General features: G+C 39.2%; 6 protein-coding genes across 10 annotated transcripts; 3 read left to right on the forward strand and 3 right to left on the reverse strand.

Annotated features, from left to right (window-relative positions):
- The first annotated feature begins 5,926 nt into the window (after positions 1 to 5,926).
- cldn15a (claudin 15a) lies at positions 5,927 to 12,422 on the forward strand. The gene is made up of 7 exons (XM_023289801.3): positions 5,927 to 6,304; positions 6,592 to 6,756; positions 7,051 to 7,132; positions 7,216 to 7,323; positions 8,279 to 10,225; positions 10,836 to 10,994; positions 11,922 to 12,422. Exons 1-5 carry the CDS (start codon positions 6,088 to 6,090, stop codon positions 8,373 to 8,375), a joined length of 669 nt encoding a protein of 222 aa, XP_023145569.1. The 5' UTR covers positions 5,927 to 6,087; the 3' UTR covers positions 8,376 to 10,225; positions 10,836 to 10,994; positions 11,922 to 12,422.
- Positions 12,423 to 26,262: 13,840 nt separating this feature from the next.
- On the forward strand, positions 26,263 to 35,194 carry dnajc3b (DnaJ (Hsp40) homolog, subfamily C, member 3b). Of its 2 annotated transcripts, none has more exons than XM_035957058.2 (12): positions 26,263 to 26,413; positions 28,571 to 28,681; positions 28,871 to 28,995; positions 29,107 to 29,181; positions 29,286 to 29,429; positions 30,450 to 30,631; positions 30,775 to 30,894; positions 31,107 to 31,212; positions 31,352 to 31,472; positions 32,338 to 32,470; positions 32,599 to 32,747; positions 33,559 to 35,194. In XM_035957058.2, the coding sequence occupies exons 1-12, from the start codon at positions 26,293 to 26,295 to the stop codon at positions 33,702 to 33,704; spliced, it is 1,533 nt and encodes a 510-aa protein (XP_035812951.2). In that variant the 5' UTR covers positions 26,263 to 26,292; the 3' UTR covers positions 33,705 to 35,194. The 2 variants fall into 2 exon arrangements, with proteins under 2 accessions (XP_035812951.2, XP_023145563.2); XM_023289795.3 differs by having other exon boundaries at positions 26,291 to 26,804.
- Positions 35,195 to 35,251: 57 nt separating this feature from the next.
- Positions 35,252 to 39,048, reverse strand: naa38 (N-alpha-acetyltransferase 38, NatC auxiliary subunit). 2 transcript variants are annotated; one of them, XM_023280766.3, is made up of 3 exons: positions 38,911 to 39,048; positions 37,834 to 38,008; positions 35,252 to 35,723 (listed from the first exon to the last, which is right to left on the reverse strand). In XM_023280766.3, the coding sequence occupies exons 1-3, from the start codon at positions 38,947 to 38,949 to the stop codon at positions 35,599 to 35,601; spliced, it is 339 nt and encodes a 112-aa protein (XP_023136534.1). In that variant the 5' UTR covers positions 38,950 to 39,048; the 3' UTR covers positions 35,252 to 35,598. The 2 variants fall into 2 exon arrangements, with proteins under 2 accessions (XP_023136534.1, XP_035808937.1); XM_035953044.2 differs by having other exon boundaries at positions 37,834 to 37,978; positions 38,911 to 38,986.
- Positions 39,049 to 45,159: 6,111 nt separating this feature from the next.
- Positions 45,160 to 90,791, forward strand: chd3 (chromodomain helicase DNA binding protein 3). 3 transcript variants are annotated; one of them, XM_023280762.3, is made up of 40 exons: positions 45,160 to 45,598; positions 48,084 to 48,211; positions 48,302 to 48,490; positions 48,581 to 48,708; positions 50,188 to 50,426; positions 50,803 to 50,942; positions 51,079 to 51,208; positions 52,106 to 52,281; positions 54,182 to 54,451; positions 54,608 to 54,811; positions 55,650 to 55,873; positions 55,956 to 56,087; positions 56,372 to 56,468; positions 56,827 to 57,018; positions 57,112 to 57,312; positions 57,423 to 57,560; positions 58,022 to 58,143; positions 58,875 to 59,048; positions 59,535 to 59,676; positions 60,144 to 60,275; positions 60,489 to 60,606; positions 62,341 to 62,465; positions 62,558 to 62,789; positions 63,125 to 63,309; positions 64,329 to 64,506; positions 64,839 to 64,925; positions 65,358 to 65,443; positions 65,942 to 66,075; positions 66,164 to 66,308; positions 67,574 to 67,736; positions 67,855 to 68,012; positions 68,733 to 68,925; positions 69,079 to 69,183; positions 69,291 to 69,422; positions 70,467 to 70,575; positions 71,937 to 72,069; positions 75,358 to 75,553; positions 76,453 to 76,616; positions 76,943 to 77,069; positions 81,868 to 86,916. In XM_023280762.3, exons 1-40 carry the CDS (start codon positions 45,436 to 45,438, stop codon positions 82,134 to 82,136), a joined length of 6,360 nt encoding a protein of 2,119 aa, XP_023136530.2. In that variant the 5' UTR covers positions 45,160 to 45,435; the 3' UTR covers positions 82,137 to 86,916. The 3 variants fall into 3 exon arrangements, with proteins under 3 accessions (XP_023136530.2, XP_035808936.2, XP_023136533.2); XM_035953043.2 differs by having other exon boundaries at positions 64,860 to 64,925; XM_023280765.3 differs by lacking the exon at positions 81,868 to 86,916 and adding an exon at positions 89,910 to 90,791 and having other exon boundaries at positions 45,161 to 45,598.
- Positions 90,792 to 97,805: 7,014 nt separating this feature from the next.
- On the reverse strand, positions 97,806 to 106,916 carry tnfsf12 (TNF superfamily member 12). Its single transcript, XM_023277257.3, has 6 exons — positions 106,114 to 106,916; positions 104,604 to 104,685; positions 102,821 to 102,877; positions 102,648 to 102,671; positions 102,417 to 102,544; positions 97,806 to 101,416 (listed from the first exon to the last, which is right to left on the reverse strand). Exons 1-6 carry the CDS (start codon positions 106,285 to 106,287, stop codon positions 101,141 to 101,143), a joined length of 741 nt encoding a protein of 246 aa, XP_023133025.1. The 5' UTR covers positions 106,288 to 106,916; the 3' UTR covers positions 97,806 to 101,140.
- Positions 106,917 to 110,658: 3,742 nt separating this feature from the next.
- Positions 110,659 to 121,686, reverse strand: sat2a.1 (spermidine/spermine N1-acetyltransferase family member 2a, tandem duplicate 1). Its single transcript, XM_023277310.3, has 6 exons — positions 121,342 to 121,686; positions 120,991 to 121,042; positions 118,696 to 118,779; positions 114,570 to 114,671; positions 114,444 to 114,484; positions 110,659 to 113,832 (listed from the first exon to the last, which is right to left on the reverse strand). Exons 1-6 carry the CDS (start codon positions 121,402 to 121,404, stop codon positions 113,665 to 113,667), a joined length of 510 nt encoding a protein of 169 aa, XP_023133078.1. The 5' UTR covers positions 121,405 to 121,686; the 3' UTR covers positions 110,659 to 113,664.
- Between the last annotated feature and the right edge of the window lie 210 nt (positions 121,687 to 121,896).

Raw genomic sequence — 121,896 nt, forward strand, 5'->3', positions numbered from 1 at the left:
TTTATGGATACTTTTCTGGTCAATAATGCCAAAACCTTTGCAGCTGTACTGTTCATTTTTTATGTACATTGGGATTTGTTAGATTGAGACCTTTTGTATGTAGCATCAGACATTTGATGCCACATACTACATAATTAAACATTTTCGTAGGGCTACATCCTATCATTCATCATTATTTAATTTATTTCAGTTTTTAATTGAAGTTGAATTTCTATTATCCTCAATTTTGGGACAGATACTGGGTAATAAAGTCAAATAATAATAAAGAGTCAGCGGTAAAGTCTTGGTTATATAACAGCAACTCAGGCTTAGAGTGACAGAAAGCCGACCTGTACCAGGTTAGTTTCTCAGCATAAGTTTCCAGAATAACTGAGCTTTTTAAATATGCATTATGGGTCCAAAATAACCTGAAAATAAGTCAGACTAACTGAAATAAACCTAGCTTATTTGGTAAACACACTTCATGGAACAGGCCCTCGTATTTGTTCCTGTGCTTGTATCACATACTACTTGTCATTCTGATTGATTAATTGGCCTGAAGCTCCAGACCTCATTCCTCTTACCCTGATTGGATGGCTGACCACTCCCATGCTCCAATCAGGTTGCAGCAATCACAACACCTGGTTTAAACTTTGTCTGTCAGGGCGGTTCTGGTTTAATGAGGGCAGCTCGTCTCTGTGCCTCTCTTGTCCTTGTCTATTCTGTAACACTTGATAGCAGTTGTGTATTTTTCTCTGTCTGCTAGCTGGTGGTTCCACGTTGTCCTTGTGTTCATAGCTCAGTTTTGTTTGACCGCCTGGAAACTGGACCAGGCTTACTGTAGCTTTTCCACTCTGGGAGAATGGGTGCCAGGAAGTTTAGTTGTTTTCATTTCTAGCAAGTTGGAGCACTGTTTAACCCTGTTTTTAAATTTTATTTATTTCACAGGGCCTGCCTTTCCTTTGCAGTTTTGCCACCTTTGTTATTAATTACTCAGCATTTAATAACTATGATAAATCAAAAACTGCTGATTTTACGTCACTTCCTTTTACACTAGCAGAGGCAGAGATGTAGCACTAAAATTATTTTGTAACATGGTCATAGCATGTCATCATTGCTGTCCCTGCAGCGCGACCCAGATTACTCAACACAGTTATTAGCAATAACGCTGATAACACGTTAGGTAAAGCAATTATCAGCTATTAACGGCTTATTTAAGTTCTCTGAGTAATAAACACATTTTTCTTTGTCACATTCATGCTGTTCTGTATTCTGGCTGTAAAGGACATAAACACACTGAACAAAGAACAACTTCCCAACGCCGGAAATGGGATCACCTGAGGAGCATGTGATGCACAAACAAGGACAATGCTAATCTTGATGTTTACATAAGCATGCTAAATTAGCACTGGATATTGGATTAAACCAAGTTATTGGAAAGCTAAGATTAAACCATACAGTAGTTGTCAAGATATTTCATCCAGAAATACCAACATCAACCTCATGGTCCCAGTAGAGAAACAAGAAAAGCATTCAGAGAGCACAGTACTCTGCCTCGGCTGCTCAGTCGTATCATTTCTGACGGCTGAATTCTTGAAAGAAATTGCTGCAGAAATCATGGCAACATAGAATGTGGCCATTTAATGACCTTGCACTGAGCACAGGCATGTGTTATACATGTTTATGTTATGTACGGATACCGAATCGTGTGACCTGAATATGTAGCGGGCGGCGGGAATTGATGGGACTCAGAAACACCCCCACAATATAATCAATTGCTTCTTGTATGATTTCCGATGGATAAGCCCTCAGCGGTGGATTTGTAGTAGGATCACAATCATGTGATCGTCAGCAGGCAGCTGATGTAGTGTTCACTTGTTGTCATAGTTACAGTGATGCTGTGCCGCTACCTTGCAGTGATACAGAAATCTTTAACAAATCTGTGGATCCAGACTATAAGCTGCATCACTGCCAAAATCCAATCACTTGGTCCTTGTGTCATTTCTGAGCTTCCCTGAAAATTTCATCCAAATCCATTTGTCCTTTTTTGAGTAATGTTGCTGACAGACAAACAGACAGACAGACAGACAAATGTACGCTGATCATCGCATAACTCCTCTGCATTCCTTGGTGGAGTAAAAATACGATCACTAAAGTCAAAGGGGTTAATTCTCTGGGCATCATGAATGTCAAGAAACGTTAGTTTTGTGTAAATTTTTTTGCCAATAGTTGTTGAGTATTAACTTTAGTTTATCATTTACCGCTGCTGTGATCTTTGGTTTCATTTGAATCCTGCTCTGAAAAACTCAAACACTAAATTTTTTTTAATCTAAAGCAATGTGTAGGATCTGAATGACTATTATTTAAAGCTTTCTGACAAATGTGTTTTCAGGATCTTTAAGTATCTTCAAACACTTTTGTTGACGTACTTTCACAGACGTGATACTTTCAGTGCAACAGCCTTGATTTGAATATGACATATGATCATCCATTATCTATACACCACTTAGTCCTCATTAGGGTGGTGGGGAGGCTGGAGTCTATCCCAGCTGACTTAGGGTGAAGGCAGGGGACACCCTGGACAGGTCACCAGTCTATCACAGGGCTACACATAGAGACAAACAATCACACTCACATTTACACCTATGGATTTAGAGTTAGCATTTAACCTCTGCATGTTTTTGGACTGTGGGAGGAAGCCGGAGAACCCTGAGAAATCCCACTCATGCACAGGGAGAACATGAAAACTTCACACAGAAAGATCCCGGGAAGGCCGGGACGCGAACCAGGGACCTTCTCGCTACAAGGCGAAAGTGCTAACCACTACACCACTGTGCAGCCTGGCATATGAACAGAAATACACAATAATTTAATCTCAGAAAATATTTTTAAAGTAGTTTTCATGTACACTATGACAGCTATAAGTACTTTGAATATATTTCTGGAGGTGCTATTATAATTATGCTTTACTTCTTAAATGTTTTCCTACAGCAAACTCCTAATCACAGTTTTAGCACATTTTGTAAGTAAAAGCAGACTTTACCGTATTGTATTGAATATAGACTTGCTTTTAAATTATGCAAGAATTGTTAAAATGTTGTTTGTAAAACATTTCAAACAGCAGACATCTTTTGTACCATTTATCTCTTTGCGATCTTCTATGTTGTGTTTACTCATCACAGGCTCATCCCACTTTCTTTTAATGACTTATTGTTTGAGCACACAAAAAAGGTTAAAGGCTTCCTTCCAAGTATCACATAAAGTTTTGTTTTCACACAAAGCGACTGTGGTAATTTCATCTAATAGGACAAACCCATTAGCAAACTGGTGCCGCAGCCTAGTGAGCTGTAACTGTGGGCTTTGCAAACAGAACGGTCGTAAAATGAGACTTTTATAGTCGGGAACGATGTATTTTTCAGAGCACCTCAGGTGTAGGTGCAATATAAGAGGCTGGCCGGTGAGATTTGAATTTCTGTCTTTGTTTAACGTAACAGATGATAAAAGGAAAGTTGCAGCTCAAAGTACTTTCTGCCTCTGTGCTATGGCAGCTGTGGACAAACGTAATATCTCAGCAACATGTTGAGAGAATTTCTTCAAGTTTCACTCCAGCATTCACTTAAACTCTGAAACTGATTAGAATTTGGTAGCTAAAGTTTAAGGCCGCTGTTCTACAGCGGTGCAGATGCATACATTATAAGTTAAGTTTAATATTTTGCAGTCAGTTGAAAATTGAATAATAAAGGTAACCATAAACTTATCTGTACAGTGGTGTAAAGCAGGGCTGTCAGAGTAATTTATAGAGAAAATATTAGACAAAAAAGTTACAAAGCAACAAAAAAATGGACAAACGACAAAAACGGGACAAAAAAATTACACAAAAGATACAAACAAGACGAAAAATGCCAAAAGCGAGAAGCATAAAGACAAAAAAATAGAAAAACAACACAAGTGAGACAAAAAGGAAACCCCAAACGAAAAAAACGAGAAACAAACGACAAAAACGTGAGACAAACATCAAAAGTCTGACAAAAACAAGACAAAATATTGCAAAAGTTAGACACAAAATGACAGAAGAACAATGAGCAATCTAGTGTTTTACTTTATGATAAAAACAACTTATCATGGTCTAGAAATTATTTCAAATGTATTGTTGTGTGTTTGATTGGTAATTAATGGTTTAAAAATAGAGAATGACAAGAATATTAGTGCAAAATAATGCTATATTCTTGCGCGCTTGTAGAAATGTTGGGTCAAATAGCAATGTGGATGTTGCGTCAAAGTTTCACAAAGATAAAAGTCATATGTATCTGCATGTCTTGACTGTTTGATCCTATTATAAAATGAGCAATAATCAGCTTTAGGTGGACTGTGATGACTTTCAGGAGGTCATTTTGTTCTAGAACCACGCCTCCTGGGACTTCACAGACCATAACTTGTCCATAAATCATGAGTTTATGCGCTATTCAGGACAACATTTCATACAAATGTCTACTAGAATGAAATGAGGAAGTGATTTAAAATGCAAAAGGGCAGAGGTCAGCTTGATTGTTATTACGATGTTCTGCAAAAACACTTTTCCAGAACAGAAAAGGAGATGGGGAGCATTTTTCACTTCTGGTCAGATAATAAGTTGGTGATCATTATTTTGTGTCATCCTTGAATCTGTGGTTGTTGCATAGATCTTGTGTGCTGCCAGGTTGAAGACATGCGTGAAGTATTGTAGAATTTATAGCAGCAAGCAAAGGATTCATTTATAAAGTGGACTATGAAGTTTTAAACGAACAAAACAACAATTACAAAGAAGAAATGTCTCAGTTTGCTAAAGATAACATGCAGCATTTCAAGCCTGACATTGGTCTTAAAACATCTAAATTGTAGAAATATTGTAATACTTTCTTGTCTGTAAAACATAACACAGCTGTACTGAGTAATTGTGTCACCTCTCAACATGCTAAATATAGATTTTCATTACATTTTACAATCTCTGCACTGGGTTGATTTCAAGAAAGCTAACTCTCCTCTGCAAACACTTTGCCAAGAAAACAGCTCGACTCGGGCCAATTGTTGAGCCGAGGCTATTTTTGGACGTTCACGCTTGACCTTTAAACAAATGAGTTTGCCGGTTTATAAATCTCCTCACTTCTACACACTCGTCAGCCATGTCTGAAATGCAGGTTAAGATTTATCTGGATGTTATCAGTGAGGTGAACTCGCTGTGCCCTGGCTCTGGCAGCGCTGACCCAACAGCTATCAGGAGGGTTATTAATGACAACAGACAAACACAGAAACTACGAGAAGGACCAGGTAACTTTAGACCTTTATCTCCGGCTGGTTGCTGGGACTTCAAATTAAACCCAAGAAGCATTTGTGCCTTTTTAATACGCAGGGCGTTACTCTTAGTGATAGTGTCCTTGAGTCTTGTGGCCTTGAGCTATTCCAGCCAAAACAATAAAACTAACAAGTTGCAAAAGAAAACCATGTTTAATGGCACTTTGGTGTGAAACGTGGGATATATGGATACAAAAATCTACATTTATGAAAAAGATCTATCATAGAAACTGTGAGGAAGTTTTCCAAAAAAAGATAGCTACCTTTGATTGTTCATCCAATTTGCAACAGTTGCTTAGAATTCTCATCATTCTGATTGTGATTAAATGTATTTTGAAGGATATAATTGCGTGAATATGTCTAATAAACATAAGAACACGCTCAGCGGGGCGTCATTGAAAGCAACAGATGACCATTGGACCCTGAGAGTGAGCAGATAAACACCTGTTCAGTTTCAGGGGTGTAAAATGCAAAAAAATAAAAAGGGAGATTGTGTATGTGTGTGTGTGTGTGTGTGTGTGCGTGCGTGCGTGCGTGCGTGCGTGTGTGTGTGTGCGTGTGTGCGTGTGTGCGTGTGTGTGTGTGTAAAGGTGTGAGAGGGTAAGGGGGAGGAGAAACAGCCAGACATATAAATCATTATACATATCTGTTGAGCTTCACACATCTCACCGTTGCAGACCAGACAACACACTTTCTCTCAGATGTTCTGACTTTCACAACAAGTTCATCGATTTGAAAACTGGATATACATTTAACTGACTGCCGGGCCTGAGGAGGGTCATGGATCCTATCGTGGAAGTAGTGGCCTTCGTTCTGGGGTTCGCCGGTTGGGTGATGGTGGGGGTCGCCCTGCCAAACCGGTACTGGAGGACCTCCACCGTCGACGGGAGCGTCATCACCACCTCCACCATCTATGAAAACCTGTGGATGTCCTGTGCCACGGATTCAACTGGGGTTCATAACTGCAGGGAGTTCCCATCGCTGCTTGCCTTGAGCGGTATGTCGAGAGAAAATCCATTTAAATCAATCTTTTTTTCATACTGGATCTACAAAATATCATCAATATCACTTCATCTTCCAATGTTTATGTTGCTTTGTGGGGGGGAAAGGATCAAATGATGAGAAGCACAGGTTAAAGGACAGTTTGAACTTCCCTTTGTTCCATTTTCTATGCTTATAGTAAGACAAAATCTCGAGCAATCATCAGATTTCCACAAACGAGCCCGTAATGTCATGAAAAAATTCAAATTAACGTTGTGAACTTGCCTGGCTGTCTGTCTCCAGGTTACATCCAGGCGTCTCGTGCCTTGATGATCACATCTATAGTGTGTGGCACCTTCGGACTGGTGGCGACCCTCATAGGAATGCAGTGTTCAAAAGCAGGAGGAGAAAACTATGTTCTCAAAGGGAGGATTGCAGGCACTGGTGGAGTCCTTTTTATGCTTCAAGGTAAGAGAGATGTAAATAAAATGTATTTTAAAAGTGTCAGGATATGTGCTTTAGAAGAAGGTAAATCAGCAAGGAGCCTTCTGTCCTCCTATGCTGCCCCATAAATAAGGCAGATAGAGAAAGGGTAATAATTCATGATTATGTTTTATTGCACGTTCAATTCAGTCCTTCATAAATTTCTTCTCGGTTTCCTTTTAAGACTTTGGACCCGTGTTGAACTCTCTGGCTGGCACTGATTTCTCAATAATAATAATAATAATAATAATTAAAAAATGCTTCTTTTTCTGTCCAAAGGTTTATGTACTATGGTGTCAGTGTCCTGGTACGCCTTCAATATCACTCAGGATTTCTTCGACCCTTTCTATCCTGGGATAAGGTGAGTAGCAGTGGTAGAAGTGTGGGATTACCAGGTCTTAAAATGTGCAAAGTATTTGATTTAACCTCTGCTCCGCGCCGCAGGTATGAAATAGGAGAAGGACTTTACATCGGCTGGTGCTCAGCTGTTCTCGCCATCGCTGGAGGAGTCTGTCTCACCTGCTCCTGCAAACTGGGCTCAGGGGAGAAATAGTGAGTTCACTCTAATGGTGTAAAATCTGTCAGTTCGTCACAGTGTAGGTTACAATATGAACAATATGTACAAGTGCAATATCATAGTTGCAGTTTTTTTGATAAAAGGAAAAAACACATCATTATCGATGGAAAGGAAATGCAAAAATGTAACTCATATAGCATAATCTGTCAAATAAATCACAATATGAGTGTTTTTTCTGCTTGCCATTCAGCCCTATAATCTGCACTTACAGTTTGATTTAGGCATGAACAGGTTTGCAGTTGATTAACTTTGATTAATTTCAGCAATTAAAGCATTAAATTACCTGTGTAGTGATCTACTTCAACATTTTTAAATTTTAGGATTAGGGTTCAATGAATACATACATTTAAAAAAATGCTTTTATAGTGCAAAATCACCAGGATTAATGAGATTGTATAAGATAAGATAAGATAAAGATAAAGTTCTTTATTTCTCCCCACTCCAGGGGAAATTTACATTGTTACAGCAGCTTTATTTACAATATATACAAGGGTGGCAAAATTTTTTAACAGAAAAAATAAAAATAAAAATAAAGTTTAAAAGTGCAGAGATGTGCAGTGCAAGAATGTCAGTGTAACCAAATAAACTACAAAAAAGCTTATGTTGCGGTGGAATATACCTCCAAAGGGGGTGTAACTGATTCATTATCTTGTTTTAAATCAGTCTGTGGACAGGGGTGAGAAAGAAAAGAGAGTGTTGGGTGTTAAAAGCCTCACTAAGCCTAACTGTAGCCAAAGCCACCAAGTGTAGCAAGAGTTTAAAGATTTTAGGCTTTGGCGCCCCCTAGTGGTCGGATACATAGAGACACTGCTGCATATATAGAGACAAATGGTTTGCAAAAGGCCTATTAAATGTCTTCAAGGCTGTTGATTTAAAGAAATATTGTGATTATTCATCTTCATCAACCTGATATGTTTGTTTGTTTTGCAGCCCTATCCCTTATCAAACCAGAGGAACTGTATATTCTGGAGCTGCACCCACCAGAAGCGTGGCTGCCAGTACTTATGGACGAAATGCTTACGTCTGAGCAGGATCTGAAAGCAGAACTTTGCAAATGGGGACTTTTTCAACACCTCAACTTTATAACGTGATCAGTTTTTACACTTCAGACAACTGTGGAAGCACAAACGGTGCATCAGACGTTCACAGATGGATGTAACTCCACACCGCTGCATTGTATGTACCCACAATATCAAGTGTGTAAAACAATAGCATTGAAATAACAGCACTGATATTGTAAACTTTGTACAAAGCTACACTGCTCATCGCTGCACAAACATACATTATGCTTTCAATGATACTGCATTTACAGTCACTCACTTTAAAGATATTCAATCATTTAATGATCTGCATGATGGTGCAGAGACATTTGTTTTGTTTTGTACAGTTTGTAGGTAGTTTCTGTGAGAGAGGGCGGATTACAGGTTATCTTTGTTTTTGTGCTAGTTCGTCTTTTTTTGTTTCGTTTTTCTACGATTGCACACAATGAAAGGTTTTATGCGAAACATTTCAGCTTTGTAAACTGTGGCCAAAATAGTTGTGATTGTGCGCTTTTTTTTTTTTTTAAAGAAATAAAAGTCTTTTTACAAACAATGGCAAAGGTTGTTATTATATTATGGTGATATGTATATTGTTACTTATTTGAGTAAAATATTTCATAGAAAAACAACAGAAAAATGAAAAACTTAAAGAAAAACAATGAGTCTGGAGAATTACAAGGTTTGGAAACACCAGCATATTATTCAGAGTAATGAGAGGTCACAAAGGTTATGTTTTGTCAAAATTACAATATTATTTTTATTTAAATTTGCTACAAATTTAGAGTTTTATCTTGTTGCATCTATAAAACATACATAGGCAGGTGACAAATTTAAGTAAAACCTTAACCAATGAGACGATAGATTCACTGAATAAAAAAGCTTTGCAGTTAACTAGACAGAAATAGTCCAGAATTACTCAAAGATGGTCAAAAATTAGTTGAAAAATGTCCAAAATGATTTTTTAAAAAAATTTCAAAAATTGGTTCAAAATTTTTGGGGTCATTTTTTTTCAAGTTTTTGTCATTTTGGACAAAAATGAGCAATTTAGGAGACATTTCTGATCATTTTGGTGAGTTTGGGGATATTCTGAACATCTTTTAACTTGTTTTGCACATTTTTTGAATGATTCTGGACAAGTTTAGGGGAAAAAGTGCATTCTGGGTCAACTTTAAGGCTCATATCAGCATGTGTGGTAGGTGGTTGGGCAGAACAATTAAAGATGATGAAAGGATCATTTTACACACATTTTGATTGTTCAGTGTAACAGAAACTTTTTCAAAATGGTTCAAAAGTCATCCTAAATTACTTAAATCATACTCGAGGTTGAGTCAGAACCACTGTTCCCTCTAAGCTTCGCGCGTGCGCAATTGCGCACTGCTGACACGGTCTCCGCGCACAGAAAATCTGCGCTGCGCACAAAAAAAAAAAAAAATCCAACCTAAATTGTAAATAAAATAAACACGTAACAATTCATTCTGTGCTATTTTTCAGTGTGAGTCAGTGAGTGACCGGTGACTGGCTGCTGCAGCCAATGATGCGATTCACATACGTATTTACCATAGACTGTATATAATGGTATTTACGCAGCTAATCAACGTCAGGCGTCCTTATGTGCAGCCATCGTTGTTGTCATAGATATGAATGAGTAGATAGGACACGCCCCTTTGAGCTGCGTGCTACAGCGAGGCTAAGCTAGTGGGGGAAAAGTTTCAGTGCATTCCGTTGATGTAGACGGCGTGAAAACGAAAACAACAAGTATGCCGGCTCACTGTGCTGCATACAATTACACACTGCGTCGTACGATTGAGACAAGGAAACTTGGAATGACTTTTCATAGGTAAGAATAGTTTTTGGCTCTTTTTTCATTATGAAATCTTGTTGAGAGCTTCCAGTCTATAAGAGCTAACTAGTTAGCCACTAGCAAAACACTAAGGCGAGCTAGCAGCTTGACAAGCAAATACCAGAGGATTAATAGTAGCTGTAGTATAGTTGTACAAGCAGTAGTAATACTAAAAGTACAAGCAGTAGTAGTATAAAATAGCTGTTAGAGTCGTAGTAGTATCAGCATTTGTAATGGTACTAGAAGTTGTAGTAGCAGTGCCAGTATCAGCAGCAGTAGTGAGTGTACTAGTACTAGTTGCATTGCTATGACTACCACCAATACTACCAATAGTAGTTATAAAGCCTAACTCATGTATATCCAGATTACCATCTATGTTCTTCCTCCAAACCCATTTTATGATTGGGATTACAGGCAGTTCTTTAGGACTGCTCTCAAATAATTGAATTGTTACTAAACAAGGTTATACTTATCAAATTAAATAACTCTGGTCTCCAGTATATTGGCGAATTCGGTTCTTTGTACTTAATTTATTAGCATGATTTCTTTTTAATATGTTGTGTACAGACTTAATTACTTCTCTGTCTACTTTTCTTACTCCATGTAGGTTTCCCAGAGACTATGGGTTGAGGAGGAATTGGAAGTTTGTCGGCTTAGACCTGGTGTCATTCCATCAGTGTTAAACTTCCCGGCTCATCTTGGAAGAGTACGTGCCAGAAAGACCACGACCAAGCAGCCTTGAGATCTTAGGCAGCGTCTCCCTGAGGTGGGTGTCGACGGTGTTCACAGTCAGGTCTGTGGTAATCCCATCAAAAAACAAAACAGAAAAAAATCTAGATTATAAATCAACATGTAACCAAAGCACTCTGTGTATAACGCCATAGTATAGGATGTAGTTCAGAAAACGTCAAAGTATAGTATGCTTTACTCAAGAATAACATAGTATGGCCTGTAGTTCATAGTACAGCATGTTGGCAAGAAAAAAAAACAAAACATAGATTATTATGTGGTTCAAAAAGCGCAAAATGATAGGATGTTGCCTAAAATTGTCATGTATGATGTGTGGTTCAAAAAATGTCATAGTGCAGTATATTGTCAAAATAGTATGTAATTCAAGAAAACATCAGAGTATAATGTCATCTAAAAAGTGCCATAGAATAATAATTTCATTGCACAAGTAAAAGTATAGTAACTTTTAAAACTGTTCAAATTCTTATATGTTGCTAAAAAAAACTAAAACAAAAAAAAGTCACAGTAATATGTCAATTAAAAAAGCCTATAGTATAGCGTGTCGCCCAACAAACATCATAGTATAGCATGTCGCTCTAAAAACGTCACAGTATAGCCTTTAGTCCACAGCTGTCAGTAGGTGAGGAGCAACACAAAAACAGTCCAAACGCTGGTTTCCAGAGGGTTAGTCGAGAATTTATTTGAAAGAGTAAGTTTACAACAACACAACATGTGAGGGAGTTAAAAACAAATGGGTGTTAGTAAAATAAAAATAAATCAACAGAACTAAAAGTGAACTTCATGTTGACATTGATGGGCATTCCAACCAGGAACAAAGTAAAAGATAATCAGTACGAAAAAAACTCTTCCTGTTCACCTCTTAAAACCCAAAAGCACACTGCAGTAGCACCCTAAACTAAAACTACCAATGGGTTTCCTGTTTTCCTTTCTGAACAATTCAAAGGTCCCTCTCTATCTCCCCACACATCCACCAACCACTGGAACACATCTCCAAAGTTCTGCTGGACCAGCTCAGCTTCTCCTCAGAAGAAGTGCTGCCACCTGCCAGATGAAGGAGCCTTTTGAGAGGCAGCTGGCATCGTGATTGGACTGTACTTTGGTCTGTTCCAATCCAGCATCAGCTCCAGAGACGGCAGGTGGGACGAGTCAACGGAGGCCGGGTGGACGAAGGCATGAAGCTGAGTACAATCCAGAAAACAACAGAGGAGGAGTGCAGCAGCCCAGAGCCAGAACAACCAGAGTAGCATCATATGTCTCTTAGAAAACATCATAGTATAGCCTTTGGTATGAAAAAACACCATCATATACATCGTATATTGTACAAATAAGTCAAAGGAAAGAGACATACATTGTAGAATTGTAGTAATTGTGGGCTGACTGATTTACTGATTATCAGTATTTTATTTTTTACTGATTTACGGTAATAAATACATTTAAAAATGGTGCTACTTTGGCTCTGAACCTTAATCTACCTGTGGTCGCTCTGTCTTCTGGAGTGATTTGATTGGTTATACGTAACGAATAAAACTCCTTTAACTTTACATCTGTAAACAAAACAAAAACGTATCAACAAAGTTTTCTGTTAGAGTTTGTGTTCTTCTAAGTTTAACTCAAGATTTTAAATACTTTCATTTACTGCAAATGAATATCTACTCCAAATGTCTCACTAATAATCATTATCAGCCTTAAAAACCCACAAAACACCCCTCTATACTTGACGACACTTAGTACAGTCTGGTTCCCCCTTCTATAAATCTGCTTGGAATCTTCCACTTCCTGTTTGTCAAAGTGGCCTTCTACCTGGACAGGTTTTGTTGGAGCTCATGCAACAAACATTTTGGGTAACTGCACTTTAATATGGATGGATGACACTGAATTAGAGTCTGTTTTCATGAGACTGAGTTAAGATGTGTAGCTCTGTCATTAAATAGTAAATTATTTCTCAGAATTCACAGAGGAAAGTCTGAAATGTTTGCTAGGTTAGCGTCCCTCATGTTCTTTGGCTCAGCTAAAGCTAACTCTCTCCAACTTCTGGATCTCTTGAGTTGCTTGTTAAATTATCTTGCTAGAGGTGCTGAAGCTCAGAAAGTCTGAGATGTTTGTTCAAAATAAGCTCATTCTCAAGTCTTATCTGAACTGTCCTCTTTTGTTTGAACTTTCCCTAAACTTAGGAGTTAATGAAAGAGCAGCACATCCAGACTCAGTCTCATTTATGTAGAGATTAAACTTCAGTGTCATTCATTGATGTTAAAGTGCAGTTTTTCAAATGTTTGTTGCACATGCTCCTGACCAAACCAGTCCAGGTGGAAGACGATGTGAAGATAAAGCTCCAGAGGATGAATATCACACATTTACGTTGGAAATTAATGTCCTTTAATTAGACATTGTCATGCGAAAGTTGTATTTCCCTTTAATGATGTTCAGATCTTTGTTGAGTGTTTTGTTGATGTTGGTTTCTAAATGTTTTTTGACACTCGGCCCCAAAGATTAAAACCTTTTACGGCTCACAAGCTGCAACAATTCACACATTATCAACTATCTTTCTGACTAAACTAAGATAAAAAGTGAAAAACTGCCTGATTCCTGCATCATGAATGTAAATCTTTTTGGTTTTTATGACCGTAACCTGAATATATTTGGGCTTGACATTTTATAAACCAAAACAAGAAATGAATTACTGGAGAAAACGACAGATTAATGGACAACGAAAATGTGTTTTCCAACATATATGGCTGAATTACTCCAACATTACAAGATACATACAATTTTAATTCAATTTTATTCATATAATCCCAATTACAGGTCAAATTGTCTCAAGATGCTTTATTTTTATATTTTTTTGTCATATTTAAAATACGACAAAGTAAGAAATTTAAACCTCTTGACTAATCCAATTTATTATTTAGTTTTTAAGAGACTAATTGACAATTCAAACTTTCTCCACTAAAACTAATAAACGAGATCAAATAGAAGGAACAGTTTTAGTTTTAGGAAAGGTTTGTGGTGCTAAAAATCTCCAAGTAAAGATATGAAGTTGAACATCTGGATGGAGGTTGATAAAAGTTGACCTCCCTTCATTTCTCTGGAGCGACTCCATGGATTTCATGGATGGTGGTTAAAGACCTGCTCTTCTAGTGGTCTTTCTTCTAGTCGCTGTAAAAAGTCAGTCCATCCTGGCCGACTTCAACATCTCTTCATGACAACTTGTTCTGCCTCTGACCTCGTGGAAACTCAAGAAACTTGGGAAAACCCGTGGAGACTCGAGGAACTCGTCGAGACTCGAAGAACTCGTCGGGCGGGGGAAGGTGTGGTGGGCGGTGGGGGAGTAGAGGGGGGAGGCCGCCACCCACTTCCCCGCCTACTCTCCGCCCTGACTCCACCCAGACTCCGCCTTGGCTCCGCCTGTGTGGTCACTTGGAAACAACGATGACAAAGGGACGACGAAATTATGTTTTTTTCATCTGATCTGTAGCTCAGTGAGTTAAGGATTTGCCTATGGAGCTGCAGGTCGCTGGTTCAAGACCAGACACTTCTTAAGTTTTCTCAAAATCCTGACAAAGACAAACAAAGAAAAATGCCGGTGGTGGGTCTTGAACCTGCGACCTTCCACTTGGTAGTCCTCTTCTTATCCTCCTGAGCTACTCGCTCAGATACTAATGCTTCTTTTTTTTGCGCATTTATCATCTATTTTTTGGCGTTTTCAAATTTTTTTTTTAACTCGAGTCTCGACTCGACCGTTTTTCTCAGGAGGTTGGACTTCAGCCTTTGTGCTGGAGGGTGGAACCCTCAGTTCCAAGACTTTCCAAAGCCTCCACACCTCCCGAGTCCTCAGGACCTGAGCTTTCACACAGTCTGAGGGCTGAAATTTTCTAAGTCCCACAGTAGTTCTCTGTTAGATTGAACTTTCACACAGTCCAAGGACTGAAATCTTCTAGGTTCCTGAGTAGTTCTCTGTTAGTTTGAACCTTCAGACAGTCTGAGGACTGAAGTTTTAAAAGTTTCTCTGTAGTTCTCTGTTAGTTTGAGCTTTTAGACAGTCCAAGGACTGAAAACCTAAAAGTTCTTGAGCAGTTCTCTGTTACTTTGAACCTTCAGACAGTCTGAGGACTGAAGTTTTAAAAGTTTCTCAGTACTTCTCTGTTAGTTTGAACTTTCTGGTTAATAGAAGCCTTAAAACTTGTGACCATGAGTCTTGATTTTACATTTAGACCATCCATCCGAGTTCTTCTCAGACCTTCACCTGTGGGTTTTTTAGAAATCCTCAACAAACTTTGATTCTTTTCACTGAACAGTAAAGTTTGTGGAGATCAGAAGGTAACATTAGTTTGATTGATGCCTTCAACCTCTAGTAGACTTTATCTGGAAATCAGTTTTCTGAAATGAGTTCTTAGTAAATCTGTCCACAATCAAACCAAGAACATAGAAAGAGGAAATGTTTAAACAAACAACTTGATGTTTTCATTTCAGACTAGAAAACACTTTAAGGCCTTTCTCTGTTTTTGCTCTTTTGATCATTTTATTGTTTCTTCTGTTTAATTTGATCTTCTAAAGTTTAACTGGTGCCCTTTCAAAGATTTTATCTTTAGTTTGATTCTTCTTGAATGTTTAGTTTTGCTCTTTTCTCACCTTTTATTCTGTTCTAATGTCTGATCTGATTTTGAAATGTTTTGTCTTTTTAATGTTTAATTGTTGTTTTTTCAAATGTTTTATCGGCTTGTTTGAAAAGTTTCCTTTTCTTTCCCAATGTTTAATTTTTCGATTAAATCTTTAAGGTTTTTCTTTTTAAATGTTTTACCACCTTTTAATGTTTAATTTTCTTTTTTAATGCTTCATTGTATTTTCTGTTTAATTCCTATTTAAAGTTCTATTGTCTTTAAAATTTAATTTTCTAATTAAACATTTAGTTTTTTAATTAAATGTTTTGACTTTCAAAGGTTTAATAATCTAATTAAATGTTTTGTATTTTTCTAAATGTGTAATATTCTTGTTTAATTGTATTTCAGCATTCATCTTTAATGTTTAATATTTTTGTTTAAAAATTTTTGTTTAATTTCATAATTACATGCTTTGTATCTTCCGTTTAATTATCTAATTACATATTTTTTCTAATATAATTTAATTGTATTTAATGTTTAATTTTCTTTTTAAAAGTTTTATTATATTAAATGTTTTTTTCCTTTGATTTAATTACTCTTTTACTGTACTTTAATTCTTTAATCTTTTTTTTTTCTGTCAAGATTTTAACCCCAACCTTAAAAATGAAACAAACCCTTAAATCACAATAAAAATACTTCTGTTGTCACAATCACGAGTTAGTCAATTATTCAGTTTATCAATTCAACTTTATTTGTTTAGCACCTTTCACACAGATTACAAAACTAAACAAAGAGAAAAAACTAAGCTAAAACTATGAGTAAAACTCAACAACATTTAAAAAAAAAAAGAATTAACATCGTAATAAAATATGTTGTGTCCAGGGGATGGAGAGACTTTATTGAAGTCTTCTTGGGCTCACATGGTAAATCATTTAAAATATAAACTTGATATTCAGTCTAAGGAAACTGCAGAGCGACAGAAGAACCAACAATATCTCCTGTTTTCTCATTTAATGAGTCGACTTTTCTTGTGCTTTCAGACCAAAGAACTACAGACTCTTCACAACCTGCTCAAACTCTTGGTACAGGACCTCACCACACAGGTCAAGAAGGTTTCCATCTTATTTCTACTCTGAAGCTCACCTTCTCCTGCTCAAACTGCTGACAAATGTTTCTGCTGCTCTAAAGTCTGGTCTCCAGAACTTCCTAAAAACTCTCAAAGTCTCTTCTGCTGCAGGTTGCTTTGTAGAACTGTTCCAGAAAACCTCACTAAACCACATGGAGGGGCCTCAAGATAGTCATCCAAATGAAACCGTACAAAAACCAAACTAGTACAACCCAAACGCTAAAGTCTCCTGCAGCCTACCAGAGAACCTCTGAGAACAGAGAATCAGGACAGGAACTCTTACCTTCTGGACAACCAGCGTTGGTTCACAAACAAGAATACAGAATGTGTCTGACCAAAAACCTCTGAAGACTCACTACAGCCAAGATAAAGACACAACTCAGCTGTACCAAATCCACTAATCACTGCACACATTAGCACCATGTGCTAACTGTGGCTAAAGAACCACATTTACCAAGACAACTATCCAGTACAAAGCCCTAAAACACACCAAGAAACACATTAAAGATGATTTTACTGCTGGAAGCTGCAAGCCAACGCCTAAAGAAATAACTAAAGCAATGGAGCCAAACTCGGTTCAGTGGTGAACAGAAGCAGAGGAAATGTTTGTCTGCAGCTAAATAAAGCAGGAAGACACTGAGCTGCTCAGGTGTTCCTGATAACACCAAGCTGCTCAGGTGTTCCTGATAACACCAAGCAGCCACCTGGACAGCCAATAGGAACACAGCTTACTGGAAGTCCTGAGGGCTGGGTTAGTGAAGGAAATTTAATTTAAAGTTGAAGCAGAAAGTTAACAAAAAAAGTTGAAAACCACCTTCTGATACCTGAAATGTTTTCACACAAAGAACACCTGAACATGTCAAACTGGCTTCATAGTAGAACCATCATTGTAAAAACGTCATAGTATGGTGTGTTGCTCAAAAAACATTAGGACCCGGCTGTCAGGGGACAAACCTGTAAGAAACATGAGAACAGAGAGAACCCAACCAGTAGGTCACAGTTTATCATCCCCCAGTCATCTCCTGAAGTCCATATGGTGAGAGACATCAGTATCTGGTTGTTCATTTACCAGAGGATGCTTATAATCATGCTGATGTGGTCTGTACTCTACAGTATTTTAGTGACTCAATAAATGCCTAAGTTGTTTTTTATTAAATGCTTTTTAGTTTTTATTAAACATTTAATAGCCTATATGTAATCAATAAATGGCCTTTGTCTATCTTAAGAAAAATTCACTCAGAACTCTGATATGTTAACAGTACTAAATAAATCAATAAATACATGCATACACACAAAAATAAGTTAATACATTAACTGTGTTAAGATAAGATTTAGATTTTAAAAAAAGTTGTTCATGTTTTTGCAGAATCCAGTATTGCTCACTGGTTGGTCATTACATTTTGTTAGTTTGATTTCACTGTTTAAAATGACGCCACCTCTTTTCAGACAGAACCTGTGATAATAAAACAATACAAAATTTTTAGTTCCGTGTTAATAAAGCACTTAAAGCTTTCAGTATGGCTAAATGCTTTTTTCAAAATTAAATATATCACTCCTTAGGTGGTAGTGGCCCCAAGTTCAGTAAAGTTGGAAAGATATTCACAGATTCGGGCTTCCAGCATCAACAACTCGTTAGATATAGGTTGTCAAAACATAAACGGTGCCTCTTTCCCATTGTTGCAAGGCAGACAATGTGCTACAAGCCCAGTTTTATCAAAAGTAGCTGTCTTTCAAGCTACAGAAATAACATTGGTGTCTATGGAGTGAACAGGGTCCTGTCTGCAATTTGCAAAACCAGCTGCAACAGTAAAGAGAGACAAATATTCAATAACTTCACTCTTATACATTGTAGTGTCACTAAAATCACTGCAGCCTTCAACTGGCTCCTGTTGACAAAGTGTTTTAACAGAAATGTAAATGCTGTAATTTGATTCTTTTAATGAACCATGTAACTTGAATGGATGTGATGCTGGTGTGACCACAGTGCACACGTCTGATGTTGCTCACAGTGGTCCAAGGGACGCTCAGGGAGTTTGTGTGTTTGCTCAGACTCAGGAAAAATTACAGGGAACATTGGTCAGAACTAAACACTATCACTGACTCTTGCTGATGATAGCTCTGGATAGGCAATGACCAAAAATCTCCAAAGCCAGTGAGTACTTCACATGTCATGCACAGTTCAAGAGACTTGGAGAACCAATACCAAGGAGCACTGGCGCTGTTCTGCTGGCCCAACACTGACTAAGATACTTTTTCCTATTATACTCTGTTCTGCTTCATAATTAAGAGACACAGGGTCATAAAATGCCACCTAATTTTTACATGGCAAACCACAACGATGGTGGATTTAGTGATGTCAAAATGAATACACCAAAATGGATTCAGATTTTGTAGAATAGGTTTTAAAACAACATTTTGGCCACAATATAGAGAGATAGAGAAAATATTCATATTTTATCATTTTAAAAATGTTTTTCAGGTACATTTAAAAATAATATTTTCACATCCTGGCAATTCTAAACTTTTACAGGATAGTACTGAATCAGTGTCAACTCATGATATTTAACCCTCGTGTCGTCCTGCGGGTCAAAACTGGCCTGTTATAAAGTTTGAAAATGTGGGGAAAAAATATATATTTTCACAGTGAAACTTCTGATGTCCACATTTTCAACATTTTTGGGAAATCTTTGAACATTTTTTTAGTGGACAAAAAGAAATGTTAAAAATGTTTCTTCAGAACAGTCACAAAAAAAAATCAACAAAAATCCAGCGAAATTGGCTGGATTTTGGTTGATTTTTTTGTGAATGTTCTTAAAGAAAATATTAGAAGTTTTACTGATATACATGTAATCACTTTAGATATTTTTAGGATTTTTTTGGAAGATTTTTACTCATTTTTTGAAAATATTTACAGGAATTTTCTTGCCAAATTTGGGGGATTTAAAAAAACAGAAACAAAAAGCTTTTCAGGGAAATTTTTAAGGAATTATTGGAATTTTCTTCCTGGAGGTTTTGCAAATTTTCAGAAATTTGGGGATTTTTATTTATTTTTTGCTGAATTTTGGGGTTTTTTTTCCGACAAGGAAACAATATTTTTTGGTGCCCGTAAATGAGGACAACAGGAGGGTTAAAAACAAAAAGGCTGTTCACCTGGATCAATAGTTTAGAAACATTTGCGAGTATTGTGGCATAGAGACTGGAGCCGTAAACACCACCCAACATATGAGGCAAATTAGAAAAGAAAGACACTTAAATCATTATGCGAGAACAACATAATAAAAAACATGAAAATGAAAGCAATCAATAATCTGTGTTAATCCACACTTGCAAAACAAATATTTTGAGTATATTTTATGGACTTTGCATGTAAAACATTGAGCTGATCATTCACGAGGTCTCTTCTAAAGAGTTAAAAGTTGATTTTATTTTTCCTCCCATACTTATTTACATTCCATAACACGCTGTAGGGAGTTGTCACTGAACTGCATGTCCCGTGGGGATGCTTGGTTCTGGTGTTCTGCCGTGTGGCCCTTGCAGGGGCATCGTGGGAGGGACGTCAGTGTTAAAATAGTCCCTCCAATGAGTAGTGATGGCTGATCGAGGCTTTGTTGAAGCTTCGACACTTCATTCAAAACATGGTTCATTACTCGAGGCCTCAATGACACACAGTGCTCGAGTAGGACATCTAGTGGTCAATAATATGAAGTGCAATCAAGACGTGGTCGTTGGTTCATGGATTGTTTTGGATTTGATTCGCCATGCACACATTCCTGTTTGACTACACTAGATGATTGTATGGGTTGTAGTGGACACAAAAATAATATTACTAGTAATAATAATGACAATAACTATTGAAGAGCACGTTTCTTATTTCCCATGTTTGTCTGTAACCCTATATACTCTTTGCTTATATTCTGTGTTATGAAACATTTAAACGGTGCTGCTACATTCATGAGATGCTCTACAAATACAGACTGATGTCATTTTCACATGGGGCTGGTGCAAATAAAGATTTTATGGATTACTATGGATTTTGGCAAAGTATGTCTTGGGGTTTATTGGTAAAGAGGTCAGTAAAGAGGGTGTGCTTATGTAACTGGTTATGAGGTTTTATTGAGAAATATTTTATCAACAGTTTTGGGACCACTGTTCCCTCTAAGCTGCGCGCGATACTTTTTTTTTTTTTTTGCGCATTTATCATCTATTTTTTTTTTTTTTTTTTTTTTGCCATTTTCGAGTTTTTTTTTAACTTGAGTCTCGACTCGATCGTTTTTCTCAGGAGGTTGGACTTTAGCCTTTGTGCTGGAGGGTTGAACCCTCAGTTCCAAGACTTTCAAAGCCTCCAGACCTCCCGAGTCCTCAGGACCTGAGCTTTCACACAGTCTGAGGGCTGAAATTTTCTAAGTCCCACAGTAGTTCTCTGTTGGATTGAACTTCCAGACAGTCCAAGGACTGATATCTTCTAAGTTCCTGAGTAGTTGAACCTTCACACAGTCTGAGGACTGAAATCTTAAAAGTTCTTGAGTAGTTCTCTGTTAGTTTGAACCTTCAGACAGTCTGTTAATGTTTCGATTAAATCTTTAAGGTTTTTCTTTTTAAATGTTTTACCACCTTTTGATGTTTAATTTTCTTTTTAAATCCTTCATTGTATTTTCAGTGTAATTCCTATTTGAACTTTTATTGTCTTTAAGATATAATTTTCTAATTAAACATTTAATTTTTTAATTAAATGTTTAGTCTTTTTTAGCCTTTTATTGGATAGATGTAGTGAGAGACAGACAGGAAACGGGGGAGAAGAGTCGGGAGAAGACTTGCAGCAAAAGGCCACTAGCAGGACTCGAACCCGGAACGCTGGGTTGGGGACCAGCCTCTGTACATGAGTCACCCGCTTAACCCGTTGAGCTATATGTGCACACATGATTTTTCTTTTTAAGGGATTAATGATCTGATTAAATGTTTTGCGTTTTTAAAAATGTTTAACGTTCTTCTTGTTTAATTGTATTTTTTAAATGTTTAATGATGGAAAATACTTTATCTGTAATTTCTAATATTTGTATTATAAAAATTGTGTTTAATTTCATAGTGACATGTATTGTATCATGTTGAATGATCTCATTCCATATTTTGTCTGTTTAATAGAGTAAACATTAAATTACATTAAATACTATTAAACAGACAAAATATGGAATGAGATCATTCAACATGATACAATACATGTCACTATGAAATTAAACACAATTTTTATAATACAAATATTAGAAATTACAGATAAAGTATTTTCCATCATTAAACATTTAAAAAATACAATTAAACAAGAAGAACGTTAAACATTTTTAAAAACGCAAAACATTTAATCAGATCATTAAACCCTTAAAAAGACAAAACATTTAATTAAAAAATTAAATGTTTAATTAGAAAATTACATCATAAAGACAATAAAACTTCAAATAAGAATTAAACAGAAAATACAATGAAGCATTTAAAAAGAAAACTAAACATTAAAAGGTGGTATATGTACATATAATTTAAATGTATTTAATGTTTAACTCTATTAAACAGACAAAATATTGAATTAGATAATTCACCAACATACAATACATGTCATTATGAAATTAAACAAAAGTTTTAAAATACAAATATTAAAAATTACAGATAAAATATTTTCCATCATTAAACATTTAAAAAATAAAATTAAACAAGAATATTAAGCATTTAAAAAAAATGCAAAACATTTAATTAGATTATTAAACCTTTAAAAAGACAAAACATTTAATTAAAAAATTAAATGTTTAATTAGAAAATTACATCTTAAATTTCTTAAATCTTTTTAACAATAAAACTTTTTAAAAGTTTTATTGTATTAATTTTTTTTGTTTGATTTAATTGCTTTTTGTTTTGTAGTTTATTTCTTTAATCTTCTTTTTCTGTCAAGATTTTAACCCCAACCTTAAAAATGAAATAAACCCTTAAATCACAATTAAAATACTTCTGTTGTCACAATCATGAATTACTCAATTATTCAGTTTATCAATTCAACTTTATTTGTTTAGCACCTTTCACACAGATGACAAAACTAAACAAGCAAAGATAAAAAACTATGATTAAAACTCAAAAACATTAGAAAAAAAACAAAAAAACAAAACAAACATTTAACATGGTAATAAAATATGTTGTGTCCAGGGGATGGAGGGAGTTTATTGAAGCCTTCTTGGGCTCACATGGGAAATCATTTAAAAAATAAACTTGATATTCAGTCTAAGGAAACTGGAAACTGCAGAGTGACAGAAGAACCAACAATATCTCCTGTTTTCTCATTTAATGAGTCGACTCTTCTTGTGCTTTCAGACCAAAGAACTACAGACTCTTCACAACCTGCTCAAACTCTTGGTACAGGACCTCACCACACGGGTCAAGAAGGTTTCTGTCTCATTTCTACTCTGAAGCTCACCTTCTCCTGCTCAAACTGCTGACAAATGTTTCTGCTGCTCTAAAGTCTGGTCTCCAGAACTTCCTAAAAACTCTCAAAGTCTCTTCTGCTGCAGGTTGCTTTGTAGAACTGTTCCAGAAAACCTCACTAAACCACATGGAGGGGCCTCAAGATAGTCGTCCAAATGAAACCGTACAAAAACCAAACTAGCACAACCCAAACGCTAAAGTCTCCTGCAGCCTACCAGAGAACCTCTGAGAACAGAGAATCAGGACAGGAACTCTTACCTTCTGGACAACCAACGTTGCTTCACAAACAAGAATACAGAATGTGTCTGACCAAAAACCTCTGAAGACTCACTACAGCCAAGATAAAGACACAACTCAGCTGGACCAAATCCACTAATCACTGCACACATTAGCACCATGTGCTAACTGTGACTAAAGAACCACCTTTACCAAGACAACTATCCAGTACAAAGCCCTAAAACACACCAAGAAACACATTAAAGACGATTTTACTGCTGGAAGCTGCAAGCCAATGCCTAAAGAACAAACTAAAGCAATGGAGCCAAACCCGGTTCAGTGGTGAAGAGAAACAGAGAAAATGTTTGTCTGCAGCTAAATAAAGCAGGAAGACACTGAGCTGCTCAGGTGTTCCTGATAACACCAAGCTGCTCAGGTGTTCCTGATAACACCAAGCAGCCACCTGGACAGCCAATAGGAACACAGCTTCCTGGAAGTCCAGAGGGCTGGGTTAGTGAAGGAAATTTAATTTAAAGTTGAAGCAGATAGTTACCAAAGAAAGTTGAAAACCACCTTCTGATCCCTGAAATCTCTGAGTTTTCACACAAAGAACACCTGAACATGTCAAACTGGTTCCAGAGTAGAACCATCATTGTAAAAACATCATAGTATGGTGTGTTGCTCAAAAAACATTAGGACCCGGCTGTCAGGAGACAAACATGTAAGAAACATGAGAACAGAGAGAACCCAACCAGTAGGTCACAGTTTATCATCCCCCAGTCATCTCCTGAAGTCCATATGGTGAGAGACATCAGTATCTGGTTGTTTATTTACCAGAGGATGCTTATAATCATGCTGATGTGGTCTGTACTCTACAGTATTTTAGTGACTCAATAAATGCCTAAGTTGTTTTTTATTAAATGCTTTTTAGTTTTTATTAAACATTTAATAGCCTATATGTAATCAATAAATGGCCTTTGCCTATCTTAAGAAAAACTCACTCAGAACTCTGATATGTTAACAGTACTAAATAAATCAATAAATACACGCATACACACAAAAATAAGTTAATACATTAACTGTGTTAAGATAAGATTTAGATTTTTAAAAAAGTTGTTTATGTTTTTGCAGAATCCACTATTGCTCACTGGTTGGTCATTACATTTTGTTAGTTTGATTTCACTGTTTAAAATGATGCCACCTCTTTTCAGACCGAACCGGTGATAATAAAACAATACAAAATTTTTAGTTCCGTGTTAATAAAGCACTTAAAGCTTTCAGTATGGCTAAATGCTTTTTTCAAAATTAAATATATCACTCCTTAGGTGGTAGTGGCCCCAAGTTCAGTAAAGTTGGAAAGATATTCACAGATTCAGACTTCCAGCATCAATAACTCATTAGATATAGGTTGTCAAAACATAAACGGTGCCTCTTTCCCATTGTTGCAAGGCAGACAATGTGCTACAAGCCCAGTTTTATCAAAAGTAGCTGTCTTTCAAGCTACAGGAATAACATTGGTGTCTATGGAGTGAACAGGGTCTGTCTGCAATTTGCAAAACCACTGCAACAGTAAAGAGAGACAAATATTCAATAACTTCACTCTTATACATTGTAGTGTCACTAAAATCACTGCAGCCTTCAACTGGCTCCTTTTGTCAAAGTGTTTTAACAGAAATGTAAATGCTGTAATTTGATTCTTTTAATGAACCATGTAACTTGAATGGATGTGATGCTGGTGTGACTACAGTGCACACGTCTGATGTTGCTCACAGTGGTCCAAGGGACGCTCAGGGAGTTTGTGTGTTTGCTCAGACTCATGAAAAATTACAGGGAACATTGTTTGGGACTCAAGCAGTTCCTTCTTTTACTCACTATCTCCCCAGCCTTAGAAAAAAAAACCTGTTCACACGGCACAGATGAGGCTGAGGTACACAGGAAATGTTTGGCTCCATTGTACAAGTTTGGGTAAACGGTTTTGTGGGTGGCCCAGTAAGCCAGTGGGTCTGCCGTTCTTTCTACAATTGCATTCGCTGTGGCGCTTTGCATTTGCCAGGCTCTACTTGCGTCTTCGTCTAATAGGCTCCACAGTTGAACTGAAAAACATTGAAGATCATCATCACCAGAAATGTCAGTCATTCCCTATTCAGAAGAGAAAAAGAATACCTGTGGAAGGTGCTGCTGGTGGTGGAGGACGAGGCTGTGGTGGTGCTTGTGACGTAGATGACTGCTGCTTGGTATTCTTTATGTTAATTGTTGTGCATTCTGTTATTAAACGTTCTTTCACACTGGCTGCCACTCTGATTGGTGAATCCAAAAGTTTTGAACTGCAGAGCCACAAGTGTAGCAACAGTCAGTGAACTGCTTTTTTCTTTGGTTTGTAGTCTGTCAGCTAAGCACCTGACAAGGTTCTGTGCCAGGTGTTGTGACATGGGGGTGGTGAGTTGGGAATATATATATGTATATATATATATATATATATATATATATATATATATATATATATATAAAAAAAAAAAAATATATTATCTATCTAGCTATCTATCTATCTATCTATTCTCTACGAAATACGAAATCTGACATACTACTAACTCTCAAAGCAAAAACAACAGCAAAAAAACCAATCTATTCTGCGAAAAACAATTCAAATGAACAACACTAAATAGGGATCTCCTATCCCGGAACACTCGATCCCGCTGAGTGATTCACATAACAAACCGAACCAATCAGGTGATTCGAAGCAGTTGAGTGCTTCAAACGTCACTGAAGTGATTCAAACGTCACGAGTCACGTGACCAAACCACGCCTCGGCACAGTGGCTCGATACGTTTGCTTCATTGAGCTACAGCGCATGTGTCGAAGCCTCGGGTATCAGAGGACCATCACTACCAATGAGAGCAGCACACGTTTCTGGACGAACACGGATGTGCGAGTGGACCAACCACGGAAATGTAGGGCAGATAGGGAGGAGACAACGAGAGCAGACAGAAGGGATTCATTTAGAAAGTGTTCACGCAGTCAGCTGTTCGACTTCTCCATTATCAGGTAACCGTAAATTGTTTTAACTTCAACTGGATTCCAGTTATTGTTAGTTTCTTCAGTATAGCCATGTGCAACTGTTAATTTGTTCGGGTGGGAACCTTTCGGCGACGGGACTTATTTCCACACGGATTACTGTCCTGCTGGGACCGTAAATATACTGTCGTCGCCGTTTCTGCGGGGAGAGAACGATGAAGATTCAGTGAATATTTAGTTACAATTTCAATGAGACAAACAAACATTTTCAGTCGACGTGGACGCAGAGTCGTTAAGTTCGCTGCTTCCGGTGCCAAAGTGTGATTAAATCTGGAAATGGAGTCGTGTCGGCGGACAGGACTCAGCGGGGTCCTGTGCTCCCTGTCTCTGCTCTGTGTCATCCTGGACATCCAGCTGGACGGTAACACCGACTTTACACTAAAAACAAGCCTTTAACAGCCTTCTCAGACACAAACACACGTTTCTAGACGTTTCCGGCTTCTTTATTCGGTGTTGCTGCTAAAAGTTCCCCAAACTGTCATTGAGTGTTAGCTTACAGAAGCGACGTGGTATCCTGCCGCTAAGACTCCAAATCTAAATCACTGTCACGTTTTTGCTCTAATATGAAAATGATTTAGCCTGTTAAAGTTAGTTACAACAGCTTAACATGATGTTAAACAGCAGTATGTGTATACACAGAGGCGTAGCTAGCATTTACAGGTTATCAGAAGCCCACACCCCCACATTTAGAATAACACAAAGGCAATCACTAAACTTTTATCGGAATACCTTTATTTATGTGTGCTTTCAACACTATTCATTTCAATAGAATAGTGTCATTTGGTTAAATTACTATAGTTTATTGGGATTCAATTTTTAAAAATGACATTGATAAAAATTGGACAAAGTGCTGGTTCTGATAATCAGCCAGGCGGATTGTTTTGATCAATACCTGTTTTCTTTGTTCTTGTACAACAGTAAATGAGAATATATGTGGGTGGTAGACAAAACAATACATTTGGGCAACACAGATCAACATATTTCACCATTTTCTGACATTTTATTGACCAGACCACAAATTGTTTAGTCCAAAAAACTATCAACAGTATATTCAACAATGAAAAGCTTCCTTCTTTGCAGACAGGTGTAAGAAGACTTTCCAAAACCTCTCTTCCTGTTATGAGGACCCCACACCACCTACATTAGCTGTGTAAAGAAAAGCACAAACAAGCACAGTACTATAATAATATTAGGAGTGGATGATAAGCATTAAATTTGAGTCTAAAGATGTCAGAAAAGAAAAACATTCTCATCACATTAGAGCTGGAACGATTGATTGATTAGTTGTAAAATATAAAGTTAGTCTCCATCTATTTTGATAATCGATTAATCAGTTGTAAGGTTTTTTTTTTTTTTTTAAAATCTCAGATTCCAGCTTCTTAAATGTTAGTATTTTTTTATTCCTTTGCTTCTCAATGATAGCAAACTAAATATCTTTGGTTGCTTGACAAAATAAGACATTTGAGGACATCATGTTGGGCTTTGGGAAACATAATTTTCTGGAGCAAATAAGTAATCAATTCTTTGAAAAGATAATCGCCGATGAAAATAGTCATTAGTTGTAGCTCACTTCTGAGGGAATGTCTTCAAATTATTTGTTTTTATCTATCAAAAGTCACAAGATATTCAAATGACAATAAATCAGAGAAAGGCAGCAAATCCTCACATTTAAACAAGTGTATTTTTTGGGAGGTCAGATGACTATTCAGTTCAGCTCTAGATAATATCTTTTACAACAGTGTACTGTTTTGTATAGCAGAAATTATCTGTAGTTATGTAGTACATTTTATGGAAAATAGATTAAGAAAATAACTAAAATATTTGCTCAGATAAACTAGTTTATTTCACTAATTCTTAAATCATGCTGACTGATCTGCAACACTTCCAATAATGATTTGGCATAAAATAAATCATGAAGTGGTGAGAATATGATTGATTTGTCTTGAGATAAATTATGGTTTTCACTCTGTCATTCTAATGTTGCCAGACTGATGTGGAAATATATGTAAATCTTAAAAACAGACAGAATAAATTTAGCTACATCATGGTCTGCTGGTCTAATTTTGTTGCTCCACCTTTGTCAGCAGTGTATTTTCAGCGAGGCTCAAGCTCAGATTTGTGTTACAGGTGTCTTAGGGGCAACCCATGGTGAGATCGAGCACCACTTGGAGATGGGCCGCAAACTCTTGGCAGCTGGTCAGCTGGCTGAGGCCTTGTCCCACTACCACTCTGCTGTGGGTAAGGTTACACACTGACACACACATATGTTCCTGTGACTGGCTGACATGCTCTGCTCTAATAATGCCTGCTTTCTACCATGTTTGCTGCAAAATTATGTCTTTTCAGACATTTTTTGTACAGAATGTTTGCAAGCTCATTTTTCACACATGAGCAAGATCGAAATTTTGTCCGGTTGACGTTTTCCAGAGGGAGACTCTAAGAATTATCTTACCTACTACAAGCGAGCTGCAGTGTTTCTGGCTATGGGAAAATCTAAATCTGCTCTGCCAGATCTAACCAGAGCCATCCAACTCAAGCCTGACTTCTTGGCTGTAAGTTCATCTGATCATCACAACCCAAATCTTGACAGTATTCTTTCTGTTTTTTTTCTCCAACAACTCCGCACCATGTTGTCTCATTTCCTTATCTCTTTGCATTTTTAGGCGCGGCTGCAGAGAGGGAATATCCTACTGAAGCAGGGCAACACACAGGAGGCCAGGGAGGACTTTGAAGCAGTGGTAGGTTTAATGACATGCTACTTTTGCAGGCCTAAATCACTATTTGATGGATGTTTGGCAGAATATTACAAGTCATTAAAGGAGAAGTCTACCTGCTGTTTCAGCTGCAGCGTTCTCCAGACCACGAAGAGGCTCATGACCAGCTGACGAAAGCGAATGAGCTGGAGGAGCTGCAGGAGGACGCCCATGCTGCATACCATCAAGGAGACTACAGCACTACCATCACTGTGTTGGAGAGAGTGATAGAGGTAGGCGTCATGTCTGCAATCTCTCTATCCATCCACAGTGTGGTCATGGATGCAGCAAGCTAAGCAGCAATGTTTTCCTGCCCCAAGAAAGCATCCTAATCAGGTGCTGAATCACATGAGCTCCTCTCCCTATCTCTGAAGTTTAGCCCAGCCGTCCTCTGGAGGAAACTGAGCTCAGCTGCTTGTATCCATGGTGTCATTCTTATAGCCATTACCCAGAGCTCATGACCATAGGTGAGGGTTGGAACGTAGACTGGCTTGTAAATCGAGAACTTGGCTTCCTCTTCGCCACAATGGTCCAGCTCAACGACATCATTACTACTGACGCTGCAGCTGTTTATTCATCTCATGCTACTTTTTATGTAAACAAGATGAAACCAGTCACCCCCAACTCAGAGGCAGCAATCCACTGATTTCTAACGGACAACTGTGGCCTCAGATTTGGAGCTGCTGCCTTATCATGGCAGCTAGTAGCTGCATGAAAAATGTCAGCAATGTTTGATCAAAAGCTCTCCTTTCATGTTATATTAAGTCAGAATCTCATCAATTCCTTTCTATAAAGTGTCTGTGCTATTTATATGGTACCATCTTGTGTTGATAGAAAATCCTCTAATAACGTACACTACCAGTCAAGAGTTTGGACACGCCTTCTCATTCAGTGTTTTTTTTTAAATTATTTAATACATTGTAGATTTATACTGAAGACATCAAAACTATAAAATAATTCGTATGGAATTATATTTTAAACAAAAAAGTGTTTATCTTCAGTATTAATCTACAATGTAGAAAATAATCCAAATAAATAAAAACCATTGAATGAAAAGGTGTGTCCAAACCTTTGACTGGTAGTGTACGTTATGAATAAAGTGTGACTTTACATTTTTTTATGGGTCTAAATCTGAATTTAATCTCATTTGGAAACACTCCAATCCATGACAAATTTAGCGTCTTAAGCCATTCAATCGAAGGGAACATGATCGTCTTTGCTGTCTATTTGTAAAAGCTGCCGTCTCTCTTCAGATCTCTCCCTGGGATCCCGAGTCCAGGGAGCTTCGTGCAGAGTGTTACATCCGGATGGGGGATCCGCAGAAAGCCATCCAGGATCTGACGCCGACAACGAGGCTCCGCAACGACAACCGCGCCGCCTTTCTGAAGCTCAGCATGCTGCACTACAGCCTCGGGGAGCACCACGAGTCACTCAAGTGAGCGTCGTTACTTGAATGAACAAACTACCGACTTGATCGGCAGAGCCATGCAAATGAAGTTGACTTCCTGCCTGAGAGTTGTGTTCTTCTGTTTTGCTTTTTTGTTTCTTCACTCCATCTGTCTGTCTTTTTCTGTGCAGTCACATCAGAGAGTGTCTGAAGCTCGACCAGGACGACAAAGAGTGTTTCAGCCACTACAAGCAGGTGAAGAAGCTCAGCAAGCAGCTGGACTCGGCAGAAGAGCTGATTCAGGAGGAGAGGTCAGTGCATCCCCTCAGTATGGAAATGAGTGCTTTAAAATAAACATTCAAGTTTAACCTCTTTATAAGTGACAATATATACATTTGTAGGTATCTTTATTGTCGGTTTGATAAATGACGGCACATACTACCTGCTGCTATATATTCAAATCCTATACTAGAACACTTGAAAGATCATTTTATGATCCAACTGATTTGTTTTCTACTGGTAGATACCAAAATGCCATTGAAAAGTATGAATCAGTGATGAAGACGGAGCCTAATGTGCAATACTACACCAACCTGGCAAAAGAGAGGATTTGTTTCTGTCTTGTCAAGGTGAGAGAACCAGAACAAGCATCTGTATAGTTATGGTTCCAGACAAGTGCTGGTCAGCTTTTATTTGGCCAATAGATTTTCAGTCCCATTGCTCACCTTGTCCAGTCCTAAATTATCTCCTGCTTCATGCCAATCTTAGGTCAAGTTGGCCAATGAGGCGATAGATGTGTGTTCAGAGGCTCACCAGAGAGATCCTCGCAACGCCAACGTCCTCAGAGACCGAGCAGAGGCCTACATCCTCAACCAGGACTACGAGAAAGGTAACTTGTCTCCCTCTTCTCAATGACAAGTAACTGGAATATACTTTATAACTGTGTTACATTCATAGACCCTGTTATTAACAAACGCCTTATTTGTTGACTGAAGCCAAAATAAAAGCACACTGGGCATGTTTACTGACCCACCAATACAAGTATGGTGTGCATCGTAACAGGAGATTTCATGGGTTCACAAACTGCAAATACTGAACAAAGATACATTATTAGCTTGTAGTGTTTTATGATTGCCAACATTTTCACAATATAATCAGATAAAAAATATTCAAATTAAAACATGGCTGCATATATGATTAAAATAAAACAAGGCTGCCTAGTTTCTCCTATCTTTACAGTTGAATATTTGGAATTTCATTGTCGTATGAAAAGAAAACTAATTTTAACGGACAGTAAAAATAGATTTTAAATCAAGTTTAATGTGTGGTAGTTGGACAGGCATATATACTAGCGTTCGAAAATTTGGAGTTACCCAGACAATTTCATGTTTTCCATGAAAACTTACACTTATATTCATGTGCTAACATAATTGCACAAGGGTTTTCTAATCATCAATGAGCCTTTCATCACCATTAGCTAACACAATGTAGCATTAGAACACAGGAGTGATGGTTGCTGGAAATGTTCCTCTGTACCCCTATGTAGATATTCCATTAAAAATCAGCTGTTTCCAGCTAGAATAGTCATTTATCACATGAACAATGTCTAGACTGGATTGCTGATTAATGTTATTTTCATTGAAAAAATGCTTTTCGTTCAAAAATAAGGGCATTTCTTAGTGACCCCAAACTTTTGAACAGCAGTGTAGTTTGTGATATTTTTTTAACGTGTCTCTGTATGTATGTTACCTAAGCTGTGGAGGACTACCAGGAGGCGAGAGAGTTTGAAGGCGACAACAACGAGATCAGAGAAGGACTTGAACGAGCACAGAAGCTGCTCAAAATCTCTCGTAAGAGGGACTACTATAAGATCCTCGGTGTTAGCAGGTAATCACTCTCACCTGTGTGGGGGTTTTTTTTGTACAAACTCTTTATTTCCTCTTAAGTGACATGAAATTCAAAGTCTATCACTTTAAAAAACACTCACTAATTGCCAGTGACTTGGTTTGCTTTAGAAACGCCAATAAGCAGGAGATCATCAAGGCGTACAGAAAGCTGGCACAGCAGTGGCATCCTGATAACTTCCAGTCCGAGTCCGAAAAGAAAGAAGCAGAAAAGAGGTTTATCGACATCGCATCAGCTAAAGAGGTCCTCACCGACCCAGGTTTGGAACTGAGATTGTTACTAACATACCTGATGTTGTGATTTTTAGAAATGGACCTTTGCGGGGTGACTGTGCAACAGTAAGCATGATCTGTGTAGGTACAGTAAATGCAGTGAGCCTGTTTTAGCTTTTTTGACAGAAAAAATGCATTTTTCTGACCATTTAATAAACAAAGACTGTCTATTTTCTATTGTTTAGCTAAAAAATATATATGTTTTGAAAATTCTCTATCTTGATTATTTTAGCGCAGGTGATTTTCCAAGGTACTCGTTAAAATCTTTTTTGGAAGGTGCCAAAAATGTATCTATGCAGGAATAACACTGTTAGCATAAAGCTGCAAAAAGGACAAGGCATTTCCAAGACTTCTAAATCTCACCAGTTATTGCATAATATCTTAATTTATAGGAATACAGGAACATATAAAAGATAAATTGTGATTTCTGAGTTTATGTGAATGGCTGTTAAGCTAACAGGCTGCAGCTTCAAATTGAATATACAAGTGCCAAAATACAATATCAGAAAAGAATCAGTATGAGAAAATGGAAGGAGTTTCTAATGATTCAAAGTATTTTACTACTCGTAAACTGCTATCTCAGGGCTCCAGACTGGGATAGTAATAACTGTAGTGTCTATCCATAAGAAAATGTTCAGCAAGTGAGGTGTTTTGCCTGCGACGAGGTGGGAAGTGTAACCGATGAAAAAGTTACTTTAGAGCCCAATATCTGTATCCAAAATATGCCTCATGCTAATTATTGATTTAGCTTTCACTGAGCTTAAATTTGTCCCTCCATCATTTTTGTTTTCTTGCCAGAAATGAGACAGAAGTTCGATGCAGGTGAGGATCCACTGGACCCAGAGAACCAGCAGGGTGGAGGTGGAGGACAACAGGGCTGGCCTTTCCACTTCAACCCCTTTGAGTCTGGCGGCAGCTTCCACTTCAAGTTCCAGTACAACTAGACGGCAGGACTTTACGGACACACGGGGGGTAGTGCCATTTTTAAACAGATGGGAATTTGGGGGAAGACCTGTGTTGGATTTATGGAGACGTCTTCCTCAGAACATGCGCTTCAGCTTGAACGCAGTTTAGTTGTTTACTCGAACTTTTGATTTTTAAAAAATCCGGACTTCTTTACACGAAAACTAAGGAGTGAACTGTGGCTACTGGTGAATTAGGTTGTCGGTGTTGAAGAAAATGAAGTCTTGTTTGAACCCATCGAGCTCCACAAGAAGTGGAGAGGTGGGGGTTGAAATCAGTCGATGTGGGACATTTGGGATGTCTGCTCTCATTGCTTATTTCTTTCATTGTGCCATTCTTTGAACCTTCGCTGAGACACTTTTTTTTTTTTTTTTAAATGCAGTAACTTTTGCTTGGACATTACATAGAAAGAATGTCACTATGTTGGTGTTCTGCTTGCAGTATTCTTTACTGGTTTACTGATCTCAATCTGCATTTTTCACCTCGTTGAAGCAACTCTACACTAGAGAACCAAGATTTTTATATTTAATGACATGAACAGATCTGTGTTGTTGAGCTCATATATGATATATAATGGTGACAAAGCACTATTACATGAAACTTGTGGGTGTAAAAGTTTAGAAATCCTATGGATCTTAAATCAGTGTAGGTGCTCCGTGATTGATTTTGATGTTGCTTTAATTTCGCAGTTGTTTCTAATTGGAATAATGTGTGAATTCTGGTTAAAACGCCCAAAATAACTGAAAAAAGTTCAGCGTTTCCTGAACAAAAGCGTAGCAATTGATGACTGCATCAAGAGTTGTAGTATTTCTCTTTCCCTTTTCTTTCTTTTCAATGCACATCTTTGACAACTTGCACTTTTAACCTTTGTTTGAAAAACCACTCCGCAACTTCTCCACTCCTGAAATGTTACTGCAGGCTTTTAAAAGCCTTTCAGAGACTCTTTACAAACCGAGTGTGTCTTCAGCAGCTTTTTGAGAACCTCATTTATAAATAGACCTCACAGAAAAGTGCATGTGTCAAATGTTAGACTGAGCTGCAGCTCGAATTCCTGAAGTAAACTGTAGGTACTTCATAAACAGAATATTTGGATAATATTTATCCAGTGGGTCGCACCGACACACAAATTGAAAACTCTACAATTAAATTCGTAAATGAGGCTCTGATTGTGCAGTTGTGTAAGACACACAGCAGCACCAGAACAAAGAGAATATTATTTTAAAGACGTTTTTCTTTTTTAGCACAATTTAAGTTATTTTGCCATTAACAGCTTAGGGACACAGTGACTGTAAACTGCTTTTACTGCTCGATTGTGTGAACCAAAATGTGACAGGCTCTTTGTATTTAAATCTGAATGGGACGGTTTTGTTTCTGGGTTTCCTTTTAGGGTGTCTATTGTTAGTGGCATCAGTTTTTCTGTTGCCAAACTCAATCAGCTGACATGCTCAAGTGTATTAAAATATTGAAACAATCCAGGTTGTGCTAATTCTTAAATGTCCTGTAAAGGCAAGAACAGCAGCACAAAGCCTCAAATACAGCGATTTATTTTAAAACACACCCTAACAAAGAGGTTCACTGTAGACACAATTTCCACGCACATCCACATCGCTGCTTTTTGTCCACACTTTGTCATACACACATGGCACACTCCGCTGTATCGTACAGCTGTCACTGCAAATAGACTCTTCCTTCAGTCATGGAGGGAATGGCTAAATCCAGAATACTGACACAGAAGTTCTGTATCTGTTGAGGCTGAGCGACTGATTAAAATCCTCCATTGAAGATGTCCGTTCTTCTTTGGGCTCGGCCTCAGCCTTACATCTGGCTCGGTGGGAGTTAGTCACATGAATGCCGTCCAAACAGACGGGGGCTTCATCAGTGGTTCGCTCCAAATCCTTGTGTGTCGTCTAGACTGTCTGCCTCCACCTCGATGGAGACCACGTGGTGACCGGGGATCATGGCCAGGCCCAGGACTCTGGGTTCACCCTGGGAGAAGGTGTCTGAAGACAAAAGGAGAAGAGAAAGACAATCCAGTTCAACTGTTCAGGTGAGGAAGAGGTGGTTGATGCTCACATGTGCGTTTCATGTATAGCAATGTTCCTGCTTGTGCTGGTAATTCCTCACAGTGATGTCACATGGAAGTATTGTCAGATCAACTTTTTACATGGGTTGCACTGGTGAATTCAATATTTTTAACTGTGGCTTTTGGCACTGAATTATACATTATAAGCACAACCTTTTTTGTCAATTTCCAGAAACACTGGTAGTTAAAATATATTAAAAACTGTAAATGTGAGTAAAAGGTGCAGATTAACATTTTGTACATTCAACACCTTCATTTTCATAGGTATGATCTAGGAGATAAAGTTAGTAAAAGGTAACTTTGTACATGTTGTAGGCAGTAGTAAGTTTTCTTATAATTTCAGACTCCTCACTGCTTCGTTCTGTTTCTGCCTGACACTAAAAGCTTATCTGCTTGCCACACAGGTGTCACAGCACTGGACGAGTTTCTTAGAGACATTGCACTTTGTTTTTAATGTTTTAATTTGGAACATCAATTTGTTGACAGCAAAAGTGCTGTTCCCAGTTGTGCTTGGGTCGCAATCGTTGCAATAAAGGCATAATATTCACCATTTTATTACATCTCAGTGTTTCCCACAGGTGGAGAAAATTCATGCATCAAACTCATACAAGGAGGAAGAAGGGAAAAGTGTAACCCAGGTTGTTTTCTGAAGCTAAAATTTACATATCATGAAAATGCAAACCCTAGGTAGATTCTACAGTTTACCAAGGTTCCCTCAATCTTTAACGTACATCAATATAAGGCAGAGAAGTATGTAGTTCCTACTGAGTTGCTGCAGCACACGTCATTCAGGCAGGTGTGTGGCCAAAAATAACAAAATAGGGCATTCCTATGTCAGTTTTACTGAAGTTGAAACAAGCTAATTTTATATACTTGGGCAAGCTGCCCAGACCTGCTAAATATAATCATGAGAGTCTGTCTCCACTAGAACACACTCATTACCTTTAGTCTATTTGTCACTCACAGCCATTTTGAACTGAAATGATGAATGAATTAGTCCATTAAATAATTCTTCTTAGGGTTTTGGTTTGTTGGTTGGACAGAACAAGAAGATGTCACATAGTGCCCTCGTAAACTGAAACAGACAATTTTTGTATTTTCTTAGCAAGCAATTAATATAGAAGCTAATCTGCAGATTCATCTACTAAAATATAAAAATAACTACCGTACTACTTCTATCCCCATAGCATCAAAGTTGTTGCCCTATGTATTTCTTTAATCATCCCTTTAAGATCTAGTTTTGAAATGTTATGACACTGCACTTAATGCTTCAAATAGAGTTAAATAATAGAATTATTGTTGTTATTAATAATTATAGTTATTTTCCAGTATGAACTTTTTAAGAGGAACAGTATTTAATTTTCCTCTTGTACCTGTCATTTCTGGGGCTACACAGTCATGAGGTGGTTAGCACTTTCGCCTTGCAGCTCGAAGATCCCCAGTTCGCGTCCCCACCTTATCGGGATCTTTCTGCATGGAGTTTGCATGTTCTCTTTGTGCATGCGTGGGTTTTCTCCGGGTACTGCGGTACTCCACAGTCCAAAAACACACTGAGGTTAATTGACATTTCTAAACTGTCTGTGGGTGTGAATGTGAGTGTGCTTTATTGTCTCTATGTGTGGCCCTGTGATAGACTGGTGACCTGTCCAGGGTGTCTCCTGCTTTCACCCTAAGTCAGCTGGGATAGACTCCAGCTCCCCGCAACCCCAATGAGGATTAAGCAATGTATAGATAATGGATGGATACATGTTGTTTCTGATAAGTGTTAGTTAAATTTAATGAACAATGTTCAATATGGTCTGCCATTACAAGATAATATCTGATTGCACTATCACTATTGCACTACTACCTGATACTATCTATTTGTTTCCACTGGCAGATGACTACTTAAAAAAATGCATCATGTCAAAAAGAACAGGAGGGGTACAAGTGAACATGTACGCATTTCTGCATGATGGAAAAAGTTTAGCAATCTCCTCCTCATCACTGATTGCACATTGTGCTCAGGTCATCCAGTCATCCCCTACCTGTGGATTTGAGGAATTCCTGAGCTGAGCCAAGGATGACATTGCAGTCCCGGTCCGTGCAGAGGAAAAGTCCCACCAGAGTCCGGCCGTCTGTCATGCGGATCCTCATGCTCTTGTTCAGGAGGCCCTCCAGTTTTTGTCTTGCCTGAGAAGAAGAGGACACTTCAGACTGCTCCTGGGTGAGGACACAAAGGAAACATACCAAAATAACATTGAACCTAATTCAGCTGGCTCATCAATTTCATCATTTATTCATCATGTAAAAATACTTATACAGCTGGTGCTTAAAATTAGTTTTAGAGATTGCTTATATGTATCACAAACAATATTTTGTGTATTTTCCTCCTATGAGCGATATTAAAAAAACACTATATGATCCTATAAAGACATTCATTGACACTGAATTACAAATCTGATCACACATCATATTGTAGAATATTAACGTTTATATTTAGTTTAGTAAAGCACACCTGCATTTTATATAACATTATAGGCTATTTATTCGCATGCTTAAATTAGTCAGGTAAACGTGCATTTTACTGAATATTATAGGATCTTGACCTAAATATTTAAATTTGTTAGTTTGCCAGTCTTGTTTCTTACTATAAAATCACTCTCGCTCAGCGGCTATTGTTTTGTATGTGCTTTGATTTGTCTGTCAAACGACTTTGTAAACGATTTTTTAAAAACAAACAAAAAAAAGCTATATAAATGAACTTATTATTATTATTATTATAGCTATTATCAGGGTTTGTTGTCTGGCTAGCGTTAAGTAAACGTGTTTTACTCTTACGTGCGTTTAGGAAACTAAAATAGGAATAGACATTTCGACTATATAGTTCAGTAACTTGTGTTTATAGAAAAATATTACCTGGTAAACACAGGCTAACGTTACACAGTCTATACAGCTGACAGATCAAGCTAATTTGTTAGCTGCCGGCTAGCGTTTAGCTACAACTGAAGCCTTGACAATATTGAAACATGTTTAAAGTATAACAGTTAACCTCTCATTAATGACACGTGAAACAACACGAACAACTATATTAAATACTAAAAAGTAAAGTGAGAAACACATACATGAGTCGAAGGACCATTTTCCTCAATCATTGTTGCCATAACCTCCTCTTCTTCTCCTACATTTGCTTACGGAGCGATTTCACTGACGGACCTGCTAAACCGGATACAGCCAGTTTTTTTTCCATTAAAGTGAACGAGCATCAGGATGCTGATAGACTGAGGGGAAATCAAAACATTTAGGTTTAACATGGAAATTAAAACTTAGTTAGCTATTACGTCTGTAGATATTACTTACATTTCAAAGAAGAAGAAACGAACAGCTGGTAACAACCCTCTTAAATGTAAGAATTTATTGCTAAAGCTGATACATTTTCTCACCTGAAATTTAGCATCTTTTCACCAATGTTTAGCCTCCTAAAAACTAGCACTGAGCTACCTATATTTTTGAAAAACTTTTTTTGACATTAAAATAATAATAATAATAAAAAATTAATATGACGTTTTAAAGAATGGCTGTGTAAATTTTTGCTAAACAGTAATTATGGGGGGTCATTTCAGGATTTTGCCATGTTGAATTTATCTTAATTTATTGAGGTCCTTCTGAGTAAGTTGATGTAAATATATTGGTCTTTTTACTCTTGTGTTAAATTATTTAGACATTCATGTGGCTATGGTGTGTATCATTTACTACGTAAGTTTTATTTCTCCTTGTAAAGTTGCATATATAGTCCTTAAAGAAAGACTACCCAGACAAAACATCATCTAAAACTAAAAGACATCAAGAGTTACTACTGTGTCTTGTTTTTATTTTTCATTTATTTTATGAGCTGCTATATAAATAAATTAAACACAGATATAAACACAGTATGTAGAAAACTATTCAGGATTCAGGACAACCTAAATTTATTTCTATTAGTCTCTGTTTTCATTGCAGTAAAATTTTATTTTTATGGAGATTTCAGTTTGTAATAAATGTGAAATGAATGAGGGAAAGTATTTTGAGTTTTTTTGCAGCAAAATCTTTGGTTTTGTGTAATGTTTTTGGATTAATATTGGTGATGAAATGTGGAAAAAGCATTCCTCAAATCGCTTCACACGTGGAAAAGTGAGCAGACTGCATACTCAGACATTAAGCTGACACAACTGTCGCCTAAAAGCAGCCTGAACATAAAAGAGTGCATGTCTGAAAGGGGCTTTAAATAAGAATTAGCTACACTTATCTAACCATACTAATGGAAGAGATTTGCTGATTACATTTATGCTAAAATTCAGTGGCGTATACCCGTATTATATGGAACCTTTATTTTGGTTGAGTGACTGAACAAAGCGGTTTCAGATCATTGTCTCTCTCTTTCTAGAGTTTAACTAAATAAATTCAAATGTAAATAGTGTGTGATGTTAAATAGAAGAATCTGTTTAATATACAGTAAAATATTGGTATTTACCTCCGAAATGTGCAGCCTTAACCCTGATATAAAATAATTCACAGAATGTGTTCGTAGAGTGAAAACAGTGACTGGATCTGGTTGTGCTCTTCTATTCACAATGTGAGCAGGAGTGACACCTGCCATTCCTTTGACCCTGAAATTTATTGAGTAGTAGATGTCAAAGCTATCAATCCATATTTTTAGTTAAACTCTTGATTTAAACATGTGTTTTTGAAACCTCTAGTTCCTGCCGACCATCATAACCTCAGTGGGCAGCCGAAGGAGAGATTAATGGTGCGAGGTGGGACTGCATACCCTGACGTCACAATGTCAGCTAAAGGTAAGTTACATATTATGGATTGCCTCCTTTTTTGGCCTTCATTGTCTTCTACTCAGCATGTACAATAATGCAAGTTGACCTTTTTATCACAGTTATATGTCTGCCTTCAGTGTACTGTTTAACCTTGAATCAATAAAAATTGTTCACTAATCTATAGGAAAAGTTAAATGGAGAAAAATGTATGAGAAATGAACAAAAGATAATGGCATAAATATGCTTTCTTATTATATTAAGCATCTTATGGCCCCCCAGAACATCTTTTTGACTGTCAGTGTACTACAACTGATGTTGGATATTTTACCTCAGCTGTGGCTTGAATTCTGTTGGAAAATCAATTATATTTGGGAGGTTTGCTGCACAATTAGCAGAGATAATTTGGCATCTAATATTCTACATATTGTCTACATACATTATGAGTATGTATTTTGACTCTGAATACATACACAATAATGGGCACCCATAGATAGACAGCTCAACTGCACTTCTTTCAATGCATTGCCCTCTTGATATAAAAAGAAACCATTCATGAAAGGCTTTAATATCCTCACTTTTCTTCTCCAGAATTATTCGATAAATTCACCTGAGAAAACCTGACTGACCTCCAGTGCCTTTTCTACATTTGTTAGGCAGTATTAAAAAGCTGCTGTCTTATATTCCCTATATAAGGACAAGCTTTTTTGTTTTGAAGAGGATTTTGTGCAGAGATGAGGGTTAAGACCTTGCTAGATCCAGAGTAAAAGATTCTAAAGCAAATTAAACACTCACGTTACTGCTTTAGAAGCTGGTGAAGTCTCAAAGGGCAGAAGACCCTTAATTGGAACCTATTAACTGGCTCAAGTCAGACTAAACACGAAAAGAATATGTCATACTTTCACTTAAAACTGTTTTGTTTTTTTTTTAAGAAGTTTCACTATCATGGAACATGTTGGCCCAGAACTCAAGCAATAAGAGCTTCTTCTAATTTAATCCCACACCATCTTCCTCTCTACTGGCCCCTGCTGCATGGCTGTTATTTAAGCATTATCTCCTCCATGGGTCGCCTCAGTTCAGACAGCTCAGCTCTGAACAGAGCACAGGAGCTGGTGTCTTCCTCTGTGTCACACTGCATAAAATCTGGGTTAGCTAGAGCGCAGCACCCAGGGGAGGCGCTTTCTCTCTCATCCTCGTCATGCCTCCCTGCCAAACGGACACAGGGGGTGTTGGAGAGGGGGCTAGTCACAGCACAGTAGTGCAGTGTGTCAGGGCCTGCGGCATACAAGAGTCCTGGCGAGTTTCACCCTTTTTTTTTTTTTTTTTTTGCAGTGGCATAGTGAGACACATGCACAGTCATGGCTACAAATACCTCACACGCACATGGATGCTGGTGGTGAGGGTATATAAACTGCACACTGTGCGTCCGTCCCACCAGCCTCTCAGTCTGGCAACAGCAGACACCTCAGTGGCCAGAGGCTTAGTTGGCGGGGGGGTTCCAGTCGCACAGTCAGATGCACTTTCCCTGCACAGACACACACATCCCTTCTCTGTGTGTGTCTTGCGTTGCACCGTGTCTCTCTTGGCAGATGTGGCCGTTGGATCAGGCACTAACAAATTCCTATCTTCTCGTTTATGGGCGCGGGCGGGCAAAGCCGAGCTGGAGCGGCTCAGGCACCTGTTGCAGCGGGGAGAGGAGTGTGCACAGCAGACGAGGCATAACCGAAATGCTTGTTTATATGATATCCAGTTATTGGTGTGGGAGCCTCAGCTGACGGAGTTATTGTCAGACAGAGTGCAAGGAGGCTAAAAAGCAAAAAATGATGCATTACACAATACTACAGAGGCCGGCCGTCGGTCATGAGCTCACAATGTCACAAGTTGAATCCAAGCTTGAGCACCATCCTATAAAACGTGATGACGCTTTTATTTAGGGCATATTTGCTTCTTTTAATTTACTACAAATCGGATGGGACAGCAGTTAATTGACACTTTGAAGGGTTTAATTATTAGTTAGTTTTAAACCAAAGTACTACTGCTTATATTTGAGCTGCCATTCAAAAGTTTAGGGTCACTTGGAAATGTCCTTATTTTTGAAAGAAAAACTTTTTTTTTCAATGAAGATAACATTAAATTAATCAGAAATACAGTCTAGACATTTTTAATGCGGTGAATGACTATTCTAGCTGGAAATGATTGATTTTTAATGGAATATCTCCATAGGGGTACAGAGGAACATTTCCAGCAACCATCACTCCTGTGTTCTAATGCTACATTGTGTTAGCTAATGGTGATGAAAGGCTCATTGATGATTAGAAAATACTTGTGCAGTTATGTTAGCACATGAATAAAAGTGTGAGTTTTCATGGAAAACATGAAATTATCTGGGTGACCCCAAACTTTACAGTACGATACGGTAGTGTATCAAACAACATGATATCTAGAAGTTAATAACCTAATTACAATTTAGCAGAACATTCAGTCTTGTCTTTAAATGAACAGCTGTATCCAGTTTTATGCTTCTATCACTGACTGATGCAGTGGCTGTTAGGCCATATTCATCCACGTGCACTGTGTGTGTAACTAGTAAGACTTTAATTTTACCTGCAGTGGATTTAAAACATTTAATTTTCCTTCAAACATGAGGTAATCCCTAATATTCAGCAGCTGTATTTTTCATGATATGCATATAACCACCTAACTGTGCATATGTTCATATATCAAATCAAACATTATGACATTTTGAGAAACACTGATCATCCTGCGATTGTATATTTACATTGACTCTATCTACACCTTAAAACACAACAGAGCTGTTCAGATTAGAGAGCATTTGTCTCACTAATGATGGCTCAGTTCTATTTAAGTGTCCCAGTAAGTCATGACAGAGTGACAATACCAGAACCCTGCAGCCATGATACATTTTACTATTTACACTTGTGACATGTCAAAATGAATTAATTGTACAAGGCCGACTGACCTTGACATGAGTTTGACCCCTGAGGTTGCCTCAGATGTGATAATCATCAGTTAAAAAATTACCTTCGCACAAGGTCCACTTTGTGCCTTTTTTTCTTAGCTTCATTTCATAATCTTTTGTTTCAATCTGAAGGTCATTAGATGCTATTTAAAGCTAGTAAGAGAACCTTTTGTTTGGATTTCTTTTTAATGTCCAACTGCTTTTAGCAAGGTCAAGATGGCACGTTTGTGCATAAGTGAATAGAATATTTAAGAGCTTTTTGCCACCTGTGACCAGAAGTGCTCCAGAGGGATTCATTTAATAATATTCACCCCCTTTTTCTAACCAAAAAAGGACTAAAATTAGACTACATTAAGAAGATAAAAATAGTGTGCCGCTGTGGTATCGCTGTTCGAAAACGCACACACACTCAGAATTGCAAGTGCTTTTAAATAATAATCCACATTGGCTAATGCAACTCAAAGTGCAACAGCAGAATTTTCACCCAGCCTGTATTTGGCCTTGTAAGTGTTCCAGGGTTAAAGGTTAATGCTGCCTTGAGGAAATATAATTAGTCATTATGATGTTATTTTCCTCAACCAGCTGCTTTTCCCCCTGCTTTTATCAGTCTTTTATTTTTTATTTTTAAAGTGAATAAGTGAAATGAAATGAGTTGAATGCCTCAAAGACAAAATGGTTAAACTGCATTATTTTCAAGCAGAAAAAGGATCCAGATGTTTCAATGCTTTTTTTTTTTACCTAAAGCGGAGCCACACTTTCTCCTCTCTGACCCCGATTTCGTTGTGAGGTTTGAATGTGGAAAAAAAAATCTAAATTCCTTTTGTCAAAACAAAAGTGCCGGAGCAGCCACTGAGGGGGCTGGCTGGGGCCTAGGGATTCCCATGGCCTTACTGCCATCCAGTTGACACAGCCGGCTGCTAATGAGAATTTACAGTAAAGCTTTGAGAAAATCTTTCAAACCTCTGCACCGGTGGCAAGATTGTGCACTCCGAGATGCTTCATGTGGTGTTTCTTTCTCACAAAAAGGGGGGGAAATGTAGTTAGCATACTGTGAATTGTTTTCATCCCCACCACAAGTAGTTAATTTTTAAGCAATACAATCTGATGTAAGTCTGGGCATGGCTGCGGCAGATTTTCCCAACCCCCCTCTCTCAATCCCTCCCCAGCACTCACACTCACGCACGCACGCACGCACACACGCACACGCACACACACACAACCCTGCTGCTGCTGCTCCAAAATAATTTTTTAGACCAGCGGTGGGGGCTCCGGAGAATATAAGGTGGCCATATTTGATAGATTTGTGTCGGGCTCTGCAATGCAGAAAGCGAGAGTTGTTGCGTGTGATCTTGCAAGTGACAGTGACACCAGGCGAGTCTGTCGGATTCGTGACTGATCCGGACTTGCAGAGAGAGAGAGAGAGAGAGAGAGAGAGAAAGAGAGAGAGGAAGAGAGGGAAAAAAAGAGAGGAGGGGGGGACAGACGGAAAAGAAACAAACAAGTAACAATGTAACTTACATGCAGTCACACACCCCTTTTTCTTGTAACAATGTGTACGTTTTTAAGGAGGGAGGGGGCGCGCGGAGGGAGAAAGAGAGACGGAGAGAGATAGAGAAAGGAGGAGGGGGGTGCGTTCTGAAATAATATAGTCAGCCATTTTTTATGTAAGGGGATTTTTTCTTATTGGGGGGGTTGTTAAAAAATAAATATAAGAGGGCGGCCATCTTTGTTGCTCTGCCTAGTGTAAAATATTCCAAAACGCCCCCCACTTTTTTCTGTGCCGATTTGAATATTAAATAAATATCATATAATCGGGCAAGAATACGCTTTTTTTTGAATACGAAGACGGATCCAATGACAGGGATATAATGTCCTCTCCTCTCCGGTCCTGTGAGGAAGACGAGGGCATGGTGGTTAATTCCGAGGGAGGAGATTTTGATGAAGAAGACGACGACGGAGACCTAGACGAGAACGCAAGCGACATAAACTCGCCGGCGGCGCCTCGGGAAACTGCAACGGCGGCCGCGCCAGGTACAGTAAACGCAAAAAAAAACCAAAAACTGGCGGACAAAGTAGCGAGCGCGCACCCGAAATGAGAAAACACACTTTAGTTTAGCGCAGAAAAATCCGGGAGAAAAGCGCTTGGTGTAGAAGTAGCCCCCGAAAGCCGCAGTTTGTGCCCCCCCGTTCCTGCGCCTCTTTCCACGTCCAGAACCGTACAGCGGAGCCCAGACAGGAGCCGAGTGCGCGCGTACGAGAGAAGAAATAATAGTTAAGATTCGACTTCAAAAACATCCCCATGATGCACCACCTAAACCTCATCTCCTTTTTAGTTAATGCACCTATATGTGCGTGAAGGTGCCATGATTGCAGCTTGCAAGAGAAGCTGGAAAAAACAACGAGAGCGCGCTTTGGAGTTTGCGAGGAAAAATGCAATAATAACAACGCACACCTAGCAGGCAAAAAATGTGTTCGTGTTGTGTTGTGTGCGCACATCGTCCTCATTCCACTTCCTCTTCACCTTCTAGCACATCCCAACAAAGTTTAAACTAAACTTGCCACAGCTGGGCTTGCTTTTTTTCGTCGCAAGCTCACTTCTCCAGCCATCAAAAAAAAAAAGAGAAAAAAGTTGCAGCTTGTTTGTCCTTTAAAAATCCCCTGTGACAGCTCCTATAGACACGCAGGGCATGTAAAGAAGCTGGGGGGTAATAAGGTCGCCCTGAAGGGTAAAAAAGCTCACGGCGAGAAAGACTGGTAAAACATGGAGTCCCCACTGGCCGCAGGCTATATTTATAATTGACACTCGTCTGGAGGATGAGGAGATGATGCGTTTTGCCGGTTGATAGTGTGAAATCGTGGTGTCGGACACACAAAGTTGCCCCACTGTCACTACCCCCCATTGTCGCTATGACAGGTCAGAATAGGACACAGCTGCTGCATGCTGCTCACTTGCAGGACAGAAAGGTGCAGCTCCCTCCGGTAGCTCTGCAACCAGCCTCATATCCACTCCTGCTAAACGCTGGTTGTGTGTGGATGTTTGCTCCGCAGCTCTCGGCAGATATATGCATGTATTGATCTTGTCAGAGCGGTGATTGACTTGAATGCATATGACATTCTGGAAGTTTCTGTGGCGGTGAACTTGCATGAGGTTGCGGTGACAGCAAAGGTTGGTTCACCGTAAGCTTGCACGCCTTAACGTTGCAGCTAATTAATTAATTAATTAATGCGTGCAGGTATTCTAATAATGTGGTTGAAATGTTTAAAAGTGACAGTGAAGGTGTCATAAGGCGCAATTAGAAGACTGGTGGTGATATCATTTGCTATTTGAATAATACAGGACTCATCCATTTCATTGTCTTCACACTTAATTAGCTCGACTCTGGACCCGCCGCCATAACAAGCCAGACAGATAGATTAGTGTCGGGCTTCCCGTCGAGGACCTTAACCCTCGTACGACCTCTTGCAGCGGTCACAGCAGTGGTCGGGGTCCCGGTGTGGGAATTGCAGAGCGGGAAAAGAAAGTCGTTCCAGTTCACTGCACCGGCGGCCTTTGAATCACCGGGCCCTGCGTGCGTGCTGCTGCCGCCGCCGGCGTGTCTTCGGCGGCTGCACGCTGCACGGATACGCGGGAAGCGGGGCTGGTTCGTTGGACGGGGTGGGAGTGAAGAGGAGGAGGAGGAGGTGGAGGTGGTGGTGGGGGGCTGTTGCTGCTGCTGGTGGGAGCGCGCACCAACAAAGGCAAGGCAGACAATAAAATCCGACAAAACCTATCAAACAGGCTGGTTGCCTGGCGGAGACCGCAGCCCATATTTTGGTTATGCTTTAACGCTTTGCTGCTTTTCCTCTGAAGCTGGGGCCTGTGTCTTTTCTGTGTTTTCCTCGTTCCAGCTCCAAGCCAGGTCAGGTTGCAGGTTAAATTGCTTTCCCTGTGGTTGGGATGTTGCCCAGGTACCACAGGGAATAACTGGCCTGACATTTTCACATCATCTGCTCCCTCAAAGCACAGATGCAGTCATGTATTTCAGATGCACTGTGGCTCAGAGTCCTCGATGATCCAAGACAAGCTGAGGGTTTGAAGCTTTTGTGTTTCCCTGAAACGAAAAGTTTCATAAATGTAACACTATTTTTTTCTAAAATTCTCCTTTTAGTCATCAGAACTTATAGATGAGCCTCAACACCATAGATGGCTCATTTACAAAGGCGTTGGTCACCCTTTACATCGCCATAAACCAATTATCCCCATGCCATAATAACATTAATACCAACTGTCAAATCTACTTACAGCCCTCTGATAAACTCTGTCTAATTTACCATGTGTCACAATTCAGACAAGGTCAGAGGTCACTGAAGCCACTGTGGCTATCATGCAGCTTTTGTTGTGGGTAATTATGCTCAGCAGGGATTAGCTGGCTTGTTGGGAAGCGTTCTGAGAAGATTATATTGTTTAGCTGAGTCTGATAGCTGTCTCTCTTTCAAGTTTTTTTTAACCCTGTCTCTTTTCCTGTGTTCCTATCAGACGAAGAGGCAGAGATATCAGACAGAGAGGTCCCATGCAGGAAGAAAGGCCGGCCAAAGAAAAAGAAGGACACAAAGAAAAAAGACAAAGAGGGGAAACCTGCTAAAGCGAAAAAGCGCAAGAAGATTGTAAGCTCACTAGGCTGTCAGTCTGTGAATTTTTCAATTTGATGACCACAGTGTATCGCCTTAATTACTTTTCTTTCATTTACTGCACAGGACAGTGATGTAGAGAGAGACTCGGATAGAGAAAGGGACTACGGTGAGAACTCGGACAGTGTAGCCAGCGACTATGGCTCTGGTGAGAAAAAGAAAAAGAAGAAACATAAAGAAAGGAAGGAGAAGAAAACCAAGAAGAAGAAAAAAGACGACGGGGACCGAGACAGCAGTCAGGAGGAAACAACAAAGGTAAAGAATTCAATTTGTCTCCCGAAAGCTCCAAAACCATCTGTGCCCAGTCCGCCCCTGTTTGTGGACTGATTGGTGGTTTCTTCTCAGCAACCGATAGAGCAGAAGACGTCTGCCCAGCTGGCAAAGGAGTGGGGTCTGGAGGATGTTGATCATACCTTCACAGAGGAGGACTACAGGGAACTCACCAACTACAAAGCCTTCAGCCAGTTTATGAGGTACGGCTCTCTTGTTTTCTCATGGTGTTGCTGCCTGTAGGTGTGGGTGACATTAAGGCATGGAAACAGACATATGCAGTGCTGTCAAATATGCCAAGTGTACTGCTGGCAGTAGCGGTGGAGTGAAATCTCCTCTAGCATGCTTTATAAGTTATGTTTGTTTCAGTATCTCAAATCTGCTAGCAGTTGTGCTGAGTTGCAAAGGAGGTAGGGTTTGACAAAGTATTTCCGTCTCTTTTTCCAAGCAACTGTGGATGTCTTTGAGGGAAGATTTTGTAAAAATGTGTCATTATTCCTGCATTTAAAATTAATCGCACCTCCCTCCTCTATGACAGCAGACTTTGCTCTCCATCTTCCATGATTGCAGTTCAGAATAATTATCCTGTTTTACTTTAGATTTTAAATGTGGTTGGACAAGCCTTTGTTTGTGAGTTACTGAGAGGAGACAGTGAGAGCAGAAGATATTATCAGTAATCTGAAGGATGCCAGAAATAAAAGGAAAGTGTTTCTGCTAACTATGCAGATGTTACGTCTGTGCTTGAGGTCAGAACTATAATGAGTCATACTGTTTTGTTTCTTAAAGACTTGCCTCATGGTGTCTGCATGTGCTAGGAAGCTTAATGTCTGTGCTCAGCTGACAAGACAAACCCAGTTTGGACACAGAACTCTTTCTGTGTCTGTCTACATGTCATTTCTGCTGATAAAAAATGACTAAAAAGGTTGATACACACAGTGTTGCTTAACCATGTTTTTCATTTAGTGATCATATCATTGTAAGTAAATACAGGACAGAGGCAAACTAATCTCATCAAAAACAGTCAAGGAAATAATTAAAAAATAGCTATATTTTGTTTTTACTGTAATGTCCAAGTATTGCTACTTAAATACTCATTCTCTGCTGTGTTCAGTCCTTCAACAGTAGCTACAGCTTCTCTCTTGTTTCTGTTTGCACTGATTATTGGTTTCTGTTTAACTTTGAACAGACCAACTTCATTCTGCACCAGCAGCAACATTCAACTAGAGCTGTTGAGGGTGAAACGACCAGCAACATTTTATCTCTGATACACGCAGTTTGGGTTGAGTACGATTACTTGCTCGCGTCTTCCTCTGGCAGCTGCGTCTTTATCATCCCAGCTTGCTGTATTATTCAGGCAGCAGCACTGACATTGTGTCAGTTGCAGCCTGAGCCTCGTTCTCTGTGGCTGACTCATACACGCTTTGACTCTGATAACATTAAGTAATCCATAATGCCGTGCGCATGTTTATATTGGGGAGTTATTTGGTTGTCAGATTGGGCTGTATCAACTCCTCTCAGCCAAATTGTCGTCTGCAGTTCATATAAAATACAACTGACAGTCAGCAAAATTAAAATAATCTTTAGTTAATAGAGTGTCCTGAATGCAGTTCTGATAATGAGGTGAAAGTTCATTCGTTTTGTAGACATGATTTCTCTCTTAAAACTCAACCTCTCGCTCTCAGGCCGATGATAGCCAAGAAGAACCCTAAGATCCCCATGTCAAAGATGATGACCATCCTGGGGGCCAAGTGGAGGGAGTTCAGCTCTAACAACCCCTTCAAAGGCAACGCTGCTGCTGTTGCGGCGGCTGCCGCTGCCGCCGCCATCGCTGTTGCTGAGCAGGTCTCTGCAGCGACCGCATCACCTGAGCCACCACCTCAGCCGCCACCAATTAGAAAGGCCAAGACGAAAGAGGGTAAAGGTCAGTGGCCGGCCTTCCACCTGTAGCCTTCTGTCTCTGTGTTCCTTTAGCTGTGTGTTATTTCTGATTGTTTAGTAATCTTGTAAAGCAGAGTTGAAGTAGATGGACATGTTTTATTGATGTAATTATTGCGGCATTAGGCTATCAGGACAATGTAAAGTTTTAGAGGCACGTAATAGAACAGCACTAATCAGTAACGCATGCTGGTCTTCTGTCTTGTGAACAGATGTTGTCTTATTTTGTGTTTTACATGCTCATTTTGGACAATAAACTAAGTGTACTGTATATCCAAACATCACATATACTCCCACTCCTTTGCTAATACAGTACAGTCATTCTTTCATTTTGAATAATACATGTGATCTTTTGTGTCCAGGTCCAGGCTATAAGAAACGCAGTAAAAGTCCTCGAGTTCCAGACAAGAAGAAGGCTTCAGCTGCGGCTAAGGCTAAAAAGATGGCACCCATTCGTATTAAACTGTCGCCTATAGGTGCCAAGAGGAAGAAGAGCTGCTCAGTGAGTATAAAGTTTATATGGTGCTGAAAAGAACGGATGATGGAGATGAATAAACCAACCTGTTATGTTCCTCTGTTTTTGCTACCTGTTTATCCCTCTTCACTCACTCCCCCCATGCTTCCTTGCGCTCTGTTAGAGCGAGGACATGGACGAGGATGAGTCTGAGCAAGAGGACTCCAGCGTTCACAGCTCCTCGGTTCGCTCTGACAGCTCTGGTCGAGTGAAGAAGAACAAGCGAGGACGGCCTGCCAAGAAGAAGAAGAAAAGTAAGCACAGCCAGCTTGTTGTATGTACAGCGCATAATTATAAATGATGTCCATGTCTGCATCCGTCTTATAACTCCGGCAAGTCAAGTTTACTCTAACTTTTAGGAAAGCCAAAAAAATAATGGAATTCAATTCTTTTAGTGTTGTTTCAGACAGCAAGAACATTTGCTGCAGTTTAAATCTGAGCCTTAATATTAGTGGCAGGGATTGAGATTTAAATCGCGACACAAGGGACCAGAGAGATACTAAGTGATGGTGTTTAAGAACTACTTGTTGCTCTTTGTTAGCCAGGAGCTCTCAAAGTTTAACTTGTCACCTCATGTGGATGAACAGTGTTCACCAACATTTCATAATGCCAACCAGCACAAAGCCAAATTGGAAAAACGGGCCACTTTTATCTTGTAGATTCACACTTTCTTTTACAGCACATCTTCACAGAAACCGATTTTCGGTTGTTCCTTTGAGTTCAAAGAAAACACATCAACATGCACTTAAAACTCAATATTTTACTTGATGCATCAGTGGAAAATACAATAGAAACCTACATTTTAGATTGTGTGTACCTGTGTATGATGCACGTAAAACATGAGCTGTTAGGTTGTTTTTTAGTGTGAAATGCACTTTCAGACTTGAGCTGCAATGACTAATCGATTATTATCAGCTATTTTGATCACTAATTAATTGGTTTGAGTAAATATTTAACAAAAATTGCCAAAATTCACTGACTACAGCCTCTTATATTTGGATATTTTCTGGCTTCTTCACTCTCTTCTAAACAACTAACAGTTAATTGATAAAAAAAATCAATAGACTAATCAGCAGTGGAAATAATCCTTAGTTACAGCCCTGTTTCAGATGTTTGTTAATCATTTGTCTCCTTATTCCTGCTTTCTCCAGTACCAGGTGAGGAGGAAGGAGATGGTTATGAGACTGATCATCAGGACTACTGCGAGGTTTGCCAGCAGGGTGGAGAGATCATACTGTGCGACACTTGTCCTCGAGCGTACCACCTCGTCTGCCTCGAGCCTGAGCTAGACAAGGCTCCCGAGGGCAAGTGGAGCTGCCCCCACTGCGTAAGTACAACTATACAGGAGCACATCCGCTCCTGTTTTCTATTTATAATTCTACTTTGCATCTTTTTACTCACATTTATAACCAAGTGACATGGCTACTTGGCAAACGCGGGCGGCGGACGAAAAACAGTTTATTATAAGTGGTTTGTTTTTACTCGCTTGGAGGGTTAGATGAATAGAAGCTTTGTAGTTGCATCACAAATCTGAGTAGAAAACTGGCTGCATCTAGACACACAAAATCCTGACCAGACAAAGACGGATACCTGAAGCGGTGCTGTGGGTGCAAATCTATTCATGAATCTCACAAATAAAACGGAATGATAATTTGTAGTTGCCATGACACAGTGACGTTTCTGTTTTTTAAACCCCGTGCCTGATGCAAAACAATTTAGTTCAGTCATATCAGTTAAGCTGAACTGTATTCCATGAAAACTAGTTTGAAACTACTGACTCAATTGTTGTGGGAGGTTTAACAAAAGGGGGATGAAAACCAAAACACTGGCAGTCATTCAGTTCATTCTATGTAGACTTTTATGTGATTGTAGCACCTTTCAAATTATTCAGCTGGCATGTTGCTGATGTTCCATTCAGATGGACCTGCATCAGTTGCCTATCTGTGTAGATGAGATGGTATCGCTAGCAGAAATAGATTAAATTAAATACTGGCGTCGAAATGTGTAAAAGAGGGGGAGAGAGGGGGAGAAAGATGAGGAGAAGGAGAGAGAACTGCAAAGTGTGCATCAGCGGGTGATAAAGAGAGATCAAGACAGGCCGAGAGCTGACACAGAAACTTTCATCTGGTAATTATGTAATATAATTCTCAGGTTTATCAGTGACTTGAATGAAAATACACTGCAGTGCGACAGCATTGGCCAATAATTAATGAATCTAGTTATTTTTATGGAGGAGTTATATTCTAACAGAAAACATGGATTTTCAGAAATTAAAGGATTTAAATTTTGAAAAAAAATTGAATATTCTCTGAGATTATGAAGTCATAAACTGGCCAGAACAAAATATGAAATTTATTGAGACTAAGGTCACAAAGTTACAAGAATAAAACTTGTTTTTTTTGTCATTGTTGGAGGCCATAACTATACCAGTGACATTTCTAATTCTACAATTCCATTTTATCTTCCTTCAGCCTTTTGTCTTTTTATAACAGTTTTCTCTTCAATTAACTACTTAAATCTCAATGAATATCTATGTACGAGTTTAGTCTGTATAACTTTATTCTCAGAAATAATAATAATAATAATAATAATAATAATAATAATAATAATAATAATAATAATAATAATAAATAATGTTAAGACTTTTTCTCTGAATATTACCCTCCTCGTCGGCTTAAAACCTGTCTTACCCATTCAAGCATTTTGTTATTATAGTCATTGTTGCAGAGGGAGAGAAGACGACAAATATGGGTTACATAGTGGTTACATAAATTACGGAGTTCTTTTTTTAACCTTTGTTCACTCAGAATAGGTTCACTTGGAGCAGTGATCTATTTTTCATGAACTCCATGATTCACACTCCCAGACTTAATACAGCACCTGAGCAGCTCTATTGGAGGTCTCCTGAGTCCTCTTCCCTCTTTTTTTTAAAAATCTCTAAGTCACATTTGCACTTTTAAGACCATAAAATTCATAGTTATAGCCTGGATTCACCTTGACAGTTAATTTTGTCCAAAAAACCAAGGCAGCCTGGTGGTTTAGGGATCAAAGGTTGCATGGTTTTCCCATATTGGTCTTAGTACTTGTTCCTTGTCATCGCTCGAGCCAGTCGTAAATAAAAGCATAAAAATGACCACAAAAAACAAAAAAAAACTCCCAACATTTTCACTGACTTCATACGTTCAGGATCTTCACTTCAATGTCTACTTTTGTGTATCTTTTCCCAGGAGAAAGAGGGAATCCAGTGGGAGGCAAAAGACGAAGAATTTGAGGATTTTGAGGAGGACAGCGAGGACAGAGTCATATCAGAGGTCAGCGTCGGGGTTCCAACCGGGGCGGACGAGGAAGACGACGATCACATGGAGTTCTGTCGGGTGTGTAAAGATGGAGGTGAACTGTTGTGCTGTGACACCTGCACATCCTCCTACCACATCCACTGTCTAAACCCACCTCTGCCAGAGATCCCCAACGGGGAGTGGCTGTGTCCACGCTGCACGGTTAGTGACTCCTCCGTTCTGGTTTCACTTTAACTGCTGTTTGTGTTTGATTCTGCATTTGTTTTATAGTCTATGTAGTTGACTTGTTATGTATGTTTTTGTATGTATGTTTATCTGGACTTCCTTGTTGATATACACATCCATGTTTGCCTTCAGTGTCCGCCAATCAAAGGACGTGTGCAGAAGATCCTCCACTGGCGATGGGGCGAGCCTCCTCCTCCCATTCCTGTTCCACCCGCTCCTGATGCCCCACCTGATGCCCCACCACCACCACCTATGAAAGGCAGAGCCGAGAGAGAGTTCTTTGTCAAGCTGACTGGGCAGTCCTACTGGCACTGTACCTGGATCACTGAGCTGCAGGTGAGACAGAGAAAAGATCAGGACAGGCATGACTGCAAAGAATGAGGAGGAGAGAAAGCTGTTTTTACATGTTTTGAGAGTGGATTTCTGCATTTAGAGATGTGTGACTGTACTGAAACAACAAAATGAGTGTTAATGTTCGCAGATGTCTCAGTTCTGTACTGTAAACCGTAATGCTGTTTGGGCTTAATAGGTCACTCTTGCTCTTAATCTGTTACAATTTGTGTCCAACATTTTTGAGGCCAGTAGATATGTATAAAATGCACAAAATTGCATAAAATAATGTATGTTTTTTCAGATTTTTCTCTTCGTTAGGCCTCTAAAAAACCTTCAAATGGAACAATCCATGAATGAAAATCAGTGTAGTCCACATTAAAGCTGTAACTTGGAATGAAGAACCACATGTTTATTTATTTAAATTAAATTGTGGGTCTCAGGAGCCAAAAGGATTGGGTGCTTCTGATTTAGTGCATCCTCAGCTGGCAAAAGAACTTTATTTGTCCTCTGTGCTTTCCTTTGTTGTAGAACCATTGAGTACTTCAGCTATTAGATGTAGTGCATTAGCCATTTGCTAGCGCTATTTTAGGTTTCACATAAAACTGTACCCATATCTTACTCTATTTAAATACCTCTAATAAATATTGGATGTATATTTAGCTAAGAGATAAACATAAGTGCAAAACAGAGCATCAGTTGAATATACAGATAAGTACTTTTGTTTATGATTAGCTGTCAGCTAGTATCTTACAAATGCTACATATTGCAAAACACTGTATAGAAATTCTGCCTAAAATGGAGAAAAGTTAGCTTCTGACCAACTTATTTCTTATCCCTTCAGCTGGAGATCTTCCACTCAGTGATGTACAGAAACTACCAGAGGAAGACGGACATGGATGAGCCTCCCAGCTTGGATTACGGCTCGGGTGCAGAGGATGAGAACGGAGTGGGAAAGAGTGAGAAGAGGAGGGCCAAAGACCCCCAGTATGCCATCCTGGAGGACAAATACTACAAATACGGCATTAAACCCGAGTGGATGATGATTCACCGCATCATCAACCACAGGTAAGGGGGCTGTGTGTATAAGCAATGCAAGGTGAAGGTTTCTGTACCGCTACTTACTGTACAGCATGTGTGTCCCTCTCAGTGTGGATAAGAAGGGGACATACCACTACTTGGTCAAGTGGAGGGATCTGACTTATGACCAGTGTACCTGGGAGAGGGATGACCTGGAGATCCCTGACTTTGGGATTTACAAGGCCAGCTACTGGAGACACAGGTAGGACCACGGAGAACATATTTCACCCCCACTGACATTATGATGAGAAAAGATCAAAGCACTTTTGATTATAAGAGGCAAGAACATGTTAAGTTGTATTCATTACAGCAAGTCGGTTGGTTATTTTTTGGTATTTTCACTGGATTAAAGTTTCATCATTCTCCTAAATACTCTACCTTTATGTATAGTCATATTTCTAATTGTTATTGATGAGCCAGATCTCACCTCTTAACATCTAGCCAGCTTGGTCTTTATGTACTAATAAGATTGTTGGTGTTAAACAGAGACAACATAATGAAGGAAGATCCGGATAAACCCAAGAAGATAAGGAGCAAGAACTCAGAGGGTGAAGAAGAGTCTCCTGCTTCACCGGTTACTGATGTGAGTTCACTGTGACTTCATTCAATATTGTAAAGTTTGATTTGTAGCTGCTGCCCGTCTGTGATTCTTTTGCCTGTCAAAACAGATTTAGATTCAGATTTAGGTTACGTTTTTTATGGTGTGTCTCAAACATTTTTAAAATCACATATATGTTGTACATCAGTATTCTCTCCATGTCCATATTTTATTTTTTTGTACAGTTTAAAGGTGACTGAATGTATTTTCATATATTTTACTGGAACTAATACTACCGATACATAAACCATTATTAACTCCTTCATGATGACAGCATAACAATAGTGTATTGTTTGAGAATATGATTAAGTTTCCTCTTTGTTTGCTCCTTTTGTCCCTCCAGCCTACGATAAAATACGAGGAGCAGCCAGACTTCGTCACATCAACTGGTGGTACTCTGCATCTGTACCAGCTGGAGGGTCTGAACTGGCTTCGGTTTTCCTGGGCTCAGGGCACTGACACCATCCTGGCAGATGAGATGGGTCTGGGCAAGACCATCCAGACCATCGTCTTTCTCTATTCACTTTTTAAAGAGGCACTGAACTTAATTAAAAATTTTGTCACGTCCCATCTCTTTTGAAATCTCACAACCTAACAAAATACTGACTTTTCTTTCTGTTCTCCTCAGGGTCACACTAAGGGTCCTTTCCTGGTCAGCGCTCCACTCTCCACCATCATCAACTGGGAGAGGGAGTTTGAGATGTGGGCACCCGACTTCTACGTGGTCACTTACACAGGAGACAAGGACAGCCGAGCCATCATCAGAGAAAACGAGTTCTCGTTTGACGACACGGCCGTCAAAGGAGGAAAGAAGGCCTTTAAACTGAGGGTAAGAAGGAGTTAATGAGAGGACATATGAATCACCATAACATGAACAAGCAACAACATTATATAAAATGACATCCGTTCATCCTTTGTCTGTTGTTTCTCTTCCTGCAGCGAGAGGCTCCAATTAAATTCCACGTTCTGCTGACCTCCTACGAGTTGGTGACCATCGACCAGACGGCGCTGAAATCCATCGACTGGGCGTGCTTAGTGGTGGATGAAGCTCACCGCCTTAAGAACAACCAGTCCAAGGTATTGTAGCTTGTTCACATGTCACTATTAATGCACTTCAGCTCTCTCTGGTGGACAAACTGTGCAACAACAACACTCTATTGCTTTCTTTGTTACATTTAATTCACTTAATACCAGATCAATTCATTTATTATTAACACTACTTTTTTGGCCGTCATGGGTACATATATTGAAAAAACAACAATAAACCTGTCAGACAATTCATCTGTCAGTCTGTCGACCAAGTGTACTATCGACCATATATGCAAACATCCCATACATCTCTGATGATAATAAAAACAACCATGTCAGCTGCACAAATGAGTATACTTGGGCTCCTATATACCTAGAATGTTACTATAATTAAATGTACAGTGACAACCTCATGTCATTGACTGTATTACAACTGACAGAACTTATTATAAGACATGTTATATTTGTTTTTCTGATCTAACACTGTCTTTTCCTGTCTTTTTTTCCAGTTTTTCAGGCGTCTCAATGACTACAAAATAGACCACAAGCTGCTGCTGACAGGAACTCCACTGCAGAACAACCTGGAAGAGCTGTTTCACCTGCTCAACTTCCTCACACCCAATCGCTTCAAGTAGGATATCTTTCATTCTAACGCACAGACTTAAGGACACAGTGAGCTTTCTGGATAGTCTTGGTAGCTAAAAATATTGATGTGACAGAGTTTTTCCCTTCTTTTCGTGTTTTATAGCATTTTTTGCACTCAAAAAGAGTTATTCCCTCCTACAGAAAGCACTTTTACCTTTGTGAAATGCCTTATTTTAGGCCCAGGCTGTTTCTCCAATATTTATTTAGGTAGCAATGCAATACATTTGCATAATGCCTGCCTAGTTGCTAGTTTGACATGCCCTCAAACAAAACGGGAGCCGTTTCTTGGCATTGTTTCCTCACTGGAGCTGCTTCTGCTGGGGCTATGTCTCTCTGATTATACTCCTAGATCTAAGGGTTAAAGTAAGTAGCCAGTCTTAACTTCCTTTCATCAGGCCAACTGACCAGTCAGAGCAGTGAGTTTTGCAGCAGGGGAGCTTTTAAAAGACAAGAGCCAAAACTGATTTCCAAAAGTATATGAAAAGATGTGGTGCAGCAATGTACGATTTGAGGAAAATAATGTGTTTTTTCACATTAAAGCATGTAAATATATTCCAGCAGACTCTAAAAACAAAATTATGAGCCTGTAAATGTGCAAAATATGGACTGTTTAAAAGTTATTTTTCTGCAGTCTAACAGTGTTACCTGTTACATTACCTATTTATGTGATAAAGACAGATTTTTACCAGTCCTTCACTCGTTGATTTCTCCCTGCAGTAACCTTGAAGGCTTTCTGGAAGAGTTTGCTGACATCTCCAAGGAGGACCAGATCAAGAAACTCCACGACCTGCTGGGTCCTCACATGCTGCGGAGGCTGAAGGCCGACGTCTTCAAGAACATGCCTGCCAAGACCGAGCTGATTGTCAGAGTGGAGCTGAGCCCTATGCAGAAGTACGTCACTGACAACATCAATATAGAATATTTAATAACTGCATCGACTGCCTTTTCTGCAGCAATCCAGGCAGATGCACAATTTCCAACTCTTACACACAAAGTTTTCTATGAAAACACTTAAGATAATGACCATAATTACTGGTTCAGTGGGAATCAAGAAGCCACACACTGAGCTAAAACCATTTTTTTGTGACAATTAATATGATTTAACGGGATTTATTGCTTCCTTATTACTTACCAGCAGCCATTCAGTTGATATATATTTTGTTTGCTTTCCTTAAATAATAAATCTAATATGTAATGTTGACATAGAAATTGAGACAACTCTTTAGCGATGGTAGGAGAAAACAAACTCTCCAGAGTGTTCGATCTTATCATACAAAACTGAATAATGGAGCGCATAGAGGAGAAACAGGAAAGAAGTTTGTCTTAATCTGGTTTGCTGGCCTTTATCTTATCATTTCTTTGTGTTTTTAAAAACAGGAAATACTACAAGCTAATTCTGACCAAGAACTTTGAGGCTCTGAACTCAAAAGGCGGAGGAAATCAGGTCTCCCTGCTCAACATCATGATGGACCTAAAGAAGTGCTGCAACCACCCCTACCTCTTCCCTGTCGCCTCCATGGTGAGAGCTCCTTCCACAGCCAAATCTATAGTGTTATAAAAAATGAAAATTAATTAATGCAACATAATTTGCTAATTTGCAAAACCTAAATGACTTATACTATGTTTAATTACACAGACAGTTCAAACTGGTCACTCTTCAGTTGATTTTCATCTCTTTCGAGGTGATTCGCTTTGATTTAAATGTGAATTGCAGGACAGCAGCACCTTGTGGTAATATGCTAGAGTGCATCTGCCTTATATCTGTGTTGTGAATAGTACTGTAAGTTGTGCAGTGTATGTATAAAGTAATAGTACCACAAAGCAGTATGAGGTTAAAAATATGTTCAGATGCAGTGGTTTGTTACTAAAAACCATCCACATTATTCAGTAATGTATGAAGATGCAGTCAGATAAATTCCGTCACGTCTTGCAGCACAAACTATTTCACCAGTGTTTACCTTGAGGCTTTATTTACTGTATTTGTAGGAAGCTCAGAAAACACCCAGCGGTGCTTATGAAGGATCGGCCCTGACTAAAGCCTCCGGGAAACTGATGCTGTTGCAGAAGATGCTGAGAAAACTGAAAGAGCAGGGTCACCGAGTGCTGGTCTTCTCACAGGTACAACATACAGCACGAATAAACACAGGCAAGCATATATATACTCACATACGCATACCAGATGGGCAGGTCCCTACACAGATGTTATATTCTTCGCATGACACCTCCAGAAGGCTCAGCAGCAGGCTGCGATTCCAGCTGTGTGGCTGAATGGGTAATCAAGTATAGATGAAAACATACACACATGGTCAATTTCTCTCTCTTTGTTCTTAGATGACTAAAATGCTGGACCTATTAGAAGATTTCCTCGACTACGAAGGTTACAAGTATGAGAGAATTGATGGAGGCATCACAGGAGCACTGAGGCAAGAGGCCATCGATCGCTTCAACGGTAAGATCCTGGACCATGTGCAGGAAGTTGACCTCAGATGAGCTTAGTTGAGGATGAGTAGGAGTCACATTGTCATACATGCCTCCTGTTGCCTTGAATCACAGTTAGATAAAGTGAAGAAGTAATTAAGATGCAGACATACTTTGTCAGAGAGACTTAGTCGATTAAACCAGCTTTCCAAAATACATGTCTGTAGAGGAGGTAGTACATTGCAATACAAAGTACTGCAGGAGTACTGTGTTAGCATTTTGGTTTTGGGCTTTCGTGTCAAAAAAAAAACCCTGTGAATTTTTTTTTTTTTTTTTTTTTTAAATACCACCAAGTTGGGCCGATCTGATTTCGGAGTGGTTAATGCACACATCACATGTGCACATATGAGCAGCAAATCCCAGCCGAGCATCATTTACTGCATTTCATTTCTCTGTTTTCTCTTATTTAACCCTTTTAAGCCTATTGTTGCAAAATCGCAACATACTACTTTCATTCAGACTGCAGCCGAAACAGCGTATCCATTCCCCCAATGCCGACTTGTGCATATTCAATATGTACCTCGGAACCTTTTGCAAGCACTGGTTTCTCGTAGGACTGGTCGGAGTGGGACCTAATTATTATATATCTGGTATTAGTATTATATATCTGTTTTATGTGTAATAGATAAATTAACAATCTCCACTTATTTTAGCATCAGCTGGAAACCAAAAACACGCAAAAGTTTTGAAAAAAAAATTTAATGGTAAATAAATTCAGGCATCAAGGGTTTAAAAAAAGGAAGAAAGTAACACCAAATTGATCCTGAGGGTTAGTTGTCTGTACTGTTCCTCTACAAATGATGTTGATTGGCTCAGATACTATGCTTGCTTTCATTAGGAATAGTCTGACTCATCGGATGAAGAGTTCAATTTTAAGTGTCCCACTACTGTTTTGCATTTTACAAAGCTTTGTCCTCCCTTTCAGCAACCTACATGCTAAAAATGGCATTTTTGCAGAAGATTTGGATCGTGCAATAAGCAGAATGGCAATGTTCAGCACTGGTACAGTGCTGTGGAGATAGGTCTGACTATGTAGGACTACACGTAGAATATCACTGTAATGTTTAAGCTTTTGTTGGCAATGAATGTCAATAAATTATATAGTATGAAAAATAGCCAAGAGCTGAGTGATGCATCTCCTGGAGCTGGTACAAATGCATTTGCTACTTTAGGTAACCGCCCATGTTAAAATGTAATGAAGCATTAGAGCCACAAAGGAAAACACAATAGGAATACCTAAATGTAGAAGCCTTTAAGTTCTGCAAACTCATTGTGCGCAGACAACTTTAATCTGAGTATGACTTTATTTAAAAGTGTTCCTGTTTTCTGATTGTGTTGCATTAACAATGAGAATAAATATTTAATTTGATGTTCTTTCTTCACACACATTGCACAGTAAAATAACATAAAAGTTTTTTTCCTATATTAAAAAGAGGACAATTAAGCTGTGTTTGTTAAAAAATGGATGAATAAAGACATCCTTAAAGAATCAGATATCTGAACTGAATGTATAATTAGAATAATTGAAATCTGCTATGAAGTGAAAGTTTAAAGTTAGAAATGCTTTGGTGCAGCAGGTGAACTATCAGCTAAGTCATTGGTATTCATCAGTCATCCTACAAATGCAACTCTTTTTATCATTTTCAGAGAAACTATTCCTATACCTAATGCTATATTGCTGCTCTCTTACACACTCTTTTTCCAGCTCCGGGTGCTTGTCAGTTTTGTTTCTTGCTCTCCACCCGAGCGGGAGGTTTAGGAATCAACTTGGCCACGGCAGACACCGTCGTCATCTTCGACTCTGACTGGAATCCTCACAACGACATTCAGGTGCTGTTCGACCAGCTGTTGTGAAAGGAAATTAATCCCCACATTATATCCTATTTTCTGAATCAAAACCTAATTCGACCCTCTCTACACAGGCATTCAGTCGAGCTCACCGTATCGGACAAGCCAATAAAGTGATGATTTATCGTTTTGTGACACGAGCCAGCGTGGAGGAGCGTATCACCCAGGTGGCCAAGAGAAAGATGATGCTAACTCACCTAGTAGTCCGGCCAGGTTTGGGATCCAAGGCTGGCTCCATGTCCAAGCAGGAGCTGGACGACATCCTGAAGTTTGGGACAGAAGAGCTCTTCAAGGACGAGGGAGAAGGTAACAGCAGTTGTGGTTCTATGTAGAAATTGCACAAAGCGGATATTTTTGTCAAATGAAATTAGGATTTTAACAAAAATATAACAATGATGGGCTTATGGTCAAAGCTTGTGTGAGACTATTCTAAAAGGGAAGGTTTGGCAGGCAATTCTTGTCCTGAAGGAAATTATATTGTCAAACACACTCACTTTAACATCTTGACAAGTTTGGCCTGAGTGCATGCTTGGCATATTCTGGTTTTATTGATGAAATAATTGGTTGACAAGAACAGATATTTTTGTTCAACTGGTCTGCAAGAACAAGACAAACCATTCCTACTTTTTAACATTTGGCAGGTATGAAGAACAGTGCAGGTGATAAAGTTGAGGACGAGGGCAGCGTCATCCACTACGATACCACTGCCATCGAGAGGCTGCTGGACCGAAGCCAAGACGCCACAGATGACTCGGACGTCCAGAACATGAACGAGTACCTCAGCTCCTTTAAAGTGGCCCAGTACATGGTCCGAGAGGAGGATAAGGTGAGAGACAGGGGAAAGAAAGGAGGACGTATTGTATTTTATGGTTAAAATGGCATTTGTAGAGATTTTCTAATAATTTATGTCCGTTGGATTTATAGAATTGTTAGTGGTGGGAGGGAGTGGGGATTTAATGCATAGTGTTCTCCACATATAGTCATGCACACAGGAAGGTTAAGGTCCCACTCAGCGCAATGAGGGAGAGTGTCCACTAGAGAGAGCATGAAAATAAAACTAGACGGAAAATAAAAATCTTAACTTTTGGTGGTTGGGAACCTCTGGTGCAGAAGACCGATTTACAAAGGATCCTTTTCCTGACCCCTTCAACTGAAAGTCAACTTTTTTTTAGATTGTTAACATGTCCATATGGTGCTCTTCATGTGCTGGAAGACATGTCATGAGCGAAGCTAGCACATAACACCATGACTGATTGTATCCCTCTTTAACCCTGTAGTGTACAATTTCCAAAACACAGATTCAGACTTCCGGGGTTTCATATATAAAAAACACAATCCATAGTTTCTTGAGGAAACAACAGTTTAGTGACATCCAAGACATTTTATGACAGGAAGGTGTTGTTTTCTTAGACTTGTAAATATGTGACTTTGATATACAGATGTAGGTTTTTAGGGATTAATAAAGAAACTGTACAATAATGTAGCCCGATTTTTGTTATATATGAGATATAACATCTTTACATCAAAGTTACAGTGAATATATATATATATATATATATATATATATATATATATATATATATATATTCTGCTATCATAACTGGTAACCACAGTTAATCAGATTCAGCTAGGTACTTTGGAGACATTACACAATTCTTTGCACATAAATCTGTGATGAGCTTGTCGCAGCAATAATGTGTTGCAGATGCAACTGTCATCCTGTCCATCTTTAAACATTGCTGCTTTTGTCTGCATGTCTCTAAGAAAAGCCCTTTACATTGCTGTCTTTTAACTGATCTCTGACTTAATCTTCTGCTACCTGTGTGTACGTATCTAATGCTGCAGATCGAGGAGATCGAGCGGGAGATCATCAAGCAGGAGGAGAACGTGGACCCAGATTATTGGGAGAAACTGTTGCGGCATCACTACGAGCAGCAACAAGAGGATCTGGCGAGCAAACTGGGTAAAGGCAAGAGGAACCGCAAGCCTGTCAACTACAACGACGCTGCACAGGAAGACCAAGGTAGGGACCGAGTTTGGACCTGGTGAGACTCAAGTAAGCTAAGGAAACTCCTCTGAACTGGTTCAAGTCAATGACGAGTCAGGAATAGGATCATCTCAGCAGTGAAACGGGAGCTTGAGCATCTTTTAGGAAGCTCGGTATTAAAAAATGAGTCCTTCTTTACATGAAGCTAAGAATATTTCCAATTTATTGTTAAGATTTATTATTTTAATCTTGTGATCCTAATATGGAATAGTAAGATTTTAGATGATATGTGTCCTGTTTGAGTTGATACTTGCACAGTGGACGTGAATGGGCCTGGCCTATTGACAGACCACCATGTGCTGTTTCAGAGTGGCATGCTGACATTTCAGATAACCAGTCCGAGTATTCAGTGGGCTCCGAGGAGGAGGACGAGGACTTTGATGATCGGCCAGAAGGTAAGGAGAGCTTTAAAAAAAAAAAAAAAAAAAAACGAGAGAAAGCGAAAAAGAGACATTAAACCGAGCAGAGCTGCTCATAAACAAATGAAAGACGTCTATTGTAAGACAGACTGTAAAGTCTGTGTTGAATTACGGTTTGAAATTGATTTAGTGCTTTCAGTCCCCTGGCAGACCTGAACAAGTTAGATTGCCAAAAATGCAAACCACCATCCACCTATTGCTTCAGAAATTTTGAAGAAAACGCTTCAAGCAAATCAGAAGTTTTTAATTCTCAGCTGATGTGTATCTACTGGCTATAAATTTTATAAGTACTCTTCAAGTCTGCAAAGTGTAAAAGAGCCAAAACAGTGTCTGTCTGTCTCCCCCTTCTTACAGTAAGTAATCCTCTACGTGTTCTTACATCCTTTCTGTTGCTGCCTCTATGCACAGGTCGAAGACAGTCACGTCGCCAGTTGAGGAACGAGAAGGATAAACCTCTGCCTCCTCTCCTGGCCAGAGTGGGAGGCAACCTTGAGGTCTGTACAGCTCTGGAAGCTGTCCTGCTTTCAGTTTGACCTTTTTAATTGGGATGTTACTGAAGTCTGTCATGTTTAATTTATGTTGAACTGGCAATTTCAGTTATTTTTCTTGCAATCTAACAAAAAATTATCTTAAATTGGAGATGGCAGCAAAGCCATTATATCTCCACCAGCTTTGAACCTTCCAAACTCATTTATCATCATGATAGTGGTGGACATGCTTATAATGGCCTGCATTGTTCACGCTGGGACTCAGAGTTTATTTTAGCAATATCAGGCGGTCGGACTTATCCAGAAAAGGCCTTGGGACGTTTGAGAAATACAGATGTCTGGAGGAGGATAAAAAAGTTTCGTCATTTGGGTATTTTTATTTAAGATCCACCAGAATAATAATAATACACAGATATATTAGACTGACTGGTATTAAAGCCACGGTTCAGACAGCAGCAGCTTCACATACAAAGATCCATGGTATCCTGTAATTTCCTTCAATAGGTGCTGGGCTTCAACACACGCCAGCGCAAAGCCTTCCTGAATGCGGTGATGCGCTGGGGGATGCCATCTCAGGACGCTTTCTCCTCTCAGTGGCTTGTTCGAGACCTCAGGGGCAAGACCGAGAAAGAATTCAAGTAAGTAACAAAGAGTCTTTTTAGGAAAGCTGAAACTTCCTTCAAGCTCACTTTAATCATCCCTTCCTGACCTCTTCTTCTTTGCCAGAGCTTATGTGTCTCTCTTTATGCGTCACCTGTGCGAGCCGGTTGCTGACGGGGCCGAGACGTTCGCCGACGGTGTCCCAAGAGAGGGCTTGTGTCGCCAGCCGGTCCTCACACGTATCGGTGTCATGTCGCTCGTCAAGAAGAAGGTCAGACCAAAGCTGTTGGAAGTTGTAATCCTTAAAGAGCATGTAGTATGCACATTTACAAGTGTTTTAGGGGTCTACTAGAATATGTTTGCACGCTCCCGCATGAAAGTCCTAGTTTGCTCTGATTGCTTATCTGGCCCAATGGCAACATTGGTTATGTACTGTAATCAAAGATCTCTCAAACAGAGAGTTGTAGCTCTAACAGAAGTAGCTAACGTAGAAAAACCTAGATTTTAAAAGCGTTTCAGGCAGGTAAGGAGCAGAGTTTTCTGTGGAAGAGAACAACTTATTTTGGCCTTTTACATGCACAAAACGGCTATAACAGACTAAAGTAAAGGCAATAACCAAAATGGTTTTAGGTTTTAGTCATATATGTTAACACCAAGTGTGATTTAATATTCCAGAAAGCACTTCTTGAGCAGCTAATTTGTCAAAAATACAGCAGAAGAGAAACAATTGAGTCCAAACAAACTGTTTTAAAGAAGTCGGTCAGTAATGAGGTACAAGCTCAATTTCAGTTGTTTACCTCCCAACCGCAAGCTCCCATTAAGTTGCTCACCTTGCTGAGAAGTTGTGCAGCTCATTGCTCTGAGACTGCTCTGGCAGCAGCAGGAAATGTTCAGTTTGGATTTGCAGTAAAGTAATTCATCTCTTATACAGCTGTGGGACTAGGAACAGTAAACTCTGAGGCAGATATCAATGAGATAAAATCACATAGTGGCAGTGTGTCAATAGAACTAAAGTTAGGGAATTTAATTCATTGTGAATTCATTCTACTAACACTGAAGTCTACAGAGAATTAAATACAAGTGTAAATACACTGAGTGCCTATTGCAGAAAAAAAATCCAGCCATAAAAGAAATGTAAAAATAAAAACTTTGTTAAAGATCATAGGGATTGTAATGGTAACACGGTGCCTCCATATCAACATGTGTTTACATGTCTCTGTGAAGTAGTAAATCATCTTGTAGTAAATAAAATATGTGAGTTCTATTTGTGGCGAAGAAATCTGCCATGACATCTTGAAAGATGTTTTCATTGCTCTCCTACTTTCGGTTTGTCCGTTTATTTTACTTTGTCCAAACATCTTCAATCCAGCTTTCAGTTCAACTTGTTTAAACCTGCACACATCCTGATCTGCTAACTGTGCCACAGGGAATGTGTGATATATTGCCAGACAAGCAGGGCATGTGGGTGGTGTGTTTAAATGAGGTGGCATTAGGTAAAGTGAGTGCCTGCCAAAAGTGTTTCATGTTTCTGTTCAGATCCAGGAGTTTGAACACATCAACGGTCGGTGGAGTCTTCCAGAGCTGAAACCTGAGGTGAACATAGACAAGTCCTCCTCCAGGGCCTCCTCTCCTGCTGTGAAGACCGCCACTCCCACTCCTGATGCCAGCTATAACAACACACCGTGCACCTCCAAGCCAGGTAAACAACAACGCACACACCCGAACCAGCAGGGGGCACTCCACGTAAAGGGCACCAATAAAGATGGATTCCAGCAACTGTAATGTACATATATGTCTGTTGGTGTGAACACATGCAGCAACCCCTGCACCATCAGAGAAGTTGGAAAAGAACGGGAAGGAGGTAGAGAAGGAGGAGGACAAGGAGGAGGCTGAGGCCACATTGGAAAAAGAGAAAGCGAAGGAGAAGGATGAAGGGAAGGAGGTAGAGGGCAACAAGACGGGAGACCCTGAAGAGGTGGGACATGGTGCTTAAAACACAACAGATTTCACAGCTTTTCTGTAGTTCTGAGTCACCACTTAGAGTGTGTATGAATTACATCAAATATATATTTTTATTCTTCATATGTATTTGCTTTTGCATCTCTGCAAAACCTTGACATTTAAAGATTTTACTAATAAGACATACACTGTTTACAAAGCTTTCAGCCCTCTTTTCTATCAGAATAGCATTTGTTTGGGTGCATTTTACAACAAATTACATGCTTTTTTTTATTATTTTCAACAATTTCCCAAGACATTTAACAATTTCTGTATGTTTTTTCCATCCTTTCATGCAACCACTGGCTTCTGCACTCTGTCACACTTTAATTAAAAATCCAAAACTGCCTTGCAAATGTTGCGGTTTTGAAATAATGTGTACATTCAATGTAATTAGAGTGGCATTTTTGTAGTGTGAAAATCAGTTTAAAGTTGTGGCTGCCTGGAAGTTGAGAAAACAAAACTATTACAGCATGTGCTCTAACACGGTCATTCCAAATGTGAAGTACATGAAATGAATTTTAAAAAGGCCTCAGTATACAAGCACTTACAAGCACTTATACAATTAGTCTGAAACTGAATAAACTGTGGTCCCACAAATCTGATTTTATCAGTTCTGTAAAAATTGACATTTGAAAATTCTATGATTTAACAACAAGTCAAATTTGTTACTGACAGAATATTGTCTTCTTCACAGCTTTCTTCCTCAACAAAAGAAACATTACAAAATGCGGCTCCTGACGGCAAAGAAGAGAGTGACCCAAAGGACGACGAGAAGAAAGAAACAACTGATGCTCCAGCTGCCACAGCAGAAGAGAAAAAAGAGGAGAGTAAAGAGGAGACAAAACACACATCTAAGCAAGACACTGATGTCAAAGAGGAGAAATCAGGTAATAAGAAAAACAAGGGAAGCAAAGTTGATAAGCCCATAAGGGAAGCTGCATTTTTGTTGTGTTGTGAGATAAAGTCTAACATGCACAAACAAGAATTTAGAGCATGATTTCCCACCGCAGGTTTATCTAACTCTGTTTTGTTGTTTGCAGAAGGAGAGAAGGCAGGGGAGGAGAAAGAAAAACGGGAGGAAACACCAACAACCACAGAAGCAACAGATGTCAAAGATAAGGCTGAGGTGGCTGATTTGAAGAAAGGTGTGTGTCACTCTACTGGTCTTATTATCTGTTAGACCTGTGACTGTATGTTGCCATTAAAACAAATGTCTGAGAGTTAACACATTTGTTGTCTTTGGTAATAACAGAAGAGGTCAAGGGTGAAAAGGATGTTGTGAAAGAAGTCAAAGCAGCGAAGGAGGAGGCTCCAAGGGGTAACGGGAAGCCTCCGATTGAGCGACCTCGCTTCATGTTCAACATCGCAGATGGCGGCTTCACTGGTTAGTACTGATTTAGCTGCAGCTGATGTGGAACAGACTCCGATTGGTAAAAACATATGGTAGCAACTTCATTTATCTCTTTCAACAGCTACAGACTTTGTTAAACATTTTGAAGTGAACAGCTGCAGTTCAGTTCATCAAAAAGAGAATTTCCTTGCAGGCATGCATAAAATTCTTTATTAATGATTAATCTACTAAAAATAAAGAGCAGCTCTGAATATTTCAAAACCCACAAGTAGTGCATGTATTCATCAAAACTGACCCACTTAAGGATGACACAGCACTGAAGAGCTATTTTTTTTTTTTTTTTTTTAGCATTCCCGTGTAGACATGTGGTTTGGGATGATTTGCACACAATGCACAGTGGTAGTGAGAAAAGAGAACTAAGTATGAGGCAACTTACTTGTAAAGATGTGGTCACATTAGTCTTCCGTTATAGGAAATTTCATAGGAAATGCCACAAAAAATATAATGTAACGTCATGCTTCCGGTGATCAATATTAAGGTGATGGACAAGTTTTATTTTAGCAAACACTTTCCTCTTTGCTCTGAATCTTCAACAGGACACTTCAGATATATCCTTTAAAGTTAAAACTGCTATCCTCTAATATACGATTGGATGTAATAGACATGGGCAGCGCAAATTTATTTTGTATTTTAATATTTCAAGAAAAGACTGCAAATATCAGCTGTATATTGTAAAAAATATTCTTTCCATTTCTAAGGCTGACAAGATTAGATTTATTTCTAAGCAATGAAGAGAGAAAGGTGTAAGGGTTAAATTAACTTAATAAGCCGACCAAAATGGTACTAAGTAGTCCAAATAACATAAAATTTACTCGTAAAATCAACCAGCAAAACATTCCTCTTGCTTTCCAGTGCATCTGTACAAAAGCAGCAGTCAGCTAAAATTATCTCCACCTTGATCACAGACCCAGAAAAGCTGTGGGTGTGTTGTGGAAAACACCTGCAGCCAGGTTTCAGCTAAGCTAAGCACTTTGAGACCAAGCTAATTTCTGCCTTGTGCTGGCTTCACCCCCGCAGAGCTGCACACACTCTGGCAGAACGAGGAGCGGGCTGCCATCTCCTCGGGGAAGATGAACGAGATCTGGCACCGCCGACACGACTTCTGGCTGCTGGCGGGAATCGTGATGTATCCTTGACAGCAGTTGCCCGGGCGATGACCCTGGTGTGTTTATTTTTCTATTGGCCGGCAGAAGCCCAGCGTAATAAGTCAACAAGCCAGCCAGAGCTCAGTAAACAGCGAGCCGTGTCTGTTGGAAGCTGATGTAGTGGGTCATTTAGTTCACGTTGTTCTCTCTATTATGGTAATTAAGGCCATGCTGCATTCACATAAAACTGTGTTTTCATTAATCTGCAAGCTTATGGTGAGGCTGAGATAGGCCGGAATAAAAGGGAGACTGCTTTAGAAGCTGCATGAAATCTGTTTTGTGCTAAAAACAAAAAACAAAAATCCAGTTTTGCATTTTAATAAGAAAATTGCCTTGACTACCACTCCCATATTTTGTTGCTTGTCAGTTTTGCCTTTCTGTTTCTGAATATATGAAGTAATAACAGTATGTCTGTAAGTGAAGTACAGAGCAGCTGCTAGGGGGATTTTGTTACCTTCAGATAGAGCCAGGCTACCTGTTTCTTTGTTTCCAGTCTTTATGCTAGTATTTCAGTTAAGCTAACAAGCTGCCAATTTTAACTTTATGCTATATGGGCAGTTATGAGAGCAATAAACCTCTCCATTTGATTTGTGCTGGGACTGAAAATAAGCATTACTCCTAAAATGTCAAACTCCTCCTCAGCGTTTAATTTAGCATCGCATAAAGACAGAAAAAAAGGTTTTAAAATATGGCTGCAATATCTACCAAAGCCCAGCAATAAACATTATTTGTTTAATCCATAAAACTTGATTAAAATATAGGTGGGTTCAGCAGGAGCTACCAGGAGTCCTGTTATCACAATGAAGTTGTGTAGTTTGGTATCATCTGTGTATGTCTGTAACTCTGTATCAAGATCTATTTCAAAGATCATGCTTCATGTACCATAACTGCACATCCTGCTTAGTTAAGAAGTTGTAATCGTACTGCATGTCACCTTTTATAACCTTTATATTGTTATTTCTCAATTTGTACACTTATCAAAAAATGAGGCAGCAATTGTTGAACTTTGAAAGTGTGATTAGGCACATTTTTCAACTTTAGATAGAGTTAGGCTCTGTGTTTCCACCTTGTTCTGGTGTTTATGCTAAGCTAAGCCAACGATCTTTTGAATCCAAGTCTAAACTCAGCAGACAAGACAGTGGTGTTTATCCGTATGTCCATCTCCTGGTAAGATAGTGAAATAGCACATTCCAACTGTTTTGATTTTACCAGGATCCCTCCCTGTTGAGTTTCAGTACAATGCTGTATTTATTCTATTGGGCAGATTTGATGGTCTACACTGTGCAGCTTCATACCATCTCCCAGACAAAACATGTTTCATGACCCTGAATCCCTGTACCAGTCATGGCTATGCTCGATGGCAGGACATTCAGAATGATCCCCAGTTCGCCATCGTCAACGAGCCTTTCAAGTCGCAGGCGAATAAAGGCAACTTCCTGGAGATGAAGAACAAGTTCCTGGCTCGACGCTTCAAGGTAAGACGGGACGCCGCTACACCTTCATTTCGACATCCTAAAGCTACTTTTTTTCGTTTTCAGTGTGCTGATACATTGAAATTAGAAAATAACCCAATATTCTTAAATGGCAAATAGAAACTTTGCCTAAATGGAATTGCCTTTAATTTGGTAGCAACTATGACCAACTTTGGGTACTTTACAGTTGTAAGTTCTTTTGTGCTATGGACTGGATGGTTTTGGTTGCTATATAAAACTCTTGAGGTTCAGCGTCTTCGATCACCTGACTTGTTTGATGGTCGGATGACAGATGCCCCTAGACCCACATATTAGCCCAATGGTATTGCTGACGGCTGCATTTCTGGAAGAGCTCTCATCCTGTTTTTGAGCGGCTCACATGTTTCAGATCCTGCCCTCAACATCCTCATTTACTCTATTGCTTTCTTTGTCTCGTTTCTGTCGATGTTTCTCGTTACGTTTCTTGCTAAATCATTGGAGGTTTTGATAAATGTGGCATCTGTAAAGAATTCTATCTCAGCAATTTCTGTTTAACATGTTTTAGTAGTAATTGGCTGTGTACCATGACAACCTCTTTTGCAACACGTTTACCACAAGTAACTCCTTTTTCCACGGCACACATCAAACAGAAATACTGTTTAGAGCTATGTTTCTCATGAAATGCTTGTGTTACCGTTACTATGCCAACTAAGACACTGATTATAGAAAAATATTAGAAAAAGACAGAGATGATTGAGGCAATTTTCAGAAGAAATAAGAGAAGATGGCAAAAAGAGGGAATTACTAGAGCTTTTTTTTTATAATATTCAGTTCTTGTAGAAAAAGGAGACATTTTCTACATTTGTGCTCAAATGAAAGGGAGCCACATTTGTTTTTTAGTTTCCCTTTGATTTGAGATTGGTTTATTAAGTGTACTGATTTTATAAGAACATACAGGTAGTTTATGCTAACAGATTTATTGAGAGTATTTTTTCATTGAATGCATGGCTTTTTATCTAATTATTGCAATCAGTGGCTTCAGCTGCACACTGTCACAGCTACCAGTGAATTCAGCTGTGCAGGGGAGGAGCTTAAGTTTTATTAAGTCTGTGGAACTCATTCTCTGAGGAGCTTTGTGCAGGCTGAACTGTTAGTTTGATGTATTTGTGCAGGAGCACATGCAGAAGAAACACGAGAACTATAAGTCTTATTTTTAACCTGCCATAGTTTTTCCTTTCACATAATTTTCAGCCATGATATAGTATTCTTGCTCTGCCTGGACAAGATTTGCACGAATATACAGTCTCTGTATTTTATTAGAATAAATCAAGCTCATGAGATGAAAAATATTTGATACTCCCTTGTTTGATGCCCCTTATATTCATTGTATTTGTCCAAATGAAACACCCCTGCTACATATTGGTTGCTCTCTGTTCTCAGAAAGCAGCTTGTCAGATATCAGGACATAAATTAAAGCATGTAATGTGTTGACACTGGAAAAATGACAAAATGAAAACACATACTGAAAGTTAATGTAAGATATACCTAACAAAACTGATGTTGGATTTTGCCTTTAATGCAGTGCATAGAACAATAGAGTAGTTACTTGCAGCTGCTACAAATTCGAACCATTTGCAGGTATTGAGACAGGCTGGAGATCATCTGTTTCTTGTACCCTTGTTTCAGAAGTTTATTTTTCAAATCATATTGCTCAAAATAAATCTTCACGTAACAGTGATGTTAAACGTTGGCTTTGGAAGGTGCAATCATAGCTTATGTGGAGCAAAAAAGAAAGAACCACAACAAAGACAGAAAAGAAAAAATGGAAGTTAACGCATCAAAAATACAATTATGTTTTACCATTTAACTTTGTAAGTCCATTCTGTTTTATGAATCATTGATGACTTTAGCGAACCTTTGTGAATGCAAAATAGGCCACCAAAATCGATTCACAATGAAATGCTTATAGGGTTTCTAGACTGAGATCACTTTATGAGACATGACAAAAGAGAGTTGCAAACATAAACTGTATTTGAGGATGAGATGGAGTCATTTGCCTTCATTCCAAAACAAACAATATTCCCGCTCAGCTGTTCATGCGACTAATCCAATACTACTAATCCACCAATTTCCTTCTTTACATGCAAATGTTCATATTCCAGTTTCTTACTGTTTAACATGGGTATCTTCTTCCTTCTGACCAGAAATGTGGGCTTTTTTTTCGGCATGTCTCTGTACCCCAGCCTTGTAAACTGTTGGATAATTGGTTGCTTACTGTAAACAGCCAAGAGACTGTGTAAAAAAAAAACTGCAGTAAAACCTCCAAATGAGACAAATATTCCAAATGTGCTGTGTACATGTCTGAAGAGTCTTCTGAAGACATGACTAATATGGAAAATACCTTGTATGGAACATCAGAACAGAATATGCTTTTTTACATGACCTCTGTTTATTTCGGAATATTGTCATATCAGAAATGTAGTACTTGTATACCAACAACATGCAGTATTAGATTGGAATGCTGCATAGCACTGCATGGCAAATAGAATTATGCTGTTTTGTGACATAATACCAGTACTAGAAGACATATTTTCAAAACAGCACTGTCATTTTGGAAGCCAGTGTGCAGAAATGCCCATATCATACGGTCCAGTGCAGAATCAGTCATTTCTTTTTTTGGGGGGGGGCCTCCAGTATGTTTAATTTCGGGCTGCACAGTGGCGAGGTGGTTAGCGCGTTTGCCTTGCAGCTAGAAGATCCCCGATTCATGTCCTGGTCTGGGCCTGGGATCGTTCTGCATGGAGTTTGCATGTTCTCCCTGTGTGTGCGTGGATTTTCTCCGAGTATTTCAGCTTCCTCACACAGTCCAAAACATGCTGAGGTTAATTGGTGATTCTAAATTGTCCGTAGGTGTGAATGTGATTGGTTGTTTGTCTCTATATGTAGCCCTGTGATAGACTGGTGACCTGTCCAGGGTGTCCCCTGTCTTCACCCTAAGTCAGCTGGGATAGACTCCAACCCCCCCATGACCCTAATGAGGATTAAGCGGTGTATAGATAAGGGATGGATGGATATGTTTAATCTTTTCCAACAGATCAGTTCACCTTCTAAATGTTATGCATTGCTGGATTTTTATTGATTCTTTAACTTTTTACAGCCTCATTTTATTTTATTGATCTGAACTTTCCTTTGTAAAGCAGTAAGTAACAGTTCTGAAAAGTGCAGTATATGTTACTGTTATTATAGTCAAGTAGAATATGAAATAGTCAGTGTACTAATTTTAGTGCCTCTTTCCCTACCACTGTCCTCCAGCTGTTGGAGCAGGCGCTGGTTATAGAGGAGCAGTTGCGGCGGGCAGCTTACCTAAACATGACCCAGGACCCGAGCCACCCGGCCATGGCGCTCAACGCTCGCTTTGCAGAGGTGGAGTGTCTGGCGGAGTCGCACCAGCACCTCAGCAAGGAGTCTCTGGCAGGCAACAAGCCAGCCAACGCTGTCCTGCACAAAGGTCAGTTGGGATGTGATGACACCAATAATTCTGGTGAAACTGTCTCGTTGTTGTATAGTAAATAAATCAACAAAAACAAATGTGCCCGCATTGGATATGGAAACAACTTTTGTGTCTATGAAAAATACATGCAGAGAAGCTGAGAAAGCAAACTTGGGCAGACAGATTTAGAGAAAGTGGGGGAGATTGGCAGACAGATAATAACAGGCGCACAGTGAAAAAGATCCACATCAACATATCTCACCGCAGCTGTTGTGCAATCTTTGTTGCTGCATTGACCATATCGCTCCGCCTGGAGCTGTATTCAGAAACGCCAAGCAGATAAGCTTACACTATGTTAAGTGATAGCTCCAAACATTTCCTCATCGGGTCCCTAGCAAGTCTGCCCATGTTTATATCATGCTGTCGAAAGAATAACATGCTGAGCACACTGTTCTTGTTCTCATCTTGTATGTCTGCACGTAGCATTTTTATCAAACTACAAATGACTCTGATAGTCTGTGGTCGGTGATTAATTCCATGTAGGGATGTGATGACGGAGAGGTCAGATAATAAAGGATGGGAACTGTAATCTGTTACAAAAACAGTGTCAGAAATGAGCTATTTCTCAACATTTTGTCAAATAAAAGCAACAAATCTATAAAAAAATAGGCTGCTTACACAGACTATAGTGTTCAGACTCTGTAAGTTATATTCGAACTTCATAGTTATCACCAAACTTAGAGGCAGTCAAATGAGAAAATACTACATGTATGTGAAATACCTTCGATAGAGCAGATTTGAGAACAAAATCAAATGTTTAATAAAAGGTCCAAAAATAAGCTGGAAATAAAGGCTAAAAGAGTGAAGCGCTTATTCTTTCCTCCAGTTGTTCATGTTGTTTGTTGTTGTCATTGCAGTGTTGAACCAGCTGGAGGAGCTGCTGAGTGACATGAAGGCCGACGTAACTCGGCTACCGGCCACGCTGTCCAGAGTCCCACCCATCGCCGCCCGGCTGCAAATGTCCGAGAGGAGCATCCTCAGTCGACTGGCCAGCAAGGGCACGGAAACGCACACGCCCCCGGTCAGCATTCTGCTCTGAAACACAACGCACTCACAACCACACACTCACACACACACCCTTAATCGCACCTACAAACAGAAACACAAGTTCAAACCTGCTCGAGCTGCCTGTGCACTGTGTAAAAGTAATAGATGGAGGGCATCCAGTGAAAATGCAGAGCCTATTATCTTGTCACCCACCTGTGCCTTTTCACTCCCCAGCTGCTTAGTCAGCATATTTTTTTGTCGGCTTACATAACTCAAAAATGGTTCATTTGATTTTCCTTATTCTTACATCTTCCATTTTTTTTCCACTCTGCCTGTGCGTTATTCCTTTTTTTAATGCAGCCCATACCTCCGGGACCCTACGCCACCCCTCAGAACTATGGAGCTCCCTTCACCCCTGCACCCCCGAGCGCCCTACACCTGGGAGGGGCCAACTACAGTCAGATGCCGCCCGGATCCTTCATATCAGGTCAGTGTTTGAAGCTCCAGTGACACTGACATCCTTTTGTTCCTCTAAATGATGGTGTAGTCAGGAGCTGGAACGCATATTTGGTGTAAAGCACCAAGGGAATGAGATAGACAGTGTGTGGAAAAAAAGTGCTTTGACATTTAAGCTACTTGAGTGCAGTATAAGAGGAATTTGGGAAGTAGTAAGGCAGTAAAAATGCTCTGTCACTGAGCCATGGAAAATGCACATTTGTGGACGTGTGAGGGAAAAAACAGGTGAGTGAGTTCTAAACAGTAATAATAAACATCAGAAGGTATTAGAGCTTCGATAATTATAGTATTCAAGATAATTTACAGAGGAAGAATACCTGTTTGTTTGATCTGGTTGACACTTGGCAAGCTGATGATTTAAGCTAGATTTATGCCTCTTTGCCAATGTGTTTTTGCAATCTCACTGTAGCTGCCTCTGGCACATTAACTGATTTATATCTCAGCATAGAATTAAAGGTAGCGATTGTCATAACACAACTGCAACAGCAGCTCATTTAGGAAATGTTGCAAATTAATTCTGTACCTAAAGAGGTCCTGTTTATGTTCTTTACTTCTTGCTTGCTGATAATGGGCAAAGGTAGAAATGGCTTTGCTAGCTCAAGCACAAACTTCAGATTTGTCAAAATAATCTTGTTTAAAGCTGGAGTGTAGGACTTTTACATATACGTGAATGTGTGTTACATCCAAGCCCTTGACGGCTGAGTTCACACAATGCTGATTAATCCTGTCAGCTCCAGGTAAATCTCTGTATTTTGCAGTATATTGCAGTCTTAAATCTGGTGTCTGTGACAACACTGGCTTACGGATTGTAAAGTGTTTATATGTTCACCAGCAATGATTGGTTAGCCAGAGCTGAAGCGTGGAGCAATGACAGTGGCGAAGAAAAGACAGGGCTACAGCTGTGGATGCATATTGGGTGGGACCAGCAGCAACTAGGAGCAAAAACCCAGAAAGAGTTGATGGTGTTTGTGTAATTGAACTCACTTTCAGAAGGGGGAGACAAAAGTCATGTGCTGCAGGTTTAAAAAAAGTTGTGTAATGTCTTTTTATGGGTCTGCGTCAGAATTTGTCACGTCTGAAAAAAGAACCTCAGTGATGTCATCAGGGTTATCTCTGCTTGGTCTTCAGATTACTCATTTATGAATGGGAAGCATTGCATTACAAACTGGGGTATCTGAAACTGGCAGGCATTTACCAGGCAGGAAGATGTGATGACAAAATGTTGAGTTGCATCATGGGAAATGTAGGAGGTTTATGCAGCTGGAGCTTAAAGTCAGGATATTTTGGCCTCTGCTGCAGGAATTTTGACCCTTCTGATCTTAACGTATTTTATGCAAGGCTCCAGTCTTTGTGGAGGTGCAAAAATAGGTTGCCTTAGCGCTCCTTTAAATGTCCCGAATTGTGAAAATTAGTTTTTATTGTATCGTGTGGTTGTAGACCTGGAAGTGTAAAGTAAAAGCTGTTATGGTTTGAAGAGGTTTATTTTTACCATTCCTCAATCCTCCCCACAACAAGGTAGCCTTCCAGCTTCATAAATGTAAGAAATTTTCTCAGTTGCAACATTTCAAATGAAGAACCAACTGTCTACCTCAAACCTGTATTATCCTGCCCTCTTACTGCCAGCTACCTGTGAGGTGAGCCGCTCCAAACAGCTGCCTCACAGTCTGCCAGATTTCTTTACTTTTTAGAGCTGCTTCTTCTAACTCCAAAATGTCTCAGTCATGAGCAAAGCATGTCATGTGTTCTGCTGATGCATGCAAGAGTCTTCATGTACTCCCAGCACCAACTGGAGACACTGTGGATTACTTCTATTGTTGATGCCAATCTCTCAGGTTAGCACAATGCACAGCTAATATTACCATAAATTTGATGGTATGCCCACCGGTCAGAGCTGTGTGGAAATTGTAATGCTGATGGGCGAGATGGTGGACACTTTGAACGACTTTATAATCAATAGACAAGGCTTGGCTGGGTTACTGTGTCTTCATGTCACCTGTTGGGGATTCAGTACAACCAAAACTCCGCCAGTGTTTACATCTGCTTGCTTCTCTTCTGACTCTTTGCTCACATATATTGTACTTTTATAAAGCTGCTTTCCAAAACTACATGTTGACCAACAGTCACTTCAAGCTGCGGCTCTGCAGCGCTATAATACGTGTTTTATTACCGAAACGTCGTCTGACAAATTCATCATATATATGAGCTAAAAACAACAGCTGTGCTGTGAATATGGCAATATTTCCATGTAAAAGCAGAGAAATTTAGAAGTGATACAAAGTCCTGGTCTCTGTCATGCAGTCAATCACAGATGCAGAGAGAGTCTTCTTCCTTAAGGGGGTGGGGACAGCAGCCACTCAGCTGCATTTAAAGCAGGTGACACTTAAACAGTTTTACACCAAAACTTCTTTACTTTTTCACAAAATAGAATTTTTTCATCCTTACTGAAAAGGACAAGATAATGGCCCATTTGTTTGAAGTTGCTCCATGTTGTGTTTTTCAACTATCTCCTCTGGCATCAGAAACCTGATGTGAGAAAACAGAAGCACACAATCTCACCCGTCACATTCTTGTGATCTATACGTTTCATCTCTGTAGCCTCCAGTATAATTAAATATTTAAGACGGCTCCAGCAGATTTAACCAGTCTCCACAACACCCCGATGGAGAAGCACATATCCGGCTTTAGAGATCAGGACTTGATTACTTGGCAACTTCCACTTATGATGGGCAAAACCAGTCCAGAGTGGTGCTCCTATTTTTAAAGATATCATCGGAGGAATTCCATCTTTATATGGTTATGTTGTTGTGGAAAAACATTCAGCAAAGAAAATGGAAAAACATGTTCAGGCTTCATGAAAATGACTGTCTCTGGGAAATGGGTATTTTAGGATTTCTGTGCACTGTACTTAGTTTTGTGATCAAAAACAGCATTATTTAGGTCTTAAATTTCAATATAATCCTTAAATGAGTGGCACAAAGGACTAACGGTTGACTTCTAAAGCTGCATTGTTTTAAGCACTTTGAATAGACACTTCATCTCCCTGAGCAGCTGAAGTTGTGAAACCTTAAAATCCAGAAAGGAGTTCATATCGGAAAAAGACATCTGCAGCAGAGTTTGTGATGTGGCTGCCAGATAGACACCTGAAATAGACATTACCAAAATCAAACACAAACGTGCTGCGCTGCTATATTAAGGCATTTTCATCTCTTAACATGTCTAACCTCAAAACCCCAATACTCTGCTCAGCAGTTACAGGATCTAATGACATTGTGAAATAGTCTGGAGTGCTATCAGACCTGTCCGAGGAGTGTTTTCTTTTTCAGGCATGTTTGTTTTTTCTTGTGAAGTCCTACTGAGAATCTCATTACTTATTGAGTTAATCTTTGAAATTAAAAATTTAAAGGGAAAAAAAAAATCTGTTTTGTTTTGGCCTCTTGTCCCTCTTCTCTCGTCTGTAGTCTGTCAGAGCTCACTGGCAGTTTGTGAATTTATTTTCTCATCATTAGTTTGGTAACAGCATATGCTCTCCAGACGTACTCTCTGCTCTGCATGTGTATTCCTGTTCGGAGATGTTTAGATAGCAGAGATGTGGCAGAGATAACTAGTAAAACCTGATATTCCCCAATAGCTTTGCCCTAAAACCACAACACCCAGCTCCCTCAGTGCTGCGCCTGCCTCTCGCTCGGTGTATCTTGATTTTTGTAATTGTAGACTGAAACATCTGTCAAAAGCATTGCATTTTCGAGAGCCAGGGCCTATCTCTGAAAATGTCATTATGCTCCGTCTGTCTGAGTGTGGCCATGCCAAGAAAACATTCGGACTTTGTACCAAGGTATTTTGAGAGGGACTGAAACCGCAGCAGTTTGGTTGTGTAAACGTTGTGTTGTGACTTGTGAACTGGCAGAGGGCTGGGCCGAGCGCCGGCTGTTCAGAAATAGTTGCGCGTGAGTTGTGTTCCTCCGTGGGTTTTGCTCACCGGAGCCTCACAGGAGGCAGCTGAGTTGAGCCATGTGCAGTCTACATACTCTGGCAGGGCACAAGCATGCAGCAAATGAGACCACATTTACGGTCTTGATTGGGGTCGTGCTGGTTCCTGACCTTATAAGATTCAGCCAGAGAGGGGGGAAAAAAGTGAGCTGAAGAAGTGGATGGAGTTAGAATAACAAAATCCTCTGATTTTGTGACTTCTTAGCTTCCCTCCATTAATAGCATTTTCCTAAGAGGAGCTCCCACACTTGAGTACACAAAACATGTTCAAAAATATGCTTGTCTGCTGTGGCACTTTTGAACTACACATCTACTACTTTAGCTGCACTCTATGAACTCTGCTGCCAAATGTAACAATGCACCAAATGCTCCGATGAAGAATTGTGTTGTGCTGTCTCACACGTGGCAGTATCTCAGCATTTGCACAATATCTTGAAATGCATTTTGGAAAACCTGTTTCTGCCATCAGGAAGCTACACATCTGCGCTAAAAGGAGTCCCACAATTTAGACAAAGCATCATCGTTTAGGAGCGTAGAAATTAAAGAGATGGAATGAAGCACAAGCCCTCATGTCTGCAAGCACCTGCCCTGCTGAAGTGTCCTTGAGCAGGACACTGAATCCCCCCCGCCAGCTCCAGTAGCTCTCTCCTGACCTCTGACCTCCCCGCAGAGGAGGGAGGAAATCTAAAAGAGAAATCCCTTCGGGGACCAGTAAAGTGTCACATTATCCTGCTCCCCTCTCCGAGTCTCCACTACAGTCTGCCGCTTGTCTGCCCCCACAGAAGCCGCCGCCGCTGCTGGGGCCACCGGGGGAGCTGCAGGTGGAGCCACCGGAGGGCCAACCGCCGCCGGTGTTTGCCAGAAGACCAAGGAGCACGATGTGGTGCAGCGGCAGCGAGTGGTGGACCTGTGGAAGGATGGTAAGTCAGAGGGGGCCATTGGGCAGGAGCTGAGGATGCCCAAGTCCACGGTGCACAGCATCATCGTCAAGTACCGGCTCAGCAACACGGTGGAGAACCTGCCGCGCAACGGGCGACCAAAGAAACCCTGAGGGAGGAGGAAACTCATGAGGGGATTGAAGAGAAGACACAAAAAAAAAATCCTGGAATGTAACAAAAAATGGAGACTGAAAAAAAAGGACAGTGCAATCTTAGAAAGAGACGAAAACCTGAATGCATGTGAAGGAACTCCAAAAAGGACTCAAGGACGGAGCACTTTGACACTGCTGGAATGTGAGCCATAAAAAGGGAGAGGAAAAGCTCACTGGAAGCATCGAATAAGGATGGGAGGCAACAAAAAAGGAGAGGACATGAAATGTGAAACGGAAAATAGAGGCGGCACTTTGATCCACAAAAGAAAGAAAGCAATCAACCGCAGAAAGAGCAGGTCCAAAATAAGAAGGGAGAGGTGAAAAGCTGGGCCTGAGATCAAGCAGTAATGACGCTTGGGGGTTGGGATGAGGCAGAGACAGAAACAAAAGAGAGATTACTTATATGAAAAAGGTGCTACTGAAAAAAACCTCCAAAAACCTGACTGAATGTCTGGACTGAAGACGAATGGAAAAAGACAGTATGTTAATGCAATCAGGTTTTTAGGATTTCAGATATGAAGGCTGAATCGAAGAAAAAAAAATGCAACAAAGGAGGACTTTTTTATACCTCCTCATACAGATTTCATAAGACTTCTTTTTCTGTTTCTCCCGCTGAGACGAAAAAGATTTCCCCCCAGATCAATTCTTCATCCGCCGGCTGACTGAACAAGCCTGTCCCCTCGATCTGACCCTGTACTCCCTCATTCCTCCACAGCCCTCCACTCCTCCGTATCTCTTTCTCAGTCTCGCACACACACACTTATACACACCGTGGACCTCACACACAACCTGAAAACCTGCAAAGAACTTAATTTATCTGCTGAGTACAGGCAAATGAAACTTAAAATAGAGTGGGAGAAGCTGGACCCAGATTATTTTGCAAAAAAAAAGGAAAGAAAGAAAAAGATGGAAAAAAGGAGTTTTCTAAGTATAAAACTGCTTCCCATGGACTCTCTTGCCCTAGCATTCCTGAGTCCAACCAAGCATAGAAGCAAGAACCATAGATATATAAAAAAAAAAATTTAAAAATGAGACGCTGCCTTTGTCCAACAGTCAGTAGCAACATTGCTGTAACCCAATCTGATGGACTGCTATTGAGACATGTACTGTATTACAAAGCATATTTACTATTGCACCTTTTTTGTGGGTGGGGTGGGGTGGGGTGGGGGGTCACTTAAAGGGGAATATCACTCTAATGAAGTTAATGAAGTAGTTACATTTCCTGTTTTTAATCCTCATCACAGCAAAGATCAGGATTTACGAGCAGCTCTACCCCAAAGATTAAGACTGTAATCTATCACCGAAAGAAAAGAGAGACTCACTTTGAAGCCCGAAGAGACTTTTTTTTTGTTCTTCGAGCTTCTTTATTGTGACAGTGTGATTGATTCCATGGCGGAAAATGTCCCCTGATCCCTGAGAAAATAAAACACTGGACTGTGTCATCGTTTTTCCAGCTTGGTGTGTGTGCAGTGGAGCTGTACATCAGTGCAACATCCCAGACAGGAGGAACTCTTCAGCTTCTTTTATGGGAGGAAGAAAAATGAATTATCAATTACTATCCAATCTCTTGGTGGATGTCTTAGTATTTTTAAGCTAAAACTTGAGTGGTATTTCCCTTTAAGTTTGAAGGACTTAAAGACCACAGAAGTGTAGTAGCGGTGTGGCCCGCAATGAGAATATGCTGTGTGAGTGTGAATGTGTTTTTGTGCATGGTAGTTCTGCCATTTTTATCAAAGCTAGTGAAAACTTTCGATATTGGTGTCAGTGTGATACCAGAGATTCTCTAACAATTCCAGAACAATACTTTTTGGACACTTTGCTTGCAGGAAAATGTTTTTCTACAAAACGCTTTTTTTCTATTTCACAAAATAGGCTAAACTTCTCACATGCATCAGTATGAATGCAAAGCATTTTGTCTAAATAGAATGTTCTAAAATGAGCAAAATTAAATCTTAAAGCTGCGCTTATTGATATTTTTGTATTAACATTGGATACAGTGTTTATGTTTTATGTGAAAGGTGTTGCCCATAGTGACAAAGCTGCAGAAATGATCACCAAACTCTGCACTTGCTGATAGATTTTAGGATCTTTTAGCTCTTTGTGTTGATTTTACAGCCTGCAACTTTATTTTATTTTTAACTGCATTATTTCAAGCTGCAGGCGAAGATGGTGGAGCACTGAAATAGAGCAAGAAAAAAGAATATTAGACTTTATACTCTCTCGCTGCTGTCTGCTGGATATGTAAATACGCAGCTAGCATGGTAGCCTATCAGCGTTTTAAAGTTATTATTTGTCAGTGCCGGGTTGTGCTCAAAATCAATGAAGGTTTAATCCCAAAGTCAGCATTTTTTCATTCAATATTCATCACCTAACAGTTTCTTATCCTCACATTTCATGCAATATTCCAAAATTAATGCACGCCCACACAGAAGAGCACAGACCTGAATACAAATCTCTTAACACTGAAATCCTTAATCAATGATTTTGACTCCAGCTGAAACATTTCCAACTTTTTCGGCCGATTGTGAAACTCTTTCAGCTCAAGGATTTATGAAACTCTTTTCTCCGTTGCACCGGCCCAACAAGCCTGGGCTTTCTTAGTTCCTGAAAAGTTGACAGGACAGAGACACAGAGTTGTTCTTCATGAAAGGTTCTGGCATAAACGCACTCACGCGAAGCTTTTGAGCGAGGCAAAAATGCTGCACTCCTTGCCAAGATGGCAGCATTTGCTTCTATCAGATAGTAGGCAGGACCTACAGGGGAGAGACATAGACTGACATGTTGGCCAGGAATGTTTTTTATTGCCTTTTTGGACTTCAGGAGCTCCATCCAGCAGTCCAGAGTCGGAGGCCTCAGAGAGGAATAAAACATGTGAAGCTTAAGAATTCTCACGTGTCCTTTTGTGAGCTTTTAGGTTTATCATATTTTTTTTACTGTAACTACAAATATCACTGCCAACCTAATTTGGGACGAGAAAACGTTTATTTAACAATGTCTGCTGCTACTGTAAAGCTTCAGGCAGACTAGTGTGAGTGAGAGAGTATGAAAAGAGGGGAAAGAGGAGGAGGAGTTTGGATGGACAGAGGTGAAGTATTACAGAGTGACTTTGGCAGCAGAGAGAACAGAAAGAATCTGTTATCTGGTGTAATACAAGTGCTTCCTTGAATTCCTTCTTCTGTTTTATCTTCATGGCTACTTTACCTTATATGCCTTTTTGGTAGAGCCCAGCTGATACTGTGGTTTTTGTGAGGCCAAAACTGATATTTAAAGTCCTTTATTTTTGGATTCCAGTCCCAGCTGACTTGCCAATACTTACTGGCAGTTACTACAGTGAACTGCAGCTAATGGATCTGTTTACAGTGCATCCAAACAAACCCACATTTTGACCAAGAACTTGGTCAGTAATAAAGCTGATCCACTCCCAGCCAGACGGTGTGGAAATGACTGTTTTGCTTTGTGAGACACTGTTTGACAAACGTTTTGCAGTTTGTGCTAAACTCAGCGAGAAGTAGGTTTCGTTTGACTGCTTCACAATAAAAGCTGCCCCGTATTTCACCAGTTGAAATGGTTTTTAATGTGAAAAGGCACCAGCCGGCTATGTTGGGGTTATAGTTAGGATGAAGAGAGTTGGCAGTGAGTTGGCAGTTATCAAGGAGATAAGACGAATGTTTTGAATTTTTACTTGTAAATTCCTGATGGATGGTTTAAATCCAACACTGCAGTGGCTCAGTAAATACATTGAGTTACTAAACAAATAAAATAGTAGCAAAAGCAGGGTTTGTTGTATCAAAATCCGAAGGATTTTAACTTTAAATGACCAAAAAATGCAATTTTATCCTTCAAATAAAAGCATAATAGGCATTTCTGATATGCATTCCTCTGCTTTGTTTTTTTAAAAACTTGAAAAAGAAACTTGTCGGCACATTTTGCTTGATAAATTATCTTCAGCATTTCTATATCTTTGGTGAAATATCAAATTTTTTTCCCTTCAAGGACTATTTTTCTTTGTCTCTATATTGCACGTCGCTGTCTTGTGCTTTTGTTACGCACCCTCAATTTCTCTTGCTCTTTCACCCAGTCTTTACCTCGATTTGGTTTGCTTCTTATCAGATTTTTTTCTGCCCCACACACACACACCTACACACACACACACACACACACACACACACACACACACAGTTGCTGCATTTCTCCATCTCCTATGCTGGCCTCCACTGGCGAAATGCCATACGTTTTCCCATAAGTGGTCCCCACTGTGGTTTTAGACACACACACTCACACACACTCAGATTCAGTCCCCCCCGCTTAAACATCTTCAGCTCAATACACTCCTTATCGCATCTTTGATCTGCACGGGGGTGTTATGACAGTTTATCTTTCCCTGTGGCGCGAGTGAAAGCAGTGCGCTGGCTTTGTTTTGAAAGGAGCGCTAAACTCGCCGTTCCACTCCCCGAGCAGATTCATGATAGCACACAAATGTGGGGAGCACAGATTCCCTCCGCCGGCCAGCTGTGCAGCCGCGCGGAAAGAAGTCAATTTTCCTGCATGTGGGTATTTGTTTGTCTGTGTGTGAATGAATGTGTGTGTTTCCTCATTGCTGGCCTCACTTTCTCCAGGTTCAAAGCTCTGGATTCTGAGGTTTTCTCATTATTGTAAACATGATACTGTATATGTAATATTATATATTGATGTACTGAATTATGCAAGTTTTCTCATTAAAAAGTACTATAAGGTAAACTTGGATGTTGCTTTGACCTCCGTATTTAAAGTGGTTATTCCTCATACTTGTTTGGAGACATTAATGGTTGAATTATCATCAGTTAGCAAGGCCAAGTTGGAGATTACTGAGATATTTTTAGTGCTTGTACTTCTCAAATTCAATCCACGTTTCCCATAAACAATGTCGCTTTTTCTACAAAAGAGGATGTTTTGTCTTGCGCCTCTTTTCAGCTCAGCTCCTCTGCCAAATATTTGTTCTTCTGCAGAAACATTTTGTAAAAGTTTTTTACCCAATACATAGAGCCGATCTGCTGATTTTTATGTTCCAAAATACAGAAGGAGCTCAGTTTTTAATTTAGATTCTACGTCTCGGAGCAACCAAATATCCAGTTTCAAAAAGATATTCATTGTTGTCAACCATAAACAAGGTTGCTTTGTGCTGAGTGGACCTTAGGAAATCTTCAGTGAAGTGTTCAGCTACATAGCTAGGGGGGATTAGTTTTTTTTTTTTTTTTTTTTTTGCACTCCACAGTTATAATCATACTTGTCGGGGGTTTTATTACCTTGCGAGGCAGCTGGATTCTCCAGAGACTTGAGAGATGATGAGAGAATCCATCTTGCCAGGCTTGGAGCTCTGCGCTTGTGGCTGTTTTACATTTGGCCGGCCCAGTCAGCGTCATATGAAGATGTACTGGCAGCTCCAGGTTATTTTTAGGCGTGAGTTAGCCTGTGATAGCACCTGGCAAATCTCCTCCCATCACCTGACAAATGTTTTTTGAAAGCACATCTCAGATGGTTCTGTCTAACAAACTATCTGCTGTGTCGGGTATTTAATCTGATTCCATTATTTTGATATTCAGCTTACTGCATTTAAAACGACTGCAGTACTCTGCCCACTCTGCTCAGTCCTATCATTTCCAATGGATGAAATCTTTAATAAAAAATGACCTTGCGCTGAGCACAGGCGTGTGTTATGTATGTGTACATTATGTACAGATACCGTATCACATGACCTGAATATATTATAGGGGCGGCAGGAGTTGATGGGACTCAGAAACACCCCCACAATTTAGTCAATTGTTCCTTGTATCATTTCTGACAGATAAGTCCCGATAAGTCCACAGTGGTCGATTTGGGTGCTGTGCCACTATCTCGCAATGATACAGAAATCTTTAACAAATCCATGGATCCAGACTATAAGCTGCATCACTACCAAAATCTAATCATTTGGTCATTGTTTAATTTCTGACATTCCCTGAAAATTTCATCTAAATTCGTTAGTCTGTTTTTGAGTAATGTTGCCAACAGACGGACGGACAGACAGACAACCGTACGCTGATCGTCACATAATTCCGCCGCGCTCCTTGGCGGAGTAATAACCCCTCTCAACTTTATTCATGCTTGGTGAGACAACAAATAATTGGCACAGTTGAATCAATAAAGCACAAAATTTAAGAATATTTATTTTGCAAATTTCTTTTTAGAGTATGGTCAGACTGTTCTGGCTGACATTTGAACATTATGATGTCAATATTTATGAAATCTTGCTTTCTGTGATAGAAAATGAGAATGAAAAAAAAACAACAAACATGCAGTTACAGAGCAGTGTTTGCACTGTGAAATGCATCGTGTAGTCCATGTTTAACGGTTTTTAATATTTAACAAAACCTTACTTAGGTGATTTTTTTTAAAAGAAGCTGTCTAGAATTTACGTTGGCGCCTTCAGTGTTGGGTAGCCTTCGAAAACCTCTTCTCTCACAGCTTTTCTTGCACATTTTAAACTTTCTTACTAGAAATGTTTTCTTTAAATGTCCTCCTTTTTGCAACAAGTGTTTTACATTGCTTGAGGTGGTTTGAGTTTTTCTAAAAGGGTTGATGTGCATAATGGGTGACTGATCAGCTGTTTCTTCTGGACAGGTTGAAACTTTAGCCAATACCAGCTGGCAGAAAAGAATCATTTCAACTTACTCAGCATTTTTCTCTCATAGATGCCCAAAGTTTAGTCCATTTTCTTTTATTTTCTTCGAGCTTTTTTCGTGGTCTGGTTTCCATTTCTGACTTCTACTCTTTTTATTGCTGCCCATGTGTAATGTAGCATATAGCGCCACCATCTGATGACACCACAAAACCTAGTCTATTTGTCCTAAAGACATTTCAAAAGTTTGCTTTAAATTCACTGGAACAACAAGCATTATCTGCCTGCAAGGATGATCTGTTAACGTTTCCCTCTCTGGGATGACCAGCTTATTGATCCGGCTTCCAGTGGGGCAGTTCAGAATGACTATAAACATTTATTTATTTAAGACGCAAACTAGTTTGGAGACACCAAAAAGAGTTAAAAAAAAAAAAAAAGGAGCAAGCTTTTTACTTCTTACTCCTCATTTCCACCAAATTACGTGTACAGGGGGTTGCCAAGCACTTTCAAACCCATTGTGATGAACATCATTTGCACAATTTGCAGAATATTACACTTTTAACAATGATTTATTTGAGGTAAAACCTTCAGTAACACAAGAAACAGTACCTTTTGTGATGAGCTACTGTTCAAAAGTTTGGTTTCACTCAGACAATTTCATGTTTTCCATTAAAACTCACACTTTTATTCATGTGCTAACATAATTGCACAAGGGTTTTCTAATCATCAATTAGCCTTTCAACACCATCAGCTAACACAATGTGGCATTAGAACACAGGAGTGATGGTTTCTGGAAATGTTCCTCTGTACCCCTATGTAGATATTCCACTTAAAATCAGCCATTTCCAGCTAGAATAGTCATTTACCACATGAACAGTGTCTAGACTGTATTTCTGATTCATGTAATGCTATCTTCATTGGGGAAAAAAAGCTTTTCTTTCAAAAATAAGGACATTTCTAAGTGACCCCAAACTTTTCAGCGGTTGTGTATATGTACAAGAGATTTGTATTTGTGTTTCAGTAGTCTGAGTAAAGAGAACCTGGAGAACAAAGACTATGCACAAGCTGACCTGAGCTCGCTTCTCTCTCTCCGTCTGCAGTACTGAACGGGCCTCCCATGTCTGTAAAGAAGGAGCGGGAAGCAGAGCTGTTGGTCAATCGGCGGGAGCAGCGCAGCGGAGAGGTCATCTGCATCGACGACTAGACCACACACACACACACGCACACACACACACACACACACACACACACACACACACACACACACTGAAACCCATCTGCTGCAACGATATCTTCGATTTCTGCGCCACACGTCCAGTATTACAACTAATTGACTGACTGAGGGTGAACTTACTGACCCGCTAGTGATTGTAGTTGCTTCATTTGACACACACACATATATATATATATATACACAGGAATCTTTTAAATTCTACTCCTCGTACTGACCCAGAAAACTACAGTCTCACACACACATACAGTACAGAAGCGCTCACGCACATGTGCACTTATCGTCCATGGACACGCACACATCTACACAATACAGTCCAACTTGTCTCATAACTTCTTGTGACCTTTTCTTGTCTGCCTCAAACCATTATACTCCTCATAAGCGGCCTCCTCACTCAGGCCTCCTTCTCCTCTAGGGATGCTTCTAACCTCACCTGCACACACACACACACACACACACACACACACACACACACACACACACACACACACACACACACACACAACGCTAAACTCACCTCAATCCTAGAAACCTTTTAGATCTCTCAATAGACCATGTAACCCTCCTCCTCCTCCTCCCCTGCTCCTTAATCTCTCGACGGGAAGCTGCATGTGAAACTAGACTCATTTCTGCCATCGCACTACATCCCCTGAAGCATGCTCTGATCACAATAATGCTGTCTCGTGGAAAGGAAACAAAAAAAAATTGGTATCAAGCTGTGCCTACAGTCGTTTTAATACTGTTTCTAATTCTCAGAGAGAAGCTGAATCTCCGATTTCTCGGCCCGAGCAGCTCCAAGCACAGCTCCAGCTTTTTTTTTTCCTTTTGGCCTTTGCTTTATTTCGCTTCTTTCAATGGTACATGTTCAGATAAAACACGCCGAAAGGTATGATATGATAAATATATTCAGGACTTGTTTGACCACGAAGTATTTCCCGATATCCCTTCCATCCCGCTTCCCTGGTTCTAGTTTATGTACAGAGCTTTGAGGTATTTGGGGGGTTTTGTTCCAGAAAAGGCCTCGCGACGATGCTATTTTTCAGAAACCTCCTATGAATGTTTATAACCTTTCATAAGCAAGTCAGTGTTATTAAAACCTATCGACCACCCTCAGCACTCCTCTTGATGCCCCTCTCCCTTGTCTTTCCTTCCCTTCCTTCTCTCAATCGCCCGTTTTTCTGTTTTTTTTCCAAGTTTCTGTTTCTTTCTACAAAATCCTGTGATATACTTTGCATATTTAAACAGCTCATTCGTGTTCTCTTGTGTTTTTACTCTCGCAATTATGAGTATTGTTGTTGTCGATGTTGCTGTTGTTCTCGCTGTTGCTATTTGAGAAAGAGCTTCTACCAAAAGAGACATTTTTTTGTAATGAGAAACTACGAAAAACATCACAGTACGTGCGACACACGATGCACCTCTTTGCCATGTTTGTCCTATAATTACAAGAGAACGCAAACGAAGAAGTTGAGCTAACTTCAGAAGAAGATATACTACAAGGAAACTAATTTTTCTTGCTTACATTTTAGATTTGGGGCTTGCAAATGACATACATATGTAGAAAATAGGCCATATGTAACCCTAAATGCTTCTATGAGCAGAAATGAAAATGCATACTATGTAACTCCAGTAAAAATACTCAGTTATTATCTGGAAAATCAGAGGCTGGAAATCCATTTTATACACCGCATCATTAAGAAACGCCTTAATAAACATAGCTGAACAAATGTAAAGTCAATAAAATGAATTAAGAACCTGATGTCAACCTGTAAATTTTAGTCAGCACTGTCTGTTTTAAGTTAAAAGTGAAAAAAAGAATAGCTAGGAGTTAATTTATCCCATAAATTTTACACGGATCTTCCCAGAAGTAGTCCATTTACAAATGTGTTAAGTTTCAAGCCGAAGTTTTGCAACCCCTGAGCTAAAATGTTGCGTCAAAAAAAAAGCACTTACTTCTTTTTTTCCTCTTTTACTTTGTCCTCTTTCCAGACTTCATGTTGATTTTTCTGGGTATCTTGTGTCACTGTGTATGTAGTGGTTCTGATCAAATGATGAGTGGCAGTGAAAACATGTCAATGATGACGCATCTCCTCTTTTTCTTTCTTTTTTTTTTGTTTGTAATAAAACTGAATGAAATGATGAAAAAAATCACTGCATGGATTTTTTCAGATGGTGTTGAATATTGGCAAATGGTTCACTTCTTTGCTCTAGACCCAAAAATCTCAGCAACTACTAGATGGATTGAACTTTGGTACACACATTTGTGTTTCTGACAGGATGAACTGTAATGATTTTGATGGTCCTGTGACTTCATTTTCAGACTGAGCTGTGTTTGTGTTTTCTGCTAAAAAGAAAATGTCAACATGTTAATACAAAAAGACATTTAGCTTCAATCTGCAGCCTCAAAAAACTCGGTATTTTTATTTCCTTGTAAAAATCTGATTTATTTAGTAACTTCAAAATATTTTTTGTCACATTAAGTGTTTTAATAGTTTTTTGTTTCACAGTCACACATCATATCTGCAGCACTGACAGTATTGTGGACATGAATGCTTCCTTTAACTACATATAGAACATGACTTAATCATAATAATGAAATCACATTTTGTTGCTGGCTATTATGTATTTCTGTGGGGACATATTATGGTATTAGTTTTTTGGGGTGAACATTTTCTTTTCACACCTGCATCTCCTATCTTGGACTATTTAAAAAGTGAGACACCCAAAAAAAGTGAGGATGAGTATTAATAACCTAGAATATATACTAATGTCACTTAAGCTGGTAACTAAATGTTGGAAACCCCGGTCTTCCTCAGTGATTCTCAAACATTTTTGTCACACCTTTACAAATGATTACGGCTCTGTGGATCATCTTACCTCAGACTATTCCCAAGGCACAGTTTGGTCTTAGACTGTCATATTAATAACTTTTATTGCCAGTGACTCACGTATTTTATATTAATTTTAGTCTGAAATAACTTGATTTCTGTGCTGGGCTAACCCCCATAATGTTTAAAGAGCGCAATACTACTGACATGTACCCTTATAAGGTCTGACTATTTTTTAAAAATAATTTCAAGCTAGTCTAAAACTAAATGCTTAAACCATAGTGTAAGAATGGCACAGTTAAATCTGGACTCATTTAATTAATAACACCTGAGCAGCAAAATCTCTACAGTTAGCTTCCACTAGCTAACATTAGCCACCTCGAGCTCGGGCCGTACAAGGCCGCAACGACGGGCTAAAGTTTACCGAACAGCAGCCCATTTGCCCGCCTGGCCGGAGCTGTCTTGCTGGAGGAAAATAGTAATAAAAATTATTTTTGCCGTTGGGGCTCGACAATACGAGTAGCCTATTACTGCTAAAGTTAGACCAAACGCCGTCATGTTACGTTGTAGCCAAAGACTTTAACTTGGCCTTGTCGTGGACGTGCGAGAGCTCCGGTGAGTCTTTTAAAAGTGTGTAAATGATTAATAACGAATGGAATATCCAGCGAAATTCCCTATGAATAAAAATCCCTATAAACAAGCAAAATTCGGGTTGTCACATTTGCGTCAATACTGCCTTATATTGTGCTATTACATGAACCAATCTTAGCTAGTGAGCTAGCAGGCTAACACGTAGGAAGCTATGTAAAAAAGCTAACGTTAGCTCCTTTCAAATGGCAAGCTAACGTGGAAGCTAGCATTAGCTTACAAACGTTAACGTCCATGTTAACATTGCGATATATAGTTACCGGCTTTCTAGCTTGTGACATTAGCTGCCAGCTGTGTTTTGGACATGCTTCTAAGATGTTGCTGGTAGAAGTTGCCTTATTTTTCGTTGTGAGATTATAATGTTTAAATTCATATTGTGGTACATAATTTGCTAATTTTGGGTGCTTACAGTTGGCAGTGTTTTGCAAAATGAGGAGACACAAAGCCTGACGGTGGCAACTGATGGGAGCACAACCAACAGGTGAAGCATGATGATGGAAAGATCAAGAAACCTTCTACATAAATATCATATTGTGAGGTAGGTGTGTTTTCTCACACTCATTTAAAAGTTGGGGGTAGGCTAATCGCTGACTAAAACCAAGTACTTCAATTAGGGATGCATATTGTTAATGGATTGATTTCCCATCATAAATAATCAATTAACCCTCCTGTTGTCTTCATTTACAGGCACCAAAAAATATTGTTTTCTTGTCTGAAAAAAAATCAAAAAATTCAGCAAAAAAATCCCCCAAATTTCTGAAAATTTGCAAAACCTTTAGGAAGAAAATTCTAATAATTCCTTAAAACTTTAATTTTAAGTGTTTCATTTTTTTTAAATGGCAAGAAAATTCTTGTAAATATTTTCAAAAAATGAGTAAAAATCTTCCCAAAAAATCCTAAAAATTTCTAAAGTGATTACATATATATCAGTAATACTTCTTATATTTTCTTTAAGAAGATTCACAAGAAAATCAACCAAAATCCAGCGAATTTTGCTGGATTTTGGTTGATTTTTTGTGAATATTCTTAAGAAACATTTTTTTAGCATTTCTTTTTTTTTCCACCAAAAAATGTTCAAAAACTTCCCAAAATGTTGAAAATGTGGATATCAGAAGTTTCACTGTGAAAATATTTTTTTCTCCACATTTTATAACTTTAAAACGGGTCAATTTGACCCGCAGGACGACACGAGGGTTAAAAAAAAAAAAAAAAAAAAGTGTGTGTGTGTGTGTGTGTGTGTATATATGTATATATATATATATATATATATATATATATATATATATATATATATATATATATATATCACTTGACAAGGGACATGCAGTTTACGTGTCAGAAAATATATTGTAGATTTGCTATAATAGGTTAGGAAGTACATCTTATTGGTTAATGAGATGGAGTTAGAGGTGTGTTTGCTGACCTCCGTAACTATTGGATAAAGCAAGCTTATCTCTCTGCCTGTCTAACTGCAAGTTGTGGCAGTCCTGTGGATGAACTCTGCAGGTGTAAAAATGTAAAGGGGCCTTACTGTGTGCTTCCAGCAACATTCAAACTAAAGTGATGAAAAGCTCGGTGTAAAAACATTTTAAAGGGGGCCGATTTCCTGGGCTGATAAAGACACTCCGACAATATTTGTGGACATCAGTTCTAGCTGAGCAACTATTTCCACCAGCTTGACCATAGACTGTATAAAAAAGATGGACCTATTGACTGGCCCCAGTACCACTGAGCACTGCTAGGCACTGGTCTCCCATTAAAAAATCAGCATGACAAGCTAAGCCTATAAACTTATCCACAAGTCACTATGATTTTTTGGGGGTTAAATTTTGTCCCTCAGATCAGTCTTTTGGGAGTGAATCTGAAATAATTCCATAATTAAATAGAAAAAAGCCCTCAGTGTAGGTGACGTATGACATGCCTGGTCAAGAGAGATCCTAAACTTTGCACAGCGTAACAGGAGCTATTCTGGTATAGATGGGTGGGCAGAGTGTCCCCTAGTATTCAGTCACTCTTATATTAACGACACTGAGCATATTATGTAGGCTATGTATGAGGATTATTATGATTTTGAATTCCAGCGAAGAGATGAACATTACAGGTTGTTTACTGTGGAAGACTACAGCTAGTTTGCTGTGTTCAGTACTTTGGATATTATCGAGCCAATTTCTGAATAGCAGTTTTAAATGTTGCAGTATTTTATGATTTAGGTTATAATTTAGGTAACCTTCTGTTACTTTATCTGTCTTCAAATTTCTAATATAACAGACAAATTCTGGAGTGAGCATTTAGTGTGTTTTTTTTATTAGCATATGGAGAAAACGTTGACTGTATTTGAATCATTTGAACAAAAATGGATTATTGATTGTTTGCGTAACAGCCTATTGGTTCAGGGAATTGTTTACAGTTTACATTCCTGGTTTCATTCAATGATAAATACACAGTGTGTCATATCATTCACTGTCTTTATATTATTGTCTCTGGAAATTTCATTGGCAGAAATGTTTGTTGTTGTAGCCCAGGCACTCTGTGGTTTTCATTCATGGAGATATGAAAGATGAGTATGAACGAATACTTAGTTTTGGATGGTATAGTGAAGTATCTTTCAAGCAATTACCCTTTATTCAGGTTAGAACAATAGCTTGTCCGCCAGCCCTGCAAATCTCCATTTTTAAGGTTAGAAATGCAACTTTTAATTTCAGTAGGTATGGCTATGTTGCTTTTTGTAGTTACATAGTAAGTTAGTGTCATCATTTTTGCAAATATCACCTCATAAATTTGTGATTTTAATGTGTGTATTTCTGAAAGCTCTGTGAAAAGTTAGGCATTGTAAAGGCAGACAGAGGGGCATATACTGTAATGTGTAACATTTCTGTATATTTCAACAAAATATGACTAAATGATTCAGATACATAGGGTAAATCGAACCCCCTGTACATAATATATGCTATAAATTTTACGTGCATCATGTTTCTCACGTGAGCTTCAAACTGCGTGAACAACTTTTTATCTCGCATTGATAAAAATAAGTAAAGTGAACTTCTTCTGTGACTCAGCAAACTAAGTCATCCTCAGAGACTGAAAAATGCTGAGTCAGTCCTCTGTGATGGCGGTGGTCAACGCCGCATAGAAGCGGGAAGTTGCTAATATGAGAGGCTGTGAGAACAACACCCTGATTCAGTGTCTGCTCCTGACAGGCCTTTAGAACACTTTGCTCTGTCTCCCACACTCACAAAACGACCCCGAGGAGCAGATGGTTAGTGATTCATGATGAGTAACAGTGAAGAGTCATCTTGCTCTGTTATTCAGGGCAGATTGATGCCTCACAGTTCACTATTTACTGTTATCACAGCTTTATGATTGCTAATGGAAGAGTCTGGAGATTAAGTCAATTCCCATTAAGTGCACACTGACGGGCTCATTACACATAATTTATGGGCTGTCTTGGGTGAACGCTGCCTGAGATCAGGTCCCTCCAGAATAAATGTTAAAATGGAGGAGAATTTAACAGATAGTGCTGGAAATGTATTTAAGCTAGTCCATGAAGGCCTGTATATTAAGATAAGATTGATAAGGCTTATTGCTATTGCACAAAGTGATGTTTGTATATTCCTTTTAAAATCATTCAAATGTAACAATCTGAAAAATCCACCCTGTGTTGGATTGCTCACAGCTTAGGCCAGCACTAAGCCCCTGACACACTGTATGATAAGAGTTCAAAAGGCAAGAAGGTTGGAATTGTTTGCCATTCTGGGTGAAACACAACAAGATGTAAGACTTTTTATTGCCTTATAAAAGATGTTCAGGCTAACATGTTGGCTATGAGTTGTCTTGCACATCTAGCAGACAAGAATCAACACTGAATTCATTTTGATCCATGTTTCAGGCCACCTGATGAATGCAAGTCTAATATTCACTCTACTTTTGGTCTGCATCAACTCCAAATAATAACAGAACAAAACAGCTTAACAAAAATATGTGGCCTGTCAATGCGCTCTCTGTTTACAAGCTGATTGCTAACTTTGCTTGTCTGGCATTCAGTGCTGGTCACATAATGTACAATGGGTTAATTCATCGCTGAAATCATCTTTCTGTGGGTGGAATAGTGCTGATGAAAGCAGTGACAGTGAACCAAAACATTCAAGCTACAGGCTATAAAACTAGAACAAAGGCCAAAGAAGTTAAAACACATTGTGCAGCTGAGAGAAACTGCAAAATGGTATTTGCCCGTCAGTTTTCAAAATTATTTGACCTGTTGGTGCAATAAAAACATTGAGTAGTGCAGATTTAACTTCACTGTTTATCCCATCCCGTTTATTTAACAGTTAATACATTTTTAACAGTTTACCTCCTTTTATATTTCCAAATCGCCTTTTTTTGTCAAATAAAACTGAAAGCATAACAATTAAAATATTAAAAACAATAAGGAAGGTTTATTCAACATTTATGATGAGTGAGTTGAGAAGAAATTTTTTAAAAAAACTTTAAGGCAATGCATACGTCATCATTTTACAGGCAACTTCTTCACAAGATTTTCCGAGGTGGTAATAAACTTTGACATTTAGGGAAAAAAAGGAATCGGGGCAGGGAAGTGTGTACGGCTGTGTGTGCGGTGACGGGGGAGGGACAAGGCATGTTTTTCCTCAAAGACTTTAAGCTATGTGGTTCAGGTTCAGATTCAGGAAGTGAAAATTTAGATGGCTGCCGCTGGTGTGTGTGTGTGCGGAGAGGACATTCAAGGGGTTGTGTGTGTGTGCGGTGTGATCGGTGCTGACGGAAATATGAGGTGTGCAGGGGGGCGACTTCAACACAAAAAGGAAAGAGGAAAAAGATGAGGAAATCAAACAGGATGTAATGTCTACACTCTAAAATCGAGCATTTTTCCATTTGACAACATGAATGTTTGGCTCCAATTAAAAACACTACGATCACTGCAGTAAAGTGCTGAGGAGAAACCAATGCGGTCCATCCACAAAAACTACTTATAAACAAGAGTGGGAGTGCTGAAACCCACTGCTAGAAATACACACTGTTTGTATTGTAGCAGTGAATATTACAGAAAGCAGCAGCATGTAAGAGAATAGCAGGAGTTTCATTTCCAAAAAGACACAACAGTAAAGAAGTGACTGAGAAACATTCTGTATCTCTCAAACAGATATATGGATCTTTGGAGTTTATACACAAGTTTCAGTGTCACACCATTTCCCGCTTGTTCCCAGCAAGAATCCAAATAACCAGATCTTTCTGGTTATTTTCTGAGGTTATCAAGGCGTACAACCTGGAACTGCTCCATTGTAAATGAATGTTGGATCTTTTCCATGCTTCTGCAAAGTAGTGCTTTGGTGTCACACAAGTGATCTGCAGTCCTAATTTCTGTCTTTTGTAAATTCAGTAAAGAAAAAAATCAACCAAGTTAAGTTACATCCTTAGGACAAGAAGACATTGTACAGCCACACCAGCTGCTGCCATGCTAACGCTGTACAAAGTGCCAAAGCTGGTATGCAAGCACTCTCACAATAACAGTATAAATAGTGTAACTAAGTCTAATGTGTTAGCTTTTGCTAATTAGCACTAAAAATCAAAAATACAATAGAGGCTGCAACAGACTATGATGTAACATAGAGTTGACTTGTGAGGGTATATATAGGTATGTGTAAAGTAGCACTGTAATAAAAGTGATATTTTTTAATTAAAATGAGCAACTTGCTGTGGTAATTGATAGCTAAGTAAGATTAATGTTAAGAGTGACAGCCATGCTAATGGCTCTGTGAGGTGGTACATACTAACATGCTCATGTGTGGCAGGTATCATTTTTGTCATGTTGCACATGTTAGTGTGCTGTTTTCTAATTAATGTCAAAACATAGACTATATATATATAAGATGGATGTAGCTACATTCACATCAACAACTGGTTTGTGAACTACCACTTTGAAGCATCGAATTTAACCGCATCCTCTCACTATCGCATCCCCGGTGTGATGAGTGACAGCGGATCTGACTGAGAACTCGAGAACATTACACATGGCAATACAGTAGCAACCTGTCAATCACAAGGATCCTCTCCCTAAAGCAAACCCTGCTTGATTGTCTGTTTCACTCTAAATGGGACCATAATTTACCCAATCAGCCAACTAGCTGTATTGAAGGACACTTGAAACAATCGATTGAGACCATAAACTCATTAGGAAAATGTTGATTGAGATAATTAAAAAAGTGAGAAGTAGGGTCATTTTCTCATAGACATCTATATAACTGGACTTCTCTTTGCAACTAGGGGACTCACCTCCTGGTGACTGTTGGAAAAAATGCAGGTTTAAGGCACTCCATGCTGGCTTTACTGTTCAGACCCGCAGGCTACTTTCATCTATATACAGGCCAAGTACAAACCACACTGTTTAGCTAAGGCTAATGAAATTGCAGTTTTTTATGTATAATATCACACAATTATTGGACAGACTGAAGTCTTGACCTGTTGATTGACCCAGAAAGTGATTTCAATTTATCCTGATGAGTGGTGTCTGAATGGGTGCACCAGTTTCATGGAAATCCATCCAATAGTTTTTGATGTTTCACTTTCTGGTGTTATTTGTAAGTAAATCATTTATGTAAAGTTCTTTACACTTTGTGTACTTGATTTGAAAGAGTAAATTCAACTATAGTTGTAGTTAGAGCCTCCCCAATTCTATTTTGATTTACTGATGAACTGTCAGATAACTGACAAAAAAGCATAGACGTGATGGTTATTGTCATCAAACAGAAGGAAGAAGAAGACAGAGAAAGCTGTATTTAAAGATGTATGCTTTGCTTACTATAACTTGCATCTACTTTTCAAAAGTATACAAACATTTGACCCTAGAAAAGAGAACAAATTCACATCCATGTTATTTAAAATGTTCCCCTTTCTTTACCAGCTCCTGACTTGATGCACATACGTAAAAATGTGACATATATATATATACAAAGTATTTTTTTAAAAAGGCTTGCAGTAATTTCACACTCACTCATACACATTGCATTGTTAAGATCATAAAATCAGTTTAAACAAGAATAGTTTGATTCGTAAGATTTCATACACACGGACGCTGCATTGTATAAAATATCAATGACAAGTCATGTAGGCTTTTATAGTGTCGACGTTCACAGACGTGCTCTCAGCTGTGGAAGTGCAAGGTGCATGCACAGTTTTACTGTCAGTCCTATAAAGAGAGTGTAAGCACAATTTATTGCATGATACAAAGGCTAAGATGAACATCCAAGGAATTTTCTTTTTATATGGAGCTCTGTATCTACAGAGCAGCTTCCATCACATCTGTTCTCTAGGCAGACATTCATCGAGGCATTTTGTTCACTGTGGGTCTTGGTTTTAATCCAAAATCTGTTCCAAAACAGCCCCGCAGTCCAGAGAAAAATTCCATACCAGCTTCCACAAATGTCAGGTTTGTCTTTCAAATTAACGTCTTTGGGAAGAAGCTGTAGCATTATGTGATGCCTTGACTGCTTATGACTGTTTCACCATGTCGAAAAAAACCCTCTAATCCGTACAAAAACAAGTTAATTTTGCTGCACTCAGATGAGTTTGTGTACGCGTGAAAAGTTTCCAACCCAGCTCAGTTGAGCACTGAGCCTCAGTTGACTTTAAAGATACTGAAGACGTGAGGCGAGGCCGAAGGACTGCCTACAGTGTGGAGTCTGAAGGACGAGCCTGTAATGGCTTGGAGCTCCGTGCCTTTGTCCAGTCGCAGGAGGCCAGACACCTGGCAGGGCTTCAGGAAGTGGAAAGGGTGCGGCCCAGCGGAGGGGGTCGTCCCGTATCCTTCCATGCATTGCAGCTTCTGAGGCCTCTGGCCGCTGGTCACCACATCCAGCTTCACATACTGAGACTGCTGCTCATTGAACAACACCTTAAGAGGCAAAGAAGGTGAAGAAATCTACATCAAGAGAAGTCAGCAGAGCCGCAGGGAGCCCTTGTTCCTGTGCTTTTCAAATGAAAACTAACCAGACTGCCTTGGGATTTCAAAATTCCTGCTATCACGATGGGTTTTTTTGTGCTGTTTTTAAACTAGATTTTCTCCAGGCTTCTGTCAGCCTAACAAGACGACGGCCTGGCTGCATAAGATTACCCAAAACCTGATATTCGCTTCCAGTATGACTGCTTGAACAAAATAAAGACTGCTTTTATAAACCCAAGACTTTGTTGATTCACCATAGCTGACAAAGACCTCGCCTCATCGCTGTTTCTCAGGGAGTAAGGAAGATAATTCTACGACCTTTTGGATAAATGACACCTCACCTTGGATCTGCATTTTGTGTAAAAGGCTAAACCACACTTTATTTGACAACTCAGACAAAAATATTAGAATGTTTTCTAGAAAACCTTAGTTTCTGATTCAAGAAAATAATATCAAATATTGAAATAGTCCTGTAGAAAAATTTGCTTGACACTGATACCTAAATCTACTTGAAGTTAACTTAAAATCAACAGGATAATAGCTGGCAAATTGATGAAATAATAAAATGTTACTATTTCCATGGACACTGAAGTAGTTCATCAGCTAAATTTCATCCATACTGTGTGTTGACATCGACTTTAAAAATATGTACTAGTTATTGTGCAAGGTAAAGCTGCATTAATACATGTTAGCCACAGTTTGTGTTAGAAAACAGCTGACTGCAAACACTTGAAAAGGGCTTAGAGGTCAACGGCAGTGTACCAGAACACTGAAGCTGCAGGCCAGAAAACCAAAACAAAGAGCTAAAAGACACTAAAACTGTTTTGAAGGGTTTGCAATAATTCTCTGCTGTTCTACAACTCCTGTAATATTTCACATGGTCATTTGATACATTATTTAAAATAATTGATTAGTGCAGCTAAATAAACTACAACTCCCAGCAGGAACTCACCTGGCAGAACAGGAAGTAGACGCCCGCTTTCTCCACAGTGAAGGTGCCTTGCTCCTTGTTGTACCGCACTGCTTTACTCATATTCAACGTCCTCTCTTCCCAGCCCTTTATCACACCACCTTCTCCAACTATAACGTACACACACGCACACACACACACACTTCATGTTATTCATCTCATAGACTAAAGATTCAAAGATAATCCTCTATCCTTCATTTTTATGACTCTTACCTTGCTGAGAGGAGACTTTGGTTACTGATGGAAAGTAACAGAGATGTTGAAAGAGAAAGAAAAGGGAAAGTCAATTAAGATTTTATGAGTGCAATCGTATAGGGGTATATGATTGAAAACACTTCAGCAGATGCTACACGAGACGGCTATAAGGGATCTGCCAAGCCACTTACTCTCAAAATGAGACGCTGCTTTCTTTCCATTTCCATTCTTCCCTCGCAGCGTCCCCCCTTTCGGAAGGCAAAGAAAGACAGAATATGAGTTTGAATGCAAAGAAAATAACGCCTGTGGGTTTTTGTTTTTTTTTGATAAAACAATCATTCCCATCTGTATCTGTCTAATAACATGGTGTGTTAATTTGCTGCCATTTAGAATCAACCTGGCTAGTTTTAATGCGGTTAGCAGATGGGCAAAGGATTTCCTTTCACGTGCTTCAATATATTTCCTTAAACTGTTATTTTCAGTCAGAAGCGTGTGCCTCTTTCATTTTTTTTTCCTGTGGGGGCTAATCTTAGAGCCAGCTGGTCGCAGTCATCTAGAAAATACAGAATACAGAGCAAGGATGGAAGAATGAGGATGGAGAGCTGTGTTTGTGTGCGTGAGTGTTGAGGAGCAAAAAAAAAAAGATGGACACAGGAAAAGTGAATAAGAAAGCATTAGAGACATGCATAAAAAGAAAAAAGCTGAAGGGCTAGAAGGCTAAATAAGAAAAATGAAGTGCTGGAAAAAGAGTCGAAAAGGTCTTTGGCTGCTCTGTGACCTAAAAGAGTCGATTAAGAACAGAGTGAAGCAACAGCTACGGCCCCTGCTCAGATAAATACAATAAATAAAACACAACACTAAAAGGCCAGAGCTGAAGAACGCCTGCTCTTGTTACTCACTAAAGGTTTATTTTAGCCTCGCAATTTGGCCAGCAGGGAGCGATTTGAAACACTGATACGACTCGAATACTGTGTGTATGAACTGTGAAATACATACTTTATGTTTCGGGACGGAGCACCCAAACACCGGGGCCCCCACCATCATTCAAGAATATTAAGCTCCTGCTAAAATAACTCACAGGTGGGTGACCCTGTAGACTTAGGATTTGCTATGGGCGAGCGTAAAGCCCTCAGGCCGGCCAGATTTTCCCGACTTAAGCTGTCAGTCATGAGCAGAGAACATAAAAGCAGTGTCCTGCTGAAACGCTGCACCACTCCGGTCAACTTTCCACAAACTGGAAAAAGCTGTTTGGATTTTTTTTCCCCATTGATAGCCATGAATTTCTGAACACTGTTTAATGTGTTTTGGAAGACAGATATCAGTTACTAAAGAAAAAAGCTAGTATCAAGAGGATATCAATATAGATATTTTGGCGAGACACACTGGTCTTTAAATGAATCCTTTTGTCAAATTTGGACATCCATCCCTCAAGTGCAATCCAGCACGAAGCGTCTGAGGGTTCACTCTCGGACAAAACGTGAACAATCGAGCAGTCCCATGATGGTGACGCAAGCAGAAGCTATAAATACTGCAATGATAGGTCATCAAATATCACTGCTTTCACAAAAAATCATAGCTGTGTCAGTCGTGTGCTCAGGGCGGGGAAAAAATCAATTTCATTGCCCAAAAGCGTGCAACAAGGCCTCACTCCCGCGCCAGCTGGTTTTCTGGGCTTCGAGGCCGTTCTGGTCAGACCTGTAATTTCTGAAACAGTCATCCAGCTGCCTACTTTTTCCTGTGTCAACTTTTAGCAGTGGGTAGTGCCTGCGGCCTGCTAGACCTGACCAAAGTGGCATGTGGGCCAAGACTGGCCAGCGTTTGTGTTAAATGTTCTTCCCAAAAAAACAACGGAGTGCAGTTGGTAAGTATATTGTGTCTGTGGTGATTTGGATGGTTAAAAAGCACAGAAACTTCTATACATCGCTGGTGCTGAAGTTAAAAAAATGCAGCTCTGGCAGACTTGATTTGCAATACCGTCTCTCTTGACTCTCTGCCCCACCAGCAGCTCTCTCTTCTCCAGAATGAGCTGAACAATGGCCTTCCTCTGTGTATTGACCTGTTGAAAGAGAGAGAGTAAGAGAGGAAAAACCACACTATTAACAAATGTCCAGTTAGTTTCTTATGACTTTTTTCTGGCACCAAACCCACAGAGCCACAGACGGCCTCTTCCAGCCAGCCAGCCACATAAGCAGGCCCGTCTTTTCCAGCATCCTGCCCCTGCTGCCATGCTAGCTTTAGATCTACCACTTCCTCAGAGAGACTGGTTGCGACACCTAATGCATGTTTTTAGTGCTTTACATTCCTCATGTCTATTCCCCCCTTTTTTTGGAGAAAGAAATGCATTTTGTGTAGGTAGCAAAGTTTTAAATCCTTGGCTTGGGGCCCACTAAATGACTGAAGGAGGCCTATATCAAGTTAAGAGAAGAGCTAGCTCCAGGAACAGTATGTTTAAATTTACTGCTACTGTGGAAATGGAGGCAGAGAGTTGCACTTCGCTCCCCAGACGTTCACTCACTGGCTCTCATCAGGAGTTGGCGACTGGTCAAATGGACAGAACAGGGCCCCTTGGGAACGGTTCCAGCATCAACACTCCACGTGTCCAATTTTGGGGTGTTTGTGTGTGTGTGTGTGTGTGTGTGTGTGTGTGTGTGTGTGTGTGTGTGTGTGTGTGTGTGTGTGTGTGTGTGTGTGTGTGTGTAGGTCTGTCAACATGATACACAGCCAACCTGTCCTCTTGATCTGAAATCCAGCGCAACCTGGTTTTGTAAATACTGTGAAGTTCAAACCAGAAGAATTTCCATCAGCTCCTTTTGGCTCCTTTTAGAAAAATTATTTGCCTTGTGATGCAACCCCACATTCGCTGCAAGTGCAAGAAGCTTCAAAACTGCACTTTTGCATGAGATTTAGGGCTACTTTCTTGCAAGTTCAACTCTGATTTGAATCTAGCTCATGCTGTCATGTGCATGAAAAGTGGCCATGCAGGCTGCAAATGATTTACACTTGCCACACTTTATCATCCAGGGCTGCTGCAGCCTCAAAGCTCAGAGCAGTCAGTGGGGTAGAAAGTGCTCATACGCCAAATAGTTGAGGCTTTCCAGTAAATTGAGATAAAACTGGAGCACAACAGGCACCAGAGTAATTAAACATGGCGGGGGGAGACAGAGGGGGTGGATACGAAAATAAACTCCGCACAATTTCACTGCACTTATTGGTAAGTAATAAAAGTGCCAAGCGGAGAAATGGTGCAAGGGGGGGACGAGAGAAAAGGGGGGTTGAAGCGTGGAATTGCATTTGTCCATATATTGTACCTCCCGCCAAGATTCCCGTAACCGCAGCCACAAAAGAAGTTACATAACAAACACTTGAAAGTCTGTCAAAGTTGCAGGCGGGTAAATATTATTGTTGGGACAAATATGCATGCTATTCGGAGGAGGGGGGATGTTTGTCGGCTGGGGTGGCTTAAAAAAAAAAGTGTTCTACAAACCTGCTCGAGTCGGTCCTGCAGGATCTTGAAGGACTGAGACAGGTCCCGCGTCTGTCGCCAAGTCCACGCCGTGAACAGCGCGCTGCATGCGGCCAGAGACAGAGCCACCAGGGCCAGAGAAGCCCAGACGACCCGCAGCTTGCGCACTCGCCTCCTCTGCAGAATCCGATGCATATTGGTGCAGACTGCACTGCTACTCACCGCCGCAGACCATCCGAAATCCCCACTTCAACTCCATTCCAGCAGAGCATGAAGTCCCTCCAAATGCACTTCAGTCCAAATGTCCATTTCGGGGCGACAAAAACAGACAACGGCGTGTGGACGGCCGAACTTTTACACCCGCCGCTTGGAAGGAGCGCGGATCTGCTGTGTGATTTGATCTGACAGATGAGTTTTAAAGCAGCAAAACATCCGATCTTTTCTCCACTCGGATCATAGCCGCAGTCCTCCTTGTGTGCAGGCCGTCTCCAAACACAAGAAAACTGTGCAACTTGCGCACATCAACTGTTGCATCCTTCTCCTTGTGATTCGTTGACTCAGCTCTCTTGTCTTCCCTTTAAACAGCGTGCTGGGGGGTCAGTCTATTAGACAGACAGACAGACAGACTGAGCACACATGAATTCTCTCACACACACACATACTGCTGGAGGTGAACTTTGCGTGCGCCCTCGCCGAGTTCCGGTGTTGTGACAGCGGCTGGCATCCGCCGTGGAAACCGACGAGGTGAGCCCCAGGAAAGCATTCGGAGTGGCACCGGAGCTTCCGCTGCTTGTCAAATCATTTTCATCAACTTCCAGCCTTCGAACTGTGTGCCATTCATGTGGTGCAGCAGTACAGTTTGTACCCACACGGTGGCGGTAGCGGCACACCAGACTGCTCTGGCAGGAGATTTTAATCTCCAGTGTACCGTCAACAGGTGACCCCTAGAGCAGTGTGGGATGCAGTTTCCATTGAGAAAATGATGATAGATGATAAAACAAACTAAAGAATACAAAACCTGTAAATACATCCAAAGTTTTCAAATGTGTTTTAATGCTTTGGGAGCAAAAATGAGTGAGTTTGAAATTGAGTACATTGAAGTAGGGAGGCCACATGTACAATATAGCTGAGTAAGAAAATAAAAGATATACACTACCATTCAAAAGTTTAGGGTCACCCAGACAATTTAACACTTTTATGCATGTGCTAACATAATTGCTCAAGGGTTTTCTAATCATCATTTATCCTTTCAACACCATTAGCTAACACAATGTAGCATTAGAACACAGGAGTAATGATTACTGGAAATGTTCCTCTGTACCCCTATATAGATATTCCACTAAGAATCAGCCATTCCCAGCTAGAATAGTCATTTAGCACATTAACAATGTTGAGACTGTATTTCTGATTCATTTAATGTTATCTTCATTGGGGAAAAAAGCTGCTTTTCTTTCAAAATTTTTGAATGGTAATCTACACAAGAAGAAACCTAGGTTGCAACAAAATATTAAAAGTCAAAGTTAGTAAAATAATACAAACATTACTAAAGAGTCTTTCAGTTCTAAACAAATGAGTCACCTTCAGCACGAACAGTTGGAAGTAGAATGAGATGAAGGATAAAATGAGTCAAGCTTCAGATTGTCCACAGGTTATTCCAGGTTGCAGGTGCACAGTGAGTAAAACTAGATTTTCCAAGTTTCATAAAAACAGCTGGCACCTGCAGCATATTCCAGTCATTTGAGCATGTTTGGTAAAAGCCCACATTAAAAGACGTAAGGGGGTAAAAGACCAGTAATAACCTTATAAGTAAATAAAACCTAGCATGTATCACTCCTTACAGAGGGCTTCCCAACCTCAGCATACAGCTCATAATTATGAGTATTACAACTCTGATCACATAATCTTAATCCAGGGTGATAAAGTGTCCAACGGCTTAAGAGTTGCTGCTGATCCATTCATGTACAGAGAGAAAAGTTGTCTCAGTAAACATTTTTAAAAAATGCAGTGGGAATCATGTTTTGTTCGTGTAATAAAAATAACTTGTTGATGTAGTTTACTCACGGGCTGCGCAGTGGCTTGGTGGTTAATTGGTAATTCTGAATTGTCCGTAGGTGTGAATGTGAGTGTGCTTGTTTGTCTCTATGTGTAGCCCTGTGATAGACTGGTGACCTGCCCAGGGTGTCCCCTGTCTTCACCCTAAGTCAACTGGGATAGACTATAGTCCCTCACGACCCTAATGAGGATTAAGTAGTGTATAGATAATGAATGGATGGATAGCTCACTCACCAGTCAGCTTTAAAGTCCTGTAATGTATCTAAAACTATGGAGGTCCAAAACTCCCAAAAATGTCTATTTAATTTTGATTTTTGCAACTAAAACAGCGTGTGATAGCTTAATACAAAGCAGCAGCATCTTGAAACTTCTCATCACAGCTTCCTTTCTCAGATTGTTTCATTTGAAAGCTTTTTAGAGGCTTGTGGCGGTACAGTATTTGGCAAGAATAGCAGAAATTTAGTTAAAAGAAGAGAAGAAAAGATCCACTTGGATGTATCTTGGGGCACCCTGTCAGGGTGTCAACCCCTAACTTGGAAAGCACTGAAGCAACAGCTATCTCTTAAGGTACACGTAGCATTCGTTATAAATATCCGTGGTGTAAGACATCTATTAATTTCCCTGGTGCATTTTCTACACGTCAGGATATCGCTGAACTGTTGAATTTTAAAATTCTTTGAAGGGGTTATGCATGCAATTTCTTCTTCTCCCTCTTTGTTTTTTCATTGCCACATTTCCTTACAGCCATAAACCATCAGTTAGTAGATTAGCAGGAAACTATCAGCAGGAATGTGTATTGCTTGTGTACACGTGTGAACATGGACATGCTTACGTGCATACATGTGAAAATGTAAATACCTTCCATCAATCGCCAATTGATGGCTTTTTGACACAATAGGACAAGCAAACATTTGATCCACAGTCCCTACACATGAAGATAAAATACTCAAACGAATGGGAGAATTAAAATTACATTCTGTATTTATGTTCATAATTCACATTTTTAAAAACCAGATCAGTCACATGGAAAAAGTACCTACAGGTAACCTTTGCAACTAATGGTGTCAAAGTGCATCCATTTACCACCAGAAGGAGATTGTACAAGTCTGACCTGCATGAGAGGCATTCCAGGGAAAAGTCTTTGCTGTTCACAAAGGATTTTAAAGCAAAACTACAGTTTGCCAGAGAACATGTTGGCAAAGAACTGGCATTTTGGAGTAAAAGGCTGTGGACAGATGAATCAAAGATATAGTTGTTTGGCTACATTAACAGCTGGAATGTTTGGTGCAGACCAAAGACAGCTCTTCAGTGTTAAATGGTGAAGTAAGGTGGTGGAGATGTTATGGTTTGGGGTTGCCTCGCTGCCTCAGTGACTGAGCAGTTTGCAATAATTGATACAACTATGAATTCTGAATCATATCAAAGACCACTTGACGACAATGTGAGGCTGTCTGTCTAAAAGCGAAAGTTGAATCAGAATTGGACTACAAAATAGTGATCCTAAGCACACTCGCAAATCCATCAAAAAATGTCTCAAACAGAAGGAATACAGGCTTATGGAAGGGCCTCGTCAATCCAGCTGAAATGTTGAGGGGACATTTGAAACAGGAAAGAAAAACCTCAAACATCTTGCAATGGAAGGAATTTTGCATGAAAGAGTGGTCAAAAGTTTCAACAAACCAATGCCAGAGACTGGACAGTTTTGGAAAACAGGAAGTTATTTCTGCAAAATGGGGCAACTCTAGCTTCTGAGGAAATATTCTGGATGTACTTACCTTTTCCACTGAAGACTATCACATCTATTGATATTCCTGTTAAATACGCTACGAAACATTATTTTCTTGTGTTTTGTGCCACATTATGTCACCTTCATTTGAAGCCACTGTATCAGAGGGAACAATTTCTTATTTTTTTCCACGTGAATATCTGCAGAAAATAGCAAGAGAGCAGGGACTACTGGTTAAAAGCTCCACAGTGATGTGACTAATCTACTAATAATCAAATGCGACTTCCTCAACTGACATTTGTAGGAACATCTGCGGCATAACTAGATGTCTGTTCTCGTAACACTGGGACACCATTTTCTGTTTATTTTTATTACTAAAGTTTATAACAGTACCTTGCAGTTTGATCAATGCATAGCAGTACATACATTTGTACATATTTTACAGTGAATGTATATACACAGTATGTGTCCTCAACATGCTTGAAGCTAAAATTCCATAACACTATATAAAGATTAAAGGAACAGGTGGTGTTAGTACGCCCCCTATTGGACACATGCCTATTGATTCAGCGTGCTAGCATTTCCTAATAGACATTAAATAAGCCTAGCTGAGGATGAAGTGAATGTTAGTAGTTTTGTAGGTGTTTGGAAAAATGTAAACTATGTGCAAATAATGGTGAGCATTGGAAAGCAGAGTGTATTCAGATCTATATCTTAGCTGCGCATGTTTCTGAAAAAACTGTATATGTCCATTATTTAAACAGATAAACTCACAGACTGAAACTGAATCACATTACACTGCAGTCTGATAGATTTTATTAATTTGATCAGTGTAAATTGAGTAGAGAAGTCAAACAAGTATACAGGTAAACAGTAAAACACATGTCTGGTTTTCAAGAATGGGAGACAACAGGAAGCCTACAGTACTTTAATGAGGTCAACATTTGACTGTCATGCAGGTTCAGGACTGAATGTACAGTAACATGGCTTTTTGTATTCTCTAATGTGTCAAGTTCTTTTTTTGTCTCAGAAATAACACAAAATTCTAGCAGCTACATTTTTGTTTCCAAAATCATGGCATCAGACATTTGGCTAATGTCATGTGAAACACTTATGAATCCTTTTTCTGGTGATTTTAACTTCACCGGAGGGATTTCATGGACCTTTTGTGAGTTTTTTGATCAAATGAAGCCCTTTAGAACTCTGTGAATGAAGTCTAAGAGAAGTCAAAGTTTACTTTGGATTCACAAGGTTTCCACCCAACTTCAACCATTTCAGAGACAAAAACAGGATGAGCATGTTAGAACTGATGTCTCTGTTGGCAGAAAACGTTATTGGCTGCACAAAAAAATCTGAAAACACATGAACACATATCTCACAATGTGTTTTTGAACATGTATGGGTATATGAAGGTCCATCCTAACAACTAAACAGCAGCGCAGCTGTGGAAATTTAAATACATGAACATGGTTGTTGTGTCTACTTACACTGATTGTGATACCATGTAGTAATTACAGACACATCCATCACACTAAAATCTGAGTAAACACCTCAAATACTTAACTGTCTGTTCATGCTGTTGTTGTCTTTCGTATGCAAAGTTGCTCTTTAGAGATTTATTGCAGCTGGAATTGACAGAAACTAGAGTTGAACTGTGATTTTGAAATACTTTGAGGAATCCATGTTGGGAACAGAGTCACTAATTGTATGATTTATAGCTCTTGGTCTTGTATTCTGATGGGAAGTTGCAGAAAAGAGAGGATTTAAATTGATCCTCATGTTCCCTCTTGATTTTTGGAGGTATGCATTTTGTTCAAGCACATTAAAAGTACTTTTGCACACTGATGAAGGCAGCGCAGTCAGTAGATTTTGCACATTTAAGTAAAAGATACATAGATTTGATGTCCTAAAGATGGAAAAAAAAATAAAATACCGCACATTCTTTCCTGAATTATCTTGCAAAGTCTGAACACAAATGTAAATTGCAGAAGTTACAAAGAAGGGTCAGTGGTTTTTACTTGTTTAGAGAGAAAGAAAACAAACTAAATATAACCCACAACTCAGCCTGTTTTCATTAGATTGCTGGAAATGATACAAAACACCTAAAAAAAAAAAAAAAAAAAAAAAAGGAGAGACAGAATATAAAACAGAAGTGCAGACCAGAATTCTGCCACTTTCACTTTAGCAGGACAGGTCCAAACATGTTGGACGATCCCAGTCCAGCAACTTTTATTTTTTAAATTCCACCAGATGGATGTTTTTCTGTTTGATTCTAGGCTTCATCCATTTCTTCAAAACTAACCCCAAGAGTTTGGCTGCATGAAAGGAGGTTTAAGGTTGAGTTCAACTGATTCCCTCAGTGCACAGTTTCATTACGAGAACTTTATACATACCAAGCTTAAAAGGAAGAAAAGAGTGCAAATAACATTGTGCTTTACAACAGCTTTACAGCACTCCTCATCTGGAAGACGAGGGCTCGAGGAGACTGATTCTTTGGTTGCTGTTGTCATAGTTTACAGTAAATTTAAAGGGACAGGATATATAAAACAAAATTTTTTCAACAGTCATACGGTGAAATGTGCATCTTGACTTTGATTTCATAAGGTTTATGTGGATCTTTGTGCAAAAAAACCCATTTAATTTCTAGATAATGACGATTTACACTTAATGTCAAGACTTTCTCTAAAAGTACACACATTTAATTGCACTTTTCCTATTACCATACCTTCTAATTTTTCACACTGTGGGTGGATTATATGATCCATTTATCACTGAAATCATAACAGATCACAAGGGAAAAACACAAAACACAAATTTCAGTGCCTCTGTAATGTACTATTTAAATGTATTGCATAGGCCCCATTCCAACACTTAGAACTGCATCCTGGAATTATATATTAAGATAACTGACCATTTGCTAAATCCCTGCCCCAAATACTGATTGTCCAGTTTCTTCATACTGGAGAGGTATATACAGGTCAAAACCAGATTCTATTTTGTTATATTTGATTTTCAAAGTTAACTGACAATTGAAAAATGGGAACGTGGGATAGTAGGTTTAAAATAGTAAAACAAGAACTCTCGCTGTTTTCTCATTTTTCGATGGGAGAACAGCAAAAGTTTTCAATGTAGCAATGCCATCCAAGTTCGCATTTCACTACAGCACAAACAATAAAAGATCCGCCTTCTTGACTGTGAGACATTGTGCTTCTTCTGAATAACGATTATTTACATGTCTTGCGTGTAAAAAAAAAAAGTTAATGTTTTACCTGCAGCAGTATTATGTACTGTAGCATTATGTACTGTATGTAGCCACTATGTTTTTGCAAGGTTCTTGTTTCAGTGTGAGTCAACTGAAATTGACTGTGGAGTTGAACGGAGTTGGTGTTGGCTAACTAGTCAACGTTAGTTAACTACAAGTAATGTAATCTGCTTGTTATTGTCATTTCAGCTGACAAAAAAGATGGTGGTTAAAAGGAAGTGACATTGCTGCTTTTTGTGCTCTTCTGTATGAAATAAATTTACAGAAGTCAATCAATACAGCATTTCTATTCTATTGTAAAAGGCCCGTTGTTTGAGAAATGATCAAACATTTTGAGTAGTAAATCTGCCACACATTGTAGAAAGACTTAAAGGGGAGCAAGGCTTAGCAAATAGTCGGTTACTTTAAAATCAGCTTGACAATTGTCATTGTCTAGTTTTGGAAAGGGGCCACAGAGTGGAGCTCTATCCCTGCACTGTGTGGATTGACCTCATGGCTGCAAAGGTCACAAGGTCATGAGCCTGATGTTGGGTTAAGGTTGGGCCAGGTGCTCCAGCGCCTCTCCCTCACAACGCATACAGTGGTAGCCCATATTAGCTGTGACATCGAAGCAGCCCTGGCTCAGGTAAAAGTCCAGCGATGATTTGTTCCAGTCCAGAACGGTGAAGTTGAGCTGGTTGCAGCCAGCGGCCAGACCCAGCTACAGACCACCGAAACAGAGCAGGGAGACGGACATGAGTACCACTGTGCTGACATAAAATTACATAAAGTTCCGCTACTGTATACAACCTCCGAGACATTACTTTGATTTTTTAGTTTGCAATCAATGCAAATGGAGAAGACCTACACTACCGTTCAAAAGTTTAGGGTCACTTAGAAATGTCCTCATTTTTGAAAGAAAGGCAGTTTTTGTCAAAATATAACATTAAATGAATCAGAAATACAGTCTAGACATTGTCAATGTGGTAAATGACTATTCTAGCTGGAAAAGGCTGATTTTTAATGGAATATCTCCATAGGGGTACAGAGGAACATTTCCAGCAACCATCACTCCTGTGTTCTAATGCTACATTGTGTTAGCTAATGGTGTTGAAAGGCTAATTGGTGATTAGAAAACCCTTGAGCAATTATGTTAGCACATGAATAAAAGTGTGAGTTTTTATGGAAAACATGAAATTGTCTGGGTGATCCCAAACTTTTGAACGGTAGTGTACATTGTACAAAGGGAGACAAGGCCCAAGGCTCAACATCTGTGGTTCAGTACTCTTTTGGAGTTGTAACAATTAAGTAGTACTTTGATATTTTACTCACCTGTGCTACCTTGCTCATAAGTGCTTTACCAATGCCCTTCCCTGAAACACAGATACTAGGCATTACTTCAGATTTTCTGCATCTACGGATACATAAACAAAATTCCTGCTTGTGAGAACACAGTACCTCTGAACTCAGGCATCACGTACAAGTCCTCCATGTAAACGGCTCTGCCCTTCCATGAGCTGTAGGAATAGAAGTAAAGTGCATAGCCTATCTTCGTATGGCCTGAAAGCAAAATCACAAAAAAAGTGAAATCAATGCAGCAGGTACATTGTACTTTAGAGTTTCAGCCAGTTACAACATTCAACTTTTAAAAGCAGCCAAATAGTTTCAGTATTTATTAAATGGGCACAGTTGCTTTGTTGGCTCTTTCCTGTTAAAATTAATGGCTCTGCATCTTTGGCAAAGAAAAAATGAAAACATTTCTTTTATCTCATTTCCAAAAAGCTCTTCGATAATCACAGCATATGTTGTTGTTTTTTTTTTTTTAAATATTATGCTTACATATAACTGCATACCATTCTCTAAACATAAGTCCAATCCAATCCAACTTTATTTCTAAAGCACTTTAAAACAACACTGTCGACCAAAGTGCTGTACACATTAAATAATAGAATAAAAGAATAAATAACCAAATAAAAATACAAATAAAATAATACGAGTATGAAAATAAGACATAAGACACAGGTTGTACAGTAAAAGTCAGCTCTAAGCTGAGCCATACGCCAAGTTAAAAAAATGTGTTTTTAAAAGAGATTTAAAAATAGGGAGGGAATCAGCCTGTCTGATTTTTAGTGGGAGCTCATTCCACAGTTTAGGAGCAGCCACAGAAAAAGCACGATCACCTCTCAGTTTCTTTTTGGTCATAGGCACCACCAGTAGAGCTTGATCTGCTGACCTCAGTGAGCGAGAAGGGAAAATAAAAATGTGAAATAATCAGTCCTGATTTACTATTAAGTGTTTTAGTGCTGTTGAAATTGTCAACATGTCTGCCCATAGACTTATTGTTCTTTCAAATGCAGCTTTGCTTGTTAGAACAAATTTACATCTGAGGAATCTTTACCACCATCATACTTATTAAGTAAAAATTGACTATTATTTTCATTTCAGCGACTCCAGACTGGTCAGGTTCATGATGTTCTAAGTAGTATTAATTATCTTCTTTTGACCAGGATACAAGGAGCAATAATAGCATTAATTTTAAGTCACGTTTCGAGCCATTTAATGAATCTGAGTCACGGTACTCTTCTTTCAACTCTGCTATGTTAGCCAGTTGCTAAGTTTGTTCCTAGCAGATTTGATTTATCTGAGCTTTTTTTGCCCTAAAACAGCAGCAGACTTCTGTTTAAAATGGCCCTTATTATAAAGTGATGAATGTGATCTAAAAATTAAAGTTGTGGGCTGATACACCAAAACAACAGGTTCATAGATTAATACAGCTTTAAAGTACATTCTGTGCTATTTCACGTTAACTGATGCTAGGGGCTAAATTTCAAGATATTAAACACCAAGCTAGGATCTTTATAACCTGTAGAAAACATCATGGATTTTTTAGTCTTTCCTGTATTCACTGTGGTTATTGGGTTATGCTGATTCTGCCATAAGTAAATCTGTGTCTTGCTGCACACATGTACATATGGTGTACGTATGTGGACTGACTATGTGATCAGTTATCTAGGTGTGGGAGTCCAACACATATACACTCCTCAGCATTAGAGTCAGAGTCTGGTGGACAGTGGACAGTGGTGACTGGATGGAAAACCGGCTGTGTCATGGAAAGAAAAGGCCCAGCTGAGCAGCAGAGCGCACATTAACGATCTCATTACTGTATTATGAGGAAAAGCGGTGCATTAGCCTTGTTATGTAAGAGGTGTGTAAGGAGAGAGGCCACATCAGCAGGGTGCTGTTGCATTAGGTAACACAACTATACACTGATGGACCTGGTTGATAACAAGTGACCATTCTGTGCAGCTACTGTCCCACATATGTTATGGATTTAAGGAAGAGTAAATTCACCAGAGTTGATAAAAGGATTCAAATAACTCATCAAGCACACATTTCTCAGTAAATTGTGTTATTTTATGCTTTTTATACTTGCCAAATACAAGACAAGACCTCCCTCAATGAGGACCTGATTATGCTTCAGTCCTGCTACTGTGTGTGATCCAATTTACTGAAACTTAGCTATTATTAACTTTACCAGCTACAACTGTGCTTTACCTGCTTACATTCTATGATGAGTCAAAATATCTGCTATGAGTCTAGAAGCTACTCTGATACAGGCAGCAAGCAGTAAATCAGATTAAAGCTGAACAGAGCAGCATTTTTATCACAAGTGACAAGCCTGATACAATCTGCAGGCAGATGAAGTTAGATACTAAACATAGCGGAGCGTTTAACTTCTCACAAGGGCAGAGCCAACGGGTTGCTGTGGCTCCTACAAACTAAAATTTTGCCACCCCACACAACCAATAATGAAGCATGTTAGAGAACTACACACAGTCATAGAACCAATATTTACTATTTTTGTCATTAAAAAGTGCATACTCAAGATAAAAATGTCATTTTTATGTAAATCAAATAATATATTACATGTCTCTAGTTTAAATGAGGCAATTTTAATTTAAATTTCATTTTAGCTTGGATATGTCTCAGGGATGTGTGTGTGTGTCTGTTCTTTTTTTCCTTCTGTTTTATTGGATTCCTAGACAAACGCCCTCTCATTTTGGCTGCACTACAGTTGTATGTGCAGCCAAATGACAATAAAAGTTGATTTGATTTGTATGATCAGGTTTAGCTGTGATTTAGTTAAAGATCTTGTACAAACTCTTAAACACTGTCCTACTTTGAAATGGAAACGGCACTGCTGAACAAAACTGGCCCAAGTCCTGCACCAAAAAAAGCAAAAGGGATAGACACGGTGTGATGTCTCAACTAGATGGGTGTCCTAGAGCTGTACAAGGACAGTTTTATGTGTAATCATCTCATGTCATTCAAATTGTAATTATCTTATGAGCTTTATCAACAAACATAACTTTCCCCACAGTTCATTTTTAATCCATTAAAGGTTACATATAAAAGATTATTATACTGTATATGAGTTCTAGCATACTTTTCATAGCAGTCTTGCCTACATCCATCAGCAAATTATAATTATACAATGGCCGACAACCATTTGCTGAAAATAGACTTACTATATAATTACTATAAACTATAACATTCGCCTGGCTCTGCCATTGACTTACAAATAAAATTTTTCTTAAATAAGGTAGGTGGAGACCAAAATGGAGCAAAAAGAGGTTAAATATTAGACTAAATTCATCAAGTGACACAAAACACAACTTAAAAAATAATACTGATGTTGCCTCACATATGTCTGATGTGTGATAAGCAGCTGTTTGCTAACATCCATTCCTTATCCAAAGAATTATGTGACAATAATAATGAGATACTGCAAGTTTGTGTTCAGTGTAGAACTTTCTACTCCTCCACTTGATGCCACAACTACAGTTTGACAGGTGTTTGAAAAATGGTATTAAAGAGCAACTGATTGGCCTCCGATCACCTGTGATCCAAGTTAAAGACCATATAGAAAGTCTCACTACTTTTCTGCTGACAAATTGTGAATGTTTTAATTTATGAATCTGAATAGAAATATCTCAATCTAGAAGGCAAGTTAAACCTATAAACTAGATTAGGTTGATTTATAATTTACTTAAATAAATCACCTCAAGCACTAGAAAAGGAACAATCACCTGCAAATGCTGTTTGGTTTAGAGGCAGATTAAGTATATCTCATACACCCGCAAGCTTTTGCTTTAGATTTTGAAAACAAAAACTCAAATTTAATTAGTACTGACATTTAGTGACTGACCTTTCAAAGCGTGTTGCACAGTGAGGTTCCAGCAGGTGTTTATCTTTTAGGAGGTTATGAAACTATTATTACATCTGAAGCTGTTCTCTACCACATTTAGTTTACAGACAATGTTAGGAGGATTATTTGTTCAATGTGATATCATGAGATGTTGTATAAATACCTTTAAAGTCATTTTGCGTGCCATGTGTATGCACTTTACCTTTGATGCAAAATGACTTACTAAACTGCCGTGTTCTTTATATTCCATTGGGTAATATCAGGCTGTGTTTGTTGGATGGTTTTGTAAACCAGATAGTTTGTATGCACTGCTTTTAGCTGGTGGAGTGATAGCTTTAAGTAGAGTGAGCGATATCAGTGATGGATCTCCCTTACCTTCTTTGGTTTTGTGCTGTTCTGGCACCTCAGCCATGATCCCATGAAAAAACGGGTTCTTGGAGAAGCCATCTTGCTCCAAGTCTGTAAATAGATTGTAGTATGACAGATAGGTGAAGTCGTGTCCTGTTAAGTTACATGTGGGCAGTTTTACAGTTTGCAGTTCAAAGCATCATATTTCTAGGCACAATCCAGTGCTTTTTCACCATTATTTAGCATGTTTTCATCAAAGTGTTATTTTGGCTGGAGGGTGCTTTTGAAAATAAAATAGTAATGCTGTAAGTCATGGTCCATAATTTCCTCATTTCAAAGTAGGTGTCCAGGTGCTAATAATAGGGTAAAAACAAAGTTCTGAAACAAATATTTTAGTTATAATTTAGCATATCTACTTAGTGGAATTATTTAGACTTGCAGAAGTATAACTGAACACTTAACTATGAAAAATGCAGTGTTTTTCATCTGGCCTTTCAATTTTGTCATCTCCCACTACTGCCAAAACCCCCAGCTGTGTCCTCATTCCACACTACTATTAGATGCGCACTAGTCTGTGTACTTATTCTCATAGTGTTTTCATTGGCAAGTTGTACTCAACAAATAAACGGGTCCCGAAGTTCCAGTTTTTCAAGCAATTTCATCTAATTAGCATTTCTGCAGCCAAACTATCAGTAGGAAGGTCCTAACATTTTCAGCTGACTTCTCTTAAAAGTCTGAGTACCTCATCTTTACATTTACCAGCATGTAGCTTCTTTGTTAATGCTTAGTGCCCTCATGGTTTTGTTGTCCTTTTTTGTACAGCAAAAAATAAATAAAAAATGGTGTGATGATATTTTACATAGCAATGTGAGCACAATGTTTAATTCAGTAGCTTTTGATTGTACCATGATCTCAAGTCATTGTCAAAATGTTCGCCACAAGGGTCATTTTGTGGCCTTTCTGGACCTTATAATCGCAGTCTCTTAGTTCACCATCTGATGTTACATTTGTCAGGCATTGGCTTTTAGTTTAAACTTTTAAGACAGAATAATGGACACTACAGTGCCAAAATGTAACCAGTGGCACCTGGTGGTTCTCCTCTGTCTGCTCACTTCTTTTCTGTGCGAGACTAAAGAAGATGCTACAATTCGCTCCTTTCATAGTGATTTTTGGTAAAAGATTTAACATTTCATGTTTTAGAGGCCTTCTATTTGATGGAATCTGATGCGGATGCTGCTTTTTTGACACTTCTGTCTCTTTGGACATTGCAGTGTGGCTACACTGTGTTGGAAATGCTAAATCAGTAGTCTAATTTAAATTTTATAATTATTGTCTTTATTTTCACAGTGAGCGCTTGGTGTCCTACCAATGTTTTGTGCTGTTCTTTTGTTTTGTCTGTAATATTTGTTTGCTTAACTACTGTGAGTAATAAATAGCCATAATTGCCACTGATCGTACTGAGACACACCTTGTATTTTGGTTGTATTCACGAGTGAATTCATTCCAGTTTAATTTAACATGATTCATTACTCAGATTCAGACTACTCACATTACTTGGTTACAATTATGAGTATGTAAGTACCCCCATTTTACATGAATAGGTTGCTTCTATTGCTTCTATTGTTCTATTACGTGAAGCATATCTGAAGAGAAAAATTGTAAAGTAAGACTGAAAGCTTCAAAAAGATTCTAAATCAGGGGTATTCAACTCAAATTCAATGAGGTCCAGTCAGAGAAAATGTACTGAAGCAACGGTCCAGAACATCATAATGTCTAACTTGAGTTAGTGTCATATACGTTGATGCAGCCAAGTAGTTGTATCAACGTCTACATGCCATCAATAACTGACTGTCAAATCAAATAAACTCAGTATGATTCAAAAACATTTTGACAATATTTTATTGTCACTTAACATTGTCTGTAAGCAGAGCTGCAATGTTTATTGACTGGAATGCGGAGACTTTACTGGCCGAGTAGCGTCACGTGGGATGGCTTAACTCACATGTAATTGGTCTGTGTGTTTCTTGATCTGCTAAACCAAAAAATAGAACCTCCCATCAAATTTAACATCCCCCTTTAATTGATTGGTTACAGTTCCGGCTATCATAACCATAGACTGTATAATAAAATATAAAATATGTACATAAAGTAAGGCTGTATAACAACTTTATTATAGAGTCTCTGATAATAACTTAGTGTGTTTTTTTCCGACTTCCACTAAGATAGTGTATGGCTCAGGTTGGATTTCATTTTGTCGTCATGAATATCTAAAATAAGGCAGAGAATGAATTATATTTTTAAACAGAACTCTTAATACACTACCTCTCTGAGTGACTTTCACATGGTCTGCCATTTTCTCATATTCTGCCAATTCCTGGGGAAAAAAATAAAAATAACATCAATTGTCATCACTTAGAATTTCTCCAACATCAACCTTAAACACGTCAGTCAGAACCACATCAGGCTTTCATCCTGTTCACATGGAAACAAATGGCATGAATTGGCACATGTGGCTGGAGTGAGCTCCAATGAAACACCTAATAATATCAGAATAATCTAGTAACAGCAGCATCATGTTTGATTAGATGCACTGACGTAAAGCTGTGAGTCACTCCAGGCTCCTAAATGTCTTCCGACGTATTGACAGCTGGTCTGCACGTGTCCGTGTCTCACCGTGATCATCCGAGCGATGTCCTTGCAGTCCTCCACGTTGGCTGCTCGGATAGAGAAGTCCATGCCTGCTGGATGCTGTGATGCCGCTGCTGATCCGGTCTGTCACTGTGGATGGTTTAAATGGGAGAACACTACAGCTGTCTTCTAGCCTTCACTTGCACATCACAACCTCCCTAAACGGGCTGCAAATTGAACATAGAGCGCCCTCCTCCAGTATGGAGGGGACTGGAGGAGTCAGCTCCTTATGTGGACTTAAAAGCCCACTTAATAATTAACAGACATCCTTTAGAAATGTCTCGATGGGCAACTTGTCCTGATGTGTAATAGACAAGCATCGCTGTGGCTGCTATTTATTTGCCTCCTGCAGGTGCAACATTAATCCTGTAGGGGGCTCCATTTTAAAAACACACACTGTGGCCCCATACTGAGTCCCCAATTCTTGAACTTGGCATTTGTTTGTTTCCTGTAGCCTTGAAGTACCCAGAAGTGTTCCTGTCAGACTGCACAGGGCAGCTTCATTCAGTCTTTCAAATGAATTGTAAATGTATTTTGCCC

This window comes from Amphiprion ocellaris, chromosome 23 (genome assembly GCF_022539595.1).
Source record: "Amphiprion ocellaris isolate individual 3 ecotype Okinawa chromosome 23, ASM2253959v1, whole genome shotgun sequence".
NCBI classification, from domain to species: Eukaryota; Metazoa; Chordata; class Actinopteri; family Pomacentridae; genus Amphiprion; species Amphiprion ocellaris.

Bases quoted from the DNA above. Each gene is read 5' to 3' on its own strand.
- chd3 (XM_023280762.3), top strand. From the start codon at position 45,436: ATGTCCTCTCCTCTCCGGTCCTGTGAGGAAGACGAGGGCATGGTGGTT. The intron at 62,466-62,557 runs GTGCTGTTCGAC...CTCTCTACACAG, and splicing joins ATCCTCACAACGACATTCAG to GCATTCAGTCGAGCTCACCG. The intron at 69,184-69,290 runs GTGTGTGTCACT...TGGTAATAACAG, and splicing joins GGTGGCTGATTTGAAGAAAG to AAGAGGTCAAGGGTGAAAAG.
- dnajc3b (XM_035957058.2), top strand. From the start codon at position 26,293: ATGTGCGAGTGGACCAACCACGGAAATGTAGGGCAGATAGGGAGGAGA. The intron at 28,996-29,106 runs GTAAGTTCATCT...TTGCATTTTTAG, and splicing joins TCAAGCCTGACTTCTTGGCT to GCGCGGCTGCAGAGAGGGAA. The intron at 32,471-32,598 runs GTAATCACTCTC...GGTTTGCTTTAG, and splicing joins AAGATCCTCGGTGTTAGCAG to AAACGCCAATAAGCAGGAGA.
- sat2a.1 (XM_023277310.3), bottom strand. From the start codon at position 121,404: ATGGACTTCTCTATCCGAGCAGCCAACGTGGAGGACTGCAAGGACATC. The intron at 121,043-121,341 runs GTGAGACACGGA...TTTTTTCCCCAG, and splicing joins ACATCGCTCGGATGATCACG to GAATTGGCAGAATATGAGAA. The intron at 114,672-118,695 runs GTAAGGGAGATC...TTTTGCTTTCAG, and splicing joins ACAGCACAAAACCAAAGAAG to GCCATACGAAGATAGGCTAT.
- tnfsf12 (XM_023277257.3), bottom strand. From the start codon at position 106,287: ATGCATCGGATTCTGCAGAGGAGGCGAGTGCGCAAGCTGCGGGTCGTC. The intron at 102,878-104,603 runs GTATTGCAAATC...GCCTTCCGAAAG, and splicing joins GCAGAGAGTCAAGAGAGACG to GGGGGACGCTGCGAGGGAAG. The intron at 102,672-102,820 runs GTAAGTGGCTTG...ACTTTCCATCAG, and splicing joins AGCAGCGTCTCATTTTGAGA to TAACCAAAGTCTCCTCTCAG.
- cldn15a (XM_023289801.3), top strand. From the start codon at position 6,088: ATGGATCCTATCGTGGAAGTAGTGGCCTTCGTTCTGGGGTTCGCCGGT. The intron at 6,757-7,050 runs GTAAGAGAGATG...TTCTGTCCAAAG, and splicing joins AGTCCTTTTTATGCTTCAAG to GTTTATGTACTATGGTGTCA. The intron at 7,133-7,215 runs GTGAGTAGCAGT...TCCGCGCCGCAG, and splicing joins CCTTTCTATCCTGGGATAAG to GTATGAAATAGGAGAAGGAC.
- naa38 (XM_023280766.3), bottom strand. From the start codon at position 38,949: ATGGCAACAATGATTGAGGAAAATGGTCCTTCGACTCAT. The intron at 38,009-38,910 runs GTATGTGTTTCT...GTCCTCACCCAG, and splicing joins AAAATGGTCCTTCGACTCAT to GAGCAGTCTGAAGTGTCCTC. The intron at 35,724-37,833 runs GTAGGGGATGAC...TTTTGTCTTCAG, and splicing joins GGAATTCCTCAAATCCACAG to ACACCTTCTCCCAGGGTGAA.